Source organism: Sesamum indicum, linkage group LG4 (genome assembly GCF_026168435.1).
Source record: "Sesamum indicum cultivar Baizhima isolate 11 linkage group LG4, ASM2616843v1, whole genome shotgun sequence".
Lineage (NCBI taxonomy): Eukaryota > Viridiplantae > Streptophyta > Magnoliopsida > Lamiales > Pedaliaceae > Sesamum > Sesamum indicum.
Genome location: NC_142660.1, coordinates 5366279 through 5510457, shown reverse-complemented (window position 1 = coordinate 5510457; position 144179 = coordinate 5366279). Strand labels below are relative to the sequence as shown.

The window sequence follows — 144179 nt, the reverse complement described above, 5'->3', positions numbered from 1 at the left end:
GTCTTGCAATATATAAGAGTTATAATGATACTAGGAAGTGTAATAAAATTATCATGTTACAATCATAAAATGAGGACATAAACTTTATCATATCAATAGCACAAAATAAATAAATAAATTTAAAATTTCAAACTTTGATTTTATAAAATACAATGAAAAGAAAAAAATTTAACAGTAAGTAATGCAAAATGAAAGCATTAACTTTAGTGTCTAAAGAAATCCCAAAACAAAATTGCTTGTCAAATCAATAAATTAAGATTAATTACACATGAATATTTATAATAATGAAAAAAATTGCACGCAACCTGTTGTAAGTAATATCTCAAATGAACAAATTATTCTTTATGAAAATGTTAGCAAAATACTTCATTATATTTTTTAAAATGAAGTAATTTACCTTTTTCAAAAAGGAACGTAAAAATTGCTCTATTTTAAAAAAAACTTATGAAGGTAATTTGATAACTTTTTCTCTTAAGGATAATTTGATCAACTACAATATTACATGAGGTAAATTGTATGAAACCCTATAATGTAAAGCTAGACTAATATTTGTTAGTGTTTATAGAGAGCAAGTCTAATAAATATCATTAAGTAGTAGGACCAATTTAGAAATTTAATTTAATTCAGGATGAAAGTTATAATATTTTCAAATAATACATAGTATAACTAGGAGGCACCAAATGCCATTATATTTAGACAAATTCAACAAAATTCTACAATAACCACCCTGCCCATGCACTTACAAAACCCCACTCCACCACAGCCCCATCGAGCACAAATCTATTTCTATTCAACTTTCATTCATATCGAAAACTCTGACGATCCATCATTTATCTTGTTTTTGTACTTGACCCGTTTAGTGGTACCACATGTAAAATCAGTGGTGCAAGCTACACAGAACCACGATGCAGTCGTCAAATATTTGCAGCGGGAGATTCATCCATCCAACAACTTGTGGATCGACAATCTGTCACCAAAAGTGATAGATTTTGAGTTAAAATCTCTGTTTGCCTCTCCTGGAGAAGAGATTAACATTAACTCGTTCCCCCTTTCATCACTACGCCTTTGTCCACCTTAAAGAAATCAAGAGAGCGAAGTTGGCGAGGCAGGGTCTGCAAGGCCACATTCTTCACAGGAAATCTCTAATGATTAATTTCGCTAGGTAGGTGATTTATTAATTTTTTATTTTTATATTTCTCTATTTTTTTTGTTAGTATTAATACTATTTTTTAAGGCTTTAATGTAGTTTTTGTCCTACAATTTTGCTACTTTCATGTTTGAAATGACATATAAACTTCTTTAAAAGGAATGTATCATTCCAAATGAGATTATTAAACACACACAAACCTTTTAAAAATATTTAAGGACCAAGCTAATTGTTTAGTTATCAAGCAATTTGAGATTAAGATCGTGTTGTTACCTTTAGATAATAAGGTTGATTAATGGCATCATTTTGATTTGAAAATTATAAAGGCTATATTGAATTGTTTTTTGTCCTATAATTAGAGGTATTTGGCATTTTGGATGTTCAAAAAGTGAAACTAACAATTTGATTTATTATCTTAGTAAATTTGCGATTTGCTAACCCATTTTGATAAAAATTTCAAAGTTTATCCGAAATTGGCACGTGCAAGTCGTGTGCTGGTGTAAGTATAAGGATATTGTTGACCAAAAGTTTAGAAGTTAGTCAGGAATTTGAAATTTTGATATGATGTTGGTTATAATAAGAGATTTTAGGAGGATTTTAAGTAATAAATTGTATAAAATTGGTAGACTTTTACAATATAAAACAAAAAAAAGTACTAATGAAAATAGAAAGAGTAATAAAATTATCAGAATACAATCACAAAGTGAGGACACAAACGTTATCATGTCATTAGCATAGTTTGGTTTTATTAAATATAATGATATGAGAAAAATTGAAGACTAAGTAATGCAAAAATGAAAGTTTTAACTATAGTGTCAAAGGAAATTCCAAGACAAAATTGTTTGGAAAATCAACAAATTAAGATTAGAAACAAAAGAATGATTATAACAAGTAATATATAGACCTGTTTAGAATTTTAATTTAATTATAGTATTTTCAAATATTTACAAAACCTCACTCCACCACATCCCCATTGTACATAGATCTCTTTCTATTCCGCTTTTCATTCACGTTGGAACCTCCAACTACCCATCATTTATCTTGTTCTCTGTGCATACATGACCCATTTAATGGCATCACCTATAAAATCAACGGCAGAAGCTACACAGAACCAGCCTCCATCCATCCAACAACTTGTAGATCGGCATTTTGTCACAAAAGTGACAGATTCTGGGTTTTAATCTATCTTTGCCACTCAGGGAGAAGAGATTGGCATTATCTCATTCCCCTTCCATCACTATGCCTTTGTGCACTTTAAAGAAATCAAGGGCACGAAGTTGGCGAGGCAGAGTCTACAAGGGCACGTATTTATGGAAAGTCTTTAATGATTAACTTCGCTAAACCGGTTAATAATTTATTAATTTTTTTATTTTATTTTTTCCCTAGTTTTTTCTACTTTCCATGTCTGAATGACACATATATTTTTTTAAAATAAATATTTCATATCAAATGAAAATTATCAAGCACTAATATCTGAGAATGTTTACAAATATTTTGTGGACCAAGTTGAATGTTTAGTTATCAGGTAATTCTAGATTAAGATCGTGTTACCTTTGAATAATAAGGTTGATTAGTGACATCATTTTGATTTGAATATTATAAAGGCTCTATTGAAATTTTTGGTCCTATAATTAGAGGTGTTTGGCGTTTTGGACCTTCATAAAGTGAAACTTACAATTTGATCTATTATCTTAGTTAATTTTTTGATTTTCTAACATATTTTGATACAAAGTTCTAAATTTGTCCAAAATTAGCACGTGCAAGTTCTTTTTTGGTGTAAATTAAGGATATACATGACTAGCACATGTGGTTTTCCATTTCTTAAAAGGCAAAATATTACTTTTGGTCCCACTAGATAGGGCCCTTCTCACTTTCGGTTCCACGCTTTACGTGTTCAACACATGTAATCCCAAAATCTTAATTTTTTAACAGAAATGGTCCTGTTCCATTAACAACTAACGAAAACGGCACGTGACAGTCAACTGGCAGCTGGCGAAAAAAACAAAAGACCAGGCTTGTGTTCAGTTTTTGGAGGAAAAAAAAGGCGCCAAAAAAGTATATATTTTGCTATTTATATATGTAAATAACCCACAAACACGACACAATATTTTCATCTTTTTTTCATAGGCCAAAAGATGTCACAAACATCTCAAAATACTTCAAATATTGAATGCTATTATGACAAAGCTGCTCATTTGAAGACCTCGTGGAAAAGTGACAATCCAGGTAGAAGGTTTTATAGTTGTTCTTTGAAGAGAGGTAGAGGTGGAAGTGAATTTTTTATGTGGTTTGATCCACCAATGTGCATAAAAGCTACCGTAATAATCCTAATTTGTTGCACCGATTGAATTTGCAAAAAAAAAAAAAATTCAAAAATTGCGTCGAAGCAATCAAATTTTCATCTCAGGAATGGTCGGGTTTTTTTTGCGGTTGTTATGTATGTTGGTAGTTTAAACAATTAGGTTATTATGCTTTATTTGTTGTTCTTATATATTACTAGATGACCTTTTAGTAATGGTCAATTATGTGTAAAAGGACTAATGGATATGCCTTTTTTGCAAGTAATTATAGTTTATGTTGTGTTTAAATGTGTAAGCATAAATTCTAAAAACTATAAAAACGCAAACTAAAATTTCACAAAAGCACTAAATTGCCAAAAAACAGAAAGTATACTAAAATGCATTGATTTTGATCATTAATGAAATGTAATGTATAGTGCAACTTTACATGCTTAAAATCTGCCAAATACTACCACTTTACAAATCCAAAATGTGCCAAAACATCCTCCAAAAGTCTTACAGTACCTAGCAATATTTTTTTCCTTAAAACATCACAAAATTTTCTTGCCAATGCAAGCCAAAAACCTGCTGCTATACAAGCCAAAAATATTTTTCTTCTTCTCTTTAGTTGCGTCCAATGTCGCACTTAAGTTTGTCACTGTGACAAAATTCTTTCCTCTTTTTGTGAGACAAGGGACTCCACTAACAGAAAATTGGTTCACCTTTGAGCATTGTGTAAAGTTGTGGAGCATTTGCTGACTTGTCTATAAAAAATCAGTTTAATGAGATGAATATGGATTAAGAAAACTTAGTTTAATGAGATGAACATCAAATAATTTTCACCATTCCACTGACATTTGACTGAAAAGTTGCAAAATTTGGTACAGAGGATGACTCAATGAACTTAGATCTTGTAATTCTCCTTGATTGCACACAAAGTAACATTAGTTTCAACTTCATAATTAATAGCACTACATTATATTTCAACTTACATCAGAATTTGCAGAAACTTGTTCCATCTGACCCTGCTACATGGATTTTCTTGTGGACTTCCTTGTCTGTTCATAACAATAAATCAAAGTTAGTAATATCAATAATAAATTAAACAATATTTTTAAAAGACTTACAGTTTTTTGTGGGGCCTTTTCATTAACTGTTGGCTGCATGTTTGTCACAGGATGGTCATTTTTCTTCCTTGCACATCCTTTTTGATTGTGGTCTATCTCTCCACAATAATGACACTTCACTTTGTATGGCTGCCTCTTCATTTTGGTGGTCTGATTCCTTTGACCTCTTCTTCCCCTAATTAGCTGGCTCATCATACTCCAATCTTCTAGCTCTTGTAGGCCATCCTGCATCCCTTCCAAAGTTGGGTGGAAGGGGTAGGATAACTCCACTTTTCTCCCAAAGCTTAGGGCCATTAACAGGTAAATGGAATGTTTATACACCTCAATGAAAGTTGCCACGCTACAGCAAGGATTAACAAAGTCCTTTGGCTCTAAAGATTGAGTACATATGGCACTCATTCCATGTTTGCATGGAATACCTGTTAGATCCCATTTCTACATGTGCAACTGTGGTTTTGCAAATTGACAACATACCTAGCACCATCATAACAGAACACTTTATAATGCCAATCGTCTAACTTGATTGGTATACAATCAGCAACTTTATCAATGTTTTTTCAACAATTTTTCTAATTTTGGGACATATTTTTTTGTCTTGCCATTTTTTTTATAGCCTTGTCTCTCAATTCTGAAAATCTATTCATTATCCATTCCCTAATCCATTCAAGCATGGTCATGATTGATTTCTCTCTAGCCTCAAGAATGCTACTGTTAAATGTCTCACAACTTTTATTTAACATCATATCACACTTTGGAAAACAATTAAAATGAGCCCTGCTCCAATGTGCTGGAGGCTTGTCACTCAGCTACTCAACCAATTTGAGATCTAGTTTAGCAAATTTGTCCATTCTGAAATTAAATTCACTCACTGTTGTTTTCTTTGCAGCATTTTGTAATGCTTTTTTAAAAGCTAACCCTCTAAATCCAGCAGTTTTCATGTTGCCAGGTAAGTGCCTAACACGAAATCTATTATTTGCCCCTGGGAACACACATTCCAATGCAGGAATCAACCCTTTTCTATTTGTCACTAATAAAAGTGTATGTGTCATCCCTCACAATATGCAAATCATCTTTTAACAATTCCAAGAACCACTGCCATGCTTCCCTAGTTTCTCCAGAAACCACAACATAAGCCAAAGGGTATAATTATTGTTTGGGTTAATAGAAACTGCAGTTAGGAAAACACCTCCATAGGGACCCTTTAGATAACACCCATCCACCCCTATCACAGGTCTACAACCAGATAAAAACCCTTGCCTCAAAGCATCAAAGCACACATAGAATTTAGAAAATTTTCTCTACCCATCATCCCCATCTGTCATTACCATCATCACTGTGGATCCAGGATAAGTGCTTCTTAATTCTAATGCATAATCCCACAAACTATCAAATTGATCTTCAGCTTTGCCTTCAATTTTTTCAAGTGCTTTTTTCTTTACTCTATATGCTTGGTTTCTTGATACATGACACCTAAGTTCTTTAATTACATCCTTCCTAAACCCCTTCACATTCCTTTCAGGGTCTGTTTTGAAAGTATCTTCATATTTGGTTAACAATCATTTGGTATTCACATTCTTCACATTAAATGATCTAGCACATTCATGTCTTGGGTTATACTGTCTGATTTAGTATGTTCTCTCTTCCCCAAATTTAAGGGCATGCATTATCCATTCACACCCATCCCCTAAACACTTAACATAAACTCTTCTTTTATCATTCTTGAATATTTTCAAACTCCTCTTTGTACTGGCAACATGACTGTGGATTGCTTCTTTCAGTTCTGTTTTGTTACTAAATATCATCCCAATTTCAAAGTGAAAATCATATTCGTTTTCAGAATTGAAAACATGATGAGGTTTTTTTTTCTCCTCATCAAAACCAGCAACAGAGTCAAAATCATCTTCACTCGAGCATACATCATACCTGATGTTGTATCCTATTTGTCAGATGATTCAACCTCTTCCTAACCACATTCCTCACCCCCACAACCATCTACATTACTTTCGCTCTCTGAATCATCACCCTCCCCATCTTACTCAGAGTCCTCTAAACTATAACTCTCATCATCCCCTTCCCCTTCACTTACCCCATCGTCGTTATCACCTGCCCCATTACTCTCTGCCCCATTTTCATCTTTATACATATCCACTAGTTTGCAAACCTCATCCCATTCTACTTCATTCAAGTCCAGGATCATACCCATCATCCACTACTACCCCCTTCCCTTTTTAGACATTTATTTGTATTTGGTTTTAATATTAGGGTTTGAGGAATAAAACTGACTATTTGGGGTTTCTATGCACTCCAAATACAAGGTAAAAATTCTGTTTTGGGGACTGTATGCTTCAGTAAAGTTAACAATCTCCGTTTGATACTTGAGTCTTGTAAATTTGTTCAAATGTAGTTTGTAAAATTATTTAGGCCCCATGTAACCCAACTTCTCATCAAGTTTATTCAAGTAGTCCACAGTAACATTAAAGACATCCACAAAGTCAAACTTACTTTTAATCTCACCCACATATTGAGGTTTAGGGCTACAAATAATTGAACCCCCATTATACATAATAATAGTGATAAAGGGTTCATTCCCTGAAAAATATATTAAAAAAAAGAATAGCAAGCATCAGAAAGCAACTAACACAATAAAGGGACGACAATACACAACTAACACAATAATCTATTCCCAAAAACAGAAAGCAACGTTACAATAAAGGGACCACATGTCTTGGGAGGAAAAACAACAACATCGGGGACCAAAAGCATGTCTCAGAAACCATATTTTTTTTTTACAGCAAGGATCACACAACAACATATAGACAAAAAAATAAACTCATTTTTTTACAAAACAACACTACAAACAATCTATCATTTTAGGACCAAGTTTATCAAAGCACTAACCGTATTTATCATACTTAGGGTCTGAAAAATCAATGAGCACTTGGTGCCTCAAGCTCATCTTCCTTCCGCCACTCTTTGCTCCAAAAACTCAAATGATTTTATTTTGGGGGATTAAGGATTTAGGGATTTGGTTTTGTGGATTTGGGGAAAACAAGGAGAAGGGTTTTTTTTTTTCATCTGCAAGGCAATGTAAATGGCCCCATGTGACCCTATCCTGCTCACTTACCAGTTGAGTAACGACATGTGACCGTTAGTTGTTAACGGACAGGACCATTACTGTTAAAAATATAGGATTTTAGGACTAAAGGTGTTGAACACGTAAAGCGTGGGACCGAAAGTGAGAAGGGCCCTATCTAGTGGGACCATAAGTGATATTTGCCTTCTTAAAATTTTTTGAAAATATGTCATAAAATCATGAAACTTGCAAAACTAATGGACCAAATTGCAAGTTTTAATTTTGGACGAAAATTACCATATTTCTAAATAATCCATAGTATCATCAGAGGGCACCATTCTCAATTAAATTCAAACAAATCCAAATTACAGTGTCCAACGCACCCATACAACCATCCACACTCGTGCCATCACCATCCTCCCGCCGGTGCTTACACAAAATCACTTTATAAGAAAAAATCAATATTTTTGGTTATTAGCATTGAATTTCATCCTTTATTTATACATTTGGCATTTCTATTTCATCAATTAGTGAAATTTAAAAATTATCAAACAATGCAAAAATTGACTGAAAATTAATTCATATCTAGAAAATTTCTCGGTGTATCTATTGTTTATATATATATATATATATGTATGTATATTGAAATGATAATTACATGATAATATCAATATCTTACTAAATTGATCGCCAATGCATCAGTTAGACAATATATCGATATTCAATTCATATATGAATATAATAAAGAATAATATTGAAATAGATTATAATAAACTCATATAAACTGAGTCAAATACTCATATATCTGATGGGATCTGAAACCATCACGTTAAGCTTGTTCATGAAGCCTAGCTCACCTTAAAGTGATAGATTAAGTTTAGAAGTTATTCAGGAATCGAAAATTTGACATGAAACTATAATAAGAGATTTTATGAGGATTTTTCGGGGATAAACTGCATAAAATCAATCAAATAATGAAGGATTTTAAGCAGTAAATTGCATAAAATTGGTTGAGTCTTACAATATATAAGAGTTATAATGATACTAGAATGTGTAATAAAATTATCATAACACAATCATAAAATGTGGACATAAACTTTAGTACATCCTCTATATAACATTTCTGTGATTGCAGGGGATCCCCCCGCACCTCTCCTACACCATCGGGTGTACAGAATTTAATCGTCATATGATAAGTAGAGATTACAGCCTGGAAAACAATAAAGGTAGGTCTCCTCTCGATGACATTATAAGTTGAGGATATATCCACCACCAAGAATTTCAATAGACAGGTTTTTCAAGTGGACCTGGCTCCTAGGGTTAAAAGAAGCAAGATCATGCTATGAGGGTACTGCTTCTCTTGTGAAGCCATACAAAGAAGTATTCACTTTTTCCAGGGGGATGTGTCGCAACTGCATTTCGTTAGAGGCTTCCCCAAACAATGTCAAATGAGCTTTCTGAATCTATGAAAGTTCGCCCTACTTCATAGTTGGCTAATAATGTGCCTCCCTTACTTGTGTCTTTCTGCATGGTGAGAATCGCCCACGATGGTTCCTCCTGCTATCATCCTTATGACTCCTTTACGGGGAGGGTAGCTAGTCTCGGCCCTGCGTCCAGACACAGTCCTGGACCCTTCCTTCAGGAGGGATTCTGGGTTGGAAACTTTCGCTTCCTTTCATTTGTCAGCCTCTTGTTTTTTATATGGTCTTGTCCCTTGAGCCTTCTTCCAATGCACATATTCCTGTAGATATCCATTTTGGATAAGTCTTTCAATTTCATTCTTTAGATGTCGGTATTCCTCGGTAGTGTGACCATAGTCATTGTGAAAAAGGCAAAATTTATCAGACTTGGGGTAATGAGTGTCATCCCTAGACGACTTGGGGCGAGCTAACAGATCTTTCCCCTCTACTGCGATGAGGGCCAGAGTAATGGGTTCAGTCAATGGGATGTACACAACATTTATTTTCTGGAAAGGTGGTTTTCTGTCGCAAAAATCAATTCGGGTTTCTTAGAGTGAGCATCCTCCTTCTTTCCTATATTTTTTCTCCGAGGCTCTCCCTTTTGGAGGCTTGGCATTTTCTATATTGATGTATTTGCAGCATGAGCTAGGAGGGCATCAAACTTGGAAACGAGCTTCAGAGCTAAAGACTTGAAGAAGAGTTTGTCCAGGAGTCCTTGTGAGAAGGCACTAGCTTTTACCTCCTATATAGCGGAGGGCACCTCCAATGCAGCTGCATTGAATCTTGTCAGTACTCCTTCAAAGGTTCGTTCTCCCTTTACCGTACAACAAAGAGACTAAGCTCTGTTTTTTGAAGTTTTTTGCTACTAGCAAGTTGATGTAGAAAAAGGGATCGAAACTTTTGAAAACTTCCTATCACTTCCACGGGCAATTAATTGAACCATTGTTGAGCCGCCCTGGTAAACATAGTGACAAAGACATGGCATTTGATCCCATCCATATATCGATGAAGGAAGGGTGCATTTTCAAAGTGTAAGAGTTGCTCTTGGGGGTCGGTGGTACCATCGTACTCAATAATAGCTGGGGTGCGACAGCTTGCTGGGAGCTCATCTGCCATTACTGCTTCTGTGAAGGGGACGCCCTGTTGTACCTCCGAGAGGTACAACAGGGCGTCCCTACAATTTGTTACTGAATGTCTTAGAGGCCTTTCTGCAAGCATTCCAAGCGCACAAGCCACTGCGGGGGCACCTCATATTGGGATAACTGCGGGGTTTCCTAACCTCCTATCGTTGGGGGTGCGAGGGGGGTGGGGGCAAGGATTTCTCCCTCACCATTTTCTTCTAGGGCGTCCATGTTAGACGGAGTTGTTAGCCAGTGGGGACTAGTGCTGCCACCTGCTCCCAAATGGCTGTCGAGATCATTTGTTGGGTAGCTCCTAGGAGTGCTGGGAACAACTCCCTCAATGAAGTATCAGAGGAAGTTCTGCGACGAGGAAGCTCAGTCACCGGATCTGTAGGCCTGGACGGTGCTGGGACTGGTGCTTCGTTGGTAGGGGTCAAGGATGTCCTGAAGACAACCTACAAAGCCTGGGCATTACTAGGTGCCTCCACGGATTTCTGCTTGTTTGGTGCATTGCTAGGTGCTTCCATTGTTACTCACGTCTTCAATTCTATGTTTTGTATAGACAGTGCCAATTGATGCATGTGGAAATAGCACGGGTTCTACAAGCTTGGATAGTCATTTTGGATCTATGCTACCAAATGTAAGGACCTCGAACTTGCAAAACAACACGTTAGCACTTCGACACCAACTTAGTACTGGATTTAAGAGAAGATAATCGTAAAAATTGAAATGTAATAATAAATTGAGGTATGATGATCAAATCGTTAGAGAGAACATGCTTAGTTCATGAGAGTGCGCTTGATGAATGCTAATAACAATACTCGAAAGTTTGGAGAGTGTCCCCTGCTTGAGGGGTCAAACTTATATTTATAGAGGTGCCCCCACACAGTCAGGGTTCCTTCATTTTCTGAGGAAAAAGATAAGGGTGGTTAGATAGACCATGATTTACCTTTATCTTCCGTTAAACTGGTTTTTGATCATGTATCTTCTAGTCGAGGGAGACCCTTGCTGGTGAGTACTCCTAGCTGTGAATGAGTCCAAAGCTCTAGGGAGACCTCCTTTGAACTATGTCTTCCAGGCTGGCTAGGAGGCAGACTAGACAAGCAAGGGATATACCATGTAGGAGCAGCTAAGTGTGAACTTTGGACTGGTCAACTTTATTGGGCTGAGTCCAAAGGTGTCTTGGGCTTCTACCCTCCTTCACGGGTTGATAAGCTTCCTAGGCCGTTGGAGTTAGTGTGTTGGGTAGCCTTGAACCATTTTTGTTCTTTTTGTGCCATATGCATCAATGGTAATTTATATTTTTAATCTAATTGACTAGAAAAAATTGATTGTATACATATATATATATGTTGCATGCATAATATGTAAGTTATTAAGTCATATTTATTTGATATTAATGAACTAATGAGATGGATTAAATGAAGTATCAATGTATGAGGATAGAAATTGAAGAGTAATGTTTTATATCAAATACAACATTAATTAATCAGTCTATTAATTTATATTCTTACCCTTAACAATAAAAATCTCGGAGATAATTTAGTCAATATTATATATATTATGTATATATGAATGGATACACCTCTTCATATTCTTTTTTAATACCCATTATGTTATACCCTTTTGTATCCCCCATTATGATTTGCAATTAAAATAGTTATGATGTATTTTGTAACCATAATTTTGGTGGTCTATAAATACCACCATGTATTTCATTTGTAAAGAGAGTTTTTGGAGAGAATAAGAAAGTGATTTTGTTGAAGAAATACATATATATTTTACTTTATATTCTATACGAGTGATAGGCCAATAAACTTAGAATTTCTCTAAGTTTATAACATGTTATCAGCACGACATTACGTTACGATCGATCAAGGTATAATGTTAATTTTATTAGTATAATTTTTATTTTTTTTGTTTGTTTACCTCTACAATATCATAGTTACTTTTATTCTTGAATATTGCATAATAAAATATGAGTAATTATATTTTATATTTCAATGTCTCCTGAAGTAGACATATATATATATAAATTCTCGATTTCATCCCCTGAAGTGGATGTGATATTGCCTCCAGAAGTAGGCATATAATTCTTGATTTTATCCCCTGAAGTGGATGTGATATTGCCTCCAGAAGCAGGCATACAATTCTTGATTTTATCCCCTGAAGTGGATATGTTCTATAAAATTTCATTGCTTCCTGAAGTAAGTAATGAGTTAAAATCATTTCCAGCAGTAGGTGAAATATTTTGTACCAATTATATGCAATATCATCCCTGAAGCGATGATAATATAATGTTAAATTTTCTCACCACCTGAAGTGTTTTGAGATAATGGCTTGATCAAGAAGCCCGATGCTTCTTCGTTTATTTATTTGATTTGTGATAATTTTTCGTTGTTATATCTATCGTTATATGACTAACTTGAAGTTAATTTTACTAACTTTGCCCACATAGTTTTCTTTCATATGCCCATGTATGTATTTTGCATGTTTTGCTAATATATTTATGTGCAACAAAATTTATTTGTTAAGAAAATGATTTTGGCATGAATACCATTTAATTGCTATTTGTAACATTATAAGATTTAAGCCAAACTTAAATATATTTAATTCCATGTATGCATGCCATAATAATTCATACTAATTACATGGTAACTTATATGTAACTTAATGTTAGTAATATTTAATGTCATTTTTACTTTATATCATGTGTAATACATATTATTTTACTTTTATGTATATGTTGAATATTATGCTAAAAGTGCATATTAACTTGTTGTAGCTTAATGGCCAATCTCACAAAATTGGATTTCGTTGCTGTTGATGTTTTTGGAAAAAACTACCTATCATGGGTTCTTGATGCCGAACTACATTTGGCAAGTAGCAAATTGGGAGAAACAATAAAAGAAAATACTATTGCTTCTGAGCAAGACTGTGCTAAAGCAATGATTTTGCTTCGTCATCATCTTCATGAGAGCCTGAAGTCTCAATGTTTAACAGTCAAAAGTCCTTTTCAACTCTGGAAGAGTTTAAAGGATCGATTTGACCATCAAAAGACTGTTATCTTACCACGTGCAAGATATGAGTAGATACAATTGCGACTGCAGGATTTCAAAACGATTGCTAAATATAATTCTGAAATGTTTTGAATTGTATCAAACTTGAGGTTATGTGGAGAAGATGTGACGGATGAACAAATGTTGGAAAAAATATTTTCTACTTTTCATGCATTCAACCTTGTACTCCAACAACAGTATAGGGAACGTGGGTTCAAAACCTACTCAGAGTTGATTTCATGCCTGCTTATTGCAGAAGAAAATAATCAGCTTTTGTTGAATAACCATCACACCCGACCCACTGGTTCCAAACCACTTCCTAAAATCTCAACGGCATTGCCTGAAGCAAATGCTACTTCTTCACGAAAGGGGCGGGTCGATACCATGGCCCACCGTGAGGCCATTCTTATGGTCGTGGTCGTGGTCGCGGTAATGGTCGTGGTAATACATGGATTAATCCCAATATTCAGAAGAACATGGGAATAAGGCAAAGAATCAACAAGAGAAAACTACAAATGAAGATCTTTGCTATAGATGTGGGATGTCTGGGCATTGGTCCCATACCTATCGTAGGGCACAACACTGGTCAAATTATATCAGGCTTCTGTAAAAGTGAAGGGTAAAGAAGTTGAGACTAATTTTGTTGAGCCTGGAATCTCAGGCAATACCCACATGGATGCTTCAGATTTTTTTCAGTCTATTGAAAACGATGACAAAAATCTCCCTGAGCTGCCCTTACAGTTGGTGACATTACTGAGGATTTCGACATGCTTGTTGATTAGATTTGTCTCATATGTCATTAGTATGTTTCTATTATTTAGTTATGTTTACTTTCATTGTTAGGGTATTTCTTTTAATCTTGTAATGTTTTTATATTTTATGAATGAAGTGTTTCTTTTACTTATTATATATCTATTACATTTATATAGAATGGATTAAGCCATTACAAATCTCAATGACAAGGAATATTGTCTTGTTGATAGTGCAACTACGCATACAATTCTGAGAAACAAGAAATTTTTCTCAAACTTGTTAATGACAAGAACAAATGTGAGTACTATTTCAGGAGTTAGTAATCTTATTGAAGGCTTCGGAAGAGCTACAATCTTGTTACCTGAAGGAACAAGATTACATATCAATGATGCATTATATTCTAGTAAATCACAAAGGAACTTATTGAGTTTTAAGGACATTCAACAAAATGGTTTTCATATTGAAACCATGAATAAAAATAGTATCGAATATATGTGCCTTACAACATATAAAACTGACCAGAAGCAAGTTTTAGAAAGAATGAGAACATATACTTTTGGTTTATATGGCACTTGATAAGCTCCGTTGAAACACATAGTATCACTAACCCGAAGTTAGTTGATCAAAGTATTTTTACTTTGTGGCATGATAGACTTAGCCACCCAGGTAAAGCAATGATGTATAAGATCATTGAAAATTCACATGGACACCCACTAAAGGACCTGAAGTTCCTTGTTAAAAGTGATTTTATATGTTCGGCTTGTTCTCTTGGAAAATTAATTACAAAGCCATCTATGACAAAAGTGAATGTAGAATCTCCTATGTTTCTTGAACGAATTCAAGGAGACATATGCGGGCCAATAACACCGTCATGTGGCCCATTTAAATACTTTATGGTGTTGATTGACGCATCAACACGTTGGTCACATGTAAGCTTGTTGTCAACACGAAATGTTGCTTTTGCAGGACTATTAGCCCAAATTATTAAATTGAGAGCTCATTTTTCTGATTATCCTATTAAAAGGATAAGGTTAGATAATGCGGGAGAATTTACTTTTAAATCCTTCAATGATTATTGTCGATCAATTGGATAATTGTGGAGCATCCAGTTGCTCATGTACATACTCAAAACGGCCTGGCAAAGTCGTTAATTAAGCGGTTACAATTAATAGCTAGACCCTTATTGATGAGGTCAAAATTGCCTTCATCGGGGGGGGGCATGCAATATTGCATGCAGCGGCTCTAATTCGTCTTAGACCTACCGCTTACCATAAATTTTCTCCATTACAATTGGTCTCCGAAAGAGAACCAAATATATCTCATTTAAAGGAGTTTGGTTGTGCGGTGTATGTCTCGATACCCCCTCCTCAACAAACTAAAATGGGGCCACAACGGGGACTGAGAATTTACGTTGGTTTTGAGTCTCCCTCAATTATTAAGTATCTTGAATCAATGATCGATGATCAATTCACTGCTAGGTACTTGGATTGTCAATTTAATGAGAGAGTATTCCCCGCATTAGGGAGAGTAGATAAGGAGATTAAAAGGAAAGATATTGCATGGAATACAATATCTATATCTTTTATGGATCCACGGACAAATGATAGTGAACTTGAAGTTCAACGGATCATACATTTGCAAAGTGTTGCAAATAGGCTACCAGAAGCATTGATAGATACCAAAAAGGTCACAAAATCATATATTTCGGCTGAAAATGTTTCAGCTCGTTTAGAAGTCCCTGAAGCAATTCTCAATAAATCAAACGCATCTGAGTCACAAGTACGCCGCAAGCGTGGTAGACCACTTGGCTCTAAAGATGCAAATCCTTGAAAGAGAAAGGAACATATCGTCTCAATTAATCACGATGCTAATGTGACCACTAGTGTCTCTAAGGATAAAACTCCTGAAGCAGTTTTATCTGATAATTGTAAAAGTAATGAGCAAGATTCGAGGACAGTTACGAGATGTCTATTAATTATGCTCATAACAGTTTACGTTGGTATCGAAAAGAAATTGAAATGAATGATATTTTTGCCTATTCTGTAGCCGTCCAAATCATGGATGAAGATGAAAATGATCCCTCAAACTATGGAGGAATGTAGACATCGAAATGATTGGAAAAGTTGGAAAAAGGCCATACAAGATGAGCTAGACTCGCTAAATAAGTGAGAAGTATTTGGACCAATAATTCCAACACCAAAAGATGTCAAACCTGTTGGTTATAAGTGGGTGTTTATACACAAGAGAAATGAACGAAATGAAGTTGTAAGGTACAAAGTTAGACTTGTGGCCCAAAGTTTTATTCAAAAGCCCAGAATTGATTATACTAAAACATATTCACCTGTAGTGGATGCAACCACACTTAGATTTTTTATTAGTTTATCAGTAATTGAACAGCTGCAAATGCAGCTCATGGATGTGGTAACTGCATATCTGTATGGGTCATTGGATATAGAGATCTATATGAGAATCCCTGAAGGATTAAAAATGCCTGAAGCATTACAGTCAAAGTCTCGTCATATGTACTCCATCAAATTGAAAAGGTCCTTGTACGGACTTAAACAATCAGGATGTATGTGGTACAATCGTCTTAGTGAGTACTTATTAAAGAAAGAATTTTGCCATAATCAAATAAGTTCATGTTTATTCATAAAGAGGACAGAGTCGGGATTTGTAATCATAGCTGTGTATGTTGATGATTTGAATATTATTGGATCTCCTGAAGAGATTCAACAAACAGCTGATTACTTAAAAAGTGAGTTTGAGATGAAAGATTTAGGCACTACAAAGTATTGTCTCGGCCTGCAGTTCGAACATACTAAGGGTGGAATTTTCATTCATCAATCGAACTATATCGAAAAAGTCCTTAAGCGTTTTCATATGGACAAAGCTCATCCATTGAGTATACCTATGATAGTTCGATTGCTTGATATTAATAAAGATCCGTTTCGTCCTCCAGCACATAACGATGAGATTTTGGGTCCAAAAGTACCATATCTCAGTGCAATTGGTGCATTGATGTATCTTGCTAATAATACCCGACCAAATATAGCATTTTCAGTTAATCTACTAGCAAGATATAGTTCAACACCAACAAAAAGACACTGGAATGGTGTTAAACATATTCTACGTTATTTACGTGGAACAAATGACATGGGACTATATTTTGAAAGGCATGATGATGCCAAAACAACCAAATTAGTTGGTTATTCAGACGCGGGGTATTTATCTGATCCACATAAAGCTATATCTCAATTTGGATATGTATTCATGTATGGTGGAACTGCTATTTCATGGCGTTCAACCAAACAGACTTTGGTAGCCACCTCATCAAATCATGTAGAATGAATTGCATTATACGAGGTTGGGTGTGAATGTTATGGCTTAGATCACTAATACATTATGTGCATGAATTATGTGGACTGGAATCAATCGGAAAAGTCCCACAGTAATATATGAAGACAATGCGGCATGCATCGTCCAAATCAAGGATGGTTATATTAAAGGCGACAGAACCAAGCACATATTACCAAAATTTCTCTCCACTCACGAGCTTCAAGTGGAAGGCAAGGTTAGTGTTCAACAAATTTCATCAAGTCAGAACTTAGCAGATTTGTTTACGAAGGCATTAGCAACAAATGTGTTCAAACAACTCGTACGTAATATTGGCATGTGACACCTGAAAGATATCTGCTTCAATTGAGGGGGAGATTATACAACTGTACTCTTTTCCTTAGCCTTGGTTTTTATCCCATTGGGTTTTTTCAGGCAATGTTTTTAACAAGACAGGATTTACATGATAAAGAGGTATGCATTCAAGGGAGAGTATTATATATATTATGTATATATGAATGCATACACCTCTTCATATTCATTTTTAATATCCATTATGTTATATCATTTTGTATTCCCCATTATGATTTATAATTAAAATAGTTATGATGTATTTTGTAATCATAATTTTGGTGGTCTATAAATACCACCATGTATTTCATTTGTAAAGAGAGTTTTTGGAGAGAATAAGAAAGTGATTTTCTTGAAGAAATACATATATATTTTACTTTATATTCTATTAGGAGTGATAGGCCAATAAATTTAAATTTGTCTAAGTTTATAACAGTCAAGTTAAAAGAGAAAGAAATGTTTAGATAGATTATCTTTTTATATGGATATAGGTATAGATTTAGATATAGAATATAGATATAGGTATAGATATAGATACAACACGGTGTATCAGTATCATACTGAATACCGAATTTGACCAAAATTGATTTATTCAATACGAACTGAAATTTTCAATTTTGTTCCATACGATTGATTCACCAAACCGTGCACACCTTTGGTTCACATATAGTTGTTTACAATTTTTAAATTAAATTAATTTAATTTGACAATTTAAAAGTAAAAGTTGTAAAACAATTTTTTTTTTCAATTTATTAGCATACACGTTTATTTTGAACCCTTGTAAATATTTTTTTTTTTTTTTGAAGGGGCAAATACCCCCTATTTACTTAGAGTGTGTTTGGTTAGGTGAAAAGTGGAAGTAAAAATAAATGTATAAGAGATAATTTAGTATTTGGTTCTAGAGAACAGATGGAAGTGAAGTAAAATTCGATGTATATAAAATTCCTCCGGAGTCTAATTTTATTTTCGTTCAAATTGGGCGAAAAAGTGGAAATATAAAGCCAAAAAGATAAAAAAATAAATTTTTATTTTTATTTACTCTATTACCCCTATATATATAATGTCTCTCCAATTCTTTTCTCCTTCCCGTAGATAATACAGTACAAATTGTCAAAAAAAGATAACAAAATCGCTGAAAAACTACTGTATCGAAGTCAGCAATCAGGTAAACAATGTTGTTAGTAGTTTTTATTTATTTAAACTGAATAGTTTAGGATAAATGAACAATACTCATTTAATTAATATTTTTATTAATAAAAAATATTCTTATTCTTATTTGATAAATATTTTTTGTGATATACTAAAATTATATTAGTATAATATTATTTATTTATTTTCTAATACTAAATGAAGAGAAGAGTTGTTCAGTAAAATTATAAAAATTAATCTTTTATTCTCAATCTGTTTTTCTCATAAAGGGAAAGTATTTGAGATTCACGCCCCTTCCAATCAACATACAACTTGAAAAAAAATTAATTATTTTTCCCCTCCCTCTCCCCCTTCAATTTTTATTTTCTTCTCACTTGAACCAAACAAACCCTTACCCTCACAAAATTGTACATTTTTTTGTAATATTGTAAATTAGATATCTTGAAGGGGTCATAGAGAAACAACCTTAGAAATCAGGGGCTTAAAGGAAAAATAAGGAAAATCAGGGGCTTAAAATGAAAAATAAGGAAAATCAGGGGCCCATATCTGAATCCTCCGACTAACAACAGAAGTCGCAGTAGTTTCTGAACACACCGTGGGAAAGCTGTAATGGAAGGAGAGGGCACAGAAACGCGGCTACGCCGATCGGAAGTCGCGGTGATCGAGGAATGGAACGGCACCGCTTCGTCACTCCTCACGAAGACCGCCACTATCACAGTCGCCGGAGACTCCGTTCGAAAATCCGGTCGTCGTTTCAGTCATCTTTTACGGAGAATCCTAGACGCTTTTGTTCCTGAGGTACAGGAATTTTCATTTTCTCTAGAATTTTTCGATGAGGTACTTGTAATATATACGAAGATGGTTGTTTTTGTGTGCGGATATATTAGTACCTTTGCGCTTCGGAGGTCGTACTTTGATGACTGCAGGTTGAGAATTTGTTTAGCTTGGTGGGGATACACTCGTGGTTTTGTATGGTGGTTCAATGAGCCGAGGTTGAAGGTGTGGTAGCATGATGTAGAATGTCTAGGGAATTGTACCTTTTGGACTTATTGGCTTCATCAACATATCTTCGTTCTTATACTTTGTGATGCACGTAAAAAAGAAAATTAATCTTGTGATCTAAATGTGTATCGATTAAATGAACTAACTTCTGGGATATTGTATCTTCTTTGATTATTGTGGGAAAAAAGAGTATGTATTCAGCAATGCATTGAGCTGTCTGGAGGAATTCCTCTATTCCCAGGTTTTAATTTGAAAAGAATTGGCAAGTTAGGATTTTACTTCCAAAAATATTTTAGAAAATGATAACGTAATGACCTATGAGAACAAAGTTTCACTCTTTTTTTCTTCCTGATTGTAAAGCTGTCTTAGAAATAATTGTCAATTTATCTCAATATGGCTTTTTTTTTTAAATCTCAGTTCGGTTTGAATGCAGGGATTTCCAAGCAGCGTGACTCGTGATTACATTCCCTTTCAAGTATGGGACTCATTACAGGTTCCTAATCATTTGTTGTATAGCCTTTCAATTCAAATTGGAGCCTTTCTTCCTCCAAATTGATCAGAGATGTTGATGATTTTATTCTTTCAGGGCCTTTCAACTTACATGAGAACAATGCTTTCCACTCAGGTTAGATATTGACCACAAACATATTAATTTCAGACTTTTGCTATGCCATATACAGTATTCATTAATACATGGTGAGTGCTTTAGGCTCTTCTAAGTGCTATCGGCGTTGGCGACAAGTCTGCTACAGTGATTGGGGCCACATTTCACGTATAAGTACTTTCATGAGAAATTGTTTTTACATGGCGCATGCAGATATTCATTTGATAATTCTGGATGGATTTGGTTGCTGAGTTTCTGATTTTGGAAACAATTTCAGTGGTTCCTCAGAGATTTAACTGGAATGCTTGGAGGAGTCTTATTTACATTTTACCAGGTGAATTTGTCACTTTGATTTCTTTGATTCTTATAGATCTTTTGAGACTGAAATTGTATGAAACGACCGCTGGAGGTCTTTTCATGTATTATAATTGATGTCCTGCACATAGGCAATAACAGAAAAAAATTATCTCTTTCTTTGTTTCATAATTACAAGAAAAAAATGTTTCATGGTGGTTGAAGTTGTCTTTCTTTGATATGCTGTCTGGTAAAAATAAAGCAGGCTACTAACACCACATTTTGATTTTCTTTAGGGGGCCAACCTGGATAGCAATGCCAAAATGTGGCGACTTGTTGCGGATCTCATGAACGACCTTGGTGAAACTATCTTCACTTTTCTATTTTATTTTCTCATCGGACTGCATAGTAATACTTTTGTTGTATAGGTTTTTGAAAATCTCTCTCTGATGTAGTTGTCTTTATCAATGTCTCCAGAAACTTTTAGATTTTGTAACTATCGTGCTTCCAAAAACTTATATTTTATACTCGCTATAAAACTTTTGCAGGAATGTTGATGGACCTTGTTTCCCCTTTGTTCCCATCAGCATTTTTGTTTATTGTGTGTTTAGGGAGCATATCACGAGCATTCAGTAAGTTCCAAGTGTGCTTGAATATTTATCGCATCTCTCATAAATAAGGACTACTAACCATATTAATTTCCAGGACCTGTATATGGATTTTGAGTTATTGACTCGTATTTCTGTCAGGGACCTTTTTTCTGTCTCATAAACGAGAGTTTCTAATCATTTCTGCTCCCTTCTCTTTTTGTTTTATGCTGCAAATTAGCTGGGGTTGCCAGTGGAGCTACTAGAGCTGCTTTAACACAGCATTTTGCACTTCAGAATAATGCAGCAGATATCTCTGCTAAGGTAATATACAGCATTCTAATGGTCAGACAGACAAGAAATTTCATGAACATGATTTTTTAGTATACTCATTTATGTGAAGTTGTTTTTCTACATATGACAGGAAGGAAGCCAGGAGACAGTTGCAACAATGATGGGGATGGCTTTAGGAATGGTCCTTGCTCGCATTACGATGGGGCATTCAATTGCTATTTGGTTTTGTTTTCTGTCCCTCACCATCTTTCATATGTATGGTTAGTCTCTTTGATAGGCTATTTGCTCATATTGCCGAATAATATGTCAGCTTTTTCATGTCTGATCTTAAGAACATCAACTGCAACTGCATCCAAGTACGTCCTGATTTTGTACTTTATGTGCTGTTTCTTGGGGTTGTGCAGCAAATTACAAGGCTGTTCGTTGCCTTTCGCTCTGTACATTAAATTTTGAAAGAAGCTCAATCCTTTTGTCACATTACATGGAGACTAGTGAAGGTGAGATGTTGTATCTCTAAACCCGTGGACAGTGTACATGTTTCTTCTTGCTTCTCTTTATGTGTATTAGTATGAGTTTGCATATGACTTTTTTTTTGCTCAGTCATCTGCGACAAAAAAGTCAGCAATAAAAAGTCGATATCTTATAGTAACTATGAATGAATGATTACTGAAATAAGTGCCCTATCTTGCAAATTGATGCCCTTTAATTATTGTTTTCCATTCAACCCACTAGTTGAATTTCCTTTATTGTCTTCTTTTTATGTGCTTCCTGACATGCAATGACATGAGAGTTTGCTGCGTGCTTTGCTAGTTCTTTCTCCAAAACAGGTCTCAGTGATGGAGCATGTTTTACCACTGTGGATGACTTCATGGAGAGAAAATAGGGTTGAATATTTGCACCAACGGGTACGCTTAGGTGTCCGGGTTTCTTCACTTAATAGCGATGAAGTGTGAGTTTTCGACTTTTTTTCATACAGCTTTGTCCTGCTTTCTACCGTCTATTACATTTCCAAATCCCGTTTCCAATTTCCTTTCAAATTCTTGGCTTTTCTTAATACATGTAGGACATACATCCCTTAGTTTTACTTAATCTGAGTCTGAAACTCTCTGTATTGATCTATGAATTTTCTTTTCATGGAAATAGGGTGGACCTCTCATCTCTTGCCCGCTCTCATTACAATAAAGGTTCAGCTCATTTGCACCCTTCTCCATATTAGAGTTCAAGTCGAGAATATTTCTCATTAACTTCTTTTGATTGTATCAGGAAAGTATATCCTACTTGCAGGAAAGCATACTATCAGTGTCATTATGCATAGAGATTCAACAGCAGCAGATGTCTTACAGGCTTTCATGCATGCTCTTGTGTTGGCAAAACTTGATGATAAAGATAGATATACGCATCTTGAGAGTCGATCATGGATGGCTAAAAACTATGAGGACTTTGTTCTGAAGGTATTTTCTACTAGTATTAATGTTTTTTTGCAATCTTATATATTGGTCTTTGGGTGGATGGTTTTTCTCCTGTCCACCCTTAGAGAATTTACTTATCTTCCTGAGTTCCCTTCTTACTTGTTGTTTTAACAATTCTTTGCAGCTTCAGTCCTTGGGCTGGAGAACAGAACGTCTTTTGTCGCCATCAGTGGCATGGAAGGCAAATTGGTTTATAAGTTCTTCAGATGAAAAAGTTGACTAGGGAGCTTCAAGCATTGCATGGAGTTTGGTTATTGTTTCTGATCTCTCATTCGCAATACTTGAACAATTGCTTTTTGTGGAGGACCTCATAATTTAATTTGTAAAACCAAGAAATTTGAGTTTATGAGATGTTTATTCTACGCGTCCAAATTTTTTTTCCTCGACTTGTGAAAATCAGTTTCCAACTTCTAGTGCTCTATGTTCCCCAATTTATGACTGATACTTGGCTGTAAGACAAGTACTTGACATCCTACAGCAAAACAGTTCATGTCAATCTTGAATTTCATTGATTACTCTAGCATATTTCTTGGTTACCGATGTTCATGGATGTCCCGCTAAGCAAATCCCCTGAGGCTCTATAAACATGCGGCATTAGTTCCACATCTGCTGTGGCAAAAATATATCTTTTAGGTGAATAAGAATAAACGTATTACCAGTACAAGAACACAAAAATACATGTGTTTGTATATTTGCAAGTAGGGAGAGTCTGCTTGATGCTGAGAACAAGAATACACCACCTTCACAGTTTCGTATTGTGTGCTTTTACCCACTTTAACTATAAACGATGGACTTCTTTGTATGTTTCAAGCCCTCTATTTCTCCACTTTTTTCAACATTCTCTTAGCAGACCAATTTTTACTAGCAAATTGGAGTGTGCCTCTCATATTTCCACCATACAGCTTACAGCAACAACTGTCTGCATATCCAGACTGGTAAGCTATATTCCAAGAGAAGCATAAAGTTACTTTCTTTGACCTGCTGAAGCCATAAGGACCCCAACAGCCACAAAAACATCGGTAACATGCCCGCCAGAAGTATGTACGTTCTTCTTGATGATCTTCGATACTCTCCAAACAGAATCACACCCCAAATTGTGCTCACAAGAGGAAGAGCCTGAAAATGACCGAGTGAATAGGATAGATCTTGAGCTTTAATTCATCACATTGGTTGTAGTCTTGACCCATATCAGACGATGAACAAAGAATGCAATGCAACTACATTTTTTAGTATTGTATGTGTAACGCGCAATGCAAGATGTAGTATCAATTTAAATAGATGATTGAAATTGCAGAACATAAGACATGACATCAATATCTGTGCATATAGACCTGAACAGCATCTGCTGCAGCATAACCAGCAGCTTGACCTCCCATAAACTGAAGACCATTACCAAAACCACACAAGAATCCAGCCAGAAAGGCCTAACCTCTACCCTTCCAGTCTGATAAATAAGCCTTCATTGGTGCTTTGGGCAGATTCAGGACGGGACAATACAAGAAACTGACATTTAGAACGATAGCCAGCACAAAGCAGGATATCGAGAAGTAGACGAATCCTGCGTTTTGACTGGCCCCGCCGTGACTGGACTATCGACATTCTTTGGCAGCAAAAAGGTGGCGAGGAAAGCATTGTATCTCGGCTTCTTATCGTGCACTATTGGGCTCTCTTGTATACCATATATGGCGCGAGCGCAATCTTCGACGATTTGATGGAGGAATACGCGGGGCACCTTCCGTAGGAAAACTTATTATTGAAGATGTCGGACAACGGATACTTAGTGTTGATTTACCTCCTTCTATTAGTACTTGTGCGCTTTTTTGTTTATGGCAGATCCCTTGGCCCGTCGAGGTGACTGCCTAGCCTTTCATGTTGTATTGTACTGATGTACTACCATTTATTTAATAAAATTTCATTTATCGAAAAAAGTGAAGTAAAGGAATCCAGTGTACAAAGTTTGGAACACCAGCTTTTAATGTATGCCAAGTTGAGTAACGGTGAAAACAGAGAGAAGCAAACTCCTGCAGAAACAGTCATGGCCAACCCAGTGCAAGTACCCTTATCAGCTACCTGAAAAGGAGAAAATTGCAGTATTCCTGTAAGCATAAGCTGATGAATACAGCACAAGAAACACCGAAGCTATAACATTTAGGGATAGTTACAATAATTAAAAAATACAATAAGGGTACATCCAATAAGTATTGAGTTTAAAAAATACAATTAATTTACTTTATAGTTTACGTACATATATCACTATTATCTGTTTGAATTGAAATTCATAATTTTGAATGTGATCATCTGTATTTTAGCTCAATACATATTTTAAAAAATGAGTTAATTCCTTAATATTTACCAATAGAAGCATTAATGATTGTCTTGATGAAGAGAAATGAGGATTGTTTTATATATTATTCTACATTATTCAAAAGAAAAATTATACATAAATTGCTTAAATTCAAATTAGAGACAAACTATACGTAACTTATATAAATAATATTGTTCACTTAATTATTTAAAATATAAAAGATTAAATTAGAATTAGATGACCCCTTATTTTGCTTTTATTATGCTATTTTAGAATTTGATCTCTTTTTAATTATTGATATATATATATATATATATATATATATAGTTGCTTTAAATTTGGAAAGTTACATTTTTCAATTATGAATACAATAAGTAACTAAGTGCATTTTTTAATACGTGATTGTAATTAATTTAGGCCATCAATATTAAAACATTGATACATTACCATATTTTAGTTAATGATTCTATTATAATATTTTTCCAGACATATATATAGCCAATGAGGAAAAGATCATGTTTAGTTGACCAACATTAAATGATTTCATTAATTGATTTTTGATTAATTCTTATTAATTATTTTGTGATTAAAAAAAATTGAACGCCTTAAAATTAGGGTTTTAATTATATTTCTTTGATTTTACATGTAAATTGATAGTCTCAATTAAATATTTCTTTATTTATCTCCTAATTTTTAGAATCTTATAAAGGGGTTTTCAAATTTTAGAATTTTATAAATTAGAATTAAACTGTGCATTGAACACCACCATCATTTGGACCTTCTTTTTATGTATCTTTTTGTTAGTAGTGATAGGATGTTCATGGATCCTTACTTTGTTATCACTACAAAGAAAGGTGGAATTTGAAGAAAATCATTCTAAAATTCATTTCATATTGAAACGGATTTTAAAACACATTAGAAATGGAACTTCGTAGATGACATTATAATCCCCATTTTTTAATGGGTTATAATTTTGAAACGGTTTGCATTCTAGCAAAACAGTTATAACATTCGTTGTAAAGACCATTCCAACATAGTAACCATAAATGAGTGGAACTCTGTTTGGAACACATTATTAGAATTAGGGACGGTCTTGCAATGACCGTTACTATAGGTGTGTCAATGGATGTTCAAAATATGACACTTAGTAAATATATTTTAAAATGAGGTACAATTTTGGAACAGTTTGAGTACGCACATCAGCAATTATGCGAAAAACCATTCCTAATTATGAGTTTTACTTAAGATGAACCCAAAATTTGGTACACGTTGGAACTGTTTTTTTGTTTTATTAATATTGTATTACTAAGACCATTCCAAACAAAGAACAACGACTATAATTCAACGGTCAAAGAAGCCGTTCCTAAATCTGTCCCAGTGATCGCTTGAAAAATGTAAAATAACGGCTACTTTTTAACGGCTAAATATATATTTCAATACCTGTTCCAATTTTTTCTATATATATGTGTTCCTCTATTTCCATTTAATCTCGCTATCTTCTTTCATTCTTTGTATTTGCTCTCTATTTTCTCAATCTCTTTCGAATTTTTTTATCTCTCACTATTCACTAATATGTTTATACTCTTGTTCGTCAATCTCTCTCGAATTTTCGTGGATATTTAAAGTTATTTTGATAAGGTAACAATTTTAACCATTTATTTGTCAATTGATTATATTTGTTGTAATTTGTTAACTAAATTAAATTTTATAATAATAGATATATGTGTGTGTGTGTAAGACTCATCTTCATGTTAAAACAGTTGAGGAGATGGATGTATGAGAAGAACCTATCGAGTAGGATGGTTCTTGCTCTAGAGTTTGATGATGGTATTGCAACATTTATAGAATGGGTCAAAGTCGCAACATGCATATATGGACAGTGAGAAAATTAAGTGTTCTTGTCGGGAAGTGCAAAAATGAAGTTTCCAAAATCACGAACGAGGTAAATTTTGACTTGTATATGAAAGATTTTATACCGGAGTATTATAATTGAACTTCTCATGGCGAAGAGAGGGTACAGGAGTATTTTGAGGCCATCACCGCAACCCCCTTTGCAAGGGGAGCAAAATCTCATTTCTCATGTTCTGAGGGTACCAGTACATACTAGAGTGATGTGGCACAAATGAATTAGGCACATAGGATGGTTTTTGATGCCACCAAGCCGACTGTCTGGTCTTCTAATTATAACCAAGATAGTGTGCCTGATGGTACGAGGAGTTGTGTCCTACCAATGAAGGACCTAGTTCATATTACAGTCGGGGCTCCTATGATTATGTGTTTGGGCTGGCAGATCAATTTTACAATGTAATGCATGCTGCTGAGCAGCCGTTGTGGAACGATTGCATCCAATCTCAATTTGGAATTGTTGTTAAGTTGATGAATATCAAGGTTGAGGGTTATATTTCTCAGCATATGTATGATCGAATATCCTAGTTGGCTGATCATATATTACCCCGCGATCACACCCTCCCTATGATTACTATAGTATGAAGAAGTTGATAAAAGACTTGAATATATCTGTTGAGAAGATTGATGTGTGTAAGAATGATTGCATGTTGTATTGGAAGGACGACATTGATATGGACTACTGCAAGTTTTGTGGAGAAGCTAGGTACAAACCAACCAGGGAGCGACATCCTAATTGCAAGAAGACCTTATATGCCATTCTTAGGGCATGCCAACCATTAGACAGAGAAGGGATCCATGCGCCATCTGTCTAATGCAGAGGCATGGAGGCAATTTGACCCATGATACTAACACCATATAATCTCCCACTGATAATGTGCATGAGTTCTGAGTATATATTTCTAACGATGGTGATTCTCGATTCTTCTAATCCCAAACGTCTCATCAATGTTTACTTGGAGCTGTTGATCGAGGAGTTGCAAAATTTGTGGTATATGGGTGTACTGACACACAACAGTATGAAGAACGAGATATTCCTAAAGTGCGCAACATTGATGTGGACTGTCAATGACCTATCCGCTTATGGGACGGCCTCTGGATGGAGTTCCACTAGTGTTATGAGGTGTCCAGTTGTATGGAAGGCACGTGCATTCCACCTATAGAATGGTAGGAAGGCGTGCTAGTTTGACTACTACAGATAGTTCCTTCCCCCAGACCATCTGTATTGTAGGAACAAGAAAGCATTCACTAAGAACTAAGTAGAAAGGAAGGTTTCACAGCTAAAATTGATGGGAGAACAAATCTGCGATTAGGTTGAAGACTTTAGTCCTGCGATTGAAGTGTCATTGTAACTCCTCGATGGGTATGGTAGCGAGCATAAGTGGACAAAGAAAAACATCTTGTGGGAGCTCGATTACTGGTTGACACATCTGATAAACACAATTTAGATGTCATGCACATTGGGAAGAATGTGTTTGACAATATATTCCATATCGTGATAGATATAAAGGGAAAACGAAGTATAATCTGAATGTACAGAAGGACTTGAAGATCTTATGTAATCGATCGGGGATTGAGGTGGACAAAAGAAGGCCGAACGTGATGCCCAAAGCCGTATACATCTTGATCAAGGAGTAGAAGAGGAGGATATATGAATTGATGAGTCATTTGAAGTTTTTTTAGGGTTACGCATCTAATTTGGCCCGTTGTGTCGACATGAAGAAGTTGAAGCTTCACAGCATGAAGAGTCATGATTGTCACGTATTCATTCAGAAGTTGATCCCGATTGCCTTCTGTGAAATGCTTCCTGAGCCTATGTGGAGTGCATCGACAGAGATCAGTCTTATATTCCAAATTCTATGTTTGACGACGCTAGATGTAAAAAAGGTACAACAATTGGAAGCTAGTGTTGCAACCATCTTGTGCAACCTCAAGAAATTTTTTTCACCAGCTTTTTTCAATTCAAAGGAGCACCTAATTGTTCACCTGCCATATGAAGTGCGTGGGAGGGCCTGTCCAATACAGGTGGATGTATCCATTTTAGAGGTAATTAGAACACGAGTTATTCTAGTATTTTAAATAGTTCTAGTGTCATTAGATTTCTAATACATATTCGACTATTAGAGTTTTTCGATACTTGAAAATGAAGGTGAAAAATAAAGCACAAGTCGAGGCGTTAATTGTAGAGGCTTACATTGTAGAAGAAATCGATTTATTCACTTCTCATTACATTGAGCCGCAAATTCTTTGTAAATAGAACAAGTAACGCAGAAATGATGACCTCTATATGAACAATACTTGTATCCAACAGTCTGTTTTCAACTATCCTGGCCGAGGTAGTAGTGCATCAAAGAACAAATGGCTCAGTGGATCAGAACTCCACATAATCGAGATGTACATATTGACCAACCATGAAGTAGTCACGTCATACTACGAGTAAGTGTAAAGATAAACTATAGTTTATTCACATTGTTATTTTGGACTTTTAACGTATGCATTGTATGTGAACATGTCCTCTATGAATGACTTTACGGCACCACCACTCGGAGGACCCCATTATGAGGAGCTAGTAACTACTCAATTCGAGGATTAGTTCAAATGTCGTGTAAGTTGTGTCTTATGAATTGTGCATTTTTAATTGTGTTACCACTGTATTTGTCATGCATAATGCACAACCTCTATATATAACCCCATTTTGAATTGTGTTACAACAGATATCATGCATAACCAGCACCTGAGCCACGAAATTTGCTCTCTTTTTTTTCCAAAAATGTTCTCCTTTTTGTTTTACATTGAATTGGATTCAAGTTAGAACATAAAACATTCAAAAAGCATTAAACAGTACCGTTAGTTTGGAGTTGTTTTTTTTCTTGTTCTTTGTTCTATCTAGTAACAGAAAAATAACTATATCTCTTCCTTAGTGTGGTGTGGAAAAATTAGAGGGATTCCAATTTGCATCCTAAAGTGAACGAACTGTAGAACGTAAAGGGAACAATACACGTTGTTGCTCAACTATAGAAACAAAAAGGTAAAGTTTCATTTTTGTTTCTATGCTTTTTAGGTTCATCCTCTAGCCACTTGTCTAGCAGTTTATATATTGATTATTATGCTTTTGAAAGGGAACACCTCTTGGAATCATTTTAATTATTTTTTATTTCACGATTCCGTCGCGGTTTCTGGCCATACCGATTCTTTCAGTGGTATTAGAGTCTGATTCGATTTTGTGGCTTTAGGATTAATATGTTATTATGTGTTGAGTATGAACAACCTGTTTAATTTGCTATCGTAAAGCATGTTTAACGGCTTTGAAGCATGGTTATGTGTTTACAAAATACGTATTAATTTTGATTATAAATTATGGATATGTATGCATTTTTGAAAATTGGACTTTCTGTAAATGCATGATTTTATTTCAGTTTTTAATTGTAGAAATTAAAAAAAATACTAAAATGGAGTTGTATGGCCGTTGCTGCCCTACTGTCTGCACGCGTGCGGTAAGCAGGTGCCTGTGTGCACGAGCGCAGTCGGCTGTCTGGTGTTCCGAACGGTTGGTGGTTTTGTGCAATTTTTTTTGGAAAAATGGATTTTTCTAATTTCTGTAATTTTTTCCGAAATAATTAATTTTTCCTAATTTCGATTTTAGTTAAATTGGACTTTTTCTAAAATTAAATTGTGCCTTAAATTAATTTAGAAATAATTTTCAAACAAATAAAAAAAATTGTACATTGGATGTATGGTTGATATCCATTTTTTAATTGCGTTATAGTATGTTATTTTCTGCATTAATTATATTTTTGGTATTTGATATTGGATATCTATTGTTAAATACATGAATTATTTTTATTTGTATAACATGTTTATATTTTGATATAAATGTGTTAATTATTATTTATTGGATAAATAATGGGGATGATCACAGAACCCATTGGCCGAATGCATGGTTTAATAGGGTGAGCCCTGTGTGCCTCTTTGTTTTAATTCCTTCTTTCGCTTTTAGCCTTGAAATAATACGATTTGCTTTCTCCCTCCTTTTGTACTCCCCCCAACTTTTGATTGAAATTTCCAATTTCAGTTGTAATGAGTGTAGTTAGAAAAGTGAGGTTTTATTTATTTTACATAAATGTAAGCTTCCATAGAGAAGAAGGCCTAGTCCTGTTGGACGGTGCTCGAAGGAACTCAAGATGGAAGAAGAACAAAGAGGAAGGCCCATTAGAATGATAATGGGTTACCATTTTGTAATAGTTAGGGCCACACCCTAGATTGACCATAGACTCATTGCGGGCTCAGTGTGTCACTTAGGATTGGGTTTATAATCATCCAACAGGGGCGTACTAGGCTTGTTTTTACATGTGGTGTATGTTTGAATATTTGGAGTATGATGTATTTGGAATGCATCTGTTTATACTCAATGATTAAAACTGATGCATTTGGTTTAGATATTCATTTAGTTGATGAGTCGGGCTTAACGTAAGTAGCGTGATTCGCTTAGAGTCCTCGGGATCACATGAAGAGGCGAGACAAAATAACTTGGGGATCTCATTGGATGAGAATGGTATAGGTTACCTCCCATAAAACCTTTTTCCGTGTGAATCGTAAAAGTGGGGCATGGAGAATTACGTTTGTGGATTCCAACCCCACTAAAAAATGGTTTCTCGAAAACCTCATTTGTGAGTACTGGCTTTTTCAGGAAATAGTGGGACGGGTTAATGACTGAAGATCAAGTTTTAAACTTGATATATAATATTACAATAGTCAATTAAATTTTTATTTACATTTGACGTAGATGTCTAAGAATCCACTCACTATAATTCTTGAGACTAAGAAATTTAACGGAACAAACTACAACGATTGGCTGCAAAATATGAGGATTGTCTTAGATTTTGAGAACTAGACCTATGTTCTAGATAGGTCTCTTCCTAGGGCCTTGCTGGAAGGGTCCACATGCAAAGAACGTTTAACGTGTGAGAAGTGGCATGAGGACAACCGGGAGGTTTGTGGAATCGTACTGGTGTCAATGACATCCAGACACAGTATGATAGGCATGATGATGTCTAATCGATAGTGCTCCGCATGAGCCAGGTTTATGCGGTTTCGAACCGGCATATTATATATATTGTGACAAAAGTATTTTTTAATGCCAAGATGATTGAAAGGTTAAGATCCTATCCTTTATGTACAGGAGCATGGGGTTAAGATCCTATCCTTTATGGAGAAGTTCAAGGACCTTAAAGCTGATCTTAAAAAAGAGACGTACATTGACGTGATCCTTCAGTCTCTTTCTCCACCCTTTGACCCGTTTATCGTGAACTATACCATGAATGGGCTTGACAAAGACCTTCATGAGTTGATAAGCATGTTGGTCCAGAACGAGACAACGATTGAAAAGTCTGCGGTATCGTTATTGGCAAGGGAGGCTTCAACCTCAGAAGCGAAAGGCAAAGGGACCAGACGTTGGAGGAGGAAGAAGGGTAAAACACAAGTGCTCAAAACGCTCTTGTTGCCCAGCTAGGCATGGGCAAAAGGAAGAGAAAGGCGGTTCGACAGTTATGGATTCCAAAATATGTTTGCATTAATTGCCATGTAAAGGGACAATAGAAGAGAGAGTGTCCATCCTCTATAATCAATTATAATTTTTATTGATCCTTAACATGACTACTACTACACTTCTTGGGTATTGGATACCAATTGTAAAGCTCATATCTGCAAATGGTTTGCAGGTGGTGAAAAAGAGTAGAAGGCTGAGACAAATAGTCCTGAAACTTAGCAATGACACTGTGGTTAAAGGACTAGATAGTCTTAGCTATTAGTAATCATATTATGATAAAATTGATAGGATATAATTATGTAACCTAGCATAATCAAATTATGTTTTTACATTATTGGACAGTTTGGATTACATGATTTGATTAATGATGGTCATTTCATTTGACAAAGAATGGTTATTCTTGTCTGCTAGGTTGTTTACGTAATTATTTCAACATTATCTCAGAATTGAATTATGAATGCTCCAAAACAAATGGTAAAATGGACAATCAAGATAAACTCACAGATATGGCTTGTGAAAGTAGGTCACATTTCTCTAGCTAGGATAAGAAAGTTGGTGAATTCAACGAGTCTAGAAATAGACAAGTTGAGTCTACAAGCTTGCAAGTCCTTCCTGAGCAAGATGACGACCGAGAAGCACTTTGTAGGAAAAAGTGTGCTTACCAATGGTCTATTAGATTGGATCCAATTAGATATCTATGAGTCATTGAATACACAGAGCCAGAAAGGAGTTCACAAGGCTAAGGACCTTTGGAAGGTTCGAAGTATTAGATTTGTAGTGGAGAACCAAACTGGTTGCAAAATTAAATCCTCCGATTGGATCGAGGTAGTGTGTATTTAGTGGAGGTTCTTGAAGTATTTGACAAGAGTGGAATTCTCACTCAGTGAAGCTCTTCTTTAGAGTGCCAAATTAAACAATGTCTCTGATAAGGGAGGGCCGTACCTTGTTAGACTTGGTTCAATTGTTCTTTCACTGAACTACCTTTGCCCATGTGGTATGGCAAGCCTGTTTTTACAACGTACTTTAGTATATGGGATGGTCCTACATACATAAAGGACTAGTGGGAGGCAAACTAGGTTGGTACAGGTTCATTTGTTATTCTAAGAAAATTGGATTGATTGGATAACTAACATGAGTTGTAGCTCCTTGAGGAATCAAGTGGAGAGACACCGCAGTCAAATGTAGCTAACATCATTTGTAATCGAATTCTTCCACCAACTCACTATATTCTGGCCTCCTGAGGGATGACTAGAACACCTTAGCTACCTAATAGGTACAGGTTTCTGAGTCTGACCAGTTAATTGGATTATCATCCAAAGATATAAGGAGAAGCAATATAGGACATCGGGTTGGATGAATAGCTTGGAGCCATGAGATTCGACATGGAGTACAAACTAGGCTTGAAACTTTCTGTATTTGGAATATTCGTCTAGACAAGGTCATGCAGGGTATGACTCAGGTCGAGAATGAAGGCCAGTGGGAGCTTAGTTATGTTCCTAGCGTTTTAGGTAGTGAACCGTCTTACTCATTTGGAATGATGTGAAGATATTGGAAACACTGAAGCACAAACATTATTCAAGATATTCTCCATGAAGGAATTGGGTTTCTTCCCTTATCATAGGGTTAAGATGTCCGAGCCTTAGACTTCATGGACTGATGAGACACTTAAAAAGATGTTTGACATCCCCTATGTCTTTTGTCGTTGACAATATGGGTATGTGGTGTGATGCACTAGGCCGAATGTTGAGTGTGTTTTGAGCACAACAATGGATATCTGCAGTTATCGAGAAGGCACTACATAGCAGTCAAGATTACTCTTTAGTACTTGAATAAGGATTAAAGAAGTACTCTTGATGTCAGTCAAAGGAGAATTGATTTTGGATTGCTATGGCGATACTAGCTTCCAGTTATATGTGACTGGTGACTAGTCTCAATTTGAATGTACATTCAAACTTAATGGTGGTGTGGTGGTTTTGAATGGTTGCAAGTGGGATGCCACAATGGTCTTCACCATGGAAGTCAAATGTACAGTGACTTTAAAAGTTGCTCAGGAAGTGTTTGGGATGAAAATTCGCATCCAATGGTTGAATGTAGAGCCTAGCACGGCTAAGGCAGTAGTTACCTGGAGGATAACTAGGTAATGGCACAAGCAAAAGGGCCGAGATTTCACCACAGATCCAAGGAATATTCTTAGACGTCTCCATTAGTATGGAAAGATGGTAGGAAGAGATGACGTGTGGTTGGACCGCATCATTTCTGCAGAAAATATGGTAGACACGTGAAACAGAGCAGGTATCGCAAATTGCTCACTTAGGTAGGTCTCAGGGATATAGGCGATTGGCTTTAGGTCAAGTGAGAGATTGTTAGAAATGGTTACCAGAAAGCCAATTGGATTGGTAGTTTTGGGAACCATTTAACAATCTTTATGAATGCGATATTATCTTGGTGAATGTAGTAGGCATTTATCTATGGCACCATGTATTTTTTATGCTTACTATTTACGTTGAACGATTTTTTAACGTCACAACAAATGCCCACAGATCAATTGAGTAACCCATATATTTGGGCTGCACATTGGATGACAGCTACGAGATCAACTTTTGAGGGTTGGTCTGACACATTCCAAGTCAAGAACCTCGACACTTGGCATCAAGAGTCCTATAGAGACTTGCACTAAGTGTTCCATTCATTGGACAAATGCCGTGTTTCATCAGCAACATACATGGGATGTCTATGCAATTTTAGTGGATTGATTGACAAGGTTGTTAACTAATTGAACTGACTCGCGGGCATCGTCATATGGAAGCCTTAGAGGCTTGATCTGTATGACTTCAATTCCCAACTCTAATAGTACAGGATTAGTCCTTGGACTTGAGGAATCGTGATAGTCGCATGTATATGATAGCTATATCTTGGATCTGACGATTTTGATGTGGTCATTATAAGCATTTTACAGTGTAGTCGGATTATGTATTGAGGACGGTGGATTTCAATATAGAATTCATCCCCTATCAGTATATGATGGATATATCTCCTAGTGCTCTGAGATGGTTTAGACTTTCTAACTCTATGGCCATAGTGATTGGTTGAATAGGGAATGATTTCTTTTGTCAATTAATAGAGTAAAAGCATCTCAAGTACTTAATATAGTTGCATGTTCCAGTATGGGAACCAACGCCCAATTTCATGCCCTAGACTAAGGCCAGGAGATGGTCGATGGAAAGACAATACGTGTATGGAACTTGAGAGCCTAAATGTTCATGCCAATATTCACCAGACTTGGACTGTTGCTAGACGACCACCTATAGTAATGAGTGTTTCTGAATATTGGTTAATTAGAAATAATTAATTATATTAGATTTAATTTATTATTTGTGTTGGATACAATGCCCAAGTCTAACTAAGGGTGAACCTAAAGAGTCACACAAAAATCACTATGGAATTGGCGGAATTAATTTAGAATTAATTCAAGAAGAAATAAATTAATTTAATTGGATTAAATTAATTCAAGGAGAATATAAATGATTGGATCATTTATTTAATAATCCATTTGATGGATGACTCAAAAATATGTGATAGCCGTGGCTCTTCATGCCATGCATCCTCAACTCCATCATGTCGATGCAGCATGCAATATTAGACGCGTAGCCATCAAGAAACTTAGGACCATGGATCCAGTCACATATCATCCTCTCCTGCTCCTTCGTCAGGGTATAGACCGCTTTAGGAATAGCGTTCGGTCTCTATTTGTCCACCTCAAGATCTGGTGGATTAAATATGATCTTCAAGTCCTTCCATGCATTAAAATTGTTCTTAGTTTTCCTTTTATGTCCATCACAATGTTGAATATATTGTCAAACAAATTTTTCTCAACGTTCATGACACCAAGGTTATGTCAAATCAGATGCGATGTCCATCCCAGAAGATGCTTTTCTTTATCCACTTATGGTCATTGCCATTGCCTGAAGGGAGTATCAATGGTTGTTTGACTGCACGATTGAAGTCTGCAACCCAATGACGCATTTGCTCTCCTATCAGCCTCTAATATGCAACCTTATATTCCACTCGGTTCTTTGTGAAAGCTTTCTTGTTCCTTCAGTAGGGATGGTCCTTAAGGAGAAGCTGTCTGTGGTGGTCAAAGTAGCACACCTTCCTACTGTGCTGTAGATGGAATGCCCGTGTGTCATCCATACAAACAGGAGAACCCATATAATAGCGGTACTCTATCCAAACGTCATCCCATAAGTGGGTAGGTCGTTCGTGGTCCACATCAACGCCGCACGCATAATGAATGCTTGGTCATGGTATTGTCATGCATTCGAACACCCACATGCTACAATTGCAACAGCTCCTCGATCAACGACTTCAAGTAGATATCGATGTTTGGACTAGAAAAGCCAAGGATCACCATCTTCAGAAACATATACTCAGAACTCATGCACATACCAAGAGGGGAGATTATACGGTGTAAGTATGACATGCCAAAAAGAATAAGTACAAGCATACGGCCCGTGCGGTTCCAACCCATTTGTGCAAAGGCCAACCGAACATTACGTTGCTTTCTGTAAAATCGAAATACGTTTGGTCAGAATGCCTCCAACCTCTGCATTAAATGGATGACACGTGGGGCCTTTCTCCATCTGATGTGTGGCATGCCACGTCATGTGCTCTACAGTTGCCTTCAGTACCTTTGTCAGGGCAGCTCAACAATGGTTTAAATAATTGCTCGTAGATGCAATATAAAGTTTTCAGGAATTTCGATCTCTGTTTTTTCACCAGTTTGCCAATAGTCAAAACCTTCGAAAACTGCAATTTAGTTCGATGCAGCCTACCCTGGAGGTGCTCTCTGCTACCCAAGAAGTAAAAGCTAGTGCTTTTGCTTAGGGGCTTTTGGAGGAGACTTCTTAAAGTCCTTGGCCAAGTTCGATATCCTTCTAGCTCGTGCCATAAAAATACATCAATATGGTGGATGCCCAAGACTAAGCATACAACCTCTATAGATTGGGAGTACGAGGCAGGTATCTAAGAATGACATACGGAGAATTCTTGCGGCAGGGGTTTTGCTCCCTAATAAGCTTGTACCTAGTGTTTCCACAGAATTTGCAACCATTTTTAAACGCATCAATCTTTTCAATGGGTAAACCAAATCCCTTATGAATTTCTTCGAACTGTAGTAATGTCTTGGTAGGGTGTGATCGCAGGGAAATATATATTAATAGCCCACTAGGATATTTGAGCATATGTTCGCTCAGAAAAATTACCCTCGGCCTTGATAGTCACCAAACCAACAACCAACGTCAACTGAGATTGCCGCTCTACAACGGCTAGTTAGCAGCGTGCACTACATCGTAAAAACGCTACAACCATGGCACATAATCATAGAGTCCCCTATCGAACATCGAACTAGGATCGGTATTAGTCAAGATATCATCAACACAAAGTACAAGGAACGTAACTAAGCTGCCACTGATCTTCTTGTATACACAAGGATCAGATTCATTTTTGGTGAAATCATATCGCCGTATGACTTTATCAAAACGTGTGTTCTAGCTTCGAAAAGCTTGTTTGAGGCTATAGATGGACCTTTGGAGACAATAGACTTTTTGTTTTTCTCTAGTGGAGGTGAAACCTACCTGCTGATCCATATAGATCTCTTCCTCAATGAAACCGTTCAAGAAGGCCGTTTTCACGTCCATCTACCATATCTCATAGTCATACCATGCTGTTATGACAAGAAGTATCCAAATGGACTTGGTTATTACCACGGGTGAATAGGTTTCCTCAAAGTCGACCCCGAGTCGTTCAGTGTATCTTTTTGCCATAAGCCTAACCTTGAAGGCAATAACCTCCCCATTAGCTCCAAGTTTACGTTTGTAGACCTATTTGCAACCAACTGGCTTAATGCCTTTAAGTGGGTCCACAAGGGTCCAAACTTGATTTGAACCCATCGAGCCATTTCAGATTTCCCTTCTTCAAGCAACTTATCCGAGTCGATGTCAGACATTGATTCTCTATACGTTCTTGGATCACCGTCCAATTAGCCAGGGAAGCCTAAGAATCCATATCCATCGCGAGGTTCGCATATTTTGGTTGACCTACGGAGAACTGGAGCATTAGTATTGGGAACCATGCATTGTTTTAATGAGGTATCTCACTTGACTCTTCAAGCAGTTCCTCATCACGTCGGCTATCTATAGGAAAGCCCTTTTCCAAGAATACTGCGTGCCTTGAGACACAAACCTTTTATTCCGATGAATCATAAAAATAGTACCCCGTAGTTTCTTTCGGATAATCGAAAAACTTGCGTAGACTAGATCTTGATTCATGTTTATCTTCCACTAGCCTCTTGACGTATGCGGGGCTATCTCAAACTCTCAAGTACTTGAAGGAGGCAGGCTTGTTGTGCCATATCTCATATGGCATCTAGGGCACAACAATGGATGGCGTCATGTTGAGTAACTTGGCTGCTGTCTCAAGAGCGTATACCCAGAAGGATAGGGCAATTCGGTAAAACTCATCATGAATCGAACCATATCCAACAAGGTTCTATTCCTCCTTTAGGCAACACTGTTAAGCTACGACGTTCCAGGAGTCCATTGAGAGATAATTCCATTCTCTTTTAGGTAATCCATGAATTACCAACTTAAATGTTCTCCAACTTGGTCTGACCGAAGGGCTTTGGTCTCACAGCTAATTTGATTCTCTAATTCAAGTCTAAATTCTTTAAACCTTCCAAAGGCCTTAAACTTGTACCTCATAAGGTATACATAACCGTACCGCGAGTGATCATTTGTAAAAGGTTATGAAGTACGAATATCCTCCTTTAGCTGGAGTATTTAGTGGTTCACAAGACCTCTGTGTGGATTAAGTCCAACAGACCAGTGGCAACCGTACCTTGTCCAACAAAAGCTTTCTTGGTCATTTTTCCTTTTCAAGATTTGCAGGTTCATAGTTTGTCCAAGTCATCTACCTCTAAATTTCTTAATTCTACCAAATTCCCCATCCTTTCGGTAGATATATGACTTAACCTCACATGCCAAATATATGCACTTTCATGATTATCTAATTTTTATTTGCGTTGGGCAGTCATAATCTAATTTGACTGTCGAAGAATGTAAAGACCATTCATTAATGTACCAAGCAATTGAAAATTATCATCAATCATCAAATAAAAACTACTTTTTTTTTATCTTTAATGCTTAACCATCATTGTCTGAAACAGGAATGGAAATAATGTTTGTGATCATGCTCAGTACATAGTAACAATTCTTTAATTCTATCCGAAAATGATCATAACAGCTAAGGTTAGATATCCCATGGCTTCCGCAACAACGGCCTTGCCATCATCGAGCCTTAGGACCATCTCGTCCTTACACAGACTTTTGCTTCTTTCTAGCACCTGCAAGTCATTGCAAATGTGAGCTCCACAACAGGTACCCAATACCCAAGAAGTAGAATTAGTTGAAATATTTACTTCAATCACAAACGTACCTGGGTTGGAGAGGAGTTGTGGGCACTCCCTCTTCCAATGCCCCTTTTCACTGTAATGAATGTAAAAATCTTCTGTTCTTGATCGCTGTGAGCCACCACTCTTCCCTTTCGCCTTGGAGGTCGAAACCTGTCCTATCAATAATGCAAGCGTGGACTTATGGGTCGTTGCCTCGTATTGAACCAATATAATGATTGACTACTGGGTAGACTTCTCAAGTCCATTCATGTTGTACTTAATGATAAATGGATCATAAGAGCGAGTAAGTTACTGGAGAATCACATCGATGTACGTGATATTGTCAAGCCCAGCTTCGAGGTCTTCGAGCTTCTCCATGAGGGATAACATCTTGAACCCATGACTTTGCATAGAGGATCCTTTAGTCATTTTTGTCCTGAAAAATGCTTTCGTAACGGCATATCTAATATGTCTATCAGGAATCGCATAAACTTCCTTCATGCGAAGTATTATCGAGGGAATGTCTTCCAGCCTATCATATTGCTTTTAGATGTCATTGGTCATTGAGCTAATATGATGTTGTGGACATGGCGGTTTTCTCATGCCACTTTTTGAACATCACACGTTCTTTTGGATAGGACCCTTTCGGTAAGGTCGCTGAGAGCGGCTTGTCCAAGACATAGCCTTTGGTTCTCGAAATCTAGGACAATCTTTAGATTTCATTGCCATTCGTTGTAGTTTGTGCCATTGAATCTCTTAGTCTCCAATATCAATTTTAAGGGGTTCTTAGACTTTATTCTACATGATAGGAAAAAACAGAAATCAACAGATGATAGTAATATTATTGACAAGTTGAAGACATGATGGTCTTTAGTCTTTAACTCTCCCTCTATTTATACGAAAGCCCGCCACTCTCAAGTGGGGTGTCGGAAAACTAATTTCTAATGGGCTTGGGATCCACAAGAATAGTTTACCATGCCCCACTTTTACGATCCACATGGAAAAAGCCTTGTGGCAGGCAACCGATGCCATTCTCATTTCATTAGATTCCCAATGTATTTTATCTCAGCTCTTCACACGATCCCGAGGACTCAAAGAAAATCATTTTACTCAGTGTTAGGCCCGACCCATCAACCAAATTACACTTCCGTCGTCGCCCCCCACGACTCGTGAGATAGGGAAATGTTGAACGTGTTTTTGTTCACAATAATGGTGCAGTTTTCCTCGATTCCAAGTCTGCCACGACTCATGGGACCATAGTTGAGTAGTGGTAGTTTCCACACCACATTGCTGTGGATGGAAAGCTTGACAGATCAAGATAATCTTGATCCAAGTCTATTTTGGGCCTAATATTTGACTTGGTCCAACCAAGTGAGAGTTAGTATTTGATTTGTTTAACTGAGACCTCATCACATAGTTATGTTGCATGCATAACATCCAATCGTAAAGCAATAAATAAATCAATACATCCAATGCAATTAAGCACACCCCTATGGGATGACCCTAAGTCTAACCTATGCGACGCACTAAACCCACAATGAGTCAATGGTCAGTCTAAGGTGGCCGTATGCTATTACAAAATAATTTACCCATCAACATGTAGATGGACTTGTAATTTGTTTGTGGGCCTCCTTCTTTTGGACCTTCTTCTCCATGGGCTTGCTTTAAATAAAAAAATCTTACCAAAATTCCTATACCACTCTCATTGCATTTAAAAAGAAACCGCAATCAGATGCAGGGGGAGTACATAAGGAGGGACATAGTAAGCTTATTATTCCAAGGCTAAAAATGAGAGGGAGAGAGAAGATAGCATTCCAAGGCTAAAAATGAGAGGTCGTGGGCTATATGGTCATCCATCCATACATTTCATAATATACATCCAACGTAATATACAATCCATGATATCCAATATAACAAAATAAATTGTACTGAAAAAACACAAGTTCGTAATTTGCAATTAAAGGATGATCGAAAATATGTGCATCCAATGCACATAATAAATTCAATTAATTATGCAATTTTAGTTTTTAAAAAAATCAAATTTTTTCCAAAAATTTAAAAACAACATAATTAATAATGAAGAAAAATTCCAGAAAATCAAAATTTTGAGAAATGGAAAAAAATAGCCAACCGTCGGCTTGCACGCACGCGCCGTCCCAGGATGCTCGCAGGTTTCTTTGCCTGCACGTGCACCTGGCCATGCTCACCCCGGCAGCAACAGTGCTGTTGCGATTTTTCGTCCTTTTTTGTGTTAAATATAAAATAGCAAAAAGATAAAGCTTAAACCCAGCAAATTCCAAATTCCAAAAACAGCAGTGCTCTGGCATTTGTCACCGATGAAACATAATACTCACCAATTGAATACGATTATTAGTGCAAGTCTCCATAGGACTCTTGATGTCAATTCTCGAGGTGCTCGACTTGAAACATTTCAGATCCAACCTTTTGACAGTTAGTTTCATAACCGCCAACCAATTCGCAGTCCAACTATACGGTTGTCAATCAGTCTATGGGTTTTGTTGTGATTTTTAAGTAAAAGATATAAACATACAAAATGAGCCAACAAAGTGAATGCCAAAAATTAGTGAATACTCGTTTTATTCATTTTAATAACATCACATGATATTGATTAAATTTGTCAAAATAAAATACATGCTAGGCCAGTCTGATTGGCTTATGGTCATTTACTATAACAAGCTTTACATAATGAGGTGAGGTATAAAATAGTGTAGGAGTAAGCCCTGCTAAGAAACATACAGACATTCGTCATTAAGGGAACCCTACATGCCACTCTAAGGCCCTCATATGCCTTTCATTCATCTTTTAGATACATATATTTTGCAATATGTCATGAAATTAACTTTGTCTCTAAGAACAGAATGCAGGAAGAACAATAATGGAGGTACCCCCCATAAAAGGTATCCCTCCTAATGAGCTCCTTGAAGCAAGGTGTAGATACTCTGTCAGTCAGAGGTCAGAAGACAAATAAGCAATTTAGCACAAGTTTTACGATGAACATCAAGCTAAAAAGCAAGCAACGAAAAGGATTTAACACATTTTAAGCCTCTGGCCTAAATCATGGCAGGGGCAGATCAAGATAGCATCCACAAAAAAAAAATAGAAAGTAAATTGTTTTATCCCCATTTCCAATGGGGGAAAGAAGAGAAAAATTAGAAAGCAAATTATTTTAAAGACAATAGGGAGGGGCCATATTATATCTTTATTTTATCTTCCTCACAAGCGGGGTCTTCTTTCTCTCTCTCTCAGCCTGGTTCTCCAAGTTGGGCACAACTACAGAGGCATCAGGGGGTGTTACATCGGCGGCCAGGGGGCATCTCAGTCCTTTAGCTCTGAGGCTCCTTCACTTGAGATGTCCCCCACTATAGCATCAATTGCTGTTTTAGGGGTGGGGGGATTCCTCACTTCAACCACGACCTCCCCCAATAGGTGGTCTACTGTTCTTATGCAAAGTCCTCCACGAGTCAATTCGAGGTAAAGAATAATCGAGATTAACCAAAGGAACAAAAAGAAACAACCTGATTCAGGGGGGAGGCTTCCGCTTACTGGGACTGGAGGTTTAGCAACTCCGAGATCAAGAAAAGTTAGGTTCTTCCACAGTTGGGGGTACCCTTGATTGAATTGTTCTTCGCAAGCCACAAAGCCATGTTTAAAATAGTTCCCTTTTATTTCTGCCACCTCTTGCGAGTACTCGATGGACTTCTTAAACTCACCAAGGCAGCTCGCCCAGTAAGCCTCCAAATATTGTTAGCCTTCCAATCGGGAACATCCAGCACAACATTCGCCACAGCCTTTTTCACCACCCCCTCATGGTCAGCAACTTCCTTTTGCAACCTCTTCATATCTTTCTCCAATTGCTAGCAACGGTTGGTGGCCTCCTTCTTTGCCTCCTTTAATTTGGCATTCTTAGTACCTAGGCGTCCCACCATTTCATCTAACTTTTGCCTCTGAGCCTTATTATAGGAGACGGAAGGGGTCTCCAAGGATCGGGAATAGAGTCCTCACATATGGACGTCATCTCTGACTAAAGAAAACATCAAGAAGCATTTCAAAGAGAGAAAAATAACCAAATTCAGAACACATTCTAGCTTTTTGGAAGAACTTCTAGGCTTAACCTCTAGAGAAGGAGAGACAGGCCGTTTCCCCTTAAACTCGATGGATGCAAGGGTCCTCCTAGGAGATCTGGAAGGAGGGATCCCCCAGCACGACCCCCCAAAAGAGTGACCACGAATCATCTTACTAAACATAGTGTCCACTATCAAGAAAAGGAATAAAATGCAGTCATGATCATGTTGAGATAAACCAACCAAGAATGAGAAATATAAATATCCAGGGAGTCCCCAACAGTTCCAATCGAGGGCTCAAGCCAAAGTGCTCTAGAAGCCTTTCATCAATTAAAGACCAACAATTATATGGGCCCTCGTTCAGAGTGTTCAAGAAGGAAGAAAAGGCAACAGTCGTTACCCTGACGTTTGTAGAAGGAGGAGCCTCCTTTATAATAATTTGGAATATCTAGGGCTGGGAGGGGGGGGGGAAAGACAAAAAAGAAACTCTTCTTCCAATACTTTGGGGGGTTAGGGGTAGGCAAGAAGGACTATCTCCGTCGGGGCATATACTGAAACAAACCCAATTCAGCATGTTTCAACTGAAAATACTAGGCGAAAATGTTTGCAGTAATAGTGGATATGGAAGCAGAAACTCAAATATAAACTAACCAAAATCCTAAAACAGTGGACCAACTGGTTCAAGGACACTTGGAAAAGACGAGCCACATTAGCATAAAAAAAAGGAATTGAAATGCGTAAACCCGACCGTTGAGCATAAAAGAGGCACAAGTAATTCAAAGGAGGATAACGGGGGCGACTAGTAGGGGAGGGAGCATAAATAGTGACACATGGGAGATGTGAAATTCATTAATCAACTGATCAATAGTAGAAATTTTGAGACTGGAGGACCCCAATCTATTGACCATTGGGAAACCTCTCTCTCTTCTACCTTAGGAGGAGACCTTTCCCCTTCGTTCCCCCTACCTCCTCTTCATCAATTTCCTCATCTATTAAACATCATGTAGCCATTGCCGCTGTCACAGACTCCACCTCCAGCCACTTAGGAACCCAAAAGAGCAAGGGCCCCTTTTCCTTGAAGTGGCCCCTGAGGGGTCATCACCAAGAAAGGCTTCTTGACTAAGTGAATGGATTCCTTTGAAGAAGCCATGAGAGGATGCCCAAAAGAGAAATAGTAAAAGGAGTTGTTAAAAAGAGAAGGGATACTTACAAATTTTTTTGAAAAAGAAACCCTAGTTTTTCAAGGAAGATATGCAGAAGGAAGATGGAGAGAAAGGGAGTTACACTTTGATCAAGGATGTGGGAGGGGGACTTAAACCCACATCCTCTTATAATCGCCCCTTATTGGGTAGTTACCTGGTAGTTGAGGGGGCAGTAATCAAATGTCCCCTTCCAGCAGCAATCATGATGGTTAGGAGTAGCCTTAACCATCTTTCCTTTACTGATAGGGGATTGAGCTCAAAGCCCCAAGTTTAGAAAAGAAAAGCAAAAGGTGAGAAATCAAGAAGGTAGGTATCTTAACTAGTAGTTGCTTCCAAATGAAAGAGGGAACCTGCCTCAGGCACAAAAAGGGCTTCTACTCTAAGGATTTGGGGGACACTCCTCCTCCTTCGAGTGGGGAGAACTGAATGATACATCTGGTCCAGATAAATCCAATCCAAGAAGGACTAAAAACCCCCAAAGTGCTTAACAGCCTAATGAAGTCCACAACACACTAGAAGAAGGAGGAGACCGAATCTTAGTTCTTGATTTTTTATTCTGATATGATAGTAACTACACTTCATTCTTTTCTTTGCTAGGGAATATCATATTCTGTAAATTGATGCACGAGACTGCTTCTCGGGGGCGTGCTGGAGGGACCCTTCCCGCCAGGTTTTCTAAAGGGACTGCGGCCTCCAGTGAATCCAAAGGGAAACTACTTGTTTCTTCTACACTAGGAACGACACATGGGGCCTCTTCCAAGAAAACCAAGATGAGTTCTCTTAGTACCTCTACGACCATCTTTGCAAGATCATCTGCTATGCCTCCTCCTCTTTTTCTGGATGAGGGGGGTGTCCCCGTCAAATCCTTGCTCACCACTTCAGACTGTTTATATACCTACCAATCTTTGGAGTAGGATAAAGGGAAGGGCTCCCCCTTGGTGATTAATCTTGTCATAGGGGTATTCTCACTGGTGGGGATGATATCCACCTACATAGTCAAGGTATATTTCTTGATCTTTTCACTTCATTTTCTCTTCTTAAAGTGATTTCGTTATGTTTTTCTTTTTATGTCGTGGGCGACCTCCCTATACGAGGAACTCTTTTCCCATCCTCAGGAAGTCTCTCTTCTTAGAGGGATCCCCAAAAGATGAAATTGGAGGACAAGGTGGAGCGTCTGAGCACTAAGAATGTCAAGTTAACGGAGGATACGAAGGAAGTCTAGAGTCACTACCAACAGGCGGAAAAAGATTTGTAAAAATTACAGAAGGAAGTTACTGGTCACACGGAGGCCATTAGAAAGGCAGTTGAGCAGGTTGGCATGAGTTCCCTAATACTAAGGAGGGCAAACAATACTTTGAAGCTTACTGGGACAACTGCCCCCTAGATTTCAAGAAATCAGCAGATTTCCAGCGAGATGTGGCTAAAATCTCTATGTCCTTCTTGGAATATGGTTTTATGGTCTACAAAGAGCAGTTCATGGCTCAGGGGTATCCCCCAATTGGAGAGGACCCTTCATTTCTGAATTTTGAGGCTGCAATCGATAATTCTTCAGACCGCTTCACTGATCCTTTTAGTTTTTGTACCCAAAGCCCTTCCCCTCGAATTGGGTTGTCTCTTTCTGTCCATTAGCCAATCATAATTCTATCTTGTTTTACACTGACTCAAAGGGGGTCCTTATAGCAAAAGACTTAGATTAATTGCTGGGGGAGGTCGAGGCTGAGGCGAGAAGTCCTCTCCCCCCTGAAGCTATATTAAAACCTGTGGTGGGGGACACCTTGAGTGACGGAGCTTTAGGACCGAAAGAAGAGGATGCCCCCCTAGCTACTAATGGAGGGCCCCCAGATGCCCCTGAAGATGCCCCCATCCCCAAGAACTAGGCTAAGAAGGAGAAGAAAGATCCTGCCTATCGGGAAAAAGAATGAAAGAATGTATCTGCCCTATCCCCCCTTTTTCACTTTGAAAATAATTTATTTTTGTGTTCTACTTTTCCTTCCCCCATAATGAATGAGGATGATACAAAATTTTTATTTTTTATGAATGTTGGTTTTGCTCCGCTGGCCATGTGTTTAGGTCGGCGGTCAAAATGCAATGGCTCCTGTTTCTTACTTTATTTCATGTTTGATCTTCATCGTATGGCTTGCACTACATTGTTAATTTGCCTTTTCACTTCTGACTGATGGAATGTTTGCATCTTTCTTGAGGGGGCCTTTCTGTATGTTGTGGGGTATACCCTGCTAGGATGCTTCCTTTACTATTTCCAATGCATTTGCTATGTTCTTAGGAATAGGGTTAATTTTCATGTCATATTTTTAAGCGAATGCACGCAAAAATGAACAAAGGGAGTATGAGGATGTCCTTCATGGTCTTCTAACCCCTTGACCTATTACTCCCGTGACTTTGTAAGGTCCTTCCCAGGTAGGGTCCAATTTTTCTACCGTCTTCAAGGCATCTATCCTTCATATCACCGAATCTCCGACTTGAAAACTTCGAGTTTTTATCCTTCTATTGTGGGCGTTAATCATAGTATTTTTGTATCTTTGAATAGTAATAAAAGCTTTCCTCTCAGTTCTTCAATTGGGTCCAAGTTTCCTTTCAAGAGCTCTGTATTACATTCAGAAAAATGTAGGATTCTATGAGAAGGCATTCCAAGCTTAGTAGGGATGATTGCCTCAATTCCGTAAACCAAGGTGAAAGGACTTCCCCTCATAGATCCTCGAAAGGTTGTTCTGTAATCCCATAAACTGGTAGTTAGTTCCTTTATCCAGTTCCCGTCGGCTCATTTTAATCTCTGTTAATCCCTTGTATCAAAATACTGTTGGTGACCTCCACCCATCCAATAGCCCGTGATTGTGCCACTGATGTGAATCTTTGTTTTATGCGTAAAGCCTTGCACCATTCCTGTACTTTTCAGCCTTGGAACTATTATCCATTCTCTGAAATTATTTCTCTAGGAAACCCAAAATGGCAAATAATATTCTTTCATATAAATTTCATTACTTCATCCTCTATGATGCGTGCTAGTGGTTCTGTCTCCATTCTTTGTGAAGTAATCAATGGATACTAACAAAAATCTCCTTTGACTGGGAGTCAACGGGAATGGTACCGGAGTATCTACCCTCCATTGTACGAAAAGAGAAGGTGACAACATGGTGGTGAGTGTTCTGCTGGTTGATGTATAAGAGATGAATGTTTTTTATATTTTTTGCATTTATTTACCAATTGTTTAACATCTTGTTTTATAGTGCGCCAAAAATATCATGCTCGCAAGGCTTTATTGGCTCACAACCAAGTTCCAGCATGTGCTCCGCAACATCCGCAATGTATTTCTTTAAGCATGTACTCCTTCTTATAAGAATAAGCACCGGAGTAAAAGGTGCATAAAGGATTTTTTTATATAGGACCCCTCTCTTCAATAAGAAGCGGGGGCCCCAAGCCTTAAGTTTGGAAGTGTCATATCTGTTCTTAGGGAGCTGTATGCAACACCCCTTAGTAAATTTAATTATAGCTATAAATTCTATTTTATCAATATAATATATAAATATCACAATAGGTAATAGACATCGCTAAAAATTTATATTTATCCTCACCCAATGTCCTCATATACATAATCTAAGAGCAAAATAGAGTAACAACAAACTGTACAAAATTTTAAACACAAACCCAACAAAAGATTAGAATATTTTACAACCAAACAGCCAAAATCCAAGCGTCAGTTGTCACAGTTGATCTACCTAATAAGAACAATGGCACGACTCAAAGTCCAATGTGGTTAGTCAGTGTGACCTATCTCCTAAAAAGTACGTGGCGAGAAATGAGTTGCCTACTCATTAAATATAGCTAGCCAGTCTATATATATACACATAGGCAGCAAGTCATGTATAATGCAATCACATCAACTAACAAATATTCGTCATAAAACAATAGCAGATGTAAGAAATAATACATACCCACAACTGTAAATCAATCCATGACGCAATATTTAAAGTTATCGTTTATTTCTAAGGCCTTACTTACTCTAATTAGAGGATATCAATCAATAGTTTTGTCGACCATCATCATCTCAGTCAATGTCATATCATATACAATATAGGATACCCATTGTATGTGATATCCCCACACTCTCTATCTTAGTATGTAGGAATATCAGCACAAGACATGACAACAAATATGGCATCCCCACACTACCCCAGTGTGTAGGTAACAGCATAGGATATTCCCCGCTACCCAAAATATCCCGGTACCCTATACGCCATGTACCTAGCTTAACTCATTTATTTTTCATATCACATTATTAATTACGCTTTCATAAACCATTGACTATGTACCCAACAAGGTAAGCACCATCTTTTATTATAACTCACAACAACAATATCACCAACTTTATCATTCAGTTCTCTACAGTAATTATTTTCTTATTAATGACGTTACCATCCGATTTTATTCAACAATAACCTATAGGACCACATAACCATTCACCTCATGTCCGTACAATTCAAGCATATATATAAGACAGAATAACAATACATAAACAACTTATAAATATAATACTAAACATATATATATAAATCAATTTGCTATACTTACCTCAAATCTCTAAAATAACTCTATTAACACAAAGAGCAGTTCAACCTTTTATCTTGTCTTCACGTCCTATAATAAGATATTATACATATAATCAATGTATATGGAATATTATAAATGACAAATAAGATATTAAATAATATTCGTACCATTTCCCCAGTCTTTTACTATTTTATTTATATTAAACCTCCATTCCATTTTTCTAAAAAATAACTAAACTTTCTAAACATTTCAAGTATAAATTTAATTTGCCAACTAAATCATAATAATTCATTTAATCAAACCCCTTATATATTTTTAATACTACCATTTTTAATAGCATTCCTAAATTAAATTATCAATAAAAACCTCATTTTTCCTTTTTACTAACATAATATTTCTTAAATATAGTTTTCGGAACATTTCTATGAAGGTTCTATTGATTCCTTGCTTCTATATAATTTAATTAACCTCCAATATATAGAATTACATATTTGGTTAATAGACCCGATGAAATTGCGTAAATTAACAATAATAATTTTTAAATCTAACAAATCTAATAGTTTAATTAACCAACTATATCATTTTTATCTCAAATGTGATACTTAATTCAAAACTAATTTAAATAGTAAAACTCGTAATATTATCGGTTAATAAGTACATCGATCAATATAAATAATATTTAATAAATGAATTAATTATATAATATAATTATATAAATTAAAATATAAAACTTTTTGCTCCTGTTTCGTATTCGGAATGTTTGTGTAATTGAGTGTGTGTGTGAGGCAAATTTCAAAATAATGTGTATATATATATATATATATATATATATAATGATGTATAGGTGGATGAGGCGGTGGGTGGCGTGATGCTGCTCACCCCTCTTTTTTATTGTTTTTTTAGTTTATTTAATCTTTTCAATAATTATTATTACGTCTTATCTAATTTTTTAATTAATATAATTTGCTACTAAATATTATAATAAATTTCAATTTAATCTATTCAAATTTTATTATATCTCAATTATGGCCTATAATTTATTTATAATTAAATTTAAATCTTCTTAATAGTTATCAATTAGTCTCTTGATTGTGCGTAAAATCCTACGGACGTCACAATTCTTCACTCCTAGTAAAAACTGTGTCCTTGAAATTTAACTAACTTACCCATTCAATGGAAGAAATAGGGATACTTCTCTCTCATATGCTCCTCAACCTTCTAAGTCGCCTCTCTCGGAGAATGATGACGCCATCACACTTTTACCATTGGTATCTCCTTATTTCTCAATTTTCTTACGTTTCTGTCCAAAATATCTATTGGTTCTTCCACATATGTCAATTCCTCATAAATCTCTATCTCCAATTGACAAATAATGTGGTTAGGATCAAACCGATATCGTCGTAGCACCGAAAAATAGAAAACATCATGTATTTGTGATAATTCTGCTGGCAACGCTAGTCGATACGCTAGTGGTTCGATTCATTCAATAATTTTATAAAGGTCCAATATATATCGGACTCAGTTTTCCATGCCTGCCAAATCTTAAGATTTCCCTCTATGGAGATACTTTCAGGAAAACCTTATCACTTACTTCATGCTCCATCTCCCTTTAGTGTTTATCAATGTAACTTTTCTGCCTTCAAACACTTCTTAATAACTTGTATTTTATCCATTGTTTCCTACACTAATTCAGGACCTTTCAGTTGTCTTAATACCTTTGTATCCCAATAGATTGAATGCCTTCTTCCATATAAAGCTTAATATGGGGCCATACCGATAGTAGAGTGAAAACAGTTATTATAGCAAACTCCAATAGAGGTAGATTATCATTCCATTGTACAAGCTCTCATCATATCTTCAAGGGTTTGAATTGTTCTTTGTGATTGTCCATCTGTTTGAGGATGAAACACAGTACTAAAATGTAATTTTATACCTAACGCCCTTTGTAAACTTCCTCAAAAGCATGAGGTGAATCGAGGATCTCTATCAACACAATAGATACAGGCACTCCACATGTAACTCAGCTAGCTTATCAAGAAAATCACTTGGTCGTTCTGGCAAGAAATGAGCGGCTTTCGTCAGTCTATCTACAATTTCCAAATAGCATCATATTTCCTGAGTGTATGCGGAAACCCTACAACAAAATCCACAGTGATCTTTTCCTACATCCATTCAAGTATTGATAGAGTTCGAAGTTTACTTGCTGGTGCCTGATGTTCTGCCTTTACTTGTTGACATGTCATCATATATTTAGCCACAAAATCAGCCACACCTTAGTTCATTGTCTGCCACCAGTAGTAAGGTCTTAAATTCCGATACATCTTTATAGTACCAAGGTGCATTGCATATGATGCATTATGAGCTTCACGCAAATCTCTTCTCATAACTCATCTATGTCAGGCACACAAGCTCGTTCGCCATTCACTATCACTCCATCATCTCATATCAAAAAATTTGGATTCTTACCCTGTCTTATCCTTTTCAGCATCCGTAATAAAAAAGGATCTCGAGTCTGTACTTCTTTGATTTGATTCATAAAGTATGGCTTAAGTTACAAGGCTGCCAATAAACCCGCTACTTGTTCAACCTCCAATTTCATATTCATAGTTCTCATCTCTAGTAACAATGTCTGATTGTAACTCCCCAAATTAGCTAATGTACTTGAACTCTTTCTACTCAAAAAATATGGTACCACGTTTTCCTTAATGGAAATCAATAGTGCAATCATAATCCTTCAATAGTACTATCCATCTTCTTTGTCTCAAATTCAATTCCTTCTACGTCAAGATATATTTTGAACTTTTAGGGTCAGTAAATATCTGAAATTTTTCTCCATACAAATAATGTCTCCAAATCTTCAATGCATGCACAATCACAGCTAACTCCAAGTCATGTGTGGGATAATTTTACTCATGAGTCCTCAACTGGCGGGAAGTATAAGCAATTGCCTTAGCATTTTGCATTAACACACATCCCAAACCCTATTTAGAAGCATCCATATACATTACATATCCATGCTACCAGATTGCAAAACCAAAATCGGAGTGGAGGTCATCTTTTCTTCAACTTATCAAAACTTTGTTGGCATTATTTCGTCCATTAAAACGCGACCCTTTCTCACCAACTTGGTCAGAGGATCGATAATTATAGAGAAGCCCTAAACAAATCTCCTGTAATATCCAGCCAACCTTAAGAAACTTCATACTTCAACTGCATTCTTTGGTACTCTCCATTCCTTAATAGCTATTTTACTTCTAAAGGGTCAGAAATAACTCCATCACTACATATCACATGCCCAAGAAAAACTACTTGATTTATCCAAAACTCACATTTGCTTAATTTACCATACAACTTCTTTTCTTTTCAAAATCTATGACACTATCCTCAGATGTTGCCCATGCTCTTCCCTATTCTTCAAGTACACCAAAATGTCATCTCTAAAAATAATAACAAAGTGATCAAATTTCCTAAAATGTATGGTTCATTAATGCCATGAATGTCGTTGGTGCATTTGTTAACCCAAATGGCATCACGAAAAATTCATAATGACCATAACGAGTATGGGAAGCTATTTTTGATATATCTTTGACTGCTATCCTCAACTGCCAATACCCAAACCTCAAATCAGTCTTTGAAAATATTGTAGCTCCTTTTAACTGGTCTAGCAAGTCATCAATCCTCGGCAAAGGATATTTATTCTTCCTTGTTACCATATCTAATTGGTAGCAATATGTTAGAATAGATGATCAAAAAGCCAATTGGGTTGGCCTTTATGTAATCTGTTCCGATAATTTCAGTATAATTGTAACATTATTTATGAATAAATTGAGTAATCATTATCTGGAGATTTTATTTGTTGTGCTCACTGATTATGTTTATAGACATAACATCACAACAAAGCCCACAAACCAAATTGTTCAACCTATGTAGTTGGGCTATGCATTGGATGGGGGCCATGAAATCAATTTCTGAAGGTTAGGTTTGAAATCTTTCAAGTCGAGGACTTCGAGACATGGTATTGAGAGTCCTATTGAGACTGGCACTAAAATTGCATTCATTGGATGAGTGTCGTATTTTATCGGCGAGAAACGTTGGACGTTTATGCAATGTTAGTGGGTGGTTGACAAGGTTGTCAAGCCAACTGAACTGACTAGTGGGAAGTCGTTATATGGAAGCCTTGGAGGCTTGGTCAGTATGACTAAATCTTCCTGGCTCCGATAGTACGGGATTAGTCCTTAGACTTGAGGAACCATGCCAGTTGCATGTATGTGATTTTGTATCTTGTATCTTGGATGAATATATAGTGAGGATGATGGGTTCCAAGATAGAATCTGTCACTTGTCAGTATATGACAGTCGAATCTCCTATGCGCTTTGAGATGGTTGGTGCTCTTAAAGTCTGTGGCCACAGCGATTGGTTGAGTAGAGAATGATTTCCTACGTCAATCAATAGAGCAAATGCATCCCGAGTTATCGAGCATAGTATCTAGTCCAGGATGGGAACCAACGCGCAATTCCATGCCCTAGACTTAGATCGGGAGACGGATGATGGAAGGACCGTACCCGTATGGTTCTCGGGAGCCTAAATGCTCACGCCAACATTCACCTAGTCTCTAGTGCTATGGACCATTGCTAGACGGCCACCCATGGTGATGGAAATTTTCGTTTAATGGTTAATGGGAAATAAATTAATTAAATTAGATTTAATTAATCATTGTGTTGGACACAAGTCCAAGTTTAGCGGAGGGTGAACCTAAAGAGTCACACACAAATGACTATGGAATTGGTAAAAATTAATTTGGAATTAATACAAGAAGGAATAAATTAATTTTATTGGATTAGATTAATTCAAAGAGGATATATATAAATGATTGGATCATTTATTTAGCAATCTAGTTGATGGATGGCTTAAGAATTAATTAATTGAAATAATTAATTTTTGGGCTTAACACCTTTAAATTTATTGAGTTTGGCTTAATTAATTAATTGGATCAATTAATTAGTATTTGGTCTTAGATATATTTAATTGGATTAAATGAAAAATTTGAATTTAGTTGGGCATGATTTAATTTGATTAAATCGAGCCCGGTGCATATTTGAAGTCCAAGCCCATTTGAGGGTGGTTGGAGCAAGTTAAGAAGGAGTTGAAACTTCTCACGATGATGAACATGATGGAGTTATTTCGTCATGGTTAGAGGTTATATGAAAATGGTTGTACAGGTTGTCTTAGAAGCAAACTTAGTTGTGACTGAATTTTGAATTAAATTGATGTGATACACAAAACTACACATATATTCGTTATAACCACCACAAAAGCCACGAATTTTTCTCTCCAATGTTTCTCAAAAATATTCCCCTTTTGGTTCTATTTTGTGGATTCAAATTAGAACACAAAACAATCCAAAAGCACTAAACAATAGTGTTGTGTTTGGAGTTGTTTTTCTTCTTGGTTCTTTGTTCTATCTAGTGATAAAACAAGAACTTTACCTTTTCATTTTGTGGTGTGGACAACTTAGATGAATTCTAGTTTGAATTCTCAAGTGAACGGAACGGGAGAACATAAAAGGAACAACGCACGTTGCAGTTTTCTAAAGAAACAAAAGGTAAAGTTTTCATATTATGTTTCTGTACTTTTTGTTTCATCCTCTAGCCACATGTCTAGCATGTTTACATGATTATTATTATGCTTTTGAAAAATATCGAATGCCCGAAAGTTCAAAGGGAACACCCATGCGAATTGATTTTAAAATTTTTTATTTCACAATTCCATCGCATTCCCGGGTTATACTGATTCTTTAATAATCGACGTAGAACCTCATACTACCAGTTTTCTTCTTCACAAATAACATTGGTGCTACCCACGGTGAAGTGCTCGGCCTGATAAACCCTTTCCCAATAATTCTTTGATTTATTTTTGAAGTTCTTGTAATTCCACTTCGGCTATTTTGTACGGTGCAATAGAAATTGAGGCAACTCCTGGGAAAGTTTCTGTAGAAAAATCTAAAGATAGCTTTTCAAAAGTTATCTATTGTCTCATCGGTGCACACTCTATATTCGTTGTTATGCTTAAAAGCACAAACAACATCGGGCTTAGTGCTCCGAATAGCATTCCCATATTTCTTACAGCAAAGTTGTAGGGGTTGTCAAACATCTAAGCTCTTCATTAGTCCACCACAACTGTATCTTGGATAGTTTATCCCTAGATAGGAATTCAATTCCTATATGGAGAATTATATGAACAATATTCATTTTTTAGAGTTCCACAACATCTTTCTATCATTCCAAGTTATCAAGATGTTTTTAACATCTAAAACACTAGGAACACAATTGAGCTCCCACTGACCTTCCACCTTGTTCTTGACCGAGTCATATACCTCATGAACTCTTTAAAATAAGTAATCCAGATACAGGACGTTCAAACCTAGTTTGAACTCCATAGTGGATATTATAGATCCAAACCATTTATCAGGATCGATGTCTTACATCGTTTCTCCTTATCCGGTTAGATTCAGAAACTCGTACCTTTTAGGTAACTGGAGCTTTCCGATCGTCCTTCGGCGAACTGAAATATAATCATTGAAGATTTGATTACAAATGATGTTTGCATTATTCCATAACGAATATTTATAAATCGAACTCCGAGTCTAATTTACCTCACATTAGTCCCTTTATGTATGCAGTATCATTCCTCATACTCAAGACCTTTTTGTAGGACGCAAGCATTTTTGTAATGGTTTTCTTACTTCAAAGTTTTATAGCGGCCTTCCGTACATTTTTTGTAACCGCTGGCATTTTAAGAAATAATGGCCGTTACAAATTTCAACAACAATTACAAATATCATTACAAGTTGTAACGGGTGTTATAATATGTGCAAATTGTCACGGCCTTTCAAACGGTATCAGCCGTTACAACTCCGCAAAATTTTACACAATTATACATAAAAAAAATTATAGTATATAATTAGGGATACATTTAAAGTGACAATACAATATAATAATACTACTTATTTATTGTCACTAAATTGTCATTATATATGAGTTAGTAATTAACTTTAAATATAATTTTATACCACTAGTTCTTAATTTATAATTTCTAATCCAAAAGCCAGACAATATTAATTTATTGGATGCGGTGTGTGGTAACATTTATATGTGCCACATTACATGGATTGACTATTAGAAAATTGTAAATATTTTGTGGGGGAGGGGTACTCAAACCAACATAAAAAAATGTTTCAGAAATAAATGGCACATTACAAAACAATAATTGACCAACCAATAAAACCATATTTGAACTTTACAACTAATAAATATTTGAACCGATGAATTGAAATATAGGGTGGTAAAATAATTTTGTAATTTTTTGGATATTTTATAATTTTGAGGGTTTTGATGCCAAATTTTGCAAAGATTGTCGAAATTAAGCATTTGTCCCTCACGATCTCGATATTTTTATCCTTTATATTTTTAAGAGATGCAAAAGACTCATGTAATTTTTTCATATTTAAAAAATTGGATCGTTTCAGTATCGAATTTTGTGAAAATTTTCGAAATGAATCATGTACCACATTGTTTTTATTTTTTTTAATTTTTTATTCATATTGGCAAAAGTGAACCAATCAGAACAAAAGTACCAATTTGATTAAACCAAGAGGCCTACATGATTTATTCAGATAATTTTTGCAAAATCCGACAGCGAAAGGATCAACATTGCAAAATATATAAAAAAAAATCATAATTCCTTTTATGATTCTAGAAAGGTAAAAAATAGAAGTATCAAAATATTAAAATTACAAAAAACCAAAGACAATATTTAAGCCTTCAAATATATAACTAAGACAAATATTAACTTTACAATTAATAAAGATTTGAATCGATGATTTGAAATATAGGGTTGTAACACAATCTTGTAATTTTTTGGTATTTCACAATTTTGAACCTTCAGGTCAAATCTTGCCAAAATTGTTGAGATTAATTATGTGCTCCTTGCTATTTTGATATTTTTATCCTTTATGTTTTAAGAAGATGCAAAAGACTCCTGTAATTTTCAGAATGAATCATGTGCCACATTATTTTTTTTTTTTAAATTTTCATTCAAAATGAACCAATTATATTATTATTTAATTTTGCTACTATGGGATAGGGGAAATTAAATAGGAGTTTAAATTCAAATGAGTACCTGTCTATGATAAAGAGACACAACAAAACAATTTAATTCTTGATCACAAAAATTCATGTTACAATTATTAATCTTTCACCAAAAATAAATATGAAATTTCAATAATTTGATTTTATCATTGTGTTATTATTAGTGGCAAAAATTACACATAATATTACCACAATACATAATAATTAGTTGTGTGTTCATAGTGATTATATATGTGTCATTAATTCTTTCAGTGGACAAATTCTATAGTAGTATTAGTAGTAGTAGTGGTAATAATAATAATAATAATAATAATAATAATAATAATAATAATAATAATAATAATAATAATAATAATTTAATAATAATATAATTAGTTATAAAATTAAAACTATCAATTGATTTTTGTCTGAATAATAGTTTTTTTTTTCAGTAAGAAGAGGTGATACTCCAAATATTTAATTAGTAGGACGTTTGAAATTGTTAGTATTTTATATTGGATTGTTGTATATATTGATTGACAATCCACAGGCTGCCAACTTGTTTGTGTCCATTAATATTAATTATAATAAGCAACTTAGCCATGGTCTAATGCTTTTGGTCACGTTGCGGGTAGAAATTATTCAAATAATTCTTCAAACTTCACTAATTTGAGACCAAGGATCACCTGTGTACAAAAAATGATAATTTGAAGGACCAAATTTATAATTCATAAAATATGGGGGACCAAAATTATTTTAATGATAACACAGAGGAATGGAAAATCTAATTTTCTCTAATTTTACTACGGTGGATTAGGCAGTATATACGGAGTAATCCTTGTCAGCAGAGCGTTTACTTTCGAATGAGGCGGCCCGTTACTACGTAGTGAAGCCCGGGATGAAGTGGGATTAATCGCCTGATAAGTATCCAGCCAATTAGGATGGGATTCGCATCTGGACAATGTATCCCAGCGTGCAAGCTGTGTTGCTTTGACTATAATACCCTCGAATCAGCACTTGAAATGACACTGTTGGCCTTGTACACACCCCTACCGCCTTTACTTCGCTCTCGCTTTTTCATTTCAAACCATCATCTTCTCCATGTTCTGCAAAATCCTGCTTTAAGGACACGTCTTCCCTATAGCTACGAGGGATAAAGCAAGGTTAGACATGAAATGCAATATAAATAGTCATTAGCCAAATAAATATTAAGACAATTAAATAATTTCTTAATGTAGAACGGCGCGTCTCCTCTACTTGTAGACGTTCATTTAAATGTTTCATCCAACTTTTATATTCGAAAATTATGTTCAACACTACAAGAATAATCTCCTTAGACCTGCGGCACATTGGGGGCTCAACCCATTGGAATGTACCGCAGTAATGACCCTGAAAAAATAACGGTATGTGATGTATATATACCTATCCTCGATAATGGAAGACCAACGAATGTAGGGATAATTCGTATACGGTTGAGAGTATCGTATACGAATTATCCTTCAAACCTCATTGCCCGGGCATCCGCGAAATCTTCTACCTGGGTTTAGGCTGGTCCATGAAGTGCGTACGACCACATCCCGACCACAACAAGAAAAACGCACAACTTGGTCGTTTGAGGCAGAAGAATAGTGCCTACTACCCGTTCTAGCTTCGGAATCGTTACTACTAAAATCGTGTTTGGAACAAGGGGTCTCCATCTACGTTGCCCTATGGAATAAAAGAGAAAGGATACAACATGATGATCCAAGGAAGTCAAATGTAAGGTAAGCCTACGGTAATAGTAACATATACTATTGACAAACAAAGCGATTGACCTGGACGGCAATAATTATACTATAGTAGTCACAGTTGTGAATCAACTACATTTTCTAAGGAATAGAAAAAAATGCTTTAGACAGATGACATTACACTTAATAAGTGTATTCCAGGATACTGATCAAATTCAAGGCAATTAAATAGCACGAAATACAGGTAACAGCAGCAACAAAGTATTGTATGTGATGTAGTAGTAGTAGTAATTGATTTTTAAGAAAATGGACAAAATGTTTTGCGTATCAGAACAGCGGACAGAAAGGCGAGTAAACAAATTCAAGAAAGGGGAACAAGTTGCTTTGGGAATAAATGTTAACCTCACAGTATTATGTTCGGAAGCGGTTAGGAACCCACAGAATTAGCCTGCTGCACGAAGAGGATCGGACACTTGAGAAACCCTAGAATTCAAAATATGGCTTCGTCAAAATATTTTAAGCGGTACAAATACTAGGCCAAACGAAGATAATGTGTGGGTGATGGTTAACTTACTGAAAATATGGTGGTTCGCGTTCTCGTTTCGAAGGAATCGGACAGAATCTCGTCCTTTGCCACAAAACGTCGATAAATCAGATTTAGGGGAAAAGGGGGGAAAGAGAAATGAAGAACGGATAAGCTGACTATGTAATTTCGTAATTATAAAGGGGCAAAAAGGTAAATGTACTAGCAAATGCTGTGTAAAATCCCTAGCAAACAAATGCATAAGGATATATTGTGATTAATGTCCTGGATAGTAAACATAGCATTACATTGTCCCATACAGTGCAATCCCATTACCAATCTCAATGAATCCCACTCCCGAATAGAGGATTCGGGTGGGTAAACATGGCCTTAGTGGACTATGTCATAAAAATAAATGCTGGCTCAATAACAAGAATGTCTGCACTATATGTTGTTAGTATGCAGAATACACTAGGCTTTGGATTTAGCCAAGTGTTGGCTGATGTTGATTTCTGGGAAATATGGATGTATTAGGATACCCCTTCTTAATTTTCTATCGTGTCATGATCTTAAGATTTTCGTAAAGATCTTTTGATCATTGTAGTACGATTGAATTTCGGTACACATTAAAAGTGTAATTATTATTTTTAATATTTAATTTTTAATTATTTACCGTATTTTAATAAAAAGTTTGATTTATTGAATACCGCCTGGAATATAAAAGAAAAAGTTCAATAATTATTGTGATCGAATGAACCATTTCGTTTCAGTGTAGCATTTTGACAAATGAATTTTTAATTTTTCAAAATTTCAATTCAATTCTATTTTACAAATAAATACCCATACTGAACCTAGATACAAGCTCGAGCTCCTTTATCAACCATTAAATTAAATTGGATTAATTATTTTAATATTATTAAAAAAATTATAAAAATATAATTTATATAAAATATATAATAAATTTTTATCGAGTCGTGGATATGATCCACAAGCGTTTTGATCCTTTCAAAGAGGGATTTGATGTCGAACTTACGTCCAGCTAGAGGTTGGGAATGGTGTGATTATGGTGAATCCGCAGCCGACATGGTGCATGAAGGAGCAAAATAGTGGAGTGCTACTGGTTTTTTTTTTTTTTACACACTACATTGAAAAATATACTTTAATCAACTATTTTGGTGGCTGATTTTATTAATTTTCGTCGAAAATTAGCATGCATATCAATAAATTTGGAGATTTTTTATGTCACGTGGCACTAAAGTCTGATTTGGCAAATAAATTGGACTTATTTTCTTGAGTAATTATATTTTTTAGTCCACTAATTTTGTATATTGTTTAATTTATCCCATGTGATATTAAAAAATGACTTAGCACTTCATGTGGATATTTTTTTTTTATTTCAACCCCCACATATAAAAGAAAAGAAGATGAAATTGCATAAAAATATTTTTGAATTTATATTTTATACTAATTTTCATGATGTGTCATCCATGCATGCATGTAATAAATAGTTTTACACACTTTAAAATATATTATAAATTAGAATAAAATATATAACTCAATTGACCAGCTTCAATAAAAATATATTATGACACAAAAAAGATACAAACACATAAAATTATAGAGTAAAAATACATAAAATTATAAAACTAATTATGATTTTATAAATAATTATAGATTATGAAAAAAATATTATTTTATATAATATAAATTTTAATTAAACAAAAAGCCCTACCCCATCCCTGCCATAAATTATATACAATTAGGCCATGTGTTGGATTTCAATGTACGAAAATCCCACATAGACACACACATGGTTTGAATTGGCGGACACTTAAGCAATTAAATGATGCATTAGCAATTTCCTTTTATTTTATTGGAAAATTAGCTCCAAAGTCCTAAAATTGATAACTATCAAAATTAGTGGATTAAAGTTGAATAAGGATAGAGTTAATGAACTAAAAAATGCATTTTTCCCTTACAGTTATAACCTAAATGTTTTACATTTTGAACGGACTAAAATTATTTTATGCCCATTTTTAAGACCGTTTCAATTTTTTTTATATAATGTGTTCCTCTCTTTTCATTTAATATCACTCTCTTCTTCAATTTTTCTTATTTTCTCTCTAATTAGAAAATTAACTTTGAAAGTTATACTTCTATAACTTTAAAAATTAAGTTTGAACTTGCACTATCGACGTTGGTTTTCGCAGCTTCTCTTGATGATTTCTTACATAATTTCTTCTCGACCACTGATAATTTCTTATCAACTCCGACCATAGTCCCATTTTCATAATTAATGTTGTCCAATAACAATATGTTTTTGCCGTTTATTTATTAAATTTAATTAATTATCTAAAAATTTATTAAAATGTATAAAATTTATTTATTTATTTATTCATATTTATTAAATATATTAATAATTTATAAAAAAAGATAAAATTCAAAATTTAGAAACGGATTTAATAATGCTAAAGAAAATATTACAAATTTAATAAAATTCCGACACACATAGACAACAGTGAAGACAAACACGAGACCTCCCATAAAATTTATTGAGGTGGTGTAGGACAATATCATGTTTGAGTCATAACGGCTAGTAACTACCAACTTGATACCTTTCTCCATTTATATAAAGTTGAAGAATCTCATTTCCATAGGTACGTTGTTGTTCCTCCACTATTTGCTTTGCCAAATCGATGACAGGACCTTCACAACTTTTGAAGTAAATGGAATGGAGTGTGATTATATCTCCAATAATTGCAGGGATCTCCTCCAAATTCAACATGAACTCTATAAAGAGGATCTCAAGATTAGGAAAGTGGATATTTTCTGCCCTCCATCGCGTCAGGTGATGACTGTTGGAAATTTTCAAGAATTTGAGTCGAGGAAAGTCGCCTTCAACTTGATTCCACTCGTGCTCCTCGAAATAATTAGATTCCACTACAAGCTTTCCAAGATTAGGCAATAAGGAGCCAACAGTCATTATCTTTTCCCAAGGAATATTACAACCTTTCAAGCACAGCTCCTTAAGTAAAGTCGGGAAGGTGAGATTCTCCAATCGAAGATTGTAAGCTTCGATAGAAAGTGATTCGAGTTTTTGCAGACGAACAAGATTGTAGAGACAGTAGTACGTCCATTCTATTTCATTCTCTTTATCATAGTAAATACCTAATTTATTCAGATTCGGTATTCTTCTTAGAACCTCCTCTGTACACCTGAAATTTCTCATACCAAAAAGCGTATGTAGGTTTTTCATAATATCAAAATCTTGAGTAGTTGCTTCTTTAGGCAAAATAAAATGAGCTGAACCAATAAAATGCTGAAGCTGTGGCATATCCCACATTACGTATGGTAGAGATATTTTACTATAAGGGGGAAAAGAGAAAATTTCAAAAGTCTGTTGATTCCAGAGTAAAGCTATTGTAGATGGATACAAAAACTCGTATAAAGTCACATCGACCATCTGAAGATACCGCAAGCTAGTAGGGTGCAGAGATTCTACTTCACGAGGACGCCCCAAAATTTTCACTAATCTTGTCCTCACCACTCTCGCTTTATTAAGACTCGGATAAGTATTTTTGCAGGTGTTACAGACCAAAACACTTGCAAGAGATGTCAGTTGTGAGCCATCATGCACTTCATTTAGATCTATCCTTTGGAGTGAGGTCCCAAGGCCACACATGAAGCACATGTCCTTCACACTGCAAGCATCAACACGTTGCACTTTTGGGGCATAAATGAAATGTTCTTTTTCATATTCTGTCAAACATAAATCTCTAAGAAGATCATGGATTCCACATTCTTTTAATTTTCCATCAATCTTAAATTCAAGACTCAAAATTAGATTTCTATCAATAAGGTCTCTTAAGTATTTCTCTGCTACCTCTTCCAAGCTTTTACCTCTTATTGGTTTTAGAAATCCTTCAGCAATCCATAATCTGGTTAGTCTGGAAACACAAATCTTAGAATCTTCAGGAAAAACACTCATATAGAGAAAACATGGTTTAAGATAAACGGGCAAATTGTTATAGCTCAAAGACAATATCTTTAGACATCCCTCATAATCTTTTGAAGTACGAAAAGTGCTTACATCTTTTGCGACAGACTCCCAATATTCCCGTGTCATGTTGGAGTTTGCAAGCAGCCCGCCGAGTACAACAATTGTTAGTGGAAGTCCATTGCAACTCTTTGCAATGTTCTTACCTATTTCCTCCAATTCCGGATATGGACAATCTTTTTGTGCAAAGGTTTCTTGGTAAAACAAATTCCAACTATTTTCCTCATTTGGAAAATCTAACAAATAAGATTCCTGAGAGCCTAAAGATTTCGCCAAGCTTGACTCCCTAGTAGTCAACATAACTCGACTTCCTTTACTGTTATTTGGAAAGAACAACTTTAAATCATTCCAAGCCTCTACACTCCATACATCATCCATAACTATCAAATATCTTTCCCCGAACAAACTTTGGTACAATCGTTGTCCTAATTCGGCCAAAGTTTGATTACTCTCTTGCTCTTTTCCATTATCAAGAAGGGATGAAAGAAGTTCCCGTACACTACATTCTTGAGATATTGTAAGCCAAATTCGTTTAGGAAAGTAGTGCACAGTATATGGATGATCAAAAATATTTTGAGCTAAAGTAGTCTTACCAATGCCTCCCATCCCTACAATGGGGAGGATGTGGAGATCAGGTTCATCTCTAGTGAGCTTATCCAAGATTTGTTCCAAGTCTTCATCAAATCCCACCATAATAGTCTTCTTGCCACTCGAAGGAAGCACTTCTGGTGATTTGACAGGAACAGACACTATGCACTGCTCTTCTTGGGCGTCGACTGCCCATTCTTCTTTCACCACCTTCGTTAACTCTTTTGTGAGGGAATCCAACTGTCCAGTAAGTTTGTCTATATCTTGAGAGAAAGATGAGAGGGCTGCCATACAGTGACTTTCTTCCTCAGATCTAAAGCGAAGCTGATCCACTACATGGCGGTCAACAACTTCTTCTGCTTCTGCAGCAGCATCAGCAATTTGCCTCCCCAGAACTCCAATTTCTTCACTTATTCTTTGGGAATGAGCATCGAGAAAGTCTAGCAAGAACTGAACAGTCTCCTGCAGGCTCTGAATTCGATTTGTGTCAACATGAAGCCGATGGAGACGAGCAGGATGTTGGAGATTGGTAAGGACATGTGAGAGGGAACGCAAAGTTGCATAAGCTGCTACTACCATCTCTCTGATGATGCTTTTGTTGAATAACCTTAAGATTCAGTTACGTGCAGGGAAAAAAGAGAAGCAACACAATGTGAAATGGTTACTGTTTGTGCAAGAAAAATAACTTGTTGCTGCTCCTTAAATCGGAATCCGGTTAGGTGGGCTGGATCAAGAATTGAAGATTAATTAGTCGTCTTTGGTCAATTATTACACATTGATATAATGTAAGTAAATTTATTTAATATACAACACAGCTTAAGAATAATATTAGCTTAATCACATAATTTAATTGTGGTTAAAGTACCAAGAATTTGATTAGTTGTGTGTTCAAATAATTGCTTTAGTACTTAATTAATTTGTAAGTCTATGCGTTATTTATGAGGTTTGGTTCCGTGGGTCAAGAAATTAAATTTAATATTTTATGAGATTTATTTTTATTTAATAAATAAATTTTTGCTTCAGTCAAAATTATCAAATTTGCTGATATTAATAAAAAATTATTAAAATAAAATAAAAAAGAAAAAAGAAATACGTTGTTACTAAGAGAACCAGCATTGTACGATGCTTAGTAATTGCCAGCAGATTTATGTGAATTGACAAAGCAACAACTTGCCACATAATTTATTTGAATAATATTAATTATATTATATTTTTATTGTTATTTGATAGGTCATGGAAAAGAGTTGACATAATATGGATGGAGTCAACAGACCTGATCTATTTGCGGATCAAAATCAAACTTAAATTTCAAATTCAAGAGACAGACATTTTTAATTTATACAGTGCGGTGCGGTGCGTGGTAATATTTATGTGTGTCAAATCATATGGATTGACAATTAGAAAATTGTAAATATTTTGTGGGAGAGGTGGTACTCAAATCAACATAAAAAAATATTTCAAAAATAATAGACAAATTACAAAGCAAAAATTGACCTACCAATAAAGCAATTAATTAATTTGTAAGTCTATGCGTTAGTCACGAGGTTTGATTCCGTGGGTCGAGAAATTAAATTTAATATTTTATTTAATTTATTTTTATTTAATAAATAAATTTTTACATCAGTCAAAAAATTATCAAATTTGTTGATATTATCAAATCATGTTTTCATGTATTAATACATGTGCAAGGCCATTACTTCTATTTTTTATCTTCATTGTCTATTTTATTTCAAGGTTTTAATGATATCATGTGGCCAATGGACATAGTATATTTTCTTCTCGTGTTATATTATAATAAGGATTGACAACTTTGCTTGTACGACAATGTCTAAATATTCTTATACATAATTATGAGTGTTAGTCGAGTCAACTGTAACGTGCCTTTATGTGATATCACCTACAATTATGAGTGTAATGTGTACATCTTTTCATACTGATGTATTGTAAAAGTCAACTAAAATAAATTAAGTATATATGATGTTGGCATGCATAAGAATTTCAAAGATATTATGAATTAGTAAAGAAGGCACCAACTGGATGATAGTGCTATAAAACTAATTTATTATATGGTAATAAATCAAATTTCATAACTACTAGAAATTAAAATTATTTACTATTACTATTCTTATATACTAATTTATTAACACATTTATCTCACGTACAAATTCTGTATGTGAAATTTTAATTCTTTTAAATGGGTGCGCGAAAATCAAATTCGAATTTGAAACCTCATGTTTTCTTTAATTTTGATAATGTGTCAAACAACCCATTATTTAAGAATTTATATTATTAAAAAGAAAAATAATTTATATTAATATCTTAATGAAAGATATTTTAAATAATTTAAACCAAATGACCAAGAACAATATTAATCATAGTTAATTATTATAGATAAATACATATAGAAAATGTCAAATATAACATTTTGTTGATTGGTTTTTTTTTTTTTCATCTGCCATATAAATGCTTATCTGAAAAAAATGTTCATAAAATATATTTTGTATTATATTATATATAAAATTATAAATTATAAAAATAAAATATATTATTTCATATAATATAAATTTAAATAAAAATCTAAAATCATTCCATTTTAATTTTAAATTATATTTTATTAAAAATTGACGGATTTCAAATTCTTTTCGAATGTAATTATATGAATTTTTTTTTTACTTCCAATAAGTCAATCGAAGGTAAATAACAATTTTCATTCAACTTTTGTGTTGATACCAATAAATTTTAGTGAATTTTTATTTAACAAAAGGACTTATTTATTATACAAATACAAATCTTAAAAATACTAAATATAATTTTGTAAACCTTACTAAAGAGAAGCGTAATTATCCCAGTATTCAATTGCCTAAACTTGAAACACAACTAACTTGTAGCACCCCCTTTGCTACAAGGGCTATACCTACCTTAAACGTCATACTTATTGTAATCCCTGTGTTTATATATATAAATGCACATAATAATTTAATCCATATGTATACGTAACCCCAACGTCATAATAGGTATTATCAACCCACAACATTATATATATACATATCACACACCACAAGATGATTCGTCACAAGTAATCCGTACGCTTATATTCTCTCTGTACAAACAAAATGTGGTTTGTACTCTAACTGATAAAGAGGAGAAAACTGCATACTGGCCCGACCTGCCTCAGTATAGCGCGTGGACCTATTCTTCAACAGTCAGACACCTCAAAGTCTATTCCTGAAAGAAAATGTCAGCGGGGGAATGAGCCTGCCACTCAGTAAGTAAATAACCAGCCCTATCTATATATGCATACCAAACACAGCCCAAACAAGAGGAACATGCAGCACGCATGGAATACAGTCAATTTAACTCCAACATAATCAGCTTTATTACACCACATGACTATCTCATTACAAGACAATCAATCAAACTCTATTTTTCCTAGTTTGCTTACCAGAAGGTGATATTGTGTTTTTCCCGCCAACTCAATCTCACTGTTATATAAATTTAAGTGAACCCCCTTGACAGCCGGCTCATCAATCTCATTTCGCACATAGCATTTTCTTTTCGCACATAGCACTTTTCATATCGCCTTATAGGCTTTTCAACACATATCAAGGGGTATTCACACCACAATTATATTCAATTTCCACCACTCCCTCATTTTCACACATCACCATTTTTGTAAGCAACTAGTAACGTAAAACCATATATCAATATATTTTCATTTTCAGACACTCACAACACATCAAACAACAAACATAATATTTCAACGTACTTAGTCATTCCACGTACACATTATCGTCAATCAAGTTACATCAAACAACAAACATAATATCTCAACGCATTTCCTTATTCTACGTACACAATACCATCAATCAAATCAAATCATCCATCACTCATATACTTTCAGATAAATCCATGTCAGCATGAACCACAAATTCAGATAACAGTAAAATCACAATTAAAGATACATATATAAATAATACTAATTATTTACTTACCTCGACCTTACAACGTTTCTTTCTACTCAATCGCTAATTGTCAGTCCTTTCACCTCACCCCCGTATCCTATAATGAGTTATACCTTATACAATTAATATATCAACAATATCGTAATTTCTTTTAAATATAATACTAAATCTTATTCGTACGATTTCCAATAATCCTTTAATATTCCATTTCTATCGAAATACAAATCTTCATTTTTCCTCTTTATTAACATACCATTTATTAAATATAATTCTCGGAATATTTCTATGAATTTTCTATCAATTTCTCGCTATTATACACTTTACACATAATTGCGTATTTGGTTAACAATTCTGATGGAATTATATAAATTGGCTATAGCAACATTCAAATCTAATAAATTTAATAATCTAATTAACCAACGACATCATTTTTATATCCAATTTGATATTTAATTCGACACTATTTTAAATAGCCAAACTCGTAAAATATTCCGATTAAATGATACATCGTTCAATATAAACAACATTTAATAAATAGACTAATTAAATAATATAATTATATTAATTAATAAAAATTAAAATTATATTTTCGTACCCGGTTTCTCTCTTCCGTTTTCGGCCGAAAAATTGCAATTTCCACTATTATTTGTATTGTGTGTGTGTGTAATGTGTATGTGTGTATGGACAAAATAAGAGAGAAGAGAGTGAGGCGGTGGGGGGATGGCCCATCTCCCACTCTCAATCCTCTCTCTCTCTTCATATATATATATATATATATATATTAGTATATATATAAATATTATTTACATATGTGTAATATTGGTATTATTATTATTTTTATTTAATTAGACTTTTCTCAAAATACCCATTACGTCCCTCCTAAATTTTCTTAATTAATAGAAATTGCCCCAAAATATTATAACGGACTCCAATTTAATCTGTTCAAATTTTATCATATTCCAATTATGGAACATAATTTATTTACTAATTAACTAAATTTCATAAAAATTTATCAATTAATCCCCCAATTATATATTATAATTTTTGGGGCGTGACAATTCTCCCCTCCTAATAAAAATTTCGTCCTCGAAATTTAACTAACTTAACGGCTAAGGGAATAAATATGGGTATTTTTCTCTGATGTCCTCTGCATCATTTCAACAAACTGTTGCATAAAGGTATTTATTTCTGATTGTGGAATATTTCTATTTTGGGATTCTAAACCCTGATGTTCTGATCCAAAATCATGACCCTGCATAGACTCTAATGACTCAGTTGGGCCAACAGCGTTTTCTCTTGACGCTTCCATCCTATATTAAATACACACATGTGAGTAGATTCCTAGCACATACACCTTATGTATAAAATTACATTTCAGCTACTATCCCAAGGAAATCTAATCCCTGCTCTGATACCACCTAATGTAGCACCCCCTTTGCTACAAGGGCTATACCTACCCTAAACGTCATACTTATTGTAATCCTTGTGTTTATATATATAAATGCACATAATAATTTAATCTATATGTATGCGTAACCCCAACATCATAATAGGTATTATCAACCCACAACATTATATATATATACATATCACACACCACAAGGTGATTCATCACAAGTAATCCGTACGCTTATATTCTCTCTGTACAAACAAAATGTGGTTTGTACTCTAACTGACAAAGAGGAGAAAACTGCATACTGGCCCGACCTGCCTCAGTATAGCGCGTGGATCTATTCTTCAACAGTCAGACACCTCAAAGTCTATTTTTGAAAGAAAATGTCAGCAGGGGAATGAGTCTGCCACTCAGTAAGTAAATAACCAGCCCTATCTATATATGCATATCAGACACAGCCCAAACAAGAGGAACATGCAGCACGCATGGAATACAGTCAATTTAACTCCAACATAATCGACTTTATTACACCACATGACTATCTCATAACAAGACAATCAATCAAACTCTATTTTTCCTAGCTTGCTTACCAGAAGGTGATATTGTGTTTTTCCCGCCAACTCAATCTCACCGTTATATAAATTTAAGTGAACCCCCTTGACAGCCGGCTCATGAATCTCATTTCGCACATAGCATTTTCTTTTCGCACATAGCACTTTTCATATCGCCTTATAGGCTTTTCAACACATATCAAGGGGTATTCACACCACAATTATATTCAATTTCCACCACTTCCTCATTTTCACACATCACCATTTTTGTAAGCAACTAGTAACGTACAACCATATATTAATATATTTTCATTTTCAGACACTCACAACACATCAAACAACAAACACAATATTTCAACGTACTTAGTCATTCCACGTACACATTATCGTCAATCAAGTTACATCAAACAACAAACATAATATCTCAACGCATTTCCTTATTCTACGTACACAATACCATCAATCAAATCAAATCATCCATCACTCATATACTTTCAGATAAATCCATGTCAGCATGAACCACAAATTCAGATAACAGTAAAATCACAATTAAAGATACATATATAAATAATACTAATTATTTACTTACCTCGACCTTACAACGTTTCTTTCTACTCAATCGCTAATTGTCAGTCCTTTCACCTCACCCCCGTATCCTATAATGAGTTATACCATATACAATTAATATATCAAGAATATCGTAATTTCTTTTAAATATAATACTAAATCTTATTCGTACGATTTCCAATAATTTTTTAATATTCCATTTCTATCGAAATACAAATCTTCATTTTTCCTCTTTATTAACATACCATTTATTAAATATAATTCTCGGAATATTTCTATGAATTTTCTATCAATTTCTCGCTATTATACACTTTACACATAATTGCGTATTTGGTTAACAATTCTGATGGAATTATATAAATTGACTATAGCAACATTCAAATCTAATAAATTTAATAATCTAATTAACCAACGACATCATTTTTATATCCAATTTGATATTTAATTCGACACTATTTTAAATAGCCAAACTCGTAAAATATTCCGATTAAATGATACATCGTTCAATATAAACAACATTTAATAAATAGACTAATTAAATAATATAATTATATTAATTAATAAAAATTAAAATTATATTTTCGTACCCGGTTTCTCTCTTCCGTTTTCGGCCGAAAAATTGCAATTTCCACTATTATTTGTATTGTGTGTGTGTGTGTAATGTGTATGTGTGTATGGACAAAATAAGAGAGAAGAGAGTGAGGCGGTGGGGGAATGGCCCACCTCCCACTCTCAATCCTCTCTCTCTCTTCATATATATATATATATATATATATATATATATATATATATAGTATATATATAAATATTATTTACATATGTGTAATATTGGTATTATTATTATTTTTATTTAATTAGACTTTTCTCAAAATACCATTACGTCCCTCTAAGTTTTCTTAATTAATAGAAATTGCCCCAAAATATTATAACGAACTCCAATTTAATCTGTTCAAGTTTTATTATATTCCAATTATGGAACATAATTTATTTACTAATTAACTAAATTTCATAAAAAATTATCAATTAATCCCCCAATTGTATATTATAATTTTTGGGGCGTGACATAACTAATTTTCACTTTGCATTACTTGGAATTTGAAAACCCAATTACTAAATAATATTCTATATTGTACCCAATTGATGAATTTTCTTTTTTTTTAAAAAAAAAAATAGGGACAACACCACAATCTAAGATCCCAGTGCTTTTAATTTTTTTTTAATAAATGACACCACGATTTGAAGTCACGATGCTGCTAATTATTTTTTTATATAAAAAATAACAGCACGATGATTTATTTTTAAGAAATTCAAAACAACTCCATTTCTGTAATTGTTTTTGACATTAATGATAACAAAGAGGAATGGGAAATCTATTTTTCTCTAATTTAGTGACTAACATATCCACTAGAAGAAAAAAAATATTTTATAATAACAACATTTAGAACGGCTAAGTTATTAATTTGTAATAATTTTTTTAACTTATAACGATTTTTTTGTAATGAAACCCCCAATCGCGGCTATTTTATCCTTTACAAAATATTTGAAGCGGCCATATTGACGACCTATAGAGACCATCACAAAGATAGTTTAAATGCTGAAAATGTATTTGGACCTTTTTTTTGGATGACGTAGTCAAATTTGATTTAGTTATTTTTGTAACAGTCTTTCTAACACGCACTATAAAAAATTGCGAGATTAATAACGACCGTATGACCATTATAACGGTTTTGAAATGGATTGGACGTGCTAATTTTATTGAAGGGGTGATAAAAATGTATTTATTTTGTAACGATCATTACCTTTACTAAAGCCATTATAAATATGTGGTGTGTGTAAAATCATTATAATTTATTGATCTTACTAATTTGCTACGATTTTTGTAACGACTCGATTTTCTTTTTAACAGCTTTTGGATAAAATAAGGAACCGTTACAATGCAGTGGGAAAAAAAATGGAAAAATATACAAAAGGACTGTATATTATAAAAATAACAGAACTTGAAGAGTTTCAAAAACTATTACAAAAAATGGTACAAAATAATTTGATTTTTGGAACGGCCAAACAATAAGAAACTGTTACAATGGCCGTTCCAAATGAAGGCGGGAAAATGGCAGGAAATGGTATTTGTGACTGACAAATTATATAGCCGTTACAAATTAATATTTTTGAAATTGAAATTAAAAAAAATAGTGGAAATTCTAAATTCGATTGACCGTTACAAATGTTATTACAAAGGCCGTTACAAAGGTAGATTACACCAACCGTTACAAAAGCAGTTATAAAAATTGACATTGAAAAATATAATATCTCTACATCGGGGCGCCCGATTCATACCAAATTTAAATGTATACAAGAATGTGTTCATTAAATGAAGGTGTAATTTTAAATTACATGGCCTGATTTAAAAATACACTGATTTGAATGATTACTATTATGTTTCAGGAACGATATGTCGAAATTCGTATACCAAATAAGGCTACAACTTGGCCAAATGAATTCTTTCATAAGTATGGTCAAATCTAACGGTTGGATCTTAATTTTGACAACCCAATTAACACGTGCAGTTCAATACTGTAAGATGACAGTTACATCAATATAATACTAATATTTATGAATATACAAATTTATTGCGAACTGCATACATTTACGAATGTCAAATAATTTTTTTTTAATATAATTCAATTATATTGTGCTTAATACAATGATACGTTTCCACAACATTAAATTATTAAAAATGATAATTTATTTTTTAAAATAATTTAATTAAAAATAATTAACTCTTTTGGAATTCTCTTTACAACAGCTTTTGTAACGACAATGAACAAAACGACGTCGTACCCATAATTTGAAATGAATTTTTACACGGCTATATTTTTATAATTTCTTTTGTAACAACTTTTTAAAATGTAAGTCTCATTGTAACGGCATGGCCGTTCCAAAAGTTATATATGTAAGACTTACTTGGCTAATTTTTCCCCTTTTCCTCCCTCACTCTCTCTTCTCTCTCTCTCCCTCTCATTCAAGCCGCCCCCCTCCCCCCATCTAATCCCTTCCCGGCCCACCACCACCAGCCCCGACCACCATCAACCACTCCTCTCTCTCTCTCTCTCTCTCTCTCTCCCCTTTTCTCTCTCCTCTCTCTCTCTCTCTCCCCTTTTCTCTCTCCTCTCTCTCTTTGTCGCTCTCTCCACCTCGGCCTCTCTCTGCTTCCGCTCGGCTCCACCTCTGCCTCTCTCCACCTTCGCCACATTTAGGAGGTGTCCTTTTTTTTGTATTATTTTTTTTATTTTTTTAATTTTCTGAAATGTATAGATAGAACATGTTTAATTGTGTATTTTGTTAAATTGTATTTTCTATTATTTTAAAATTATGTTAAACAATGTTGTTAATTTTCTTAAATGTATTGATTATATTTATTTTTTTTTTAAATTTTTGATAATGATGCTTGAAAATTTCTGAATTTTTTTTGAGAATTTCTATAATTTTAAAAAAAATTCAGAAATTTTTCATAATATCTGAAATTTATTTTATTTTCTGTAATTTTCAAAATCTGTAAGAAGTTTTTCATAATTTCTGTAATTCTAAAAAAGATGTAGGAATTTTCCATGATTTCTAATTTTTTTTCTGTAAATTTCTATAATTTTCTGAAATTTTCTGCAATTTCTGTAATTTTTTGTAAATTTCTGAGTTGTTCTATAATTTTCTAAAATTTATATGTAAGTTTATAAATATGTACGTATTTTTCTGAATTTAAAAAAAATGAAATTATAGCATAACAATTGGTTTATAAAAAAGACCTTAATAGGAGTTTTAATAAAATTATTAGAAAATTATGGACTGCAATGCAATTTTTAGGGAAATTATACACCTAAATGAAATCTTTAAAAAATTAGACAACCTTAATGTAATTTAGGAAAATAGGAATTTTTCTAAAATTATTATAAACTTATGGACTATAATGCAATTTTTAGGAAAATTATGCACCTAAATAAAATTTTTAGAAAATTAGAGGACCTTAACGTAATTTAGGAAAATAAAATTATTAACTACAATGCAATATTTAGGAAACTTAAGCACCTAAATGGAATTTTTAGAAAATTAGCGGACCTTAAGATAATTTTAGAAAAATACGAATTTTATGAAATTTACAAATATATATCTTTTTTTATCAATAATTAACATTATATGTTTTTAATGTTAAAAGTTTCGGTGCTCCGCCACCATTTTGTAGATCCCACAGGTGCACTAGCTATTTTGGTTCCACAAGCTAAAGGTAAATATAATATTATTTAATTCTAGTTGAAATTTATATTTTCTATCAAATAATTATATTTCTTTATTTGTCCATTTTGCAGATGTCGTATTATTGGGACTATGATGCCATCTATGATTAGGTGCAGATGATCGAGCGTACATCAGAAGCATCGATATGAACTGGCATCATCTAGCACTCCACCCTGCAGCTGATCCCCTCGTACCCGATGGCGACGACGATGACAACAAACATGCGGCATCAGATTAGGATTTATTTTTGTATTTTGTAAAAAATATAATTTTGTCTATAATATTTTTATTTTGTAATTAAATTATTATTTTTTGTTATATTATGTGTTTTTTATATAAATTGATTTAGTTTATTTTATAAAAATAAATATTCAAGTATATTAAATAAAATAAATATTAAAATATAGTAAATAAAATTAAATAAATAATAATTTTGTAACTGCATTTGTAACAGCTTTTGTAATACACCAAGAACATATAAATCGTTAGGCCGTTATAAAGACTGTGCCAAAAACAGTTATCAAGTTCAAAAAAAGTCGTTCCAAAAATCGTTACAAAAGCAGTGAAAAAAGTGGTTACAAAATCAGTGGCAAAGGTCGTTACGATAACAATTAAATTCAAATTCAATGGAGCCGTTACAATGCAGTACAAAAATTTATTTATTGTTTCATTTCAACAGGTTTGTAATGGCCACTAAAGGCCGTTACAAATTATAACGGCTTTTTATAAAGTCGTTACAAATATTTTGAAACGCCTTGTTTAGCCGCGGTAGGCCTTTTCATTACAAAAAAATAAAAGTCGTTCCAATAATTTGTAACGGCCACGTGATTTTTTATAGTTATACGTATTTACAAAAGTCGTCATGAAAACAATGACAAAATTTCTTTCATAATAGTTTAATTGCATTTAATCTATTTTAATATTTATTTTTGTAAAAATAAATTACTGAACTTTTTGTTAAATGTGCAATATTATATAAAAAATATATAATATAACAAGAAAATAAAAATAATTTAATTACGAAAATAAAAGTATTGTTTAAAAATTGTATTTATACAAATTTAAAAAACATAATCTAAATTAGCATCCCGATCTACCGTGGGTTATTTGTCGTCGCCGTCGGGTACTGGGGGATCAGCTGAAGACTGGGGCACTGGAGGATCAGGCCATGTGGGATCCATCTACCACATCCACTTCTCGAGCCTCGCTACTCGATCATCAAGGTCGGTGCGTGGCGGTTGTGGCGCGATGGCGATGGAGCAGGGGACCCGCTAATGCCAGATGGTCTAGCAACAGTGTGGTGGGCCTTGGAGCTGAGACCGAGGACTCGACCCCTATTTTGTCCGATAATGGAGGTTCTGGATTATTGTTGTGCTTGCTCTAACGTTCCTCCATCATCTTCAAAAACAACTCCTGTTTAGATTCAAAAACTAATAATTTTGAATCCAAAATTAATTAGTTTTGTATTTAGCGCGACCCTTGCTGGCCTCGGGCCGCTCTATTGGCCGTCCTTCTTTTTGTAGCACTTCTCGAACACTCCATTTGTTGGACGGGGTATTCGAGTTATGCCTCCTGTTAAAAAACTATTTAATGAAATGATTAGAAATTTTAAAAGTTAAATTATATTAATAATATAGGTAAAAATACATACCATCTTACGCTTGTGGGCTCCAATAGAGGCTGACCCCCTACGGTAGACGGTAACAGCTGCATCTGGGTTGGCTACCCAATTGACTTTATGTGCTTGGAATTATGGGCTCGCCCAGTACTCTAAAGATCTCCTCGGCCAGCCACAGCTGTCGGGCCAATTGGTTCCGAACGTTGAAGAACCTCTTCCCTAGAAACTTACCCGCCACAACTTGATGATTTTGAACAACGATTTATCGTCACAGTGCCACCAGTACGACAGCTGCAAATTCCATACAAATTAAGAAAATATAAGTAGGGACAAAGATTATTTTGGTCCAATAAGTTTCCCCGCGTTCAATTTTAGTCCATTATGTTTACGCATTTTCAATTAAGTCCAGTAACTTGCGGAATCGCTTAAATTAGGACCACAGATGGAATTTTGAACACTTTTACCCCTGTGCAAATTTTAAAAGAGTTGTTTTAGTCCATTTACACAAAAATTTCTAATTTTTCATCCATTCTCGCCAAAATGGTATCAGAGTCTATGTTTATTGAAAAAATACATGATTATATTATATTTTGATATTATTTATCCCTTAATGGAGGAGACTCTTCGAGAGAAAATAGAACGAAACGAAAGTTCGAGTTACTCTGTAAAATAGGGAATATTTTCAGATTTTGGAAATACAAAGAGGATAATTTTTCATAGAAATTCTTGACAAGCGTTACAACGGTCCCAAGAGGATTGATCCAAAATTTCTCATACCAGAAGAAGAACAAGAGTGGCAGAGAAATTTTGACATTCGACAAGTACAACCAGGAAATTCAGTAAGGCGTCTACACTCCACTGAAGTTCATGGTACAATCTCAACCAGGAGAAGCGGAACGGATAAATTCCTACATAATTTTAGTTCTAAAAATTATGACTGATCAGGAAGAACTCGAGCTGGATACTTTGAAAATCTCCCAAGATCTGAGGGAGATCCAAAAGACAGTTGAAGACTATGGACATAGTTTAATCCATATACCTATGAAAATAGAATTTTTTAGCCAAAAGGTAGACGAGCTCCTTAAAATCCTTCCCGATCTACACAAGGGCCTTACAGATCTGAGGGTAGAAATTACAGATTTGAAAAGAAACCAAAGGGAGAACCCTGAGACATCAAGATCTAGATAGGAGAGAATCAGGAACGCTCTTGGAACAGTACCTCTTCTAGACCAAAAGGGGAAGGCCACGGAGATTCCAAAAGCCGAACTCCAGATAAGATCTGATTATCGTATCTATCAGATCTATAAAATAATGGAGGTAACAAGAGCGGATCTATCAGATCTACAAGAATTTACAGAATCCTTTTCCCAACTCGGATTGTGGATTTGGTCAATATCCAAACAAATAAAATCAGTCCAGCACTACCACCGGCGGAGGGAAGTACATATTCTAATGATCCTCGACAGGATCAATCGATGAGAGAAAGTGCGAATTTCTACACTAATGCCACCCCAACATTTGTGGGAATCAGGCTAAAGGAAAATCCAAGGAGAAATCCAAAAAGAGTGCCTGAAAATACACCTTTGGCAAGGAGCATGCTCCAGCCCTTACATCCATATGGCGTTATACTGAACGTGGATATTATCAATTTCTGAAATACCGAGAAATTAATAGACAAATGGGTTGCAACTATCAAGATAGCAGCAATTACCCTAGAGCTCGACAAGAAAAACTTCTTAAAGCTTGTGGAGTTGAGCTTGGAAGGATCTGCAAAGATCGGATAGGATAACACCCCAAAAGATGCCAAAGCCAACATCCTTGCCGGAGATTCGAAAGGCACGATAGCAAACCGGCTAGGAAATCTTATCAAGGTACACTTCATCGGAGATGGATACTTCGAAGAAAGTAGAGCAGCAAAGGCTAGAGAATATACACAGGCTCTCTTTAGCCTTGAATTAAGAAGTATTTGTGCAGTAGATGAATATATCTATTGGTTTCGCAAGTATTTCTTCCAAGAGTGAAGCAGCAACAAAAATAGCAGCTCCAATGTTCTTCGCAAAGATATGCAGTCCATGGAGGGAAATGTTGATTTAGTCATACAATGTACCTGAAGGACAACTAGATTCAGTGGCGCGAAGAATGTTTTTCCTTAAAAACAAACTGAAGGATTGGTGTTATCAAGCATCCATCCAGAAGAACATGAAATGACTGAGAGGTAAAATCGAACAAACTCCTCTCTGTTGTGATAACAATGATTTTCCAACTATTATAAGAGAATCAAGCGAGCCAAGGAAAAGGAAGAAGCAAAATAGTGACTCCTACCCTAGGAGTTCCAAAACAACCTTTTCCCAACGGAGATCATGGTGGTCCAAGTCGAAAGCCAGAACATATAAATCTCAGCAGAGAATAGGATCAAGAAGGGTTTCATCCCAAGGATCTCGACGAACAGATACAAGATCCACTAGAAGAACCCCTACAAAAAGAACTTTCAAACGGGTCCATACTCGAGCCAATGAAAGTTTCAAAGACTGCAATTGCTGGACTTGCGGAGCAAAATGACATATATCTCCCGATTGCCCACAGAAACATGGTGAAATGAGAAAATTTTATGCAACGGATTATATTCTAGATGCAGTTTACTATGGCGATTTGGTAGCCATCTACCAATTAGAAGATCTTTCTTCATACGAAAGCGTCTATGAGGAGGAAATAGAGACTGATTCCAATGGATCTTCAACCGAGTTAGAATAATTACAACGAGGGAGATAGGCTTCAAACTTTCGAAAAGCCTATCAGGATTCTTTTCCAGAATGACAGTGTCCAAAAAAACTATGGAAAGAATCATGCGACAAGATTCCAAGCTCAACCCATATGATGGATTTAGAATTGGAGGAATTAGGAAAGTCCTGAACCAGATAGGACTGAACCAAACAAAGCATCACATAATCTACAAAGTAAGTTCAGGTGAGTTTGCTATACCTATGGAACTTACTGGTAATGTGATGGAAATGCAACTAATTCCTAAAGAAGAAATTCTTGAAGAATTAAGTAAGCTTAGAGAAGAAGTAGCTGTTACTATGAAATGGATCCATATAGGAACTATTGAAGTAGTAATAAAAGTGACTTTTAAGGAAGGAATTGATTCAGTAATGCATTTATCAATAATAGATAGAAGAATCAATAACCTAAGAGACGGTTGTCTTGGAACAATGATAGGTAATTTGTTTACAGGAAAACTAATGTTTGACATTCATCTTTAGATTGCATACAACCTAGCAAACCAAGATTTTTTTTAGTAGAGTCTTAATACTTCATCTAGACTTCAAAAGAAAAGATATAATGAAAAAAGGTAATAGCCCATATTTTATAACTTATATAATAGATTATGTCCTTTCCAATACACACATTCATATTTGTCTCTTAGGAAAGAGTATATTGAGATTCCTAGAATTTTCAAGGAATTCGGCAAGGTAATGACACCAAATCCTATTAGGATACTTAGAATAGGGGTTGTCGATATTGTTATAAAAGATCACTCAGTTTTAGATCGAACACTTAGCTCTAGAACTGAGTTCGGTAGCAGGATGTACTTTTCGAAAGATAGGATTACAGGCTATAAAGGAAAGGAGAAAGAGTTATTAAAAGCTTTAACTCCGCAAAAGATTAGGGTATATAACGTAAAACTTAGATGCCCTGAAAGATAGAAGGAAATACAAGTAATATTTGACATCACAAAGAAAGAAAATTTCCCTTGTGATGACTTATACATTTACAGCAACTTGTTGTTGGAAAATATGAAGGCATGTTAGAAAATAGCAGGCCATGAAATTTTAGTCGCAGGTGTTGCAGGACGAGAAAATGGGAGTATGACTTTGGGGTTAAGTTTCCTCAAAGAACATAAACCATGGGGAAGAAAAGGTAACGAAACAAAGTTCTCTTGATAGTGTTACCATAAGAATTGCATTATATACATATTTGTTGGTATGTTGTATGATCAATATAAGACAGAGTATTTTGCAACTTATATTGATTCAGGATCAGGAATTTGCACGGTAAAACCTGGAGTTTTTCCTAAAAAAGCAAGGAAAACCTTACCCGTTATTGTAGGAAGTGATTTTTCACAAAAAATTTGATACTCAATAAGGGAAGGCGAGAAGCCAAGATCATGATTGGAGGAGCATTTGGATCACCCTGGTTTAGGATAAAAACACGTCCTATTTACTTTAATGATACAGGTGCCGATATCTTGTTAGGTAACAATTTCATTCAAACATTTGCAAGATATATGCAAGATAATCAAAGAAATATATTAATCTTTACTACTAACTATGGTAATGAGATACAGATGTTGCAAAGAGAAAAAGGCATTTAACAAGATAACGCCAATAAATTTTTGCAGCAAACGTGGTGATTTTGATGCTAGATTAACTCATCCAAAAATACAAGATAAGAGAAAATTTGGTAAGGTCCTTTTGTCTTTCGGACAATAGGGACTCATAAACAGCGATAGCTTATCTAAGGAATCGGAGGAGGAAATTATGAACCTTAAAGAAGCACTACTGGAAATGAATTCGGAAGAGAGCAGGCTTTCTCTTAAGAATGTCAAGAGGCTCATCTAGAGGAACTTCAGTGAAAACCCTTTGGCATGGTGGGATAGGAACAAGCGAAGCTACTCTGAAGGTCAAAGATGAATGCAACTATGAGTATGTTCGATACAAACCTATCTAGATGAACATAGAGGATAAGAGGGATATGCAGATGATAATCAAAAAGCATATCAGTCTTGGACTTATTGAACCTAGAGTCGCTACCTACAGTAGCCCTGGATTTCTGGTAAGAAATCATGGTGAGATTCAGAGAGGTAAACTCAGGTTGGTTACTAACTATCAAGGCATTAATAAAATATTAGAGTTTGATGGTTATTACATTTCTAGTAGAGAACACTTACTTGATTGTATTAAAGGGGCAAAACTGTTTTCTAAATTCGATTGCAAATTTAGTTTTTATCCGATTAGGACGGAGAGTGAATCAAAGAAATTTACTGCATTCTCCACACCACAGGGACAATATATCTGGAATGTGCTTCCAATGGATTAAGCTAATGCACCCCAGATATTTCAAAGAAAGATGGATAATTTTGTTTAAGATTATTTTGAATTCATGTTTGTCTATATTGATGACATATTGATTGCATCTAAAAATATGAAAGAACATATCAAACATCTTGAAATATTTTCTGATGCATGCCATAAAGAAGGTTTAGTACTTTTTCAAAAGAAAGCCACTATAGCTGTCAATAAAATAAAATTTCTAGGAATTCTTATTGGCGAAACATGATTGAGTTACAGTACCATATTATGGAGAAAATCCGCAATTTTCCAGACGTACTCAAAGACAAGAAACATATAAGGATCTTGGGAGTTGTTAATTTTGCAGGTATCTTCATTAAAGATCTTGCAAGATACAGAAAGGATTTCCGACCACTCTTGAAAGAAACAGAAAGTTGAAAGTGAAAATGGGAAGAAATCCACACAAAAAGGGTTCGTGAGCTGAAACAGGCAGTAACCTGCCAACGCTTGCTATACCACAAGATGAGAATGAATTGGTAGTCTATACAGACGCCAATGACTACAGATGGGCAGCAGTGCTCATGAAGAACACAACTACAGGGAAAGAAGCTTGTAGATACACAGGAGGTTTGTTCTCAGAACAACAAGCCAAAGTTTGGCATATAACGAGAAAGAATTCTTTGTGGTTTGGAAGGCTTTTAAGAGATGGCCTTTATTTTTACTTGCTAAAGAATTTACTTCAAAAGTTGATAATACTAATGTCAAGGCTTTCTTAAAAAATAAATTAGAATCGAAAATAGAGGAAGCTCTTATTATCAGATGGCAAGTTGAATGCCAATATTATTGTTATAATATTGTCGTTATAAAATATCATGAAAATATTCTTGCAGATTTCCTGACGGGAGATGGAGGCATCTGAAGCAAACTCCATCATGTTGAGACTCAGGCACCTCCTGGAAAACCTCTGAAGACAGAAAGTTCGGACAGCTAGCGGTTAATGCCCAAGTTGCTGGACAAATCAAAAGAGTTGATCTAGTCACTATCCAGGTTGCAATAAGGAGTTCCTTATTAGCATCCACCTCGCTATGGAACGACTTACGAGAACCGATTCGGAAGGCGTCACCTTCGGGGATGACTCACGAGTTGAGGGAGCATGACCCAAAACATGCCTTTAGAGTGCAGGGCTCTAGACCTGTAGCGTTGGATTCAAGTACCGATTGTACAAGGCCATCATGAAGCTCTGGTGAAACGACAACAATTGAGTCACAGGAAGTGTAAACTCTTGTGGATTCAAGTCAACCTGGCACCTCCAGGGTTAAGGAGGGAAAGTTAGCCTTAGGCCAATGACAGGCATCTCTAAGGCTAATACTAACAAATTGACATCTTCTGTTTGGCAGAAATATTAGCGAAAGTGGAAAAAATTAATTTATCGCAGAGGAGTGAACCCAGGCAAGATCATTATCGAAACATCCAAAAAATATAACAGGATCTGGATGTTAGAAGGGTCAAAACCAGAAGATGTCCCAGAATGGTATGATTTTGGAGCTCTTGCTTCAGTTCATACTATGTCACTAAGTTTTTCGAAGATTTCTAAACTTTCAAAGTGGATTAGTGAGGTGGTCTTTGATTCATGGCAAAACAACCCCCACTTAAAAAGAGGAGACATTCTAAAGATAAAATTCGTATCAGTAGCTCCAAAAACTGCACGAAAGGAGTCTCATTCGACATTCCATTTTATGAAGCTGCAGAGGCCAGATATGGTAGCTTGCAACAAGATCAAAGCTACATTAGGAGAAGCTCCTTTGGTATCAGTCATTAGTAAAGACAGTATTTCTACCGGGAGATCTTGGGGATTATGGTTATGTCTCACAGAGATGGACAAAGTCAAATATCCATTCAAGATTTTCTCAAACAAAGTGAATGGATCGTTCCTGTTAAACTCCATGACAGGAAAAAACACTGAGCTAGCATAAAACTTATTTGAAAAGAAGAGGATGTTAATGTGGGAAAATAAACTGCCGGCAATCGAAGCAACAAGGATGAGACGCACAACATAGTGCATGTTGGACAATGGCAAATCATTATGCCCTTGCTGTGAAAAACAACAGAAGCCCCTATTCGGGACAAAAATTTGGGTCACGCAAAATAAACCCGAACCAAACCAGGATAAGGAAAAAATAATTTTTTTTTTCAAAAAAAAGTAAAAATTAAAAAATATAAAAAAAAGCAAGGATAAGACTGTCCGCCGAAAACGACAAAAGCCAACAGTCAGCAAAGCAGGAAAGCCAGTTGGAAATTATGTGACCGACAAATCATTATGACCAACAGCTGGAAATCACGAGGCGATAACGATGCAATGACGTTATCACAAAACAAGTTTGGAGTTCGAATTTGAAATCTGCGGACGCCTATAAATAAAGATGCTATGAAGCCGAAGGGGGACATCATAAAAACTTCTCCTATTGTTCAAAGCATTAAAAATACTGAGTCTTTTAATCTTTTGTAGCATTTTAATTTTTCAGTTTATGAGGGTTTCCCCGACAAGTCAAGTCCTCTACACTATGAGAGGCTAAACAGTTGTCTCTCCAACAGGAGGAATAATATATATGTAATATTCTCTATATTTTTTCAATAAAAGTTAGGCTTATGTTCAGCTTGTTTGTCCAAAATTCTATTAAGTATCTGTACTGGAGTCCCTTTTACGCCCTAAGGTAGGAAACGAAATAGGACTGTGCTGTTTTGTAACTGAAGGACTCAAGTTCCTGCAAATCATCTGCTGCGGTAGTGTGGTTGGAAAAAGTCCGTAAAATCGAGGACTTGGAATACTCAGAAATAGAGCGGTTAAAGCAAAGTATGAATTTATGGGGTCTTAATCTATTTCGAAAGCATGTTGGGCAGTTTTAAGAGCATGAAAATGGATTATCTAGCTATTTCCTTTGAAAGGGTAAAATGGTCATAAAATAGGTTGATGGACCAGATTTACGCGAATTTGAAAGATAGTGTACTAAAATAGGTATTGCCAAAGTTAGTGTACCAAAATTGAACCGAGACAAAGTTAATGTACTTAAAGTTTTCTTTTTCCCATATAAGTATTAGACTAAAAATAAAAGTATTACATAAAATTAAGTATCATTCTTACTTATAAATTGTTAAACCAGAAAATTGGTGGTCCTGTAGGATCTGCAAAATGTTCCCTAAGGATGCAGGTAATGTCTTTCGATCGTAGTGCAGATCGTAGTGTGAAAATTTCGACTAAACCTAAAAAAATTTGTACAAAATATCGTGTATTGGAATAGCTCTCTGACGGTTACAAAAAGGTTGTTGGAAATTCCACATTTTTTTATACTGATCGTATAAAAATTACTAGATTAATATTCGAATATTCATAGTAAAATAACAAGTTTTATCCACCAAAAAGAGGGATCCCATAGGCAAAAACTTAGAATTATTGAGGGTTTTTGATCGATTATATTATAAAAAAAAGATGAAGAATTTTGCTTGTAAATAATGTGCAAATGCTCTTTAGTCACAAGAATAAATGAAATCAACATTAAATAAAAATAATTTCGATATTATTGATTTTTAACTACAAGAATTGTACATAAAAATATTATAAGCATATTATTGATTTTTAATTACAAGAATTGAACATAATAATTTCGATATAATTAAGTGACAATATAATATAATGACAATAATTATTTATTGTCACTAGATAGTCACTATATATGAGTTAATAATTATCTTTAAAGATAATTTTACACCATTAGTTCTTACCAATAATAATTTTTATAAAATAATAATTATTATCAAAACTATAAAATTGATCATTATGATAAAATAATTTTTTTTATATTTTTATTTAGTGGCAAAATGAATTAATATCCTCACTTGATTTTATTTTATCGCGGATGATGAGTTCTGTTTTTGCAGTGAGAAGAGGCATGCAAATTGAAGGTGTGGAAATGAAGTGGTGACATTTTGGTCTTTTTTGTGCTACTCCAAATCTCGAGTTTCTAACAATCGGAGTTTTGTCTTTTTGTGCTAAACCAATTGATCGAATGCATGTGAACTTAATTAATGATTTGGTAATTACAAGGTGACGAGGGAGATTTATTTAATTACCAAAATACCCATATATTTTATGACATTTTTATGTTATATACCTGATCAAGTGGGACCCATTTGACCAGGCCAAAGTCAACCATTGCAGCAGCCTTTGGGAGAGATGACGTGGCAAGCTCTTACTGGTGCCACGTGTCACAAGTGCATAGGGTACCGTACTACTATAAATATCTTCATTTATGATTATTCAAACACCATTTATTACTATTTACTACTATTTTCTAGTGTCCTTCGATCTCACTTATTTTCGATCTCGTATTTTTCGACCCCACATTTCTAACTTTGGCATTGGAGGGCCATCGCCGAGGGCTACTCGGCTAATTTTACGTTTGCTTTGTTCTCAAGATCCACTAATAGGTAGCTCAAAAAAAGGATCTAGCGATCCAACCTTGCAACTCAATCCGAATTTTGTGAGACCTACATCATAAGGTATTTAAATATTTAAATATGTCCATTATTGTCTACTTCTTTTGTCACGTTACATGGCAAGTTTTTTATTTTAAGTGTCTATTTTGTTTGAAGATTTCAATGATATCATGTGGCCAATGGACATATTATATTCTCTGGTCGTGTTAGTCGAGTTAACTACAATGTGCTTTCATGTGATATTGTTTATAATTATGAATGTGCTGTGTACATTTTTTTTGACTAAAAACGAAAATTATTTAATACTACTGTTCTTAAGGGTCTATCTCACATACAAATTCTGTATGTGAAAATTTTATTTTTCTAAATGGGTGTACGCAAATCAAATTCGAATATAAAGCCTTATGTTTTGCTTAATTTTGACGTGTCAAACAACCCCATTATTTAAGAATTTATATTATTAGAACGAAAAATAATTTATATTAATATCTTAATGTAATTTATTTTAGATCAATTTAACACATTTTACGTCAAATTATGTTTCAACTTTCTTAATTTCTTCGTAACAAATGACTTGTACACCAAAATCAATTTATAGTCAGTAGTCTTCCTCATCTTTGAGTACATTCACACAAACAACAATCAATCACACAATCAAATGGCTGTAGCAGCTTATGCATCTTTGGTTTCTCTCACTGATGTTCTCGACAGTGTCCAGCTTCCTCGTCGTCGTCATCGGCTTCATCTGGACAAGGAACAGATCCAGAGCTTGCAGCAAAAAGTTCTGTTCTTGCAGCACTTTCTTGAACTTCATTCCCAAAGAATAAGCCCAGAAATGGAAGATCTGGCGAGGCAACTAGCTGTTGTTGCCGATGAAGCAGACGATATCATTGACTACCACGTGGTGAATCAACTTCTTGAAAAATCTCGAGATAACACTCATCATATGGCTGCTCTCTCATCCTTCCGTCAAGATATCGACAAAATTATCAAAAATATTGATTCCATCACAGAAAAGTTGATGATGGTTCAAGAGGAACGGGTTGCCATCCAAGAACACCCTCCGACAATTTTTGCGTCTATGGGTACTACCGCCCCTTCATCCAGTGACAAGAATACTATGGTGGGATTTGATGAACGCTTGTTTCAGGTCGTGGATGAGCTTACTAGAGATGAATCTGATTTTCAAATCCTCCCAATAGTCGGGATGGGAGGCATTGGTAAGACAACTCTAGCTCAAAATGCTTTTCACCATCGACTTATTGTGGATCGTTTTGATATATGCATTTGGTTTACAATATCTCAACAATATAGTGTTCGAGAACTTCTTCTAAAGTACCTTATAAATGCCAAAATTATCGAAGCAAGGGTTGGGGGTGAACTAGACCTAGCTAAATTAGGAGAATGCTTTCACAAACTTTTATTTCGTAAAAGGTATTTGATTGTTATGGATGATTTGTGGAGTATCAAAGCATGGGAAGACTTTAACAGGTACTTCCCAGTAAATAGCAATGGAAGTCGAATTTTGGTGACTACTAGATTGTTGGATGTGGCTCGTTCTTTAGGCTTTGACAATCATTATTTCACAATGACCTTTTTAGACAACGATGAAAGTTGGGATTTACTATGTGAAAAAGCTTTTGCACGAAAAAGTTGCCCTTATCCAGAGTTGGAAGAAATTGGAAGGAATATTGCTAGATATTGTTTCGGGCTTCCTCTGGCAATTGTTGTAATTGGCGGGCTCCTTGCAAAGTCCAATCATACACGAGAATATTGGGACTTTGTTGAAAAGAACGTAACCTCATTTGTCAATTCTGGAGATGATGATCATTGTTTAAAGATATTGTCTTTGAGTTACCACAGTTTGCCAATTCATCTTAAACCATGTTTTCTTTATATGAGAGTTTTTCCTGAAGATGACTGGATTGAAGCCTCTAAGTTGATAAAATTATGGATTGGTGAGGGGTTTCTAAAACCAGTAGGAGGCAAAAGCATGAAAGGAGCTGCAGAGGAATACTTGAAGGATCTTGTTGACAGAAATCTGATTTTGATTCGTAAGTGGACTCGTAGTGGAAAAATAAAAGAATGTGGCATTCATGACATTTTAAGAGAGCTATGTTTTAGAGAATCTAAGAGAGAACATCTTATTCGGGTCCCTAAAGCACAAAAGATTCACATTTCAATACCGATCAGTGATGATACCTGCTTTCTGTGTGGTCATGGGGGGGAGAGCAATAAGATACATCTTCAAGAAGTTTGTGTTGGCTCCCAATCAACAAAAGTTGTGAATCCATCAGTGTGCGAGGCTTGTAGTAATATGTATCAAAATCTTAATAAATTAAGATGGGTATCGATACATGATCAATCCTGTGTAAGATATCTGCTACACACAAAGTTGCGGTACCTTGATGTTGAAAGAGGTGATCGGTTCAGCATGAACCGATCAGTTATAATTCTCGATAAATTTTTCTTACTTTGGAATCTACAGATTTTGGATCTAAATAGTATGGAAACAACGTCATTGTCTGAAGTTTGGGAGATGCCAAAATTGAGGCATCTATGTAATTATACGGGTAGCCTTCCTGATCCAGTGAAGGGGCAAGATTCCACGATTTTGCAAAACCTAAGCACAGTTTGGATTCAAAAATTTTGTTGTAGTGAGGAGGTTGTTAAAAGAATTCCAAATTTAAAGAAATTATGTAGTAGCGGGTGGTTATCTGGTGATTATTGTCTCGCGCAATTCAATAAGCTTGAATCACTCCATTTAGGCTTCGGTAAATCTGGTTTAGAGGACATTGGCTTCCCAACTTCATTGACGAAGTTAAGTTTGGTGTTTTGTACATTTCATTGGGAAAAGATGACGATAATTGGTTCTTCATTGCCCAATCTTGAAGTGCTTAAATTGCACTCAGCATTCGAAGGGGCAGAGTGGAGTCCAATCGAAGGGGAATTTCTTCGGCTGAAAGTGTTGGTCATTTTTAGTGAGGAATTGGAGCATTGGGGAGCAGAGGATATCCATTTTCCAAATCTACATGCGCTCTATCTACATCACATGAAAAATTTGGAAGAAATCCCTTTAAGCATTGGAGATATAAACACACTACAATCCATTTATTTGGATAAGTGCCGTGTCTCTACTATTAATTCTGCAATGGAAATACTCAAAGACCAAAAGGAGAAAGGAAATGAGAGTCTTCAAATTTATGTAAATGTAGTCAATGAAGAACCGGTTTATTTTCGACTCCGATGAAGAACAAAGTTAAAAGTTTTCTTATAGCCACTAGAATTCAAATATGATGTATGTGACATTTGAGTACTGATGAAATTACTTTAAATTTTTTTTAGTATTTAACTATATTTGTGGTCGAATTGTCTTGAATGAGATATTTGAGTTTCGTTAATTTTTTTAACTATATTCTATATTTATTTTGTCACCCTTATATACAAGTTAAGCTGTAATTATTGTAAATTGAAAAGAAATTGTTATTTGTTCAAATCTTAATCTTAAAGAAAAGGAGTTTAATAAAAAAATATATTTGAAAAAATGTTACCACAAGAAAGATTATCATAATGAAATTATTCCTACCAAAAAACATATTTCTAGTTTTATTGTTTATCAGCTTTTATTAATATCTAATATCAACAGAGTTAACTCATTTACTATTTATTATGTGTTTGTTGCTGAGTTGATCGCCCAAATTTGTTCAATTATTCATACCAAAAAAGTAATTAATATGTTAATATAAAATTATTCTACACTCTTACTTTTAATTATTATAATTTTAATATTTTATTTTAATCTTATTGTGCCTTTTCTTATTTTTGTAACACTAAAAAAACGCTGGGATTTGGAGCGAGTTTTGGATTTTTATTTTTACTTTGGAACAGATACAAGACTACAGAAATTATTTGCATCGGACTTTGGTACAGATTTAAAAAGAAAAGAAATTCGTCCCTGTAGTTAGCGTTGCAAAAATTTAGGAATGATTAAACCGTTCGAACTTGGGATGGTAATTGCACCGGCCAATGAAAGTCATTCCTAATATTGATTTAGTCTAGAATTTTTTTGATATTGGACGGTTGGGGACGGGATTTGGAATGGTTATGTTTTTTAGATGAAACTTTGAAATGGTATTTATAATACTCATGATTTAATTTTGAAACTATTTTTTTTTTTTTTAATTGGGTTCATTTTAGAAACCGTATTTGGAACTTGTTTTCTGGAACGGGTTATTAAATTTGGAACACAATTGTAGAACTATTTTAGTAATAGAATTAGGACCAGTTTATATAATTTGGAATATTAGATACTGATTAGTAATTCTATCTGGAACAGTTTAGTATTAGTTTGGAACGGTTTATCCAGTTTAGGACCACTTTTTTGGGGCAGTATTTGTAACGGGTTTCAAAACGAGTTTTTAAGAAATTTGTAATATTTTTTTAGCATTACTAAACCCGTTCCTAATTTTTGAATTTTATATTTTTTATAAATTATTAATATATTTAATAAATTTCAATAAATAAATAAATTAATACATTTTAATAAATTTTCAGATATAATTAATTTTACTTAATGAAATTTGAATTAATTTAATTAATGGAATAAATATAAAATAATGGAATTTAATAAATCCTATGAAACTATTAATAATTAAAATAATATTATATTTAACATGAAAAAGTGTTTAATTTAAAAATTAAAAAAAATATAAAACATAATCTAAATGGTCCTGGTTAGCGTCATCTTGATTATCGGTAGGGAGATTCGTCGGAGGCCGTGTGGTAGTGGATGAGGAAGCCCGCATCTTCCGCATCATGCCTATCATGTCAGTCATCATCGTCTGGAGACAGCCGATGTGGTCCTCCATGGCCGGATTTGGCGGTGCGATGGTGATGTGAATGTGTGGCTGGAGCAGTGGGCCTCATAACGAAGGCCGAATACTCGGTCCTTATTCTTGCCTCCGACTACAGCTAGCCACATCTGCTGCTCCGTCATTGCCGTCGAAGCCTCAAACTTGGCAGGGACACCTCGTCAGCCATGGGCTGGGGCTGACGATCCTCCAGTATCTTTTGAAATGTCTCCTACAAAACAAACAAAATTATTAGTATTTTATTAAATAAAGAATTAATTATTAAAAAAATAATATTAAATCTTTAGCAACTTACCGACACCTCCATCGCCCTCTGCCCACTCCATCTGCCGTCCTCTTTCTTCTTGTAGCACCGCTCTAATAATTTTATCTCCTTGGGGGGCCGATCGAGCTCTGTCCCCTATATAAGGAAAACACAGTTAACTAATTAGCATCATATTTATAAATAATGATTTAACACAGAAATAATTTTTATTTACTTATCAACTTCCTTTTGTGCATGCCGACTGAGGAGCACCCCCTAATACACAGTCAAGGACACCGTGGGGTTCACTGCCCGATTTGCCTTATTCTTGGAGGGCTCCTATTGGAAGTCTTTGCTGGCTCAGTACGTCTGGAGCTGGAGCTAGAGCCAGACCTCATTGGCCAGCCGTAGTGGCCTGACCAGGTAGGATTGGGCAACGGAGGAGGTCTTCCGAATGTACTTCCCAACCCACATGCGAAAGATCCGGAACATGAACTTATCGTCATAGTCCCACCAGTAGGACATCTACAGTAATAGATTAAGCAAAACATTAGTAAAATAAATTAAATATTTACCTTCATGCTGTCGAACCAGAAATGCTGGTGCTCTGGCGGCGCCTGCCGCAGAATTGGCCACGGGTGGGGGAAATGTCCCCGCACGATCGCATTGATGCGCTCGTGGAATCGCGAGTCAGACTTTAAATTAATTTGATATTAAAAAATTAATTAACATTTTAAAAATAAAATAATTCATAATAAACAAATTAGGTAATTGGACTTACCTCGCTCCATCGAGGGTGATGTACTGGCGCATTGATGGTGGGGGTGGGGATGGGGGTGGAGCAGCTGTTGGTGTGGCAAGCTGTTGTAATGCGTCATCCGTAGCCGTACGTGCAGCTCCAGAAACGGCTATGGGTGGGGGATGGTGCAGGCATATCAGGTGGTGTGGGTTGTCGAGGGGATGCTTTCCCAACTTGAGAAGCATCTAACAGAACTGGTGGCAGTATAGGGCCACGACCGTAGCCACATCCACGGCCACGCGGTAGAGACGACATGCCACTAGACATTAACTACACTAATTATATAAAAGTATTAGTCTAAATTTTTGAATTATATATTACGAATATTGTTCTAATTTATTTCAATTTTTGTTATTAATATATAAAAATATTGATATTGGGAAAATTTGTTTAAATTGCGTAAATTTCACATAAAAATGATAAATTCCATAAATTATACATAAATTATATAAATTACACATAAAAATTATAAATTGCATAAATTACACATAAAGATTATAAATTTCATAAACTACACATGTATTGCATAAATTACAAATAAATTGTTTAAATTACACATAAATTATACATTAATTGCATAAATTTCCCAAAAATTAGAAAAATTTGAAAAATACTTTCTTAAAATTTATGAAAAATTAATAAAAATATTTAGGTCATTATTGTTATATATATCTAATTTCATATTTTTTAGAGATAAATACATTTTATACCACCTTCATCATCTACCCCTAATTAATTGAAGAAATCTTCACTTACCCTCTATCTTTGCGATAATTCTTTAAATTAAATAAAAATCGATAAAACTACTATTGAATAATTAATAATATAATATATTCACTTTAATATCCTGGATAGTAATTAAATATATTAATTAATTTAACTTCAAATTTCACTTGCGATGTTAATAAATTAATAGGATTAGTCCAGTATTAATAAGATCAATATTAATACTTTTGGATTAAAATAAGAATATAAATTTTTATTGGTGCATTACACTAGATGTAATTTTAATAACAAAAATATTGCAAGTGGACGTCGAGCTTATTGTATTGGTGCGCAAATGTCAAGTGTTGTAATTTGGGGGTTAATGAAGTAATTTTTTTCCCAGCTACAGTAACTAGATACATTCCATCCCTTAGTCTGAGTCAAAATCCAACACATTAGGCTTGTCAATTATTGGCGAATATGTAGATCTGGACCCATTTTGATAGTTATTACCCAAATCGTACCTAATAGTTCTACATTAGATCAAGACTTGTATAGATGGAGCTTATACCATAAAATATCTATGAGTATGGATATCGGTATGGAAAAGGATTTTAATATGTAAAATGGATTTTCACTCATTAATTTTAGTCTGGAAGCGAGGCACCTACTGTTGAGAATATAGGGTTTAGCATGCAGAAGCTTCATCATGTGGATTCAGAGGGATCTAGACTTTGGGTTGTTGTTGTGGTTGTGCCGGCGCTGCATGGTTCCCTTGAGGGGTTCAAGTGAATAGAGGAGATGAAAGCGAGCAATTGCAAACATGTACCCGTCAAGGAACTTCTCCATTATCCCTGGCGATGTTCCTAATCTTGGGGCTAAATACACCGCACCTACAAGATTGCGAGTCTAGTTGGGTGCGTCTTCGACGAAAATTCTTCAATGCTCAAATTAGTTTGGGATAAAAGAAATAGATGATCTAAAATAATAAATGCACTCGTGAATATCTTATGTAAAACCTACAATAAAATGCGTGGAGGGAAGTATTTATATCTCCAAATATCTCCCATCAAGTGGCCTACATGGCACCATTCCAGCATCCATATTCATTATTGACGTCGGTCTTAATTCATATTATTATGGCAGTGGCTCCTATGAGTATAAGTTAGTGTTGACAGATCGTTTTTACAATGTAGCATGCAGCCTACTAGCTATTGTAGAACGCTTGTACCCAATCTCATTTGGCATCTGTGGATGAGTTGGTGGATATCAAGGCAGACAATCATATTTATGAGAGATCATATAATCGAATATCCTGATAGGATAAAAAAATATTGTCCCCTGGTCATAGTGCCGAGAGATACTATAGCACGAAAAAGTTAATAAAACATTTGGGTTTACCTATTGAGAAGATCGATGCATTAAGAATGACTGCATGCTGTATGGAAGGACGACGTCGATTTGGAGTACTATAAGTTTTGTGGAGATGCTAGGTACAAGTCGACCCAAGGGCGAGATCCACATTGCAAGAAGTCCCCTTATGCCGTCCTTAGGTACCTGCCGCTTACTCCCCGTCTGTAGAGGTTGTATTCTTCGAGGACAACTGTCGAGCACATGACATGACATGCCACATATTAGAAGGAGGAGGGATTACTGTGTCATCGGTCCAATGCCAAGGCTTGGAATCATTTTGATCGGACGTATCCCAATTTTGCAAAAGAGCTGCGTAGTGTTCGCTGGGCCTTTGTACAGATGATTTTGGGCCTCACAGTCACTATGGTCGTATTTATTCATTTTGGTTCGTTATCAATACGCTTTACAATCTCCTCCCTGGTACGTGCATGAGTTTTGAGTACATGTTTCTAATGATGGTGATTCCTGGCTCTTTTAATCTGAATAGGGGCAACTATGGGGCGGGTTCGGGTGCACCTGGGACTCGCCACACACTAGTTATTTTAAAGCTCCGCTCCACTCTAATGCAAAACCCGCCGGAATGGGTCAAACCTAGTAGATCTAGTTATTTTTGTTTTTTATTTATTTTAGAAACATATATATATGATAGAAAATTTAACATATTAATTAAAAATAAAATTGATAATGGCCTAACTCAAATATTCAAGTTAAAAAATTAAATTCTCAAGTATAAATGAAATTATTCATAACAAAATAATTCGAATAATTTATAAAATTATACATTACTAACAACTTCTTCTTTGTTACTCTTTGTGGACAATTTTTTATTTTGTCAAATATTGAACAAATACTTAACAATAAACAAATAAAATGATATGATAATTTGTTAGTATCATTCTACCAAAATAAAGTAAAATTATATATAAATATTAAACAATTATTTCGGGATGGGTCCTTAAGGACCCGGGACCCGATCAGGTCCTAATTCTTAAGACCTATTACCCACCCTACTCTTAATCTTTTGGACCCGGATGGGTCGGGTCTTGCTGGTTCCTGGTTGATTTGCCACGTCCCTAAATCCAAAGCATCTGATCGATGCGTACTTAAAACCGTTAATCGAAGAGATGCTGCATTTGTGGCATGTGGGTGTTCCGACAGATGATAATGCCACGGACAACACATTTATCATTCGGCAGCGTTGATGTGGACTGTAACGACCCACCCGCCTATAGGATGGCGTTTGGGCGGAGTACTTCCGGTGTTATGGGTTGTGTGGTTTGTATGGATGACACACGGGCATTGCATCTGTAGCACGATAGGAAAGCCTGCTACTTTGACTGCCACACATAGCTTCTCTTTGATCAGCATCCCTACCAAACGAACAAGAAAGCCTTCACGAAGAGCCGTGTAGAATACATGGTTGCACGTCCTAGCTGCCAAGAGACCAAATCCTTGATTGGGTTGCAGACATTAGTACTGCGGTTGAAATGGCGTTCACACTTCCTTCCAGCTATGATAGCGACCACAAATGGACGGAGAAAATCATCTTTTGGGATTGTCTATACTGGGCAATGCTTCTGATCCGACACAACCTTGATGTCATGCACATTGATAAAGGTGTTTAACAATATATTCATGGATATGGAGAGCATCTGTAATCGCCCGGAGCTTGAGTTGGATGAACGTAAATTGAACGTTATGCCTAAACAGTCTATACCCTAAGGAAGAAATAGAAGAGGAAGATATGTGAATGGATTTATGGCCATAAATTTCTTGATGACTACGCATCTAACCTTGCCTGTTATATTGACATGATGGAATTGTAGATACACGGTATGAAGAGCCACAACAGTCATGTATTCATGCAAAAATTGATCATGATTGCCTTTTGTAAAATACTTCCCGAGCATATATGGAGTGCATAATGGAGGTTAGTCTTTTATTCCAAAGCATATGCTCGGCCACGCTTGATGTTGCCAAGCTACATGAATTAGATAATAGTGTTGCAATCATGTGCAACTTTGACAATGTGTCTAATGAGTTCAAGAATGGTTTAAAGAATGTGTAAGATAATTCGTTTTGTTTTGAATTTTTAAAAGTACGTTGTGTCCAAATTTAAAATATTTGATTAATATATGAACATGCAGGTACATCCCGAGGTGAACTATAAGGACAGAGCTCCTGAAGTGTCATTATTGGGGTCCAAGTGCAGAAGTGATGTCGGTCCCTTGCTACTTTGTGAACAAGTACAACTTCCATATGGAACGTCACAGTGCCGGCAAGTCAACTATGAATTGTGGGGTGTGTGTCAAAAGTTCATCGTGTACATTGAGATCATTTAATTGACGTACCCACTTAATCCGAACTTGCACATCGTTCTATTCAAGTGTCGTTGGGTCGACCTAGTAAGAGGTATGAAGGTACACCAACGCTATCATCTCGTTGATGTAACCTTAAAAAAAATGTACCAAAAGGATGAGTCATTCAGACTTGCACAATAAGCAGTACAAGTGTACTACATTGAATACCTAAGTATGAGAAGGACAATGCGGATTGGATGGTTGTCTCCAAGACTAAGGGTTAGAGAGTTGTTGATGAGTCCAAGTTGACTGAGATTGCATATCAACCGGAGGAAGTCGTACCAGTTCGCAAAGTTGTTACGAACAATCAGTCGTATGATCTACATGATCCCAGTGGTTTACAAACTGCCCGAGAGCAGGGTGCAGGTACTTCACGAACTCCAGATGGATAAACTGATAATGAAGATGAAGAGGATGATGAAGATAACTTCAAAGACTAAAAGACTGATGAGGATGAATACAAGGCTACATAATGTATATTTTTTTAATGAAATATTTTTATTTTTCAATGTTGTAAAAAAAAAGGTTGTCACAATTTAAGGCGGCCAATTTTTGACGATAGGTGGGAAATAAAATTTTTTAACGACGAAAATGGAAAGAGCTATTACAAATGCAATTACAATTTAAAATTTTTTAAATCAAGATAAAAAAATGTGGGAATTTTAATTTCTATTAGCAGTTAGAAAGGCTATTACAAAGACCACTATAATGGTAAATTATACCAGCTGCTACAAAAGCAGTTACAAAAAATGAGCCATCTCAAAAATTAATAATTTTTTTTACATCCAGATACCTGATTCATAACAAATTTAAATATATGCAAGTATGTGGCTATTCAATCACATTAGGTGGTATGATTTTAAATCACATGGCCTGATTTAGAAATACACTATCTTGAATTACTATTACATTATAGGAACGATATGTCGAAATCCAAATACCCAATAAGGCTACTACTTGGCTGAATGAATTATTTTATAAGTGTAATTATATCTTATGGTTTGATCTTAATTTTGCTAGCCCGATTAATCCATGTAGTTGAACACTGTAAGGTGACAATTACATCAAACTAATACTGATATTTATGAATATACAAATTTATTGCATACTGCGTACATGTACCAATGTCAAATAATTTTTTTTATTTTTTAATGTATTTCAATTATATTATACCACTACAATGATATGTTTCTCCAGCATTAAATTGTTGAAAAATATTTTTTTTAAAAAAATTAAATAAAACTAATTAATTATTTGGAACACTTTTTGTAACTGCTTTAGGCACACCAATAAACAAAACAATGTCGTATCCATATTTTACTCTCCTGTCAGCCTCTGACGTGCAACCTTATATTCCACACGATTCTTTTGTGAAGGCTTTCTTGTACCTTTGGTAGGGATGCACTCGGGGAGAAACTGTCTGTGATAGTCAAAGTAGCACGCGTTTCTACAATAGCACAGATGAATGCCGTCCTCCATACAAACTAGAGAACCCATAACAGCGGCGGTACTTCAACTAGACGCCCTCCCATAGGCGAGTAGGTCGTTCACAGTCCACATCAATACAACACGCATAATGAATGTTTTGTCCATAGCATTGTCATATGTTCGAACACCACATTCCACAACTGCAACAACTCTTGAATCAACGTTCCAAATACATATCGATCAGACGCTTTGGATTAGAAGGGCCAGAGATTACCATCATAAGAAACATGTACCCGAAACTCATGCACGTACCTTGGGGAGATTGTGTGATATAGTGATAACGGGTTAACATGAAAAAGTACAACCATACTTCCTGTCGTCGCAAAATCGTCTATGCAAAAGCCCAGTCGAACATTATGCTGCTCTTTTGAGAGATCTGGCTATTTCCAATCAAAATGCTTCTAAACATATACATCGGAAGGATGACACATTGAGCCCTCCTCCTTCTGATGTCTGGAATGCCATGTCATATGCTCCGCAGTTGCTCTTAAATATTACAACCTCTATGGACGAGAAGTAAGGGGTAGGTAGCTAAGGACAACATACAGAGACTTCTTGCAGTGGGGGTCTCACTCTCGAGTCAGCTTGTACCTAGCGTTTCCAATAAACTTGCGGCATTTCCAAAATCGATGTTGTCCTTCAAGTATAACATGCAGCCATTCTTACACGCATCAATCTCCTCAATACGTAAACCCAAATTCTTTATCAACTTCTTCATACTGTAGTAATCTCTCACCACGGTGTAATCGGGGGGCAATATTTTATTAGCCCACTGGGATATTCGATCATATGACCACTCAGAAATATGGTCGTCTATCTTTACATCCTCCAGCTCCGCAACATATGCCAATTGAAATTGAGTGCAACTGTTCCAAAATAGTTGATCGACTACATGTACTATATCGTAAAAACGGTCTGCCAACCTTGACACATAATTATAAGGGCCATCTTCATAATAATATGAACTAGGACCAGCATCAATAAGGCAGGATCTCGTACAATTATCAGGCACACCATCGTGACAAGAAGAAAAATAACTCAGCCTGGCTGCATAAAAAACCATCATCTGTGCCAATCCATCTGTTGTTAATCACCTAGTGTGAATAATTAACCTCCTAATGAGCAGCTAGGGTTTGCTCCTCTGGCATTTGAGGGGCTGTCACAACATCAAAGTACTCATGTACCTTCTCCTCGCTATGACAAATTCAATTATAATATCATGGCGGAAACTCTTGCATATACAAATGATAACTGACATCGTTGAGTGTTTTGGACTTTGTGTTTTTACGCTTCCGACAAGGACACCTAATTTTATCTCCATACGTCATTTAGAAAACTGTCGAAAGAAGTGCTTTTTGTGTGTCCAGAAGGGAAAAAGCAGAAGTATTAGCAGTTACTTTTAGATCTTGGTCCAGGCCATCCCCCATTTCCTTTCTTGGCAGAATATCAGCCTATTAGCCCCTAGGCAGAACATGAATGAGAGCAACAGGAAGCGTGGCAGTCTCGCTTGTTCTCGAATCAGTGCACTAGGGTCCGAAGGAGAAGATGATTTCCGACAAGTGAACATTCATAGAAAGAATACGCTATGCTTCCTCTTAGCTTTACGACTCTAAACAAATGATGAAGAATGGGGGCACATCATGAATGACGATATGACCACGCTGACACTTGGCCTATTCTATGAAAGTATTAACCTCATCATCAAACTTCAGAGTAAGAACTACCCTCCTCGAGAGGTTCTAATAATACATCCATCTCCTCAATTATCATAACATGATGATATATATGTTACTGAATATATATATATAATTATATAATTCGGCCGGTAAATTTATAAATTTTTAATTACACTAACTAAGAATACATAATATATATATCTATAAGATCAAAAAATTGTAAAACTAGAATAAGTAAATTACAATTACTTTAATTAACACAAAAGACTGAAATTAATAGTTACCTAGTCAACCAACTCAATCGAGATCAGTAGTAGACGGTCCAAATATACACAAAAATCTTCTGAAGGTATATACAACAAATGAAATAAAATAAAAACAACTTGCAACATAAATATATATAACGCGTTTTTGTACCGACCTTTGGAACAACAAATCCAGGCGTTGAAATAGAGCCGTTATAATACACGTATTTAGAATTGCTTGTGATTTAAATATTGCAATGACCGTTCATTTTTTAAATTGGCAGTTCTAAATATACACAACAGTTACAATAACCGTATCAAAGTAGTTACGGCCAAAATTAATTATCGATTTTTGTAACTGTCTTCTTACTTCAAAGTTTTGTAGCGGCCTTCCGTACATTTTTTGTAACCACCAACATTATAAGAAATGATGGCCGTTACAAATTTCAGCAACAATTACAAATATTGTTGCAAGTTGTAATGGCTGTTGTAATATGTGCGAATTGTCACGGCCTTTTAAACGGCATCGGCCGTACAACTTCACAAAATTAATATTATATCTCCAACTTTACATCAGTATAAATTATCTATACAAATTTGTACCTGTTTGCTCTGGCCGTTACAAAAAAAGTCATTATAAATCTCGTATTTTTTTTATATTGATCGTATAAAAATTACTAGATTAATATTCGAATATTCATAATAACACTTTAGTCACAAGAATAAATGAAATAAATATTAAATGATAATAAGTTTGAAATTATAAATTTTTAGTTACAAGAATTATACATAAAAATATTATAGTATATAATTAGGGATACATTTAAAGGGATAATATAATATAATGATAATAATTATTTATTATCACTAAATTGTCACTATATATGACTTAGCAATTAACTTTAAATATAATGTTATACCACTAGTTCTTAATTTATAATTTTAAATTTAAAAGATTGACAATATTAATTTATACAGTGCAGAGTGCATGGTAACATTTATGTGTGTCACATCATATGGATTGACTATTAGAAAATCGTAAATAGTTTGTGGGGAAGGTGGTACTCAAATCAACATAAAAAAATGTTTCAAATATAAATGACAAATTACAGAACAATAATTGACCTATCAATAAAACCATATATTAACTTTACAATTATAAATATTTGAATCGATGATATTTAAATATAGGATTGTAAAATAATTTTGTAACTTTTTGGACTTTTCATAATTTTGATTTTTTCGATGCCAAATCTTGCAAAGATTGTCGAAATTAAGCATGTATCCCTCGCGATTTTGATATTTTTATCCTTTATGTTTTTAAGAGATGCAAGAGACTCACGTAATTTTTTGATATTCTAAAAATTTGATCGTTCCAGTATCGAATTTTGTGAAACTTATAAATGAATCATGTGCCACATTGTTTTCTTTTTTTAATTTTTATTCATGTTGGCAAAAGTGAATCATTCAAAACAAAAGTCCCAATTTAATTAAACCACATGAGGCCCACATGATTTATTCAAATAATTTTTTCAAAATCCGATAGTGAAGGAATCAACATTGTAAAATATAAAAAAAAAAAAATCATAATTCTTTTTGCGATTCTAGGAAGATAAAAAGTAGAAGTATCAAAATATTAAAATTAAAAAAACCAAAAACAATATTTAAGCCTTAAAAAATATAAGTACCTAAGACAAATATTAACTTTACAATTAATAAAGATTTGAATCGATGATTTGAAAGATAGGGTTCTAACACAATTTTGTAACTTTTTGGTACAATTTTAAACATTCAATGTCAAATCTTGCAAAAATTGTTGAGATTAATCATGTGCTCCTTTCTATTTTGATATTTTTATCCTTTATATTTTTAGAAGATGCAAAAGACTCCTGTAACTTTCAAAATGAATTATGTACCACATTATTTTATTTTTTAAATTTTCATTCATATTGCCAAAAATGGACCAATTATATTATTATTTAATTTTGCTACTATGGGACAGGGCAATTTAAGTAGGAGTTTAAATTCAAATGAGTACCTGTCTATGATAAAGAGACACAACAAAACAATTTAATTCTTGATCACAAAAATTCATGTTACAATTATTAATCTTTCACCAAAAATAAATATGAAATATCAATAATTTTGATTTTATCATTATATTATTATTAGTGGCAAAAATTACACATAGTATTGCCACAATACATAATAATTGTATGTTCATAGTGACTATATATATGTCACTAATTCTTTAAGTCGACAAATTCTATAGTAGTATTAGTAGTAGTAGTGGTAATAATAATAATAATAATAATAATAATAATAATAATAATATAATTAGTTAAAAAAATTAAAACTATCAGTGAGAAGAGGTGATAATCCAAATATTCAATTCGTAGGACGTTTGAAATTATTAGTATTCTATATTGAAATGATAAAATCCACAGGCTGTCAACTTGTTGTGTCCATTACCATTAATTATAATAAGCAACTTAGCCATAGTATTTTATATTGGATTGTTTGTAACGGCCATTAGTTATGGGGAATGGTCGTTGCGTTGATTTTTGTATTTCTTTTTTCAACTGTTTTTGTAACGGTTTTTGTAACTTTTTATGCATATTATGTTTTTATTTTTGGCACTATTTTGTTAGTGCTTTTTACACTAATTTTATAACTGTTTTTTTTAATTGGTATTTTCGAAATTGATAACTATCTTTTACACGGTATTTGTAACGGTTGCGTGAATTACTGATAGTTATACGTATTCCAAAAGTCGTTAGAAAAATAATAATAGTTATACGTATTCCACAAGCAATGATAATTTTTTTATAATAGTTAATTGTATTTAATCTATTTTAATTTTTATTTTTGTAAAAATAAATTATTGAATTTTTTGTTAAATGTGCAATATTATATAAAAATATATATAATATAACAAGAAAATAAAAATAATTTAATTACAAAGATAAAAGTATTGTTTAAAAATTGTATTTACACAAATAAAAAAAATTAATCTAAATCAACACACCCATCGACTGTGGGTTCTCCGTCATCGTCGTCCGGTACTGGGAGATCAGTTGGAGGCTGGGGCACTGGAGGATCGGGACATGTGGATCCATCCACAGCCACAACTATTGCTCATTTAGGGTCACTGAGTCTTAAGTGGACAATGGAGGATCTGGATTATTGTTGTGCTGGCTCTGATGTTGCTCAATCATCCTAAAAAACAGCACTTATGAATAGATTAAATGATTAGATTTTTTAAAAAATAATTCTAAATTCTAAAATTAAATTAATTCTTATACTTACCGCGACCTCTGTTGCCCTAGGGCCGTTTCATTGGCCATCCTCCTTCATTTTTTGTCGCACTTCTCGAACACTCTATTTGTTTGACTGGGTGTACGAGTTGTACCCCCTCAAAAATCATTTAAAGAAATGATAAGAAATTTTAAAAAATTAAATTAAACTAGTAATATCGGTTAAAATACATAGCATCTTACGCTTGTAGACCCTAATGGAGGACGACTCCCCTCGGTAGATGGTAGCAGCTACGTCGGGGATGGCTGCTCGATTGACCTTATTTTTCCCCAAATGTGCCTGGAATTCCGGACTTGCCCAATACTCCAAAAGTTGGCACTAGATCTTATCGGCCAGCCACAAGAGTTGGGCCAACTTGTTTCGGGCATCGACGAACCTCTTCCACAGGAATTTACCCGCCGCGACTTGACGACCTTGAATATGGAGTCTTCGTCGTTGTCCCACCGGTACGACAACTGCAAATTTCATAAAAATTTAAACAGTATAAGTATTAGACTAAAAATATAAGTAATACTTAAAATTAAATATTATTCTTACCCTTAAATATTAAACCAGAATAATTGGCGCTCCTGTGAGATCTGCAAAATGTACCCTAGGGATGTGGATAGTGTCCTTTCATTATAGTGTGAACTGCAGTGTGAAAATTTTCGATTGGACGTAAAAAAATAATTAAATATTAAAAATAAAAAATATAATGAATTTTTTATTGTATAATTATAAAAATTAGCGTATGTACCTTGCGTTTGGAAGTTGATATACTGCCTTTGGGACGGTAGTGGCGCTGGTAGCATCCCACAGTCTAGGTGGGGCCTATCGTGTGGTGGTGGTGCATCCCACGGTCTAGGCGGGACCTATGTACTACTGGGCCTCACCGCATCTATAAAGAGTTAGAGGTGACATGGACGTAAGCTTTGGTGGTGGGGCTGGTAGGGGTGCATCCTCACTAATAAATAGAATAGGACTGGGAGGGCCACAGCTACGTGCACGACCCCCACCTCGTCCCAAAAGAGGCAGAGCATCGATGTCATGAATCTAAAATGTATAAAAAATTTTAAAATAGTCACCAATTGTCCAAAACTTTCCAAAATAGGCATTATCCATTACTACGTAAAACTAAATTTATATTACAGAAAATTACCTAATATATCCTAAAATTATCCAAAATTACCTAATGTCCAAAAATTTTAAACTCCTTTATTTTCTTAAAATTGTATTCAGGTACAAGAATTTCCTAAAATTATATTAGGTGCAATTATTTTTTCCTAAAAAAGGTACAAAGGTCCAAATATTTCCTAAAATTATATTAAGGTTCCTAAAAATTGTACTAAGGTACAAGTATTTCTTAAAATTACATTAAGGTCCAATTGTTTTTCCTAAAATTGACATAAAGATCCAAGTATTTTATTTAAAATTACATTAAGGTTCATTTTGTTTCTAATTTACGTAATTTTTTTAAAATTACATTAAGGTCCCAATTTTTTCAAAAATTATATTAAAGTTCAATTTTTTATTGTAATTGCAAAAATTATAGAAAATTTTAATTAATTGCAGAAATTACCTAACATATTTTCTTTTACGAAATACTTTTAAACAAACCGATAATTTACAAAAAATTAAAAATTAAAACAGAAAAGTATTAAAACTATTAAAAATTATAGAAAATGATTAAATTTTTTTGAAATTATAGGGAATTTTAAAAATTACATAAATTTATTAGAAGTTACAGAAACATTAAATTTATTAAAATTAGAGAAATATTATAAAATTACAGAAAATATGAAAAAAATGTATAAAAATTATAGATTATATGAAAAAATATATAAAAATTATAGAAAATTTCTACAGACGACAGAAATATTTTCTAAAATATTATATTTCTTTTTAAGATTATTGAATTTTTTAAAAAATGTTCAAATTACATAAAATAAGAAACAATTAAAAAAAAAAAAAGTTGGGGTACTTAACTAGTGGTGGGGCGGGTGGGGAGCTGGCGACAACAATCGACGGTGATGGGGGCAGGTCGGAAAAAAAGAGAGACAAAGTGAGAGAAAAAGAGAGGAGAGAGAGACGGTTGGTCCTAGGGCTGCTGAGAAGAGAGACGGTTGGTGCTGGGGCTACTGAGAAGAGAGAGAGAGACGGCGAAGGAAGTAAAGAGGAGAAGAAAGAAATGGGAAAAGAAAATCTGGTAAGTACCAATTATATATATTTTTTCTTGGCTGTTACAAACACCGGTACAAACTGTATTACAATTTTTGAAAGGTCGTGACTAAATGAGATACAAAAACAGAATCGTGTATAAAATCGTTACAGATAGAGTTACAATATGTATCATATTTATACTACCAAAAACAGCATCGTATTGGAGGCCGTGTGAATGCCGTTAGATGTATTCCAAATTAATAAAATGATGTCTTTTTGCTTCTAATTGTTTAAAAAAATTGTTACAAATGGTATTCCAAATAACTAATTAACTTTTATTAAAATGTAAAAAGAAAATCCATATTGGACAATTTAATGATGCAGAAACGTATCCATTATGCGGAATAGTACAATTCAAATACATAAAACAAAATATAGTTGAAATTGATACATTTTCGCAGTATACAATAAATTTATAAATTCTAAAATGTTCGTATTACATTGATGTAACTATCATCTTACATCAGTGAACTACATAGATTAATCGGGTCGTCAAAATTTGAATCAAACCATTAAATATGATGATACTAATAATAAGAATACATTGGGCAAAGTTTTAACCTTAATAGGTATATGGATGCCTAGATATCATATCTGAAATATAAGAGTAATGATTCAAGATGGTGTATCGTTGAATCAGGCCATATGATTTTAAATCATATCGTCCGATATGATCTAATGGATGCATTCTTGTATATATTTAAATTTGGTATTAATCAGGTGCTTGAATTTAAAGATATCGTAATTTCCAATATGAATTTGTCAAATATTTAAAAATTTGTAATGGTGTTTTAAACGGTTTAGTTAATTTCACTCTTGTATCAGCATTTGCGGGCAGCTATTGTAACGGCAAATGAAATAAAAGAACCCTCCCCGCCCCCCAAAGTTTTTTATTTTGCTGCCATTAATTTCATATGAACCGACTTTTGCAACGACCATTTAAAATTTGGCCGTTACAAAACATCATTCCCTCCATTTTTCGTGTTGGCGCAAAAAGTTTGTCGCCACACATTGTAACAACCCTTGTAATGATCTGATTAATTCTTGGCTATTACAAATTATTTTCTTAAAAAAAATTATTTTTTTTAATACAATATTCCAAAATTGTAATATTTCATTACAATACTCTAGATTATGTAGTATCATATTCATTAGTCTCGTAGTTTTGGAAGCTATCTCCATCATCCTCGTCTTCTTCGTTATCAATTTGAACATGTTGCGTCTTTAATCTACCTGCATCCTACTGGTGTGCCATTGAAAGATCAACAATGATTTGTATATCATTGGGATCATGGCGATTGTACGTCTAATTATCCATAGCAACTTCAGAGACTAGGGGGACTTCTACCAGCTGATATGCGATATCATTACACCGAGACTCATCAACAATTCTTCGAGCTTTGGTTTTGCAAACAACCATCAAATCTGCTTTGTCTCTCTTCATATTTTGGTACTCGGTGTAGTACACTTATACTGCTTGTTGTTCCCGTATGAATGTCACCCTTTTGGTACACCTTTTTGAAATTTACATCAATAAGGTGATATCATTAGTGCACTTTCATACCTCTTATTGGATCGACCCAACGACACTTGAACAGAACGACATGCCGATTTGAAATAAGTGGGTATGTCACTTGCCTACATAGTGACGTTCCGAGTGGAAATTCTAACCATTGAGAAAGTAGCATGGAACGTCGATAATGAGAGTTTAGGAGCCCGTCCTCCGTGCAGTTCATATATTACAATTTTGTATATAGCATAACATATGCTGCCAATTATTTAAAAGATGCATAAACTTACACGTCGTTTATTCGAACTAATCTTTTAAATTGGTCGATATAAGTCGATCAATAATTTTGTTGTCTAAATGGTAGTGCTGGTACAATTCATTCAAGAATGATCAATGTGGAAGACGGTTAAATTATATATATATATATACACTTAACATGTAAATTTAAACTACAAAGTATGACAATAACAACTTATTCATAATAAGGCGTGACTACTTCACAATTGTTCACTATGTACATCTCGATTATATGGTGTTCTGATCTACTGAGCCATCTTTTATTTGAGACACCTACTGAAATTCGAGCTCAAGATTAGATGAACAAGGCCTTGAAGAAGTTGAATAAAGGAAGCAGAAACACTATATGCAGCATACTGAAGAAGAAAAAGGAATAGTGTAGTCGCTTTTTTTCTTAATTACACAAATGCGACTTTAACTATTCATTTTTGTTTTCTTGTTACCCGGGCCAGAGTTAGTTAAGTTGGTTATCCATCTTTTTTTTTCTTATGTAGATATACATTGTGTAATCCATTGCAATTGATTTGATGAATTTCTCTTTCTTCCTTCAAATTCAACTAATCAAAACTCCCTGCTTTCCTGAACCCTTGAATGGCTTACTGTTTCTACGTCTTGGGTTCCAGTATGCTACCAGAGCAGTATACTCCAATTTCCTTTCAAGAATCATGGCTGATAAGAAATCAATCTAAGGAGGAAAACAAGAAGATTTAAAATCCCAACAAATTCCAGAAATTATGAGATTGCAAGGAGGAGATCACCTAGGTATGACCTGGGTTATAGTACCTCTTGATGGAAACAACTATTTTTCTTGGGTAAGATCAATAAAATTTGATCTAGGGGCCAAACAAAAGTTGGGATTCATTGATGGAACATGCCATAAACCAGACCAAGATAAGAATGAAATTGAGCAATGGCAAAGAATGGAATATATGGTGGTTTCTTGGATCCTAAACTCTATCTCAAAATACATTGTAGAGGTTTTTCTTTACACAACGTCTGCAAGAGATCTTTGGCTTGAATTGGAGTCCATATTTGGTGAAAGCAATGGGCCTCTTCCCTACCAAATACAAAGAGAAATAACCTCCATTACACAAGGAAATAAATATGTGGTCGTTCACTACATCAAGCTTAAAAAATTATGGGATGAGCTTGTAAGTTTGGGTCCATTGCCAGCCTGTTCTTTTGGAGCTAGCAAGAAATTCGCAGAACAAACTACCTCAACTCAGTTAATTCAATTCTTGATGGGCCTAAGTCATGTGTATGACCATGTACGCAATCAGATTTTGTTAATGGGCCCCTTGCCCACTATAGGCAAGGTGTACTCCATGATCTTGCGAGTCGAGAAACAAAGGGAAGTGTATTCAAGAACTCTTGAACCTGACAGGGAAAATGTCATGGTTGTTCAATCCCTAGATTTCAGAAAAAAGAGTATCCACAAAGGTTTTCTCAAAAAGAAAAGCTTCAGCGACAAAAGACAAATGTATTGTGACCATTTCAAGAAAACAGGGCAGTCAAAGGAGAGTTGCTTCGAACTGAACGGTTTCCCTGACTGGTATAAGGATTTAATGGAACAAAGACGAAGAAACAATGAACCACATATGAATAAAGTGCTTGATATACATGTAGAAGATGGAGGGAAAAGTCCCCATGCTTCTACAATTACTGGAAACAAACTGTTAAAACATATCAAGGCAGAGGTGAAGAAAGCTTTGCAAAGTCAAGAGTTCAATCAAACTCATTCCACTTTTGTTCAGACAGAAGACTCTACAAATTTTGCAGGTACTTTTTTACACAAAAGAGAGTTATTTCTTGATAATGATACGTGGATCATAGACAGTGGTCCCTCGGAAGAGGTGAAGAAAGCTTTGCAAAGTCAAGAGTTCAATCAAAGTCATTCCAATTTTGTTCAGACAGAAGACTCTACAAATTTTGCAGGTACTTTTTTACACAAAAGAGACTTATTTCTTGATAATGATACGTGGATCATAGACAGTGGTCCTTGGGCCCACATGTGTATGAATCCAAGTCTTTTTTATACTCTCCAGACACTAGATGCCAGTAGCTTTGGCAAGCTGCCTGATGGAACTTCACATGAACTCAAACACATAGGGGGACATACATATATTTGAACATATATTTCTTAAAAATGTCTTTATGTGCCTAGCTTTAAATACAATCTTTTGTCCATTAGTATGTTGTTTTGATTTAGGGTATTTTAGTGTCACCTTTACCCGTTACCAGAACTTTGTGCAGGACCTTGTGATTAAAGAAGTAATTGCAGTAGGTAAGAAAAGGGGAAAGCTCTAAACATGGATACCTCCTGAGCACATGGATCATTTCCGAAACTGTGTAGCTCCTCTGAACAATCAAGAGAAGGATTAACGGCCCATGAACTTGTGCATAATAGGCTGGGGCATCCTAAGAAAGATGTAATATGTCATTTGTCTTTTGCAGTAGATAAAAATTCACAATTTAAGGACTGTGAAACCTGCCCACTAGCTAAGCAACACAGGCTGTGTTTCCCACTTATACATGTTGAGGTCTGGGGTCCATACAATCAATACTCTATTACACATTGCAGTTAGATGCTTACCATAGTGGATGACTATAGTAGGGCAAACTAGACCTACATGATGATACATAGGTCCCAAGTTCAACAAAAATTGGAGTACTTCTGTAAGATAATTGGGATACAGTTCAATCTTAAAATTAAGAAGGTAAGAACTGACAATGGAACTAAGTTTGCAAATGAACAATGTCAAGCATTCTTCCAAAACAAAGGCATCATAAATCAAAGGACATGTGTGTATAGCCCTCAAAAAAATGGAATTGTTGATAGGAAGCACCAACATTTGCTTCAAGTAGCAAGATCACTCATGTTTTTAGCCAAAATGCCTCAAAGGTTTTGGGAGAAGCATTTCTTACAACTACGTTATTTCTAAATAGAATGCACACACAAACATTAAAATGGAAAATACCATATGAATTGCTATATAAAACAATGCCTAATTATACTTATCATAAAACATTTGACTGCTTATGTTTTGCCACTAATGTCACCCCACATAAGAGAAAATTTGAACCTGCAGCTATAAGATGTGTATTTCTAGGTTATGCCCAAGGAAAGAAGGCATACGAAGTTATGGACCTCAGTACAAACTTGATGCAACAACACAGAACCTAAAAACATGTCATTCCCTCTACCCATTATTGATCAAAATGAAGAAACTAGATATACAGAGGAGGAAGAACAAATCACTCACCCCTAAGAACAACCTATAATACTTAGAAGATTAACAAGAAACACAAACAGGTCTGCATGGATGAAGGACTTTGTATGCAATTATTAAGCTGACTTTTCCTCTAACAATTTTCTGAATCAAATATAAGGTTGCTTTGTGGAAAGGTCAAATCATTACAGGAACCTAGAAACTTTACGGGGCTCAGCAGCAACAAGAGTGAAGAGATGCAGTGAAGCAAGAAATCAATGCATTGGAGAAGAATAACACTAGGCAAATTACTTCACATCCAAGAGGAAAGAATGCAATAGGATGCAAGTGGGTTTTCAAAACAAAACTCAAACCAGATGGAACCATAGAGAGGCACAAGGCAAGACTGGTAGCTAAAAGCTTCAACCAGGTAGAAGGAGTTGATTATAATGATTGCATCGCCCAGTTCCTAAAACAGTAACTGTGAGGGCACTATAAAGTGTTGCAACAGCAAAAGGAAATCCCTCTTCAGGTTTGTTCTTCCCTGCCAACAACAGTTTTGAACTAAAAGTATTTTCTGATACAAATTGGACAGCATGTCAAGCAACTAGGAGGTCATTGACAGGGTTCTGCATTTTCATGGGAACAAGTCCAATCTATTGGAAGACTAAAAAGCAGATAACTGTTTCTAGATCTTCTACTGAGGCAGAGCATAGGAGTTTGGCAACAACTATATGTGAAATCGTATGGATGAAAAATTTACTTAAAGATTTAGGTGTTGAGGTTTAGACTCCAATCTCCTTTTTTTGTGACAACTAAGCTGCGATACATATAATTGAGAATCTAGTCTTCCACGAAGGACCAAGCACTTTGAAATCAACTGCCATGTTATAAGGGATAAATACAAGGAAGGCCTTATTCTGCCTACTTACTTAGTATCAAAAGAGCAGGTAGCAGACCTGTTCACCAAGCCATTACCAAGTAGGTCGTTCTTACATCTATGCTCCAAGTCCAGCTTGCAGGGAGCTGTCGAATTCAAGCTCAAGATTAGAAGAACAAGGCCTTGAAAAAGTTGAAGAAAGGAAGCAGAAACACTGTCTGCAGCACAATGAAGGAGAAGAAGGAATTATGTAGTCATTTTTTTTCTTACTTATAAAGTCGCGTTTTCACAAACACGACTTTAACTGTACGCTTTTGTTTTTATGGTACCTGAGCCAGAGTTAGTTAAGTTGGTTATCCATCTTTTTTTTATTATGTATATATACACTGTGTAATCCATTGCAATTGATTTAATGAATTTCTCCTTCTTCCTTCAAAATGAACTAATTAAAACTCCCTTCTTCCCTACTCCCTTGAATGGCTTATTGTTTCTGTGTGTTGGGTTCCAACAACACCAGTAGCTTGACCAGGGTAGTTGAAAATAGGCCTTTGGTTTACATCTTTGTTGCTCGTGAGATTATCGAATATATGAGGCGTGCTTCATTCTATGAGATCATCCACTTGTGGTCACTACTACAGCCGGAATGGAGCGCTAATGGTATTTCAACTGTAGTACTGATGTCTGCAACCCAATCGCGAATCTGCTCTCTTGTCAGCCTCGGACGTGCAACCTTATATTCCAAAACGATTCTTTGTGAAGGTTTTCTTATTCCTTTGGTAGGGATGGTTCTTAGAGACTATCTGTGGTAGTCAAAGTGGCACGCTTGCCTATAGCGCTGTAGATGGAATGTCTATGTACCATCCATACAAATTGGATAGTCCATAACACTGGCGGTACTCCACTCAGACACCATCCCATAGGCGGGTAGGTCATTTACACTCCACATCAACACAACTTGCATAATGAATGCCTTGTCCGCGGTATTGTTGTACGTTCGAACACCACGTACCACAACTGCAGCAGCTCTTCAATAAACGTTCCAAGTACACATCAATTAGACGCTTCAGCTTAGAAGGGTCAGATATCACCATTGTAGAAAAATGCACTGGAAACTCGTACGCATACCTCGAGGAAATTGTACGGTGTAATGATAACGGGCCAACATGAATAAGTACGAACTGCCCGTGCATCGCAAAAATGTCTATGCAAAGGCCCAGTCGAACATTAGGTGGATCTTTCGCAAAATCGAGTTGCGTCTGGTCAAACTGCTTCTAAGCCGTTGCACCGGAAGGATGGAACATTGAGTCCTCCTCCGTCTCATGTGTGGCATGCCATATCATGTGCTTCGTAGTTGCTCTCGAAGAATACAACCTCTAGAGACGGGGAGTATGGGGCAAGTTCCTAAGGACAACATATGGGGACTTCTTGCGGCGGGATCTTGCTTTTGGGTCAGCTTGTACCTAGTGTCTCCAATAAACTTATAGTATTCCAAATCGACGTTGTCCTTCTAGTACATCATACAGCCATGCTTACACATATCAATCTTCTCAATAGGTAAACCCAAATCCTTTATCAATCTTCTTCGTACCGTAGTAATCTCTCGGTAGGGTGTGATAGAGGGGCAATATTTTACTAGCCCACTAGAATATTTGATCATATGATTGCTTAAAAATATGGTCATTTGCCTTTACATCTACCAACTTAGCAATAATTGTCAATTGCACCGTTCCAAAATGGCTGGTCGGAAGCATGCACTACATCGTAAGAACGATCTGCAAAGCTTGACATATAATCATAGGGGCCAAAGCCATGATAATATTAACAAAGACCGACATCAATAGGGTAGGATCTCGTACAATCATCAGGCACACCATCGTGAAAAGAAGAAAAATAACTAGACCCAGTTGCATAAAAATCCATCATCTGTGTCCAATCCATCTGTTCTTCATCACCCCAGTGTGAATAATTACCCTCCTCATGAGCAGTTGGGGTTTGGTCCTCCGGCACTTGTGGGACAGTCATAGCATCAAAGTACTCGTGTACCCACATGAGCAGTTGGGGTTTGGTCCTCCTTGCTAATGAACTCAATTATAATATTCTAGCACAAGCCCTCGTATACACAAGTGATAACTGACATCGTTGATTGTTCAAAACTTTGTGTTTTTTCACTTCCAGCAAGGACACCTAATTTTATCTCCATTCCTCATATGACCACGTTGACACTTAACCTATTCTATGAAAGTCTGATTCCTTCCTCAAACTTTGGTGTAAGACCTGCCGTCCCCCGGAGGTTCTTATGATACATCTATCTCCTAAGTTTTCATAACATGATGATATATATAAAGTATATATTATTGAATATATATCCAGATATATATATTAATATAATTATATAATTCAATCCATAAATTTATAAATATTAAATTACACTAATTTAGAATACATAATATATATAAGATCAGAAAATTATAAAATTAAAATAAGTAAACTATAATTAATTTAATTAACATAAAAGGCTAAAATTAATCATTACCTGATCAACCAACTCAATTGAGATCAACAGTTAACGGTCTAAAAATTATACATTATCAAGTGATATACACGAAAATCTTCTCAAGGTATCTGCAATAAATGAAATGAATAAAAACAACTTGCAACACAAATATATATAAGCGTTTTTGTATCGACCTTTGGAACAACAAATCCAATCATTGAAATATAATTGTTATAATACACGTATTTGGAATTGTTTTTGTAATATATATAGTAATGCTCATTCATTTTTTAAATTGGCTATTCCAAATATACACAGTCATTACAATAGCCCTATTATTGTGTGTTTTTAGATATTAGAGCTTAATAATCTCATTTGATATGCAATATTTATTTTAGAAAAGTTTATGTGTCATTTCAGACAAGGAAAGTAAAAAAATTAGAGAAATCTCAAAATAAAAATATTAATAAATTACCAACCAATTTAGCCACATGTGGGCCGAAAAGTACATCCAAAAGACATTCTCCATTGCCCGATCAAGCCTGGTCAAGCCACTTTGGCTAGCCAACGAGGTTTAGCTCCAACTCCTAGCCTACTGGGCCAGCGAGTACTTCTAGTAGAATCCTCAAAGAATAAGGCGAACCCCACAACATCCTTGACTGTGTATTGCGGGGAATCTTCCTCTGTCAACATGCAAAAGAGAAAGTTGGTAAGTAAATCATATTATTTTTTAAGGTTTATCATTATTTCATAAATAAGATGTTAACTGTTTTATTCTTCTACTGGAGGTAGAGCTCGATCGATCGCCCAAGTATATGGAGTTATTTGAAAAATGCTATAAGAAAAAAGAGACTACTCTGGAGCAGGCAGAGGGCTGTTGAGGTGGCAATAAGTATGTTATTACTATTATTTTTTCTAAAAATTAATTATTAATTAAAAGTACTAATAATTTTATTTATTTTGCTGGAGACGTTCCAGAAGCTAATGGAGGATCGTTAACCTCAGCCCACGGCCAAAGACCATTATTCCCTGGCAGAATCAGAGGTTTTGGTGGGAATGATGAAGCAATAGATGTGGTTGGTTGCAGTTGGGTGCAAGAACAATGGCCGAGTACTTGCCCTTGGTTCTAAGGCCCATGTCTTCAACCGGACCTTCACATCACCATCGCCATCGCCACAGCTAAACCCGGCCATGGAGGACTGCATCAGCTGTCTCGAGACGATGATGGCCAACATGATGGCAATAATAAGGAAGATGCGGGCCACCTCCTCGACAGACCCTCCGGCCTCGAACCAGAATGATATGAACGTTGCTGACGAGGAGGGTTTAGATTAGAATTTTAATTTTTTTTTATTTTTGTAATTAGATAATATTTCATGTTAATATAACAGTTTTCCGTCATTATTAATATTTCATAATGTTTATTACATTTCATTAACATTACAACCAGGATCATGAGGCAGGGATAGGATAATTTTACAAGATAATGAATAACCGGCAACCTTTCATAAAATTTATATCCAAATATAATACTCCAAATTGCCCCTAAAAACGCCTTCAACACGGCTATGACCGGGTCTTACCAGGAGCCATATATTTAGAACATAATTTTTATGTCAAGGCCAGTTATTATTATCCAACCTAGAAATTTGATGAGTCCTAATTATTCATGATGCCAAATTCATGCTAGTGTAATTAACAGTTAGGAATCAACACATGAATCGGTTAGCCTATAAGGCTATCCATGAATAATAAAATAAGATAATAAATAAAATACATAAATTAAAATAAAGCGAGTAAAACTTACAGTAGTCCTTATGTAGTTGCAAACTTCTTTTATTTCAATATATAGATTTACAATGAGAAGGGATTGCTCAGCACATGAGCAGAAGAGAAAGAGAGAAAACAAAAGAGAGGTTTCTTCTAAGGTTCTGCCCTTAACGGTCTAAACATCTGCATTTATAGAATGCAGAGGATCCTATTCTACAGGAGCCTAACCCTACAAACTACAGTAGAAACCGTGTATTACACAGTCTAAGACCGATATTTCGGGAAAAAGTGCTACAGTTACAATAATATTTGAACTAAAAGTAAAAAATGAATAGTAGAAAAGCCAAGATTCCCGGCCTTCTGTCTGCTTTGACGTCATTGATTACGTCATCTTATTAATGGCTTATTAGTGCGTCATTTGACACTGATAATCATGAATTGATACCTTCTTTAATCAGATTTTCTCCCAGTTCTTGCCTGGTTTGAGGAAGATTCTTCCATATCCTTCTTGTGAATTTTTTCTACCAAGGTTTCCTTGATAGCTTCAAAAATATCCTCAAATTCCACATCATTTGGATCTTGAGCATCTTGCATGAATTCAGATGCCATAGTTGAGTCTGATTTGGTGGATTTATTATCCTCCCCAAAATGTGCCATCAGGTCCTTTTTCATTTCTTCCACATATGCAGCAACCATCTGCTCTTTAGTCAGAAATTCTGACTTCATTTTGAATTTTCTTGAGATATGATCGAAAGGAGATGGGGTAGCAATATCTTCCTTCTGGTTTTCATAGAAGCTTATTTTCGTCTGAAGGAGATCCATTGTCTCTTTTTCAAATATTTCCTTTGTATTGGGATCAATTTTCATCATTTTATCCCAAAATTTAATATGGGATAATCTGTATAAGCAAGATATTCCAGCATCTGTCTACCAATTTCTGGCGTCCATTTCCAAATCCAGGGTATTGAAAATTCAATGAAGAAGAAACATGAGGCTATTCCCTCTATGAATAGTTTAGCTTCTTGTTTCTTTATCAATTGTGGTGAAATATCCACCCATTTATCAAAAAAGAATTTTATTTTCTCAGGTAAAATATTTGGAGTGGGACCAAAATAGAAAACCAGTGTATAAACCAGTGTGGGATATCAGTGTTATAAACATTGGCACAAACCTTTATAAACCAGGAATGTTTGTGCTTATCATTTTCATAATCTAATACCTTCATAAAGGCATCGTAGTAATCCCAGTAATTATACTTTACTGCTGATTTATTAATCAAAATTTCTTTATCTTTCATAGGAGAAATTCCCCAATCTTCCAAAGGTATAACCTTTTTGATAATCATTTTGCTGAAATTATAAATTTCTTTATTAGTGCTCGTAAAATGTGATATTTCACATGAGCCATTTTGAACAAGTATTTGTTCATAAAAGTATCTGGACTTATAAGTCCTTGCTGGTAAGGATGAATTATCCAAATACCTTTGCATTAAAACCCATGGATCATTTTTCCATTTCAAATCTTTTTCTTCCAAAAGAAATATAATTTCTTTATGTTGGGTTTTTGAAAATCCAATATTATTGGATTCAGATTCTTCATCACCAATTATTTTGGCATATGAGGGACTATCATTCCCTTCAGTTTGAGATTGCTGACCTTTTTTATATTCCAAGAATGTCTGATATTCAGGATCTTGTGTTAAGTCCATAGCTATAAGCTTCTGTTTCCCATTTTGAGATATAATCTCAGGTACTTTGCCTCGACCACCTCTTCCTCTATAAGAGGAAGATCCCCGACCTCGGGAGTTCATGCCTGTCATTTGTTAAAATATTCCCGAGTTAAGAATCTGGAAGACTATTATCTTCTCCCTTTTTATAGAATATTTCAAAATCAAATGGGGCTAATTGAGCCTGCCATCTTGCAAACATTTGTTTAGAAACATCATGTTTAAAATCCTTTTGATACATAAATTTGGCTGCTTTGCAGTCTGTCATAATCACAAATTTTTGATTATATAAATCATCTTGAAATTTCAAAACACATTTGACTATAGCTAGAACCTCTTTTGCTATAGTTGCATAATTTTTCTGAGAATCATTCCATTTTCCTGAGTGGAATCTAACAAGATATACTTGTTTTGTTTCAGGATTTATCTGGGTTAATATTCCTCCAAACCCTATATCAGATGGATCAGTTTCTATGATCTTTTTCCAATCTGGATTACTTAACATTAAACAAGGAAGTGTTTTAACTTTAGATTTTATTCTTTTAACAGCTTCTGTATGAGCAATTGTCCATGGCTTATGATTCTTTTTCAGTCTATCATATAAGACAGCCGTATCTTCTATTAAATTTTTGTAATAAGGAGCAATATAATTTAGACTTCCTAAAAATCTTTGTAACTGAGTTTTTTCAGTTATTTCATTTGGAAATTTATCTGCAAAATCAATACTTCTATTAATAGGAATAATACTTCCTTTTTCAATGATATGACCTAGAAATCTTATTCTTGTCTGGAATGATTCCATCTTTGACTTAGAGATTACTAAACCATTTTGTATAATTAGACGTTTAAATATATTTAAATGTTTAAAATGCATTTCAATAGTTTTTGAATAGACTAATATGTCATCAATATATACTATTATAAAAGTACTATAAGGAGTAAAAATATCATTCATAATCTTATGGAATTCAGAAGGAGCATTTTTCAAACCAAATGGCATAACATTCCATTCATAATGTCCAATAGGAACATTAAATGCTGTTTTATATCTATCAGATTTATTAATTTGTATTTGCCAATATCCTGATTTTAAGTCAAATTTAGAAAATACTAAACTATCATAAAGTCTATCAAGTAGATCTTTTTGATTAGGAATAGGATGTCTAATCCATTTTAATGCCTTATTAAGGGGTTTATAATTTATAACTAATCTTGGAATACCTCTTTCAATTTTAGAATGTTTATTAACATAAAAAGCAGTACATGACCATGAGGATTGAGAAGGACTTATTAATCCTTTCTGTAAAAGGGATTCAATTTCTCTTTTGCATAATTCTAAGTATTTAGAATTAATTTGACAAGGCCTCGCCTTAGTAGGTATATTCTTTTCATCAAAAGAATCTTCGTAAGGTAAAGAAACTATATGTTTCTTTCTATCCCAAAAAGCATTAGGATGATCATTACAAATTTCTAAAGAGAATTGATTTTTTAATAGACTAATTTTATCCTGTAATTTAGGATTCTTCAATTGCTCTTCAATTGTTATAATGTTTATTTCTTGTTTTAAGAAATTAATTTGATTATGTTTTGCTTTAATATTATCATAAATATTATGCAACATTTTACTAAATGGTTCAATAATAAATTCAAGAAATATATCATCATTCTGGAAAGTTCCTATAATTCCTTTACTATCAATCTTTTTTATTGGATAAATATTATGTAAGAATGGAGTCCCAAGTATTACTTGGTTAGTAATATTCTTAGCAAGAATAAAACTTTGAGAAATACATTTATTATCAATGCAGACAAAAGCTTTAGGAATTTTATATTGTATTTGGAGTTTATCACCTCCAGCATGCCATAAAGTATGACTAGTTTTATGAAAATATCTAGTTGGTATCAATCCTTCCTGAATAACATTCAAATCAGCACCACTATCAACCAGAGCTGTGAATGATTTTGTATAATGATTATCAATCAGAAGGGATATTTTTATATACCATTTTTGGGATATAATCATTTCTATGGTAGATAAAAAGTTTTCAGAGAAAATACTATGCTTATCTATTTTTAGTTTATTATCATTTTGAGATCTATTTTCTAATCTAGAAATATTTTTTAAGTCAGAAATTCTAGATTCCTGAATAGTATTTTTATCTTTTAATATTTTGATTTCTTCTTTTAGATTGTTTATTTCTTTATATAAATTTTGAAGAGATATATTATCTTCTTTATATTGATATTTACTTCTAAGTTGGTTCATTACCTCATTCATATTGTATGATCTTTTTGGGTTTATAATTGTTCCATTTAAGTCTTCTTCTGGATTATAAGAAGTAGAAGTACTGGATTCAGTATTAATCTCATCAATAATTTGCATTCTTAATTTCGGATCTTTAATTGCTTTTAATAATTCAAAAGCATGATTTGAAGTAAGAACATTAATATTCATTTATGAGAATTGGGAGAGTATTTTATACAATTCCGATTTTTCAATATCATTTTTACTATTAATATTATTTAATTCTTTAGGACAGGCTAGTCCTAGACTACAAGGTTCACATTCTGAACTTGATTCTGAAATATTTTTATTTTCTAACACATTTAATATTTCTTCTTCTTCTGATTCAGAAGTACTTATTGATTCTGTTTCTGTATTTTCAGATTTTGATTCTTGTAAAGTTTGTATTATTATATACTTTATATCATCTGATATTTCAAGATTATTAATCTTCTTTTTAGTCCAACAGTATTTTGCAGTATGACCTAATTTCTTGCAAATCTTGCGGTATCTATTTTTATTTTTCGAATATTTCAGTTTTCTTTGAGATTTTTCTTCTTTTCTTTTATTCTTTTTCTCTATATGTTTCTGAGAATATTTTCTATGTTTTGATTTATAAGGCTTGTTAATTTTATGGTCCTTACTAGTAGTAGGATTTTCTAAATCAAATGGTTGACAAAATTGTCCTACTTGTTTCCTTTCATCAAGGTTTTGTTTTTTAATTTGTTGACTAAGCTTTATTTCATTACACAAAGCTAATCCTTTTTGTATACAAGTATCTATTAGAGCTCCATAAGTATAACTTTCATATGGAATATTAATCTGGTCTTTTCTTAATTTTTTCCTAATTCTTTCTGCAAATAAACTAGGCAGACCATCAATAAATTTTAATTTTCAGTGTATATTATTACATTCTGGTAATTCCATTACTCTACTTAAGAAAGTATCTTTATACCATCTAAAGTCTGAAAGTGTTTTACACCTTAGATTTTGTAATACAGTTCTAATAGTATCACTATTATCACTAAATCTTCCTGTAAAGTGTTCAATAATATTAACAGCAAGTGTATAAACTGCATTTTCAACTAAATTATTATTTTCTTGTTTAACAGTATTAATAATACTATCTTTATCTTGTTGATATAGATAATTATCCCACCAACCTTTAAGTTGTCCAGTAAATCCAGCAACAATCATTGCTGCAATAGTTTTATCTGAATTATTACTATTTTTACAAATAGTGGAATACATCAGCATTCTATGTACCGTGTTATAAATCTGTTTATTAGAATATCCATCTATGTTCCATTCATAAATCTTATTACCTGAATAACTAATATCTATTGTATCAGTATATTCTTCATGTAAAACATCCATAGGTGTTGGTCTATTATAATAGAATTTACTTTGAATAGGTTTATCAGCCCATTTATTAGTAATTTTATTAATTTGGTTTTTAAAAACTTGTTTATGATCCGTATTTTCTATCAATTCATACTGTAACTCCTTATCAAGAGTTTTTATACTCAATTTACTAAATTTTTCTTCAAGCATTTTTTCTAATTCATGTATTGGTCTTATTTTGAAATCAGATATAACTGGAGGAGGCTGAAAGCTAGGAGATGCTTCTTTTTCTTCAGATTTTGTTTCTATTATAACCGGTTGTATATTATTTATAGCTTTAATAATCATTTCAATTTTATTATGAATTGATTGTATTTGTTCTCCTAAAATATTAAGGAATAAATTTGTATAATTTTGTTGTTCAAACATATTATTAATATGTTTACAAGTTACTGTAAGGGTGTCTGTTTCTATTAATTTAGAAAAGGCTGAAAAATTATGAATTTTTCCATTCTTTTCAATATGAAAAGCCTATTGTGGAGGGTAAAGACCTTGATAAACTTTCCCTGATTCTAGTTTATAATTTCTTTCTATAACAGAAATATAGTTTTTGACATATGTATCAATAAACCATGTCACTAAAGGAATTAAAGCATTTTTTTCTTTGCAAATCTTATAAAATTCTTCGTGAAAATATAACATTTCTTGCTTATCAAAGCTTTGGAAAAACCATTCTCTGAATTGGCTATAACTTGAGTCTTTAAATTCTTTTGAAATAATTTTTCTGGCTGGAGAGCCAGGGCTAAAATCTATAATAGAGCTATAATCCATTAAATATTAAACTCCATTTCTGACATAGTCGGTTCTAACTCATTATTATCTTGAGTTTGATTATTAGCTTCTCTTACGATATTTTGTCTGTTAATGTATAATTAAATATATGAATTAAATTATTTATTAAAATATATTACATAAAAATAAAAATTTTAAAATCATAAATAAATTATAAAACAAAAAATTAGGAACGGTTTTAGTAATTGTAAAGAAAATATTACAAATCTAAATAAATTAATATCAATACTAAATAATTCTAAACATGTATTTCTAAACTACATTGGCCGTTCCAAATACGATTGCTAAAATCATGTCAAATACGTATTCCTAAAATAGTTCTAAACATGTATTACATAATTGATTTATGCACCCAGTTTGATTATTGGTTTACGATTGTCGTTACGCATTAAAATATATGCACCCAGTTTACTTGTCAATTACATAATTGATTACAATTTAATTAATTAGGAGATAATTAATTTTAAAAAGGATTAATTTATAATTAATTTTTCAAACTCAACTTGAAGTTAAATTCCAAAACTAACATTATTTATAAGATCAATGAAAGAATTAAAGGAAATTACTTAATGAACATAACGAGTAGTTAGATGAAAAATAAGTATAGTGAGACTAAAAGTTTAAAAAATACTATTCTCTCTATAAACTTAGAAAATAATCTCTCTCTTGTTAACTTCCACATTACTTTTTATTTTCTCTCTCTCTTTTTTCAAAATTTTCTCATTATATTTATTTTATATTTTTTATTTATCTAATTAATATACTTTTTAAATAATAATTAATTTTTAAAATTTAAATTATTAGTGCACACACATTTGAGTGTGCCATATATATATTAGTTATTTTTTATTTTTGATCTTGAAGTTCTATTTGTCAATCAATTAAAACATTATTCAAATTAGCGGATTGAACGAGTTAACACTCCTAAAGCACATGCAAAATACTCTCGGGCTCCACTGCACAGTCAGGACACCCAACCATGGGAGATCGCGTCCGTCAAGTGAGATTTGCACTTGTGGGAAGTGCATTAAGGCAGGTCCAAACAATGACTTGGATACGCTATGGACCTTTTGCAGACTAGATGAAACTCCACGAGGGAGAGGCTGAAGATGGAGACACAACAGCAGTACAAGATCGTTCAAGGTGGTAAGCACTCTAAACAGTGAAGCGGCCAGATTTTAAAAAGTGCCAAAACGACATGTCCTCATATGTTCCATGACCAAGGGGGATAGCGAGAATGGCATCCCGATTAGCAAGGAGAAAGTTTGTATCGAGGCATTCACGGCACCAATCCCCAGTATTATAGTTGATGATAGCACTCTCCGGAGTAGCAACCATGTGGGGAGGAAGTGCTGTAAGGGGCGAAATGTGGTTGGTAGTGGGATCCAAGGGTCCAAATCGAGCATAACGGTAACCTGCCTGGATAAGAAACTTCGCCGACAAGATGCTCTTCCAAACAAAGGAGGGTCTAAAGCCTAAGTTAGCAAGATAGATGGACGTACCTGGGAAGTATCTTGCTTGAAGGATCATATATGCCACCAAATGGTGATTTGTAAAGAGGCGCTAGAATTGTTTGGTGAGCATGGCAGAGTTAAAACACACGAATTTCGAAAACCTAGCCCTCTGTCCATTTTCCTTGAGCATAGGCGACTCCAAGACAACCAGTGGATCTTATTTTGTCCCCCGGTTGTGCCACAAAAAATCAGCACACATGGATCTAATAGCCTGTAGCACCACATCCAGAATGAGAAAAACACTCATGGCGAAAGTCGGAATAGCTTAGATGACGACTTTGATAAGAATCTCCTTTCCTACCTATGATAGCAATTTCTCATTCAATCCTGAGATGCACTTTCGTACCTGGTCCCAGAGCCCCAAGAAAACTGCACTTTGAGAACAACCCACCATTCCCGGATGCCCCAAGTACTTCTTGTGCCAATCTACTTGCCTGAGACCAATACCGCAGCTAGCAACTCCTATGTACTCCGCGGGACAATACTACTGAAGACTATCGTGGATTTGCTGAAATTTATCACCTGGCCAGAAGGTGGTCGCCTCACACTGCACTGCCTTCATTGTTGTAGGGCCAAATACTAGCGTATCATCTGCGAAGAGGAAGTGGGAGACACATGGGGCCCCTCGGTATATGGCAAACCCCTCCATTCCACCTTCTCGCTCACCAGCCCCAAGCAGCAAACTAAGCGCCTCTGTACACAAAAGAAACAAATACGGGGATAGAGGGTCCTCCTGTTTTATGCCACATTGTGGACTCAGAGAACAAACGAAAGCTATTAAGTATGAACAAATATGAAACTGACGAGACACACAACATAACAAGGGAGACAAAACGGGATGAGTACGCTAATCTATCCAAGATGCTCTCAAGAAAAGCCCACTCGACCTTGTTATACGCTTTATTGATATCAAGTTTGAGAGCCATATGACCCTTGAGTCCATTGGTCTTGATTTTGAGTAAGTGATTCAGTTCATATGCAATAATGACATTATCAGTAATGAGACACATAATGATAAAAACAAATAATGTGGGCGAAATGATTTAGTTAAGAAGTGGCTTGAGTTTGGTCTCTACGGTTTTGGAGTCTATCTTATAAAGCATGTTACAAAGGCTAATCGGGGAAACTAAGGTGGCCGGTTTTAGCACATTTTTGGATGAGGATAATAGTTGTAGCATTAATGACGTCCGACATTATGAGATCATTCAAAATACGGAGGACAAAGCAAGAAATATCATATTGGGCAATAGACCAACACTTCTGGTAAAAGAGTGGTGGCATACCATCAGGCCCTAGGGCTTTCAACAAGGCCATTTAGAAAAGAGCAAGCGAAACCTCCTCTTTCGTGAAGGGTCGTAAGAGCTCGTTGCCCATGTCATCGTCAAGACAAGTGATGTGCACTATTCCTCTTTCAATCTCTAAGTCGGATGGGCGCCGAGACTAAAAAGTCCTGGTAAAGTGACTCATAACCAAACGATGAATGCCCTGTTCTCCATTCACCCACACCCTGGTATCATCTCAAGCATGAAAATAGTCCGTGTTACAATCACCCTCTACCAACCAAAGTGTTTGGCTCCTCTATTTCCAGTAAGATTCTTCCACTACGTACAAGTCCTTGAGCTATTTTCAAATTTTGCTCGTCGCTAGCTTAGCATCAATGGAGATCACCCTATCTCGGAGCTTGCAGAACTGTTGCTCCAACCTTTTGATTCTCTGCCTATCTGTTCGCTGGCAGGTTTTGCTTCAGGTGGTGAGATTGTTCTTGCACTCTTTCAATTTCTATTGCACATGAGTGGAACCCAGAGTCACTAGATACGTCTGCCAACTGAGCTCAATAAATGATCGGCACTTCTCAAACTATGTCCAACATGACTCAAACCTCTAAGGGCATTGTTTGGGCTGTACAAAAGTGTTCTCATGGTCCTTCAATTAAATCAACAATGGTTTCTGGTTCGAGATCGTAGTGTCAAGATGGTGCACCGAGGCCTCCAAAAACGCCTGTATCCACCTGTTGTCCCACAAGTCCTATCAAGTCTTTCCTGGACTATATACGGGTGCTCCTGATCATTACACCATGTGAATTTGTCCTCCAAAAAACTGAGATCATGTAGTCCACTAGCCTAATGAACAACAAAAAAAAAAAAAAATACAACTAATAAACTGAGCATTTTAAAGTGCCTAAAGAATAAAATGAAGATTATAAATTTAACCACAAAAAATACCTTTCCCGATGTCTATTCGGCTAGTCTCATTAATTCCAAATCTACTCTGGTTCGTCTACATGGAGGATTCAATGTTGCATCCCTCTAAAACTAGTCCATGCACATCCATAGAAGTAGGTCTATGTCATTGCTAGCTAAAGATTTATTCATGGAAGAAACGAAACCCAATTAACACTATCGATAGTGTGTTTGGTTTTCTTTCGTTCTTAATCTGAACCTAGTTCAAGAAGAACATGAAAAGCATGGAGAGATCGGAGAAATTTCATCGCCTAAGGCTTCAAAAGGCGTGTTGACTGATTTCTGTCACCCAAGAGGGAGAATGAGAGTTGTATGGAGAGTATATTCGAAAACCTAGTTTCCATATCCTTTAGTTCCATTATTGATAACCACTGACCATAAGTTATGCATAACATGTATAGAAATCAACAAGTTGTGACCAAGTGGGAAGCTTTCTTACAGCCTTACTCGGCCATCTCACTCTCTGTTGGTCAAACACAAGGTCTAGGGTTTCTATAATTGGGTCGGATTTGATTTAATTAAATCGAGCCCCACCAAGGTCCCCAATGAATCTAAAATTAATCCAATTAATTTTAATTCAGTAGATGTACAATTATTTAATCCAATTAAATAATCCTGAAGTCCATCTCCTAATTAATTAGTCCAAGCCCTATTTAAATTAATTCAATTAATGTAAAAGACTAATCCCATGTTTGATTAATCTAATTAATTAAATTTTGGGTCATCCATCCAATGAACTATTCTAAATAAATGATCCAAGCATATATTTATTCTCCATGAATTAATTTAATCTAATTAAATTAATTCATTTCTTCTGAAATTAATTCCATCACTTTCACAATGATTTGTTTGTGACCCTTTAGGTTTACCCTCAAGTAGACTTAGGCTTGTGTCTAACACAACTAATTAATTAAATCCAATTTAATCAATTATTTCTAATTGATCATTAATTAGATACACTGTTGTTATAGGTGGTCGTCTAGCAATACTCCATGACACTAGAGGTTATGTGAAAGTAGGAGTAAAAATTTAGGCTCCAAGTTCTATACAAGTATGTTCTTTCCGTTGACCGCCTCCCAGCCTTCATCTACAACATTAAATTCGGTACGATTTTCATTCTGGACTATGCTTCATACTCGAACTGTTTCTCAATTGATCTACCTAGGGAACTATTCCCCACTCAACTAATCGCTCCAATGGTATCCTAAAAAATTAAACATCTCAGGGCGCATAAGAGAATAGCTGTAAAAAATCGATAGGGAACAAGTTCTCTCTCACAATCCACCATCCTCACTTCATACTTCGATTGCACAGTACAAGGCTTATAATGACCATATCAAAGATACGGTCACCTCTTTCCAAATTTAAGATACAACCATCATATGCATGCGACTGCTATGAATCCTCAAATTCGAGGACTAATCCCGTACTATAAGAGGCAAGGAATTCCGGTCATACCAACCAAGCCTCCAGCGCTTCTATATGACAACTCCACGGAAGTCATTTTAGTCAGTTGACAACCTTTTTTCAGCTAACCCATTATAGTTATATAGACAACCTACGCTATCGTCGTTGAAACACAACACTCATCCAATGACTGCAATACTTAGTGCAATTCTTTATAAAACTCTCAATGCTAGTCTTGATATCCTTGACTTGGAACATTTCAGACCAACGCTCAGAAGTTAGTTTCATAGCTGCGATCTAATGCGCATCTAAACTAGCTTCCTGGTCACCTATTTTGACACATGTGTTGCCAATCACATATAAACAATCTCCCGTCTGTTCGAAAAAAGTATATCGTAGTGGGAAATAAACAACAAAGTCTCAATTGACAACCTAATGTTATATATCAATTTATAAAAATCCCTCTATGAAATTTTTAATATAAAAAATCATCCCTATGTTATGAATAAATAATCACACCGCCCCCTAGTCAATTTCAACCTAATTTTTTAGAAACAATAACTAAAATACCCCTTCTAGTCAATCGATCAAACTAAGTCTATTTATATATAATTATTTTGATTTATAATATATATATAATCTATAAACTATTAAAATATATTTATAATATTTATAATTATAATTTATAAAATATTTAAAATAAGAATTATAACCCCCCACCCCCCCCCCCACCCCCACCCCAATCTTCTTCCCCGGCCAGTCCTCTTCCACCCCCCGCCTCCAAGTTGAGGGTGACCGATGTAGCCCTCGCTGGAGATGGGCGACGGCCAACCAGGGCGTGCGCCCTCCTCTTCAGCGCCGTTGCCGTCGCTGCAATTTTTTTTAAATATATAATTTTTAATTAATTTAATTAAAATTATATTTTATTTTATAAATAATTAAATAATTATTATATAAAATAATATTTTATTATTAACAAATATATGTAATATTTTAATTAAATAATTATTAGAAGGGCAAAAATGTAAAAATAAAAAGTATGTTTCTAGTAAATTAGCAGTCAAAAGAGCGTGTGGCTCAATTTCTATACGGAGGGGGTTTTTTAAACATTATTTTCTATCACAGGAGGGTATTCGATACTTTAATTTCATAGGGATTTTTTTAAAAATTTCTATTATCACAGGGGGGTCTCTAAATTTTTCTCAAAAAGGAAGTGAAAGGGTGAGGGGGAGAGAAAGAATAATAGTTTTCCTTCAAATTGAATGGTATGATTAGAAGGGGAGTAAATATTTTTTTTGTTTGGTACAAGGAAAATAGATTGAGAAGAAAAGACTATTTTTTGTAATTTTATTGAATAACTCTTCTCTTCATTTTGTAATAGAAAATAAATGAATTAATATTACACTAATATAATTTTAGTACATAAAAAATTTATAAACCTTATTAATGAAAATGTTTATCAAATGAGAAAAATAATATTATTTGTTAATTACAAATATTTATCAAAATGAGTATTGTTCATTTATTCTAAACTGTTTAATTTAAATAGAATAAAAATTACTAACAATACTTTTGACAACGAATTCGAATTCAAACATCAAAACTTTTGTTGATATAAAAAAGGACTTTGTATATCATCTCAAGACGCATTGAAGAAGGTAATGCAAAGAAGGCAAGCATATCCAGTGATTTTGTTATCTTTTCTTTGATAATTATACAGTTTTATCAGCAGAAATGAAAAAACAATTGGAACGAAATTATATTATATATACGGATAACAGAGTAAATAAAAATAAAAACTATACTCTCTGATACATTTATTTTTTCTTCCACTTTTCTTATACTCGCATGATCTAGTGAAAGGAAGCATATGGAGTACCATCTGTAACACTCAAAGTCTTTCTTGTCCACAACATGTAAGCATTCTATAAAAACTGCTAGACCCTATTATTTGAACCAGGAAGAGGTTGAATTGAATTTGGGAAAGAAGTCGTAGCAGTGAAACAACACTATTACAAGGATTTCCATTTTAGAGATGGTTTGTTGAGAAAACTGAGATGTTCTTGATCCAATTATCTCAATGATCTTTGCATACTCTTCAGCTCCTGTAAGCTATATAGATGGCAATGGAGGCAAATTGCAATCTACCCCCCGTGTTAGCAAAAATTGGCAAAATGCCCCCTTTGGAAAAAAAATTACAATTTACCTCCTTCAGTTTCACGCTATTTGTTTTTTATTTTTTATTTTTTATTTTTGTTTGTCTCTATTTTCAATCATTGAATCTAATTCAAAAAAATAATAATTCATATTATATCTCATAATTTACGATTTATATAAAATTTTACTTAAATGTGCGGCTAATATCTTATCTTTACAAATTAACGCTTCAATTTAATTTTACATATATAATTTATGTGCAAATTTATAAGATATATTTTTAGAAATATGTATAATATATAATATTTTTAGAGATACATATATAGTGTGTGTGTATATATATATATATATATATATATATATATAAAATAGTGTAGAATCCATACTATGTACCGTTATATAACGTTTTATTTTTTTAAAAAATATTAATTAAAATATTTTATAATATTTTGTTTAATAAAGAAATATTTTTTGTAAACTAAACATTTTGATTTTTAATAGGTAAAATATAGTAGGTTTGAATTTCTAATTTTTTTTGTTATTATCGAAAATGATATTTTCCTATACATACAATATATTTTCATAACCAAAATTTGTATTTTATGAGGATTACATTCATAAGATTATGACATTCTATTAAATATGCTTATTTTCATACTTTCGATGCATTTTTGACAAGGCCCGGACCATAGCGATTCTTTCAATATGTACATTACTTATTTTACAAAAGTCCAACACTCAAGAAAAATATATAAAAATAAAATATTAGTTAAATGTATTATTTGTTATATTTTATCTTCCATCAAAGTGTATACTAAAGCATATAAATCTAAAATGATCTTAGTTTGTAAAAAATAAAATAAAATACAAAAATGAATAGCAACTTACTTTTAATAAGTTATAAGACAGACAACTGAAAGAAAGAAAAAAAAATAAAAAAGAAAGATGGATGATTAAAACAATAATTTTAAAATCTCAATATAATTTCATCAATTTGAACAAAAAAAAGGCGTAAATTATCATGAAATGAGAAAATAAAATAAGTGAAAATAAAAATAAAATTGTTTAAGTTCAATTAAATCATAAATATAGCAACATTATCACTGGCGACATGAAAGAATAAAAGGGCTTTCATCGTCATAAAATAAGATTTTCATGAATAATATTTTTTCAAAAAGTAACCCGAATTACACATACATAAAAAATAAATATATTTACATGTAAATAAATATATGATCATAGATTTAGTTGAATCAAATTTAGATAGCTCAAGAAATAAATTATATGTAAAATAATATCTGGTGATTCCTTCCATCTTGTAAAACATCATCTGAAGACAAAGAAATAATAATAATCAAATTTGAAAAGGAACAACAAAATTAAACCATAAAATAAAAACTTAATGGATGAAACTATAATATGTTAAAAGAATAGGTGTATAAAAAGATAAAAAAGAAAAGGTAAAAGTTTAAATGAAAATAATACTAAGTACCAGATTAAATAAAATCGTATATATAAATATTAAATAAAATATATACCTATAGGCATTAAATAATTTTATTCATTTTGTTTGATAAACAAAAACAAAAGTAGAAGAAATCTGGAAAAAAAAAAGAATTAAACTATAAAAATAAATATTTGTGGATGAAACTATAATATATATAAAAAAAAAAGTGTAGAAAACATATATATACAATATAATATTAAATGAGATATGTACCTATTAGCAATAAATGGTTTTATTCCTTTTAGTTGCAAAATAAAAACAAAACAGATGAAAAATATAAAACAGAACAAAAAAATTAAATTGTAAAATAAAAATTTAATGGACAAAATTATAATATATATAAAAAGAGGTTTATAAAAAATAGAAAAGAATAAATATTTAAACAAAAATAAAACTAATTCTTAAACGTGTGGTGTATTCTAAATATCCTAAAACCCCTGAATGAGAAGGAGACGACTCCTTCCCGTCAACTAAAACAAGAAAAAGAAAAAATATGAAAAGAAATTGTATGTAAACTCCTATCTAAGCACAAGCAGGGGCTGCAAACCCTCTCAGTGTGGCAAAAACTATGGAATCAGGCTGGACGGTAATGGGTGAAGCAGCATCAACAACCTGTGGATCCATTGCTGGAATATCAGATGATTCTGTGAGCTTTAGTGGTGTCCCATTCAGCAGCACAACATCACTCTGATTGTTCCCATCCTTTGGAGTCAAATGATACTCTTCCCTTTGCCATACATATTTACTGTATCCTGACGACAGGCTATAATCCTCAGGGTACAAGTTCAAGTCATCCATTACTGAGACTTCAAAGGTTGTCGAATTTGACATGTTGATCAGAAGAACTGAGATTCCAGACTGAAAAAAACACAAGAATTTTCAAGAATTCGGACACTGTATAAGTTCATTAGTTGTAATGATGGAGATCAGCTTACTGTTTTCTTTGAGCAGTGGGAATAGGCACTCAAGTAAGGAGAGCCATTGTGAGTTCTTAGAAGGTTGCTGTGTCTTCTTGATAATGGCTTCAACTACAGACTCTTGTTTCCTTGCAAGCATGATTGCTTGGTTAAGGGTAGTGGGTCTTAAGGTGGCCACAACTAATGAACTTTATCATAAAAAACTCTTCACCTAGTTGCTTGTTAAAGAACATCTAGGCTTCTAACTCTTCAAAGCTTTCCAAATAAGCATTGACATTTGTTTCTTGGTGATCCTGCTCGAAAATGGTGATCGAAAGAAATTATGTCGGTCGTCCAGGTGTTCGATCTCACGTGCTTCTTCGATGGGATCTGTCAACTGGAACAAGAAAGGTTAGGACAGTCGGGGTCGTCCCCGACAAAGACACTCCGACGCCCAAGTTAGAATCTCAAAGTGATTGTTAAAATATCAAGTAATAAATCTCAAACTGGCTCGATTTGCACATTACGTGTTTATTATGCAGAGCTAATATTTATAAGTGGGCATCGATCACCTATGGTAAGTACGGGTATCACGGATTAACTTTCCTCCTATAAGTCGAGTATCGGGGCAGATTCATGCCTGCTGATAAGGTGGCAGATTAACCCCTTAACTCGAACCATTAACGCTCCCACGTGATTTCCTTCCTTTCCAAGCTTGATCTAACGTATTTCTTCCCGAATTACTTTTTTACCCATAGCAAAGTGTCATCTTGTCTTTTCAACAATCCGACCGTTATCACTAGTCCCCCTACTTCGGCATGTGTGATTCATCATTCATGCTGAAGTCGAAACGTCCTTTCATACTGCACACCTACCGTGGGCCGCCACGTGTAGGGCTGATACATCTGCTTCGAGCTTTGCGCTGCCATGCGTTTACCATCGTGAACGTTCACTCTTCTAGATTTTTCCCTCTAGTGCTCTCTATATATATAACCTCCATTCAAATGGTAGTACCTTTGGCTGCTTTCTTCTTAGGATCGCCTCCTCTTTCTCTCGATCCTGTCTTCTGCCGTCCGATCTTATTTTCTTCCCTCTAGGTACAATGTCTTCCTCCCTTAATTCCCATTCTGATTCTTCATCTGCTACTTCTCCTAATTTAGAGTTGCTTCCTGCCCTTCCTGAGGGTCCTTTTGGGGCTAGATCTCGCCGTAGGCGGCATAGAAATGACCATGAAGAGCTTGATTTTGAGGAAATCCCTACTTATGTTAGGTTCCATTCCATGTTAGACCATAGTCCTTAGGCTGGAATAGTTAGTTCAGTGAAGCAACCAATACATAAGATAAAGGAAAAGTACTTTATTCCTCACAACTATGAGGTAGTAATTCCTAGATCGTTTGATAGGATGCACCGACCTCCAAAGGGTTTTTGTGCTTTTTCCCTTCATCATTTCGATGCTGGGTTGCGCCTTCCTTTAGCGCCAAGTGTAGCCCAAATTCTCAATAAGTTAAAGCTATGTCCAATGCAGCTTTCTCCCAACTCCATTCGTCAAATCATTCTTTTCATCATAGTCATGAGGATTCATCGTTTTGAATCCAATTTTAACAACTTTTGGTCCTTGATTCGTTTACTACCTCAAAGAGGTCTGCAGATAGAGGATTTTTCTATCTGTCATCTTGAAAGGATTGTAGGTTGCTCGATCCTCTTACCTCCAATGTCGGTCCATGGAAAAAGAAGTTTGTGTTCATCCGTCCTCCCCTAGGCCGCGAGTGGCCATTTAGGCTCGATTGGGTCATAGAAAAGCCTAAACCTGTAATTGAGGGAGGGGGGCTGGAAGGCGACCAAATCAACAGCCTGACTTCCTTTCGGTATGATCCAAAGCGACTTCTAATAGAAGAGATCCTTTGGCTCGCACACCACACTCCGGCACCCCTTCGGGTTGAAGAATCTCTAGGTGATGTTTGTTCTGTTTCTCAACTTTTCCATGCATCAATGGTCGGTAACTCCCCTTTTTTCTCTCTATAGACGAGATGGTTAATCAGGCCCGCCTCACTCAACGAATTCGTGTGGTTCAGGCTAGGGCTGCGGCTCAAGCTAATCCTCCTCCGAATGCTCCTCCCTCAGTTGCTCCGACCCAACCAGAGCCCGACCGATCCTCTGTCCCTGCTGGCAATGTTCCCCATGACAGAGCTTTGATTGAGGTGGGAAGCGAGGATACCCGTTCTCGTGGTCAGGCCAGGAATGCGCCAGTTGCCGAGTTATCTCCTGCTCGTTCGCAGGCAGGTGAATCGAGCCCATGCGATTTGGTACATCGCAAGCGAAGGAATACGACCAGTCCACTAAGACCCGTACATGCAGCCCATGATGAGGAAGTCTGAAATATGGAGCGTTTTGGAGAGGTTGCTGAATGCTGAAAGAAGGCTCGAGAAGAACTACGTTCTCTTCATCATCTATCTGCCCAATTGCACGGGGAGAAGTTGGTGCCTGACTGGAAGGTTTCTTCCAACATTATAGTTTTAAACACCTTATCAGGTCAGGACTCCTGGGAGTTTTACAATGCTATCTGCCCTCCAAAGGATCAAGCCACTTTACTTCAATCATCATTCACGCGTCTCGAGGAGCATGCTGCTCATTCCTTGGTCCAAGTTAGCTTCTTTTTATCCCAATTCATAATTTCCTTTGCGATCTTTAATCACACCGTTCTGTAGGCTGCCAATTTCGTACGCGCAATCTCTTTGAAATGTGCTGGATTTCGGAGAAATCAACTCATGGCCGAACACATCAATCACGACCTTCAGACCAGGATGGAGGACTCCTCTTCAAGGTCGCGTGATCTTGAAACTCAATTGGCATCTCTGGAAGAGAAGAACAAAGAGTTAGAAGAAAAGATGAGCTCGGAGATCGCCCAAGCCATGGAGTCGGGGAAAGAGGCAGGTTTTTCTGCAGGGCATGCCGCCGGAAAAATAGCAGGTGCTATTGAGGGTCGCGAGGATTTTTTGAAATCTGAAGATTTTGCAGCTCGTATTCGTGAGGCTTGTCTCCAGGGAGCTCGAGATTTTATGAAAGGGCCTGCCTTCGAGTCCGCTCTGGAAATCAAAGCCGCGGACTATTTGATGCAAGGTTTTGAGCGTTGCAAAGCTCAAGTGACTACCCTGGGTGGATTCATTCCCAACTTTGATATCTCAAGATTGGATCCGAGCCTCGGTGGCGACCGTCAACCTTTCCCTGAGAGTGATAATCCTCGGGCAGAAGAAGATGATGAATTTGCTGATTTGTTAGATGAAATAGAAGATTGATGTAACATTTTATGACATTTCCATCGTTTGACTTGGGGAGTTTTTGCTGTGGCTGGCTTTTACCTCTTATTCTCAACACTTGATCTTTCGCAAGTCGTTTGAGTGGAAAATTTCGAAGATCTTTTTCAGACCTTTATTTCCATGATCCGTTCAATAGATTGCTTTGTAGATCGTTTTGTAGTATTTCTTGAAAGGGGATCTTTTTCAGATAATCAATGTTAAGTCTTTTTCATATCGCTTTAAATCATTCCTTGAAGGAAGATCTTTCAGATCCTTTTCAGATCACTTTACTAATATCTAAGATAAAAGGTGATCTTTCTCAGATCGTTTTATTAACTCAAAAATAAAGGGGATCTTTTTCAGATCATTTTATTTATAATGGAAAATGGGATCTTTTTCAGATCAGAGTTATCCGGGCCTTTTCCAGGCATACATTCAAGCATAGAATTTTCTAAGGTTTTGTATGTTCCATGGTCGCGGTAAATCTTCGCCATACGCGTCCTGGAGCCTGTACGTTCCTTGTCTCTTTATTTCGACCACTTTGTACGGTCCCTCCCATCTAGGGTCTAGTTTCCCCACATGTTTGGAAACTTCGATCCTTTTCTAAACAAGATCGCCTACTTGAAGATCTCTTTTCCTCAATTTTTTGTTGTTGTTTCTCATCATTAGTCCTTTGTGGTGAAGCATTCTTGCCCACGCCTTCTCCCTTCTTTCTTCCACGGTCGCCAGGTCGAAGGCCTTGCTTCGCCATTAGTCTCGGGGTCGTAAGCAGCTACCCTTTATGTCTCCTCGCCTATTTCTGCAGGAATGATAGCTTCAGAACCATAAATTAGACAAAAAGGAGTTTCACCTATGGTGGATCTTGGTGTGGTTCAGTATGCCCACAACACTCCCGGGAGCTCTTCATCCCAAGAATTCTTGGTTTTAGATCGGGATTTCAAATGTTGGAGTATGATTCGGTTTGTTACTTCAGTTTGTCCGTTCGCTTGGGGGGGTGTCCGACTGACGTGAAGTTCTGCTGTACCTTCAACTCTTTCAACCAAGCTGTAATCTGCTTTCCTTGAAATTGTGTTTCGTTGTCTGATATTAAAATCGCGACTACTATGAATTTTTTCTGATTTATCCTAGGTGGGAAGGGACCTAGGATATCGATCCCCCACTGGTCGAAAGGGCAAGTGACCTTGGATGGTTGCATAGGGGCGCTGGGTGCATGTATTTGGGAAGCATATTTTTGGCAGTTCGCACATTTTTGAACGAATTCTTTCTTGTCTTTGAGCATGGTAGTCCAGAAATATCCTTGCCTTGTCAGCTTCTGTGCTAATGACCTCGCACCTGAATGGTTGCCACATCTGCCTTCGTGGATTTCTCTCATCACATACCTTGCTTGATCGTCGTCTAGGCACTTCAAAAGAGGTCCTTCAATAGATCTTTTATACAATTGAGACCCGATTAAAGTGAAACGGGTAGCTCTGGATTTCAGCTTCCTTGCTTGGGTCGAATTTTTCAGTAGTATTCCATCCTGTAGGTACCTTATAATATCAGCTTACCAGGGACAAGATGTTTCAACCGTATTTACTTCATCTCCTCCAGAAATTGCTGGTCGGTCATTTATCATGACTGCCACTTTCCGGTTCTTGATGCCTGTCAAAAGTGCCCTGAACTACGACAACGCGTCTGCCCTATCATTCTCACTTCTTGGAATTTGTTGAACTGAGCATGTCGTGAATCTTTCCATCAAAGACTTCGCCTTATTGCGATACATTATCATGGTTCTCTCTTTAGTTTCATAGCTTCTTTCAATCTGCATGGCTACTAACTGCGAGTTTGTGTATACTTCCAAGGCTCTAGCTCCTGCTTCATACGCTAGCTCCAATCCCACAATCAGTGCTTCATATTCTGCCATGTTGTTGGTCGTTGGGAACGAGAGTTTCGCCGCGACTTCTATCTCTACCCCATCTGGTCCTTAGATTAATACTCCTACTACGCCATTACTCGTATTTGACGACCCGTCCACATGTAACATCCAAGTGTGTAGTTCTGGCATTGGTTCTCCAGCCATTTCCATAACGAAATCAGCTAGAACCTGCCCTTTTTCTGCTGTCCGGGCTTGATAATTGATGTCGTATTCTCCGAGTTCAGTTGCCCATTTGACAAGCCTTCCTGATACTTCGGGTCGAGATAGTATGCTCCTGAGTGGTTGGTTGGTGCGTACAACGACCTTGTAAGACTGGAAGTACGGCCGGAGCTTTCGAGCTGTAACCACAAGTGCCAATACCAATTTTTCGATCGATGTGTACCGTTTTTCTGCTCCTTGTAACATCTTACTGACATAGTAGACAGGGTTCTGTGCTTTTTTCTCATCTCTTATCAGCACGGAGCTGGCTGCATTTTCTAAGACTGCCAGGTATAGCTACAAGGTATCCCCCACCTTCGGGTTTGCTAGTAATGGTGGCGTTCTCAAGTATGTCTTGAGTTCATGGAACGCTTGCTCGCATTCCTCGCTCCACTTAAATTCTTTAGCTTTTCTCAATATTCTAAATAAATGTAAATTTCTATCTGCAGATTTGGAGATAAAACGATTTAAAGATGCGAGCTTACTAGTTAGTTTCTGAACATCCTTTACCGAGGCAGATGATCGCAGTTGCAGGATCGCTTCGATTTTTTCAGGGTTAGCCTTGATCCCTCGGCTACTCACCATGTACCTAAGAAATTTACCTCCTCCGACCCCGAATGTGCATTTACTTGGGCTAAGCTTCATACAGTATTATCTCAAGATGGCGAAGGCGACCTCCAAATGCGACAAGTGATCGCCTGATCGCTGGCTTTTGACGAGCATGTCGTCCACGTAAACTTCCATGGTTTTGCCAATGTGGTTTCTGAACATCTTATTTACAAGCCTTTGGTAGGTTGCTCCTGCATTTTTTAGTCCGAAAGGCATAACATTGTAACAATATATACCTTGCTCAGTGACGAAGGATGTTTTACCTCTATCTTCTACTGCCATATATATCTGGTGGTAACCTTGGTAAGCATCCATCATTGAGAAAAATTCATAGCTAGCACTGGAGTCTACCAAAACGTCAATTCTTGGAAGTGGATAGGGATCTTTCGGGCATGCCTTGTTCAGGTTGGTGAAATCGGTGCACATTCTCCATTTTCTCGAGGATTTCGGGACGACTACCACATTAGATAGCCAATCTGTGTAATGGATTTCTGAGATGTAGTCTACTTTCAACAATTTTTTAACCTCCTCATTAATGATCTGATTCTTTTCGACTCCGAATGTCCTCCTCTTCTGCAGCACAGGTCGCACGGATGGATCGACATTTAGGCGGTGCACTATAACCTTCGGATTTATCCCTTTAAAATTCGATGGGTCCCAGGCAAATATGTCCACATTATTGCGGAGGAACACGATCATGTGCATTTCCAGATCTCTATCCATTCCCGACCCTATTCTAGTGGTCCTCGAAGGTTCACCTCGTACTAGCTCTATCTCTTTATGTTTGTCGATGGGCTCAATTCTCTCTGCTTCCTTTTTTATCTTTTTGTTCTCCCATTGTTCGCCTGATTTTTTGACCTTCCTTCTCTTGTCAGTCTCGCCCTTTTTCAGAGACAGATTATAGCATCTTTTTGCTTTCCTTTGATCACATGACACTTCCATTACCCCATTAGGTGTCGGAAACTTCATTTTTAAATGAAAAGTGGAGACTATGGCCCTGAAAGAATTTAGCCCAGGTCTACCTAATATAACATTGTAAGCAAAAGGGGTGTCCACGACAAGAAATGTTACCATAAGCGTCTTTCTTCTTGGCTCTTCGCCCATGGATACCAGCAAGTCAATCATTCCCGGCGACTCCACCTCGCTCCCTCCAAAGCCGACTAGAGGAGTTTTCACGGGTGCTAGCTTGACATTATCCAGTCCCATCTTTGTCAGCACTTCCTTTAGTGTAATGTCTGCCGAGCTTCCATTATCCACTAACACCTTGTATACCATGAAGTTGGCTATGTCCAACTTGATGACCATCGGGTCGTTCCCCGATCCTGCTTTGTCCCTCGCATCCTGGGTACCAAAGATAATCTCCTGCTCCTGAGTAATATTCGCAACCTGTCTATCTCTCGCGGACCAGGTACTTCTTTCCCATCTTTTTCTCGACCTTCTAGACTGCTCTATCTCGGTTCCCCCTACAATAGTGTGAATTATGCCTTTCACAGACGCATTTTCCCTAATTCGAGGATCCCTGTTGTCGATCTCCTTTTCTTGTCTTCTCTCCTGACTTCTGGATCTGCTTCAGTTGTTTCTATCGCGGGAATTTCCAGCAACTTGATTTTTAAAGTAACCATGATGTACAAGTCTCTTGATCTCATCCTTGAGTTGGTAGCATTCTTCCGTATCATGCCCCTTCTCGCGATGGAATCTACAGTACTTATTGGAGTAGTTTTTGGCCGGAGTGAATCTCGTGTGTTTTGGCCATTTCAAAATGTCGTTTTTCTCAACAATCATTAGTGCCTTCGCTCTTGTCATATTTAACGGGGTATAATTTTTATACCTTTGCTGGTATGCCGGTTCCTTGCTTTGATCACGTCGGGGTTTTCAATCTGTTCGGTCTATCCCACATATTGTCGCGCCTTGGGTCTCTCCCGCGATCCGAACCGATCCTCCATTCGCCATCTTTCATGGCGTTCATCTCTTCTTCATCTATGTATTTTTGTGCTACACTCATGAGTTGCTCTACATCTACCGGAGGGTCTCTGGCCAGTGCTGATGCGAATGGTCCTTTTCTTAGTCCGTGAAAGAAGATGCTGACCATCATGTCAATCCTCTGATCCTACACTTCCAGTGTCTCGTTATTAAATCTGCCCATGAAACTTTTTAGGGTTTCGTTGTCGTGCTGGCGGATAGTAAATAGATGGGTCGCGGATCGCTTCTGCTTCTGTTTGCTCGCGAAGTGGAAGGTGAACTTCTACACCAATTGCTCATTCGACTCTATGCTCCCGGGTGGCAAATTGGTGAACCATTCCTGTGCTTTCCCTACCAAAGTAGTCACAAATAATTTTGCATTAATAGGACCAGATTGCCCATACAAGTTTATTACCAGGTCAAAGGCGGCCAGATGTTCCTGTGGATCTTTGGTTCCATCATATTTTGGCAAATCTGGCATTTTGAAGTTCGGATTCACGACTTCCATGAGGATTTGGTGCTGAAGGGCGAGTTCCTGTGTTGAGACACCATTTCGCCGCGTCTCTTCAGCTCGTCTATTTGCTTGCCTAAAATAGCAATATGCTTGGATACGCCCCCGACCTCAGCTCGGGAGATAGCAAGTCCCCTGGTATGGCTCTGGCTTCGACTACTCGACCCGACCTCTGATGGTGTGCGATGGCCTTATTCTGGATTTTTCTTGCTGGTGCCTTCAAACACTCTTTCGAATTCTCTTCCTCCGCATAGTTTCCTCTTTACGGCTTCCTTTTCGATGGGTGTGGTGGTCTTTCGTTTGTAAGCTACTATTGCATTTCTTCCAGCCTCTTCCATCATTTGTTGCAATTCTGACCTTGTCAATTCGATGGTTCTCTCAATGTTTCCCAAGTTTACATCGGCGATAGGAATGTTCTCTCCTGTGTTCCCTTCCATGTTCTCTGTTAAAAAATGTGGTATTTCCCATAGACGGCGCCAAACTGATCCTGTTCGAAAATGGTCATCGAAAGAAATTATGTCGGTCGTCCAGGTGTTCGATCTCACGTGCTTCTTCAATAGGATCTCTCAATTGGAACAAGAAAGGTTAGGACAGTCGGGGTCGTCCCCGACGAATACACTCCGACGCCCAAGTTAGAATCTCAATGTGATTGTTAAAATATCATGTAATAAATCTCAAACTACCTCGATTTGCACATTACCTGTTTATTATGCAGAGCTAATATTTGTAAGTGGGCATCGATCACCTATGGTAAGTGCGGGTATCACGGATTAACTTTCCTCCTATAAGTCGAGTATCAGGGCAAATTCATGCCTGCTGAAAAGGTGGCAGATTAACCCCTTAACTCGAACCATTAACGCTCCCACGTGAGGAAGAACCCTTTTCCATTCCTACAGTTAATCCTTCCCCAAGGATGGATTTGTTCCTGTTATAACTCTGAAGCTGTTCCACTACACTCTACAACTGTTGCTGGACTTTTACTAGGGTGTTTTCAATGTTAGCCACTGCAGTATGCAAGCCCTCATGAGCCTCAGATAATTGGTTAAAACATGTGTGAGTTTGGTCTTCAGCAGCATGTCTTTTGATTCTTTTATCAACTAACAAAATGTCCATTTTCTTCTGAGCCTCTTGTAGCTCCTTCAACCTGGTTCTACCATTACTGTCCGAGGATCGAGTGGCTCTGAGGCCAAATTGTCACGAATTTACAGAAATTTGGAGGTGGGAGAAGAAGATAAGAAAAGAGAGAAGAAGATGCAGAAAACTTATGAAAATTTTTATTAATAAAAACAGCAATTCCTCCCGTTCCTTACATAAAGAACCAGTACAAAAAACTCTTTAATGCCAATTACAATTCTAAAAAAAGTATAACTAAAATTGTAGAAACATTCAGGCGCAACCCCTCTCTGGTTGTTTTCCTCTTTCAGCTAGCTCCAGCTCCAGACTTCAGGAATTGCCATCCACGCTTGCTTCAGAGCGTGGCACATGTCTTCTCTCCTGAGCTCACAACCTTCTCCAAAACGACGTCGTCTTCAACCTGAATCCCAAATTCATCCTACAGCCCTAATTACTCTGGAATGTCGTCGTTTGCTACAGAATTTCCCAATCCTTCTTTTAAAATTGTCCCGCCCTTAATCGCACGGCTTTGCTTGCTCCTCTTCATCAAACGGTCCTCAGTAGAAGTCGCATTTCCTGATAAAAGTGTGACATTCCCTCCTCTTTTTTTTCCTCCTTGTCCCCAAGGATCAAAATCTAGAAATTTAGCAGCCATGGAATAGGAGTCCTCCCAAGTAGCTTGTTCAGGTGAGGAGTGTGACCAATGAATGAGGACTTGTGGAACTCCCACATTGTTCCTTGGAATAAGCCTACGTGCAAGAATAACCAATGGATATATTTTGTAAACCTTATCATCCAAGTCTGGTAGATGCACTGAGGGTATGTACTTAGACCCAATTTTTTCTTCAAAAGAGACACATGGAAGGTAGGATGTATTTTTTAGCCGGGTGGTTAAGCAAGCTTAAAAGCAACTTTACCAATCCTCTCAATCACCTTGTATGGTCCAAAATACCTCACTGAGAGCTTTAGATTCTTTCTTAGTGCTACAGATGCTTGCCTGTATGGCTGCAACTTGAGAAAAACTTCATCTCCTACTTCGAATTCCCTCTCTGTTCTTCTTTTATCTGCATATATCTTCATCCATTGTTGTGCACTCTGGAGGTTTTCCTTCAATAATTGTAGAATTTTGACCTTATTGTTCATCAGCTCCTCAACATCAGTGTGGTGGCTTTGCAAATAAGGGCTAATGGGTAGTTGGTTAAGGGGATAACCATACAAGGTCTCAAAAGGTGTGGCCTTTAATCCTGAATGAAATGTGGTGTTGAACCAAAAATCTGCAAGTGAAATCCATTGAGACCACCTCTTAAGATGTTGGTGACACATACACCTGAGATAAGTTTCCAAGCATTGATTTACCCTCTCTGTTTGGCCATCAGTTTGAGGATGGTATGCAGAAGACATATTCCATACACTCCAGTTAAATTGAAGTGTTCCTTCCAAAAATGACTAGTGAAAACCTTATCTCTATCAGAGATGATATTGGCTGGAAGCCCATGCAATTTATAAATATTTTCAAAGAAGACCTTTGCGATGCTTGCAGTATTGTAAGGGTGTTTGAGTGCAATGAAGTGAGAGTACTTAGTGAGTCTATCCACAATCACCAAAATAACTTCCTTACCTTCAAATTTTGGCAACCCCTCTATAAAATCCATTGAGATGCATGACCAAGCCTGCTCAGGTATTGGTAATGGCTGCAACAGCCCAGGGTAAGCCTTGTTCTCTCTCTTTGCCCTTTCACAGACCTCACACTCTTTAACCCAAGTTTGCACTTCCACTTGAGTAGTTGGCCAAAAGAACAACAACCTCAGCCTCTGTAAAGTCCCTGTGATTCTTGAGTGTCCCACTAGTGCAGAGTTATGCACTATTTTGATGAGTTTTCTCCTTATCTCTCCTTGACTGCCCACACATATTCTATTTCCCTTTCTCAAGATACCTGACTCATATTTGTAATCAGGGTGAGCTTGATCATCCACTATCTTAGCTTGTTTGATGGGTTGAAATAAGGTGTCCCCCTTATAACTTAGCTGCAGCTCCTGCATCCATAAAGGCAATTGTGTAGAAATAGCATT

The 144179-nt window shown here is 35.3% G+C and overlaps 3 protein-coding genes, 4 long non-coding RNA genes and 1 pseudogene across 14 annotated transcripts; 4 read left to right on the top strand and 4 right to left on the bottom strand.

Moving 5' to 3' along the window:
* The first annotated feature begins 12996 nt into the window (after nt 1-12996).
* Nucleotides 12997-15849, top strand: LOC148788313 (uncharacterized; annotated as a pseudogene).
* A 3561-nt stretch (nt 15850-19410) lies between these two features.
* Nucleotides 19411-23483, top strand: RUS3 (root UVB sensitive protein (Protein of unknown function, DUF647)). 2 transcript variants are annotated; one of them, XM_011077368.2, is made up of 14 exons: nt 19411-19650; nt 20288-20329; nt 20441-20479; nt 20564-20626; nt 20736-20792; nt 21049-21112; nt 21301-21384; nt 21581-21663; nt 21764-21893; nt 22038-22130; nt 22444-22582; nt 22777-22817; nt 22897-23084; nt 23227-23483. In XM_011077368.2, exons 1-14 carry the CDS (start codon nt 19462-19464, stop codon nt 23323-23325), a joined length of 1311 nt encoding a protein of 436 aa, XP_011075670.1. In that variant the 5' UTR covers nt 19411-19461; the 3' UTR covers nt 23326-23483. The 2 variants fall into 2 exon arrangements, with proteins under 2 accessions (XP_011075670.1, XP_011075669.1); XM_011077367.2 differs by having other exon boundaries at nt 19412-19650; nt 20288-20347.
* A 39502-nt stretch (nt 23484-62985) lies between these two features.
* On the bottom strand, nt 62986-65902 carry LOC105160106 (putative late blight resistance protein homolog R1A-10). Its single transcript, XM_011077371.3, has one exon. It carries the CDS (start codon nt 65749-65751, stop codon nt 63121-63123), a length of 2631 nt encoding a protein of 876 aa, XP_011075673.1. The 5' UTR covers nt 65752-65902; the 3' UTR covers nt 62986-63120.
* Nucleotides 65903-68141: 2239 nt separating this feature from the next.
* On the bottom strand, nt 68142-69798 carry LOC148788312 (uncharacterized). Its single transcript, XR_016065299.1, has 3 exons — nt 69730-69798; nt 69165-69231; nt 68142-68397 (listed from the first exon to the last, which is right to left on the bottom strand). It is a non-coding gene; the product is annotated as an uncharacterized LOC148788312 (long non-coding RNA).
* Nucleotides 69799-74640: 4842 nt separating this feature from the next.
* Nucleotides 74641-76198, top strand: LOC105160102 (uncharacterized). 2 transcript variants are annotated; one of them, XR_016065314.1, is made up of 3 exons: nt 74641-74902; nt 75877-75918; nt 76001-76198. It is a non-coding gene; the product is annotated as an uncharacterized LOC105160102 (long non-coding RNA). The 2 variants fall into 2 exon arrangements; XR_847670.3 differs by having other exon boundaries at nt 75850-75918.
* Nucleotides 76199-87593: 11395 nt separating this feature from the next.
* LOC105160107 (putative late blight resistance protein homolog R1B-16) lies at nt 87594-90452 on the top strand. The gene has a single exon (XM_011077372.3). It carries the CDS (start codon nt 87766-87768, stop codon nt 90355-90357), a length of 2592 nt encoding a protein of 863 aa, XP_011075674.1. The 5' UTR covers nt 87594-87765; the 3' UTR covers nt 90358-90452.
* A 13388-nt stretch (nt 90453-103840) lies between these two features.
* LOC105160103 (uncharacterized) lies at nt 103841-106474 on the bottom strand. Of its 6 annotated transcripts, none has more exons than XR_016065274.1 (5): nt 106192-106474; nt 104963-105258; nt 104764-104856; nt 104218-104681; nt 103841-104140 (listed from the first exon to the last, which is right to left on the bottom strand). It is a non-coding gene; the product is annotated as an uncharacterized LOC105160103 (long non-coding RNA). The 6 variants fall into 6 exon arrangements; XR_847671.2 differs by having other exon boundaries at nt 104963-105103; nt 106192-106473; XR_016065276.1 differs by lacking the exon at nt 106192-106474 and having other exon boundaries at nt 104218-104323; nt 104409-104681; nt 104963-105639.
* A 1987-nt stretch (nt 106475-108461) lies between these two features.
* Nucleotides 108462-112528, bottom strand: LOC148788311 (uncharacterized). The gene is made up of 3 exons (XR_016065330.1): nt 112374-112528; nt 110550-110650; nt 108462-109289 (listed from the first exon to the last, which is right to left on the bottom strand). It is a non-coding gene; the product is annotated as an uncharacterized LOC148788311 (long non-coding RNA).
* Between the last annotated feature and the right edge of the window lie 31651 nt (nt 112529-144179).

Bases quoted from the DNA above. Each gene is read 5' to 3' on its own strand.
- RUS3 (XM_011077367.2), top strand. From the start codon at position 19,462: ATGGAAGGAGAGGGCACAGAAACGCGGCTACGCCGATCGGAAGTCGCG. The intron at 21,113-21,300 runs GTGAAACTATCT...AAACTTTTGCAG, and splicing joins GGATCTCATGAACGACCTTG to GAATGTTGATGGACCTTGTT. The intron at 21,894-22,037 runs GTTAGTCTCTTT...GGGGTTGTGCAG, and splicing joins CACCATCTTTCATATGTATG to CAAATTACAAGGCTGTTCGT.
- LOC105160106 (XM_011077371.3), bottom strand. From the start codon at position 65,751: ATGGTAGTAGCAGCTTATGCAACTTTGCGTTCCCTCTCACATGTCCTT.
- LOC105160107 (XM_011077372.3), top strand. From the start codon at position 87,766: ATGGCTGTAGCAGCTTATGCATCTTTGGTTTCTCTCACTGATGTTCTC.